The sequence below is a fragment of the Panthera pardus genome, unplaced genomic scaffold (genome assembly GCF_024362965.1).
Source record: "Panthera pardus isolate Hobbes unplaced genomic scaffold, ASM2436296v1 HiC_scaffold_24, whole genome shotgun sequence".
Lineage (NCBI taxonomy): Eukaryota > Metazoa > Chordata > Mammalia > Carnivora > Felidae > Panthera > Panthera pardus.
This window is the reverse complement of record NW_026526810.1, coordinates 104,115,360-104,259,538: the sequence shown is the minus strand read 5'-3', so window position 1 is coordinate 104,259,538 and position 144,179 is coordinate 104,115,360. Positions and strand designations below refer to the sequence as shown.

Here is a 144,179-nt window from a genome sequence, read left to right as displayed (position 1 = left end):
AGCTTATTAAGAATAAATGAACCTTGGGTTCAGAACCCTTAGGGGTCTGGCTTTCTGAAGCTAGGCACAAATAAACACTCAGCTGCCTAGGCTTTGCATTATTACATTTTCTGGGTTATATTGGTCTCTAGGGAATCTGCTTGATGCATTTCTAAGTTGTTTGTTTTGTTTTAACAGAGGAGATCAGATTTTAAACAACCCTCAATTATCAGAGAAGCCTCCTTTAAAGTAGGAGTTTGGGGCAACATAATGACTATTTTAAAATGCCCCTTTCTCAGTCAATGTGCCGGCTCCTCAAGCCTTGGTCCTGGCTGCTAACTTAAGTGTGCAGCCACAACTTTTTGCTCCAGTTAGCATTTGTTGGGTCCAACACAGCTATAGGCTGGGAAATGGTTTCTAATTTTCCTGCTGCCTCATCAGCAACATTGACAGCTAACTTCCAACTGCTGAGGCTTTATTACTTCTGAAGATGTGAGAGGCAGAAAAGAGCACAGCTGGGCCCCTCATCCCAGGTGGAGCCGCAGGACCGGCAGATAGAGGAGTCAGCTTTTGACTGTTCACTGAGGACCATTTAATCTGGAGGTGATTTCGGGGAGGTGAAAAGTGAAAGGCCCAGTCGTGGTGTCTGTGACTTACTGCCCTTTCAGGAGTGTGCAGCCAGGCTCAGCACTTCCTCAGCTAAGTATGATCTAAAGGTCTAAGGGGAAATATGTTTCAAGAGGATCAGCTGTTGGGGTGAGGCAGAAGGACAGGTCGGGCCATGGGGTTGTGGTTGGACAGGCTGTCCATCGGCGTATGCCCATGCCTCCCTTTTCTTGTCAGCACCGCTTCCAAGAAACATTAGAGCTCAGCCTGAGGAAACGGTGGCCGGGACATGGAACCATGGTGCTTTCTTGTTATGTGTGGTTGTGTGGGTGGAGGAGGCCAGCGGAAGACTTTCTAGGTTGGGGTCTTTGTTGAATTGTTGGATAATTATGTCACGGCCACCTGTTCACATGTTTCTATTTCCCAAAATGAATGTTTACTTTAGAAAAGATCCCCTTTACTGTAACAGCACTTGCCCCGGAAGTACGCGCCCAACAGTTCTGTTCCGCGCAGGCCCTTGCTCAAAATTTACCAAAAGAGTGTAATTATGCAACTGAAAAAGTCTTTAAATTGGATCATTCAGGGAAATGCTGGGAAGCTACTCAAAACAAGGCAGGTGTGAGTGGAAAGGAATAAGACTGATACTAACATTTTTATATAGTGCACAAAACAAAAGCAACGATTCTGAACTCTGACTTCCTTCTTCCCCAGCTTAACGTAGTGTAATTGAGGCAGAGCCCTGGATGCTTTTCACTGGAGCAGGGCTCTATTTTGTGTTGCAAACTCTCCTTGAAGGTCCCTGTTACTTCTTGGTTGTTTGTTTTTCATCCCTAAGGAGGAAAGTTCTCTCTGATCTGGGGCTCATTGATGGAGAGGGCAACAGTTTCCTTCTTAGATCTTCCCTGGGCATGTGACTGCTTTTAGAATCCTCTCAGCTCCTGAACTGGAGGGTTGACTGGAGTGCATAGTCAACTTGCTAGCATTTTGCAGTCTTTTGTTTTTATATTTTTCTGAGTATTTCCCATGACAAGAGTGGATCAGGTTACCAACTTCTGTTTTATCTAGAAATCATTTCCCCCATTCTTCTTTTTTTTTTTTTTAAGTTTATTTATTTACTTTGAGAGAGAGAGAGAGAGAGAGAGAGAGAGAGAATCTCAAGCAGGGTCTGCACCACCAGGGCTGAGCCTGACATAGGACTCAAACCCACGAACCACTAGATCATGACCTGAGCCAAAAATCAAGAGTCAGGTGCCTAACAGACTGAGCCATCCAGGTGCCCATCCCCATTCTTCTATCAATCCTTTCTCCTCACATCTTGTGGCAGATTTCTGAATAAGGATCTAGGATGGACTAAAAATTATCTAAGTTTCCTAGTAGAATATTAAAGGTGCTAGAAGAGTTAACATGGGCATTTGGCAACACAGGTATTTCTGACATGGGGGGGGCGTGTCACACAAATTAGAATGTACATTTCAGGCCACTGTTCTGTTCACACTCATCGCCTTAGGACTCCATGCACTGCTTTCAACAATGATGCCATTGCTCAAAATGCCCACACATCTCCTCTTCTGCAGTTCTCTCCAAGCTCGTTGGCAAATCATACAGGAGAGCCTGTCACAAAATGGCACACAGTCTTTTACCATTTTTGGGGTCAAGACCTGTATTTATTTTCCAGTATCACATGACCAGATCACCTCTACTTACCTTTACCTATAAAAATGGGCTCCAAACAACTTGGGTTTCTCAAAATAAAATGTATCCTTAAAGGATGAATATTTATCAGCTACTATTAATGGAATTCTAAAGAAAATGTCATAGGCTATGAAAGTAATTCCTACGAAGAAGCTCCATAAATTTTTCAAATGGCAATAGTATTTGACTGGTATAAAAACTCCCAAGGAGAGTTCTTAGGGGCAAATAATACTTGTTTAGATGTGTAAGTTCTGATAAGTCGGTTAAAAAGAGAGTCTCATTTGGTCTGGGAAACAAGATAAGTTGGTTTAAAAGATTGTCTCATTTGATCTGGGATGTGAGATAAATGGGTCCCGGCCCTGCCAGTGAACATGGGCAAAGTGCTTAGCATCTCTAGATTTCTGATTCGTCACATTTAAAATGAAGGGTTTAGATTAGAAAATCTCCATGGACTCTTAGCTTCAATACACTATGATTCATTCATCAAACATTTATTGGGCAACTACTGTGTTAGATACTGCTGCAGAAAAAGTGATATAAACTCTTTATCCTAAAAGATATCAAAATCTACCCAGGAATATAGATGATATACAATTTTTATATCATTGATATCATTATATGATATCCTCTGTCATATATTCTACTATACAACATAGTATAATATTTGTTGTTGTATAAACTGGCTACTTGTTCACCAAATATTTTTCTTTCCCTCCTGGGGACTCTTTTCCCAGACTCTCTTGCAATTAATTATGTGTGGCCAAATGACTAGAGTCTGACTAGTCAGATGTGGGGCAGAAGTGACATATGCCACTTCTAGAACTGGTCCATGAAACCCTCCCATGTGTGAACCTTCTCTCTCTTTCTCCAACTATTATCTCCACAGAGTCAGAGGAGCATAAGTCCTCAAGGTGGAAGGAGCCTGGGTGCCTGAATAACTGTGTAAAACATAGGGCTCCCCCACACATCCTACCAACCTGCATTGGAATGTGATATGAGGGTGATATAGCATTTATTGAATTAATCCACTCTGATTTTGTGACAGATGGTTACAACGGTTAGTTTACCTGTCCAGTGCACTTATATTATAAAGGAAGAGGCTATAAGTCCTTGGATAATGATGGTAAAGGAAGATAGCTGTTACAATGGTGTTTCAAGTGGGCAAAGGGCTAATGGGACCCCTGGGGAAGAGGATGCATGTATAGAAGGAAGAGGGTAGCATAGAAAGGGGGATAGACTAGCAAGGAAAAGATAATAGCATAATTACCAGAGTGGTTGATTGCTTGACCCCAAGATGTCTGTCCAAGAAAAAAAAATTACCTGGAAAAAAATGAGCTATCCAGCACTTTTAGAAAAAGTAGGGAGGTAATGGCCAAATGATTCTTATTTTATCATCTCTCCAACACTTGCAGGACAATAGGAATTCTTTCAAAACCATTCAGTCAAGAGCAAAGCCTGGGTAACTGATAGGAATGATATCTGAAATGATGGCTCTAAGACATGATTGCCTCTTGCAATTCAGAATCTGATGTGTAGCTACCTTGAAGTTTAAAAAGCCATTTTTAAAAGGATTTTAGACCATATTAACAATGATAAAGATGAAACTTAAGTAGATGCTCAAAGTCATCTAAAAGCCAGTGTATCTGATTACTCTTAGCTCAGTTGTAAGAAGAATGGCATTAAATTCATAGCAGTGGTACATTGTAGTATATTGTGGAATAATGTTCCCCTCCCCAAATTTCCACATGCTAGTCCCCAAAATTTGTGAGTATGTTTCCTTACATGATAATAGGAATTTTGCAGATGTCCTTAAATTAAGGATCTCGAGATGAGAAGATTATCCTTGTGGGGCGCCTGGGTGGTTCCGTCGGTTGAACATCTGACTTCAGCTCAGGCGATGATCTCACAGCTCATGAGTTCAAGCCCCGCGTCAGGCTCTGTGCTGATAGCTTGGACCTGGAGCCTGCTTCGGATTCTGTGTCTCCCTCTCTCTCTGCCCCAACCCACTCGCATTCTGTCTCTCTCTCAAAAATAAATAAACATTAAAAAAAAAAATTTAAAAAAACATTCTCTTCTAAAAAAAAAAAAAAGATTATCCTGGAGTATATGGGTGGGTCCAGTGTAATCACACAGGCCCTTAGAAGAGGGAAGAAAGTGTGTCAGAGTCAGAGAAGGAGCTGCAACAACAGAAGTGGAGGCCAACATCCAGAAGTGGGTGTGGGACCCCATGTCAGAGAATACAGGTAGCCTCCAGAATCTAAAAAAGGCAAAGCAGGGGTTTTCTCCCAGAGCTTTTAGAAGGAACACGGTTCTGTCAACCTATTTTGGACTTCTGACTTGCAGAACTGTAAGATAATAAATTTGCATTTTTTAAGCCACTGAGTTTGTGGTAATGCATTGTAACAGCAATAGGAAACTAATACATACATAATATACTGTGGCTTTTGCATTCTCTTCTTTTTCATCCATACAATTTTGTATTGTTTGCATTACTGTTCTATTTGTCTATCCTCTATCTATCTAAGTATGTATTCTTGTGTGTGTGTGTGTGTGTGTGTGTGTGTGTGTGTGTGTGTATGGATATATATAGTGTATCTATACCTCATGGATATTTATACTAAGGGTTTTATAAATAGTAATTCATTTCGTTCTCTCATAATTACTATTAAGGTACTACTATTAGTTAGGAGGAGGTAAGAACTATTATCTGCCTTTTATAGGTGAAAAACCTGAACTTAAGTAATTTGTCTAGGAGCCAGCAGAGTAGGATTTGAGTGAAGATCTGGCTACTGCAAAGCAAATGCTCTTATCCACTATGCTTCATGGAGTTCACTGACTTGAATTACACCTTTAAAACTCTGACTTTTACAACTACTTTTGCCTTATATAAATATTTTACCCAAATTGCCTTCTTGTTGCCATACGCTTACGTGAATCATGTAGGTTAATTTTAAAAACTTGGATGCTCACGTTCCATTTCCATTCCTGGCAAGCTAGCACATGGAAGACCAAACCTACTGTTGTGAGTAACCAGAAAACATGAATAATAACAAAACAAAATTCCATGTTTGAGACTTGGGGGGAGGGGGTGGGTGGCTACTAAAGCAGCCAGGACAGGATGGCCAGGAGAGAAGGGAAACTCATCAAGGTAAGCTGGACAATCTGTGCTAATTTTTAACTGGGGCATTTGCCAATTTCTCAGTGGTCTGGGAAGAGGGACTGAGGGTAAGAGAAAAGGCACCTGTGAAGAGAGAGAGGTTGAGCAGTTTTCAGCTGTGTTATGGTGCTTGAGAAATGATAGTTGAAGTTCAAGGGTACTGAGTAAGCAAGGGCTTGAAGATGTTGCTGCAAAGGGAAGTGCAGAGAAATCAGCCCAAGAGTCTGAGTTGCTTCTCTTTGATGCATTTGCTAAGTAGTAAGTGGCACTGGCCTAGAGAGACAAGAATCAATCAGGAAGCAGCAACCAAGAGCATGCCTGATTAGGCTCCTACTGGATCCCACCATCCCACAGAAAATAACTACAATCTTCTAGGAGGGGCCAAGGCAAAGTCTGAGGGGAGGTAAAACCTTCAAGAAGGGACAAATAAGGAGGAAATCCCCATTTTAATAACTTTTAGCCTGATGGCAGACTGAAGTTAGTGTGTATGAGATGACAAAACTCTGATACAAGATCTGTCCTTCTGTCTTTCTGTACCAAAGAATCAGAGGACACAGATCCACAATGACTGAAGAGTGAGAAAGGAGAGCATAGGAGCCCCAAATTCTGTGTATAAACTCTGCCCAAGTTTGTGGTTGGTCTATGAGCCATGCACGTCAGGGACACACTCCAAGCACCACAGAGAAAGCCAGTGCCTCAGATGTGAGATTTGAGTCCAAGAGACAGAGTTCACAGTTTAAGTCCACTCAATTTCACTGACCACTAAAACAAAACATCAGCATTCTTTGAAGGAATAAAAAATGAATCCAATATCCCTACAATATAGCACTAACAAGGTTAATTCAATTCAAAATTACTGGACATGTGAAGAACCAAGAAATATTCCCCAGTCTTAAAAGAGAGAAAACAGAATAAAACCCAGAGAAATTTCAGATCAATCCTTGGAGTTAGCATACAAAGATTTAAAGATAAATGGCCATTATAAATATTGTCAATGAAGGGAAATATTTTTGCAATAAGTTAAAAGAAAGAAATCTCACTGTGAAATCTATATAAGCACAGTCCCAGAAAGAAAAGGGACACCAAGGTTAAATACAAAAAGGTTATGCCGAGGTGCATCAAAGACAAATTCCTAACACCAAAAATAAAGAGAAAATATTGAAAACAGCCAGAGAAATGATGTATCATAAAAGTGACATAACAGAAGAAAAATGATGTGAATTGTCATTCTCCTTTCATCAGAAATGATAGAAACCAGAATATAGTGGAATGCCATCTTTTAAAAAAAACTTTTTATTTTGGAATAATTTTAGACATACAGAAAAGTCACAAAAGTGGTACATGGAGTTTCTGTCTACCTTTCACCCAGCTTCCCCTTATGTTAACAGCATATATGAACACTGGATTTATCTGCTTGTCGAAGAAATACACTGCTCCTTCAGAAGATAACTGTGAGTTTAGGCAAGATGTCCTGGACCTCGGGTCAGAACTACACTAAAGTATGGATATGCAGGTACTTGCTGTTGGTAAAGCACAGTGAAAGATCAAATAGATGTGGGAACGTTCTTATGAAGGTTAAAAACTGTCTAAAAACCCAGGTGGGCTTCTGACTTATCTCAGTGCCTCATATCATTGTGCTTCTTATCTTTAGTCCGTCACTCTAGACACTTCTGTTCACTGGGTTCTAGGGCTGGTCTCTCACATTCCACCATCCCATCCTAGGGATTCACTGGCAGCCAACCTCATAAATCAGGAGTTATCATAGACTTCCTCGTGAGATGTCCAAAGGACAGTTGTGAGTTTGCTTTGCTTTACTGAGAAAAGGTCAATGGAATCCTAGACATGAAATTTCTGGGTAACACACGAAATCTCTAAATAATACGTGAAATTCCTCACTCCAACTATACAGCTGTGGCCTGAGATGAGGAAGTAGAGGAAGAAGTAGGATTACTACAGGTTTATGTTGGGTCCTAGCTAAGCTGGCTGCTTCTGGCTCCAATTCTCTCCATTTCTTACATGTTGACAAGAGACAAATGTTAAAGTTCAGGGAGGAAGCATCTCAGTGAAGCCTAGCCACCAAAATGTGTGCCCAAAGCTGGGATAGATTTTTCTTACTCTTTACACCAAAGGATTCACTTAAAATAAAAAGGAGAACACCTTTCCAATGTGCTTCTGAAGGTAAACTTGAAGCAAACTTTGAAACCTGTTCGGGAAATCCTGGCTTTTTATTTTTCCTAAGTGGTGAAAAAAACAAACAAACAAAACAAAACAAAGCAAAACAAACAAAAAACAACAACCTTGTTAACTGGGCATCCAGACACAGGAGGGTATGGAAATCTCTTCTTCCGTGTCGCCTCTTTCTTAGCACATTTTGATTTCTTCAGGCTGATTTTACATAAAATTGGAAAAAGACCAAAAGCAAGGCTACATCTTGCACTTTTTTGAGAACTTACTGGGGAAGGCACAGGTTGGAAGTCAGACTCCACTTCAGTCCTTCTTCTGTCACTTACCAGTCGTAAGACTTATTTGTCACCTATGGAAGAGGGAAAGAACACAGACAGATACACCAGACAGAGGTGTTCAAGGCGCGCCCCCACCCCCAGCCCTGCTCACTCTCCTCTCTGTACCTGCTGCCTGCTCTCTCAGGGAGCTCAGCCTCATCCTTACCCTCCATTCCAAACCTGTATAGGTGCAGCTGCCTGCCTGACAGCTGTACCTAGGTGTCCCAGAGGGAACTGAACCTCAACACACCCACAACTAAACTCCTGACTTCCCCGAACCCGGTCTTCCCATCTTCCCGATCTGAGAGAAGGTCTCTGTCACCAATCCAATTGTGTAAACCAGAAACTGGGGAGTTCATTTCAGTTCCTCCCACCCTCTCTGCTCACCCTGCTCTCCTGCTTCCAACCCATCCCAACCACTGTCAGTGTCAACCACCAAGTAGCTCTTTAATCCATCCCGCTGTGTTCCAGCCCACTGCCACCACTCTGTTGCACTTTACCATGACATTCCCATCTAACTGACCTCCCTATAATGAATTATTCTGGTCCTCTACAGTCTCCTCCTCTGCCCTGAAACCAGATTGATCTTTACAAAATGCTGATGTGATCATATCATTTACCTGCCTATGCCTTTCAGTGGCTTCCCATCACTTTCAGGATAAAGACCAACATCTTAACACAATTATCAAGGACTGCATGTGGTCTCACATTCTTTGTTCATTGAGCTCCACTTGTCAGTGTCTCCTGTCACATATTTTTGCTGTTTTAACTTTTTTTTTTAAAGTAAGCTCTAGGCCTAACATGGGGCTTGAACTCACAGCCCCAAGATCAAGAGTTGCCTGCTCTACTAAGCCAGCCAGGTGCCCCTGTTGTTTTAATCTTTTACGCTGACATAATTTCAGACTTAAAGTAAGACTGCAAAAATAGTACAAAGAATTCTTGTTTACCCTTCATGCATATTCCTCTAATGTTACATTTTACTATATTTATCATTCTTTCTATCTTCTTCTGTACTTTTTAGGGCATCAAAAAAAATTAAATATCATCCTGTTTTCTAATTTACAAACCTCTTTCAAATTTCACTAGTTATCCCATTAATGTCACTTATAGCTAAAGCAAATAATGTTTTCTTCTCAAGTATTCAGGATCACACATTCTACATAAATTCCATTTCTCTTCCAACTCCTTAATCTGGAATACTTCCTCAGTCTCTCTTTGTCTTTTATGACACTGGTGTTTTTAGAGTCCTGCTTTAGAATGTCTCTCATTTTGGGTTACCTGATGGTTCCTCATAATTAGATACAGGTTATACATTTGGGGGAGGAATATCATAGAAGTCGCTTAGTGTTCTTAGTGCATTATGTCAGGAGGCATGTGATATCAGTGTATTCTGTTACTGCTGATGTGATATTAACTTTGGTCATTTAGTTAAAGTGATGTCTATCAAGTTCCTCCATTGAAATGTTACTATTTTTCCCTTTGTAATAAAAAAATCTTATGAGAGATACTTTGAGACTAGGTAGACCTGTTCCTTATCAAACATTTCATCTGATATTAGAATCCAATGATGATTACTGCATGAAATAATTATTACTAGAGTGGTTGCCAAATGGTTCTTCTTTCATACACCTAAAAATGCCATGTTCGCTCCACCCCAGCGCCTTTGCATGTTATGTATTCTACTCAGAATAGCCTCTTCCTCCTTTTCAACTGGTTAACTCTGTTTGTTTGTTTGTTTGTTTGTTTGTTTGTTTGTTTGTTTTCAGATCAAGTGTCATTTTCTTAGAGATGCCTTGCTTGGTCCTCTCTCATTAAAGGTCAGGTTTCTCATTTGTGCATTCTGATAGACATCACATAGTACTTTATAGAACTTGTAGTTATAATTTTACATTTATAACTAGGTAATTATTTAATTAAGTATGCATCCTCCACTAGACTGGAAACACAGTGAGCCAGTGGTGGTGGCCAATGATACAATGGTTTTCATACACCATTGTACTCCCCATCCAAGCACAGGACATACATACGTAGGCTTCTCATTAAATTTACTTGATTGAAGGAATGAGTGAATCTCATGGAGTTCTTGTGAGTATTGAATGAAATAAGATATGTAACATTCATAACATGTATTAGAATCTTAATAAATATTAAGATCCTAGCCTCACTTTGGGTCAAACATTATATAACAGGCAAATTACTTGTGCCAAACAAAAATTGTCCCTGGAGGTGAACTTCTATATTCTAAAAAATTGATCTTTACTTGAACTTTACTAACACTTCTGTGGAAGCAAATTTATAAAGAGCAACTCAGGCTATAATATAAGGTTACACTTCCTTTCTTATCCCCAACATATGTTGAAATGAACTTCTGCTTGCCCAGTTTTAGAAATTAACCCCTTCTTTTCTACCCTCTTAAAGTGACCCCTAATTATTTATCAGATTCTGCAGACAATTGACTCACAGACTCACAGTTGTCTGATTCAGACAATTGACTCACCATTGTCTCTCAAGGGCTTCTAGTCTGTCCTCTTTGCCCTGCTGACACATAGCCTCTGTGGCTCATGACTCTTGTGAGAGAGCCATTCTGTTTGGTACAACTGTCCTCCATGGGCAATGTCCACTGATGCCCCTGCTCTGGCTCTGGGGGAGGGGAAATACTGCTCCCCTCTCCCCTCGTCTAAACACCCAAAGGAAGGGTTGGGGGCTTCTGATTTAGGGTGTGAAAACTACTCACTCATGGACTCCCTTTATTCCCTGAGTCCCAGCTGAAATTCAGGATTTAGAGAAACACAAAAAGGAATAGATTTATGATGGTAAAGAGTGTGGAAGGAGAAATCACTGGTGAATAAATAAATGATTTCAAGAAATTCTCGGAATAGGGAAGATTGGAATGTGTTGATTGGTGAGTGAAGCAGAGAAAGCTACCACAGGGCTTGAGGAGAGGTGGAAGCTGATCCCATAAAACCTTGAAGAGGTTCTGGACTCTGAGTTAATACATATGGAGGGCAGTGGTGAGAGGGAGCTGCAGAGAGAAGGACTGATTGAAGCTGAGAGAAGTCCACCCCCTACTCCCCTTCTCTTTGGCCTCCCTTTATAGAACAACTAGTAGCTTGAATTTGCACCAAGACTAAAAAGCAAATAAACAAAAACTTAAACAAAAAGCAAAACAAACCCAAACTGAGAACTCTGCTCTTTCTCTAAATAAAGAGAACAAGCAACCTACAGAGAGTGAGGACTCTTGGGGATTATTGCTGCCCCAGAACCAAGCATTTTTTCTTCTGGAATTTAGGTAGCTTATTCCTCACTGATCACCCTAAAGAAAAGCCTTCTATTAAATATATCCTATTCAGATACACAACAGTTACCATCAGCCTTACAATTCAGGACAGAGGTCTGTTGGGAAAATAATTATATAGTCCTATAAAGTAGCAGAAAGAAATCATACCAATATCAATGCAAAATGAAGAAGACTTTTTAAAAATTTTTAAGGAAAGGGGCGCCTGGGTGCCTCAGTTCATTAAGCATCCGACTTCAGCTCAGGTCATGATCCCACGGTTCGTGAGTTTGAGCCCTGTGTCGGGCTCTGTGCTGACAGCTCAGAGCCTGGAGCCTGCTTCGGATTCTGTCTCCCTCTCTCTCTCTGCCCCTATCCCACTCATGCTCTGACTCTTTCTATCTCTCACAAATAAATAAATGTTTAAATTTTTTTTTTTTAATTTTGAAGGAAAAAGAAAAGAGTTTACTTGAGCCCAAGTTAGGACAGCTGCCTAGGATACACAATCTTCATAAGGAAGACAGTGCTTGAGGGAAAGAACATTTGGTACAGAGGTTTTTTTTTGTTTGTTTGTTTTCCTTTCACATAAAGAGTTAAAAATCACCAGGGCACCTGGGTGACTCCATTGGTTAAACATCTGACTCTTGATTTTGGCTCAGATCATGATTTCATGGTTTTTGAGTTTGAGTCCCGTGTTGGGCTCTGTGCTGACAGCGTGGATCCTCTTTGGGATTCTATCTCTGCCCCTTCCCTGCCCAAGCTCACTCTCAAAATAAATAAATAAACTTAAAAAATATTTAAAAGAGTTACCAACCACCATGATGAAGGACATTCCAGAAAGTTTCAGACTTTATCTTGTGTTTTTAATATGTTCGAGGTTGTATGACTTTAATATCATGGGAATCAAGCAGTTTTTAAAATTTTTTCTTCTCTTTATGTTTGGAATGCTTCTTTCTGGTTATTATTGTGTTTTTTTTTAAACAAAAGAAGATGTATAATGTGTTCTGGGGGCATAAATAGACCCCATGCTTTGAATTTTTGCCAAGTAACTTTGACTTTAGTAAATGCTAGAGTGTAGCTTCCTTAGGAACCTGAGAGTAGGGCCCACAAACATGAAAATCTGAAATTTTCCTTCATTTTATCACCAACTACTTAGAATAATCAGCCTTGTTTCTTATTGTAGAATATGAATGAGTAGTAAACAAGAGGAAGAAGAGCAGTATGTAAAAGAAGGACCAAAATAATTATAATGGACTCTGGAGGAGCTATTTCAGGAAACGATAACTTTAAAAAATCCGATTATGCCTTCATAGACAACTGAGAAGACATTGTATCCAAGACAATAATAGGGTGAATAATATAATAAATGGTCAAAGAATGAACTCTTGTAGTAAAAAAATCATGCTAAAAACTTTAAAAATTAGTAGCAAGTGTTCACAATAAAAACAAAGCAATATTCCAAACTATAGAGCTAAAAGGTAGGCAGAAAACATGAGGGGAAAAAAAATGAAAAGGAAAAATCAATCCAGAATTCAACATATGACCAGTAGTAGTTCCAGAATTTAAACTATAAAATACAGGGTGGTATTTTTTTTTTTAATCGTGAGGAAAATTTCTAAGAGTTGAAGACAAGTACAAGTCTTCAGTCTGACAGGGCTCATCAACTGCTGAGCAGTATAAAAGGAAAAAGATCCACACATAAATAATTTGACCAAACTCAGAAAGGTCAGAATAAAGAGAAGACCCTCAAAGTTTTCAGGGTGAAGCAAACTAGCAAATCAATTAGCCTGCTTTGAAACAAAAATCAGTGGCATCAACAACACTGGATGGTAAGTTCATGCCACGAAGTTCTAAGGGAAAATTATTTTGAACTGTGTTTAATTTGATCTAGAATTTTGCATCCTACCAAACTGTCAATCAAGTGTGTGGGGGTGGGGTGGGTAGGGCAGTGAAATACCTTTTTAGATACACAGGGACTCAGAAAATATCTACTTGGCAAAATAAGGGAGTAAGTCTAGCAAAAGCAGGGAGAAAGAAAGCCATGAGTAAGGAAGAGTGTTCTAACTGGACAGTGTGGTAAAGGAAAGTCCTAGCATGGCAACTGCATCAGGCCTGGAGAACAACTGATCTGCAGGGAGAGAAGGCCCTTGGAGGTTGTCTTTGGATAAAATAGGGATTCCATGAAACACTAACACTGAGAGGCAGAAAAAAATTGAGGATATTTTAACAGTTTATTATCTTCTTTCAACAAGAAAAACAAAAGGCAATTAGATATCTTGGAAAAAATAGTTTTATAACAAAGTCATGGGTGACATGTAAATGTTTATTATATTGTGACCTAATTGGAGCATTGGCTGAGTGTCAGGACAAATCATCTATTTGACCTTGACACTAACAACATTCTTTTCCAAATGTCCCAAGGGTCATGATATTTTACCTATAGAGAAAGAAAAATAATTATATGATACCATTTGGCTCTGTAGTGATTAATATTTAGATAGTAATTACAACAAAAAAGGTACTTATTGGCTTGTTAACTTTAGACTCACCCTGTAAACACAATTTACATAGTTTGATGTAAAAGCAAATATGGATAACAACAGAAGTATGGGTAAGAAAACAAGAGAAGTAAGTTAGGAACAGTAAGATCCTCAGAGTGGTAGGTGGTGGTCAAGAAATACTGCCAAAAGTTGATGGAACCACAAAAAAATAGATGTATATGTATATTATTTAAAACTATACTGACTGCCAGCAGATATTATGAATAGTTGAATGTTGCTACTCATTCCTGATGGAAAACAGAAGGAGGTAGAAGAAAGACTGTAATATCTTCAGCACATCACTAAGTAGTAAATAATCATGTTAATTGTTAGAATATTGACTGGGGAATTGGAAACAATTAATGAGTGCCTTTCAATTACTAAACATTTTCTCTGAAGGGGAGGGGCCCTCCAGGGCATGGACTTAATATGTTTGGTGCTTGAGGCCCAAACAGAATAAAGGGTACAAATATTCCAGGTTTCCAACTGCCCTGATTGTCTTTGGTAATCATAACACTGCTGGAGAAATGACCTGTTAAAAGCAAAGAAGGCCAATTTCCTGATGCACCACCGAGCACGAGTGCGCTCATTTTGCTGGCTTGTTTGATTGCAGCAGCCTCTTTACGCTCCACTCAAGTGGCCCTTGCTGGGGACATGGGGTTGGAGGCAGCAGTTCCCATCCACAGGCCCCTAGAGGCCACAGAGGCAACCTCTCAGCTGCCAGTGACCAAGATGACCTGCTCTGCTGAGCCAGCACCCGAGAGTGGGGTGCCAGAGGATGCCTGTTGGGGCACGTATCTTGTGTTAAGGCAGGTGACAGCTTCAGACCCAGGTCCTTGCTCTGTTTGCCGGTGGATGAGACAGTGGAATGAAATGAGTGGCAAAGACAGTCCTTCTTGGGTGGGTTTTTTTCAGAACTGTCCTAGAAACATGAGCCTTTGTTATGAGGGAGGAGCCATGTCCCCATTGAGGGACACTGAGAAGCTCCTGACATGCTGAATAGGAGGCCCTTGAACTGGGACTCTTGTCAGGCATCTAAGCCCCCTTTTCTGCCTGCCTGTATCTTCTATTTTAAAGTAGAAAGTGGGTTGGGTACCTGGGTGGCTCAGTCAGTTAAGTGTCCAACTTCAGCTCAGCTCATAATCTCGCCATTCATGAGTTCAAGCCCCACATCGGGCTTACTGCTGTCTGCACAGAGCCCACTTCAGATCCTATGTTCCCCTCTCTCTGCCTCCGCCCTGTCCCCCACCCCTGCTCATGCTCTCTCTCTCTCAAAAATAAATAAACATTAAAAAAAATAAAATGGAAAGTTGGTCAAATGTCTTGGTGAACTTGCTTAAAATGGAGAGGACGAGCTTCTGTAAATTAGGGTTTAAAAAACGGTTTATTTAATACAACCCAAGAGATAACACAAAACTACGCTCAGCTAATTGACAATGGCTCTCTGACATCCTAATTGTTCCAAATAGGCTAAGTTTCGAAAAGCCTGCCATGACCGCAGCCTCATAGTAAGAAATTCTCATGCACTGCTTTGTGATTATGCAAATAGTGGCTGAGGTCTCTGTAGTGGAACCTCACTGCTGTGGCTTAAACCAATCAGGCCAGTAGAAGGTGTCTGATGTGTGGATTAGGAAATCCATAGCCTGGCTGCTGGTGGCCTCTGACATCACATGACATGGAAGCTCTGCCAAACAGGGATATCATGAGTCTTCCTTAGAAATCCGGACTGGAATTAGGGACAGAATTGGTTAGTTTGTAGGAGAAGCAGAGATAGACCAGCGCCTTGAGAGAAGGCAGGACACAGGTATGATATAGAAGAGTCCAGGAGGACGTACTGACCATGAGCATACAAGTTAGGAGGTAGAGGGGAGTTGCTAGAGCAGAGGCTGACGTGGCTCCTGGGGACACAGAAGCAGAGTTAGAAGGGACCTTTGTGAATGTTAGCGGTGGAGTTCACAGTAGGGATTGATAAAATTCCTTGGCTGAGAATGTCTGAAGTAGGTTCCTGTATTTGCTCGAGGCCTGGTATGCAGATGTTTCTAGATTTCATGGCACCCCTCTGCTCTCGTGCATGTCCTTATGATTCCCAAAATGCAAACTAACATGAATGGGCCTCTGTTCTTCACAGCCCAAAGACCCTGACTAAATATGCACTCTGCTTACCCTGTCTTTCTAGTTGGGCACACCCTTTTTAGATTGCTTTCTTGGGCAGGTGATGAAGTAACTGACATGATGAAAAGCTGATCTGAAGCAGAGCAAGTCAGCTCTGCCCCCAAAAGCCTGAGAGCAGTATGCCCAGGCAGGTTCTCTCATGGGTGTCCAGGAAACAGCAAGGAAGGCCAGTGAGGAGAGAGTGCTGTGTGCCCGTAGATTATGGCACAAACTCAATTTCCAATGTCTTTGCTGCCAAGGACTCTCTCCTTTCTAAAAAACCACTTTGATTTTGCTCCATAGACACTGTTTTGCAAAGATTGAATCTAGCAAACCAACTGTGTTCATTTAGGTAATAAATCATTTTCCCATCAGAATTGATAATGGATCTTATCCATAAACTCAGTGCACAATTCTTACTTTTATAATCTCTGATTTACCTAATTTGACCCTAAGTCCCTGTTTCACTGAGCCAGGAGGAAATTTAATGTCAGCCGTTCTTGAAGCTCTATGTCCCAAGTGGGGCAGAGGGTAGGGGACGACCTTGGTCATCAATGCACATGTCCATCATCCACGCCTCCCACACGACATTTGGGACATCAGAATCTTCACTGTGGCTGAAAACCCAGGCCTAGGACCCCTTTCCCTGAGTGTGGATGTAGGTGTTCCCTCTGAGGTCTGGTTTTTGCTTGGGGACATAGTCTTGAAAAAGAACAGTTGTTCAAGATCTTTCTCTTTCTCTCCTGAACCAGTTGGAGAAATTTTGACTTCAGTTGGGGAGAGACTTCCCCTGTAAAATTCATCTGGATTCTAGGTTTAACAGGAAGCCCAGTACCTGGGGGAAATTTACAACTGTAACTTGAGCATTCAGACAGGCAGGCAGACAGACAGACAGACAAACACATGCACACACACACACACACACACACACACGTGAGTGTATATGTGGGCATGTGTGTGTATACGTATGTGAATTAAAATCATCTCCAAAATAATGTTTTCTCTCTTAGGATGGAATAATAATTCTGTTGATTGAATGCACGCTGCGTCTGAGGCCTCATGGTAAGTATAAATAAGCCAGTGGGATTTCTCAAGTTTCCCTTGGTTGAGTCCCAAAGCGAAGAGGAAAAGTGTGGATTAGAGAGACTCATAAAATAAATTCTGTGAAGCAAGTCAATGAACTGTGAGCTCAGTCTCATTAACTTGGGGGAGACCCCAAATGAGGCTTTATTTCCAACATATCTGGTTGCAGGAAAAGTAGAAACTGCCAATGTCTCCTTAAAGTCTCTTGTTGCCACTCATTTGCTGCCCAGTTAGCCCTGACTCTGGGTCACCGAGTGACCCTGGACTTGGGGATGAGTTTTCTGTCTGGGTTCCTGAGCTTCTCTACTAAGCGCCCCTTGTCTGTCTTCCAGAGTGCATAGAAGTGGCTTCCTCTTTCTGTGTTTTTCTTTGTTGTTTTGCTAACAGCCTTGAAACCGTAGACGTGTCCCCTCTACGCGGAAGGGTCTGGCTCATCGATTTCAAGGTTTTCTACAATGTGCTTGTGTGCCTTGTGGTAGGAGAGAGGGAAGAGCAGTGTAAGAATGCCTTCTCTTTGTCCAGTACTTCAAGTCTAGTGTAGTCAGGAATTCCACATGCACTATTTCATCTCACGGAGTCCTGTGACATGCCAGTGGTGTTCTTTATTCAGAAAGATGAAAAATGGGGGTCAAGGAGGTGGAGGGATTTGCTCAGGGTCATAGAGCAGAGCCAGAACCGGAAGCCAGCTCTTCTGTTTCCCATGCCTGCACTCTTGGCCTGATACTTGAATTGCTTCTCAATGTAGTCAGTAGGCATATGATGAGCATTTATTTTATTTATTTATTTGTTTATTTATTAAAGTTTATTTTAAGAGAGACAGAGTGTGAGTGGGGGAGGGGCAGAGAGAGAGGGAGAGAGAGAATCCCAAGCAGGCTCTGGGCTGTCAGTGTGCAGAGTCTGATGCAGGGCTCAAACCCACAAAACTGTGAGGTTGTGACTGAGCTGAAGTCAAGAATCGGACACTTAACCGACTGAGCCACCTTGGCTCATCACCCCATATGATGAGATTTTAATAGGAGACTAATACTCCTGGGGCTCTGTGGGAGTAACAAAAGTATCAGGCACATTTGTTGCCCTCAAGTTGTGTGCAGTTTACTTGAGTGTTTCTGTCTGTCTGTCTGTCTGAAGCACTCTGCCAGGTTGAACAAAACATAATCCTTGCCCTTACACCCTACAGCCTAAAAGGAAGTCAGTATCAGCAATCTGCTCCCTAGTAAGGTACAGAGAGCCCAGTGGAACCTGTTTTTCTTTGTTCACTGGTTCTGCATAAACAGACCTAGGGAAATCTTTGGCCCCCTCACAGAAGAGGCTTGAAGAGGATGGTGAGATATTCTCCACCAATCACTAGGCTCTCCCTTCTTCCCCTCCTGTTCTCTCACTCTGAAGAGGCACCTGCAGCCGGTCAGCCCTTGGTTAGCAAGGGAGAGGACAGAGGAAGCAGATTGGGGCTGATGTGGGGTTCAGAGTTGTTGGCATGCAGAGTGCCTCTACTTCTTCCCCAGATGTTGATAACCTTGATTCAAATGGTAAGAAAGGAGGGGTTTGGGTTGGGGGCTGGTGATGAGAAGGAAAGAAGAACAGGTGGTGAAAAGGTGTAGCATCCATTCCTTTTTCATTCCTTTGACCTGGGCTTGACTCAAAAATGGAAAATGAGGTCAAAAATGGAAAAACTGTCTCTGTGGAAGACAGAGTTAGGGGTGAAGCCAGGGACTCACAGAAGGTTATGAAACACCGAAGCTCTGGGCCCCACATCACCACAAGGAATGTGGCCCAGGTTGGGCAGTAAGATGTTCTCCCTGATTCTGCACAGGACCCTACACCAATCACCTACCCAAGGCCAGGAAGAGAAGCCAGTCCCTGGCCGAACTAGGGCATCCTGCGGTGGACACAAGCGGTAGAAGCCATGGGGAGGGACACAGCATTGTTGTGGCTATGCACAAGTAGGGACTGGAGCCTGAAAAGAGCAAGGCAGAAGCAGGAATTCCAAAGCTGACAGACTGTTCTGTGGGCATATGTAAGCATCCCATATAAAATGGCGATGGTAGCCAAGTTTCAGCATGGGTGGGGGCCTTGGAACCATTGCAACATGATCGAGGTAACATTTGGAGCCCAAGCACCAGAGACTTTGTTAGAGTGGGTGAGATCTCTGGAAACAAACCCTATACAAATAGATAATGTTCAGGTTTAAAATCTTGTCCTTATTAGAATTTTCTAGCTTTTTCTTCCTCGTTTTATCTGTCTTTTCTACATACCTCTAGCCTGGCTAATATATGTTGTCTTACCTCTTCAGTTCACAAGACAACAAGATATCTTTCACCTTGATTTTTCACAGCTCTACCTGCCATGCAGGCCTGACTTACTTCAGGTAATCTCCAGTTGTCCTAAGCAGGAATCACCCCCATGGACTGAGAAAATCAACTGACCAAAACTTCCATGATTGGTTCTCTCTCTGAAGCTGGTCCCAAAAACCTGCCATCTGACTCTGACCCTACCAATGGGCGACCAGACACAAGTTACTTACCTTCTTTGAGATACAATTGTCTTTGTGCGTGAAATAAAACTATCTCCGTGAGGCGATGAAGGGGCACTTCTCTGTAAAGTGTCGAATGCCATGTGTGTGTTCCTGGTGGTTACTGTTATTTCCATAGGACACATCCACATCCCCCCAGTGTATGTTCCAACCTGCTGACCTCTGAACTCATCCTTGCTGTCTCCTTTCCCAGGGCCTGGATCCCTATTCTGGCATTTTACTCCTGCAGGAATCCCTGTTCTCCACCAGGTCATTCCCATCAACATCAAACACATGCTATAATAACTCCCAGCTTAGAGAAAAGTTATCCTCTCTTGACCCTGTATTTCTCTCCTGCTAAAGCCTCATTTCTCTGTTCCTCTCTGCAGTAAAAGGTTTAAAAAAAAAAGGTGTCTGTACTCACTCTCTCCATTTCTTCCATTTCCCCTTGAGATGGCCCCAAATGGTCTTTTATCCTCACTACTCTACAAAACCAGCCTGATTAAGGTCACCAGCAACCTTACTGTGCAAATCCACTGGTTCAGTCCTGTCCTTCTCTCCTCTCCTCCTGGCAGTGCGTGACACCAGTCACCCCTCGCTTCTCACATCCTCCTGCTCCTGGGACACCCCCCTTCTGATTTTCCTCACACCTCTGTTGCTTGCCAGGCCTCTTCCAGATTTCTAAAGATGGCCTGACTCAAGAGAAGTCCCCTTTTCTAATTATGTTCGCTCTCTAAGAAATCTCCAGTCTCCTGGCTTTAAATCACCTCTATCTGCTGTCAGTTCCTTGTACGTGTCTCTGGACCTATGCATCCAACTACCTCCTCGCATCCCCACATCTCACCCTCTCTTACTCCACCTCCACCCCACCAGCTAATCATGGTGGCTGTATCTTCAAATATATTTGGTATTTAACTTCATCTCACCTCCCAGACATAATGATCTCTCATCTACTAGGACAATAGATTCCTGATGGTTCCTACATCTATACTTTCCTTCCTGTAGTGAATTACTACATGACAGCAAGAGTTATCCTTTTAAAATCCTTTTAAACTGTAAATCTTATTACATCATTCTCCTGCCCAAACCTCTCCAATAGCTTCCTGTAAAAATGTAAAAGCCATCAGGTCCCTCGTGGTCCAGCTCTCACTGTGTCTTTGACCTCATCTCGCACCACTCTGCATCACCCTGCTCCAGCCACACTGGCTGAGCTGTTCTTAGCACATGCCAAGTGTGTTCCCAGCTCAGGGCCAGTACCTTGTGGTTCCCTGAGAGTAGATGACCCATTGTAATCATTCGCTATTGCTGCAGGAGTAACAGATCACCACAAATTTAGCATCTTAAAATAACCCCCCACTCATTATCTCTCATTTCTCTGGCCAGAAGTCTGGCATGATGGGGCTGGGTGTTCTGCTTGGGATCTCCCAAAGTTGAAGTCAAGGTATCAGCTGCTGGGCTCTTTTCTGGAGGTTCAGGGAAAGAATCCACTTCCATGCTTATTTGGGTTGGTGCCAGAATTTGGCTGCTTGTGGCTGCAGGACTGAGGTCTCCATCCCTCTGCCTCTCGGCTTCCAGAGGCAGCCGACAGTCCATCCCACAGTCGTTCTCACGTGACCCCTCCATCTTCAAGCCAGTGACAGTGTGTGCTGTATCCACCCGCTTTGAAACACACTGACTTCCTTTCTACTCTTGCTTTTTGCTTTCAAGGACTCAGGTCATGACATTGGATTGACCCCCATATTCCTGGATAATCTCAGTATTCTAAGGTCAATTAATTAGTACTCTTAATTAGTCCCTTTGCCATGTAACACAAGACAGTAACATACTCAGGAGAATGATAGTAGGGATGGAGACCATGGGGATGGAAATCCTGCCTGCTATGCCTGCTCTTCACTTTAGCCATTTGGCCATGTCATCTAAATCTCTGGCTCCCCGGTTGAAACAGTAACCCCTATTCTGCCTTCCCCTCTAGTTCCTCTCCCTGCTTTCTTTGCATCATAGCACATATCAATGCTTATATTTCATTAGTTTGGTATCTGTTTCTCTTCACTAGGTTGCCAGCTATAAGATGGCTGGGACTTGGTCTGTTTTATTTTCTGCTATATACATAGCAGCTACACATGCGCCTAGAACATGCTAAATAAATACTTGTCGAATAAATGTAAAGAAACGCCTCCTCAATAATCCAGATTTGCTATCTCAAAAAATTGACTGGTTCTTTGTTTCTTGAAATACCTTCTAGCATTTTATCAGTTATCAGTTAGCAGGTATTTGGACACCTTCTACAAACTCTGCCATTCTAGGCATCCCCTTAACCACACTGAATCTTGCAGTTGAAGAACTTTTGGTTTTTGGTGGGCCCTTAAAACATTCTAAGGGCAAAATAAGACCACTGAGGGGGTGTGCCTCTTAACCCACAGCTCTGATGAAAGAACGATCACATTCCTTTATTTCCCCTGATTAATTTGAATCTGTTTGAGGCTCCTTGCTCCTGGTTGGTAGGAAATATCAAGTCTTTATTATTCATGGATGATTCAAAAATGAAATAGATACTTTTCTTAGGGAACTTACTGTTTACAAAATTTGATTAGATTTACTGATGATACATCATTTTTACATGTCTTCAGTGTACAGGTATGTTAAAAGATAAATAAAAGATTCTGAAAACATGCTTTGGGAGTATGTGGTGGGAGAGATAGTGAGCATAGAAATAATTCTGGGCACTCGGCACTGGGGTTGGGATTGCATATCAGCTAGATCTTGGTGGGTGGGTAGAGCCTAGACAGCTAGTGATAGAAAAGGCAGGTAGAGTTGGGGAAGAAGGTGAGAGCACAGTATGTAGAATGAAAGACAGGCTATACGAAATGGTGGGGAAGAGCAGAATGAGGCAAAAGAAAAGAAACAGCTCCATCACAAAACCTACCTCCAAATTATTTCCTCGTTGTAGACTGTAGATCTAAACATCAGTAGCCAAAAATGAAACTTCTATAAAATAGGACCTCTGGATGGGAAAAGGCTCTCCAAACAGGACAGTAAACATATAATCATAAAGGAGAAGTGACAAATTGGACTTTACTGGAATTAAAAATCTCTGTTCTTCAATAGATATAATTAAGAGCATTAAAAGGCAAACAACACAGTGGTGAAGATATTTGCAACACATGTAATAAGGAACTTACATCTAGAATATACAAGTAACTTCTATAAAACCATAAGAAAATAACAGACAAACCCAATGGAAAAATGGGCAAGTGATCTGAACAGGTATTTTATAAAAGAGAATATTTGAATAAGCAATGAACATATAAAAAATTTAATTAATCATGGGAAATGCAAAATTAAACCACAATGAGATAACACTTCATACTAATTAGAATAGGCTAAAACCTAAGACTGATAATATTAAGTTTTGGGAAGGATATGGAACAATCCAAATTCCTATACATTGCAGGTGGGAATGGAAATTGGCACAAATACTTTAGGAAATTGAACATTATGTACTTACATTATAAATACACATACATTAAGATCCAGCAGTTCCACTCCTATGTATATATCAACAGCAATATATACACATGATTTCCAAGAAATGTGTGCAGGTATTACATTATTTATCATTATTTATGATCATCTCAAATCGAAAAGAACCCTAATATCCATCAACAAGAGAATGGATAAATGAATGCTGTGTAGTCATGTGATGTAATGCCAGACAGTCAATAAAATGAACAAAATATAGCCATACATAGCAAAATGCATAAGCAATATAATATTGAATGAAAAGAAGCCAACAATTTTAAATATATGATACCATTTAAATTAGTTCAAAGCAAATTGTAATATGATACTCAGGGATAATGTTCATGTGATAAAACTATAAAGAAACAAAAGGAATGGTTACAATGTATGTGCTGCGGAAGCAAGCACAGGAATGGTTACAATAAAAGTCAAGACGGTAGTTTCCCTTGTGAGGTGCTAAGGATAGGGATTAGGAGGGAATTCTGAATGTTCTCTTCTTACTGGAGGCGGTGGTCACATGGAACCTCACTTCGTGGAGGATCATTGAGCTACCCCATTTTGATTTCTGTGCTTTTTGTATATATTACAGCTCACCAGTAAAAATGAAAAAGAAATAAGCCTATAAATATAGATTTAAAAAGAGACTATTCAAAATAATAAAATAAAATAAAATAAAATAAAATAAAATAAAATAAAATAAAATAAAAAAATAGAGTGTTCAATGTGTGGAATGCTAGGCTGGATCTGGATTTTATTCCATAGGATCTAGGGAGGCATTAAAGTGCTCCTTTGTTAGGCAGGAAGACGATCTTTTTACTTGCACTATAACACTAACTGAAATCCAAAGAAAGAAATTTTTTTCTATAGTACTACCATTTTTACTTCTAAGTATTTTTTTTTTTTGCCATCCTTGTTAGGTAAGTGGCTGAAACTAGATACAGTTTTAATTTTCAATATTTTTCAAAGAAGACACAGAAAATAAAAATGGTTCATGTCACTGACTAGTTTTCATAGTAATTTTTATTGACTTTATAATATTAATATTCATTTGAATGGATTTACCTTAATTTACTTAACTATCCTTGTATTGCTTTAAATTCATTCTGACATTTCATTATTATAAGCAATACCTCATATTGCTTGTAGACATCATTTTCCCATTGAATGGTTGCCTTAGAACATATTCTCACAAATATTATTTCAAGGTCAAAAATTATTAATATTTTAATGAAGGTTGATATTTGCAGATTATTTTCCAGGAGAACTTTTAGTAGTTCATATTGTCAGACACTATGTGTGAGCAGATTCATTCATTTAGGAATTCAGCAAATATTTAATGAGAACCTATTATACTCCGGCGCTATCTCTGCTGTCAGAGACTTTAATGTCAAATGAGGGAGACAAAAAAACAACTACAGTTGGGGAGCTGGGGAAGGTCCCTCTGAAGACCAGATCCATATAGCCCATTAGTTGTGAAATGTGTCACGACTGTGTTTTAAAAGATGTGAAAGTCCATTGGTGGTTTTTGAGCACCAAAGAAATGATATGAAGAGAATGAATATGATATGAGTAGAATGGAGCTTTAGAAGGATTGATGGCCATAAGTTATAGGAGAGATTGGCTGGGGGAGTGACTGATGCGAGGAAGAATTGTGTGAAGCTTTGGGGTGAAAATAAGTGAAGTTTCCTGAACTAGGAAAGACCCAGGGCAAAGAGAGAAAGGGAGAGATGTAAATTACTATAACACTATTTAACAAGTTAGGAGAAAATGCACAAGCCATGTAAAATGTCATAGTACAAACACAAAGTATAATCAGACCATTAGGGTTGACAATTCCACACTGCAGATGGCTGAATGACTTTTGGGTCTAATTATGACACATGTCTGCCCTACTCGATGCCATACCCAACCTGATGGTTAGACAATCATGTGGCTCTATTAGTATGGCTGTGGGAACCTGAATGCCTATATTCCTAATTTTTGTGTCTTTAAAAATATGCCCCAAATGATACTTAAAGGTAGATTTTGCATCCCATATATATTGTGATTTTCCCAGGATGCTGCTGGCCTTACACCATAATAGACTCTGGCTGTCTGATACATTTGCTCTTGCAACACCATTAAAATTTATTGCTGAAAATGAACACAAGTGGCATCAAAATGCTCCCTGACAGCTTTTACCAGCTCTCTTCGTAAATCAAGGGACCATAAATCAGGCAGATGTTAAACATCCAAGTTGAAGCTGCATCTCTAGGTTTGAGCCCAGGGTCCCCACTGATGTGTAGCTGGGAACCATGTTTGCTCTGCTCATCTTCTCTACGAGAGCATATGGGACAGCACTAACCAAGAATTACAGACTTGGGATCCTGAAATCCCACAAAATTAATGAATTATAAAGTTTTTATGGAGATGGGGGAAATGGAGGGAGTGTAACTGAATGGCTTGGTTTAGCAGCCCTTAAGCTACTGTCTTTCTGCTTCTTTTTATGAACAGTGGGCATTGTGGTCCATTCAGGCCAACACTGTCCCAGTGCTTGTGCGTCTCTGTGGGAATGGCATGTGTCAGTGCTAAAAGCTTCCAAACCAACACAGCATGATTTTGAATGTTCAGGAGACTTTGGCTCAATTTTAATAATTTAATGTCGTGTAAAACCAGAAGCAAGTCCTGAAAAACTGAGATCTACATAAAAAAAAAAAAAACAACTTAGCTGTCCCTATTTTCCTCTTCCTGTTGGCTGCCCAGTAATTTCTCTGATCTCTTCTTCACCTGGCTTCACATAATTTATGATTTTCTTGCTCTCCTCGGTGTGTTCTTTCTAATCTATAAAACCAACACTTATTTTCTCTCTTGTGTGCCTCTAGGAATCTTGCAGTCAAAAATCTTCCAGGACAATACATCTATCAGTTGTTAAGAACTAACTATGTTCCAGGCATCATGCTGGTTCTTTACATATATTATTTCTGTGATATTATCACTATCTTTTACCTAAGACAGTGGAAACTCGGGCTGCTTCAACAGTCTTACGGTTACAAACCAGTGGTGGCTTTTCTGGTATCAGAATCTATATCTGACTCTAAAACTTATTTTTATTTCCATGTTAGTTTTCTGCCTCTCATTAAAAGCTTAACAAAATAATCTGAACCCAATTTTGCTCCCTTGAGAATTTGGAAAGTTTGAGGCTTTATCAAATTTATTTGCACATCTACTCTTCCCATGACAGCTTGGTTAATGCCTTGCTGGGCTTTAAGCTGTAACTCTCCCAGACTCAGAGGTCTGGCTGAGGTTTTTCAGAGACTAAGGAAAATCCTTATTTGCTCCAGGCTGCAGACTTTGAGCAGCCTTGCTGCTTAGTCTGGAGCCTGTCCTGAAGCTGAGGAACATCACTAACCATGCCCCCAACTGACAGATAAATCTGGCTGTCATCATGCTTGTCACTGACCACATCTCATATTCCCTGGGCTGTCCCCTGAAGAAGGATTGCCTCTCCAGGTGACTGTTTAGGCCTGAATCACTGCTGCATACATCACCCAGGCAAATCAGATCAAGCGAATTCATTGCACATGTTGGAGTGATTTCACCAGATAAAATACATAATGTGTCACAGTTGATCTAGCACTCACTCACCAAAGCGACCTCTCTGAGAGTGGTCTGCTTGCTTATCAGGAAAAGGGAGGGCTTAGTGGAGGAAAAGGGAACCACTATGAACTTACTGTTGAATCTACTAAGGAGAGATCCTAAAACAATGCTGCATTCACAAAAGCTTCCAGGGGTGCCTGGTTGGCTCAGTCGGTTAAGTGTCTGACTTCGGCTCAGGTCATGATCTCACGGTTTGTAAGTTCAAGCCCTGGGCCGGGCTCTGTGCTGACAGCTTAGAGCCTGGAGCCTACTTCGGATTCTGTGTCCCCCTCTCTCTCTGCCCCTCTTCCACTCGTGCTCACTCTCTCTCTGTCTCTCAAAAATGAATAAAAGAAAAAAAGCTTCCATCTTTTTATAACAATAACTTTCAAACAGACTCAAAAATAGAGAAAATAGTAGAATAAAGCTTCATATGCCCATAAATCAGACTTAAAAATTATTTTAAAAAGTTTTTTTTTAATGTTTATTTATTATTGAGAGACAGAGCATGAGCAGGAGACGGGAAGAGAGAGGGGGAGACACAGAATCTGAAGAAGCCTCCAGGCTCTGAGCCATCAGCACAGAGCTTGACATGGAGCTTGAACTCACAGACTGTGAGATCATGACCTGAGCCAAAGTCAGACGTTTAACTGACTGAGCCACCCAGGTGCCCCTCAGACTTATTATTATTAAGAATTGCACCATGAAGAACTTGCAACGGTGCCCAAAACTTCAGGGATCAAATCACACACAAAAAATGAAGAAATAATTACTAGGTTGGTACATTTATATAATAGATTATACTTGATTAAAAGTTCATATTCACATTTGTATTTCCTCCCTCTCATTGAAATACTGTTAAAAGTAATTCCCTAATCATCTGTTATTGGCCTAGAAATTTTCATATAAAAACAAGCATATAAATGTATATTAAAGTTTAGTTACATTTGCTTTATTTATTTATTCCTGCAAACTTACTTTTGGGGGTTAGAAGTAGGATAGCAGCTTATAGGCCTCATATGTGCCAGAGAAGAGAAATAACAAGACCAACTCAAACTTCCTGTTGCTTTTTCTCAAAAAATAGATGCCCATTCATTTGTTTAAAAATGTTTACTGAGTGCCTCCCAATGTGCTATACTTTGCTAGGCATTGGCAATAAAAATGACAAAAAGAAAAAGGCAGCATGGTGTTACAAAGAGCACTGGCTCTGCCACATACTAGGTGCTCAAGAAATGGTCACGTCCATATTCATGACAATAACACTATAGTTATTACATACTATCAGGGTAAGGTCCTGCCCTTAAGAAGCTTTCAACCTCATTGAGTGAGGCAGATATTCAAAATAATAGGTGCATCGAGGTTATAAACACTGGGATGGAATTATCTATGGGGCACAGTGGGGAAAATAAAGAGGGAATTAATTGCGTCTAGGATGGGTGATAATTGAACTGATGCAGTACAGACACAGTAGATGCCCTCCAGACGCGGGCTTGGGATGCACGTTGTGGGGACAGAATGGCAATCCAATGGCACAAAGAGCCCGAGTAAATGCACAAAGGTGGAAAGGTATGGAGAGTTCACAGCACTCCACGTAGGCACCATGACGGAACTGGGGGGTAGACAGGAGGCTACATCACAAATAACCTTTTATGCCTTTGAACTGTAGCCTGTAAACAGTGGGGAGCCAGTGAAGAGTTTCAAACAAAGGAGTCCCAGGATTATATCTGGGAGCTGTGGGTGATGGAGGTATCCCTAGTACCTAGAATAGCAGAACCTAGTAATTGAAAAAAAAAGTTAGATAAATATTACATCTCCGTAAAGTTTGAGAGACACCTGTTGTAAAAGCTGAAGACTACTAGTAATGAGAGCCATAAGAATAATGTATCATCACTGTGTGTGATCAGGTCCTTTCCCGTCCATCTTGCCTATAGCCAGAGTTCAGTGCTTGCTCCCCTTCTGAATTCTCTATGTTCATGAAGTCTGTCATGACCTCCCACCCCAGACACCAAAGCTGGACCCTTAGGGTCAGCCTTGACTTCTCCTTCTCCAGAGTACCCCTGGCTCCCTTTCCCATCAAAGAACTACTAAAGCACTAAGTCTGACTGATTTCATCACTTAAGTGTCCCTCATATCTAGTTCTTCCTCCCCGTACCCCCTGTCCCCCACCCCCCGCCAACTACTATCTTAGCACAGGCCTTTATCATCTCTCACCTGGACTGACACCTGCTAACCAGTTGGCCTGCATCCCATCACCTGCACACCCAGACCCAATCCTGTGACTCCTTTGTTTGTAATTCTTGGCTGGCTCCCCACTGTTCACAGGATACAGTGGGAAGGCACAAAATGTTGTGTGTGATGTGGCCCCCTGTCTACACCCCCAGGTCAGTCACAGTGCCTAAGTGTTGTGCCATGACCTCTCCATATCTCTTCACTTCTATATGGATACTAATGTAATCTCATTCAAGCGGGGGCCTTCATGGTCCAATCTCAAAACATGATCATGATCAAAAATCATAGTCCACCAATTAAAAAGAAATTTCCAAATAACTAAGTCTTTTTTAATTGCTAATCTTGGGGCACCTGGGTGGCTCCGTTGGTTAAGTGTAAACTCTTGATTTCGGCTCTGGTCATCATCTCACAGTTTGTAAGTTTGAGCCCTGGGTTGGGCTCTGCGCTGGCAGCATGGAGCCTGCTTGGGATTCTCTCTCTCTCCCTCTCTCTCTGCCTCTCCCCTGTTCCTGCACTCACTTGTGTGTGCTCTCTCTGTCTCAAAATCAATAAATAAACTAAAAAAAAAAAAAAATAGCTATTTTTGGACATTTTTCAAGGACTTAATCCTGGGAAATGTTTCTTTTTTTCAACTCTTTTCTCTTTCATCCGTTTCCCTCCCATACTGCAAACACTCCCCATCTCTCTTCAGAGCTACTCCTGCTTAGCCCTCCCCAAGCCCTGGCTCTCATCCCTCTTCCTTCCATTCCTCCCTCTCCTCCCGGTTCTGTGCTACAAAAGAACAGAGGACCAGGGGGCCAGAGCAGGCAGCAATTGATCAGAGAGACAAAGTCAGATACCTCTTTACTTAGCAGAGAGAGAGAACAGGCTGGAAATATACAATTACAATTTGGGTTTCATTACACAAAGATGAATAAGCCATCTGTGATGATGGACACCTCACTCCCCACTGATGTGGATGTCATAATCATTTCATGTTTATTTTTGTTGTAGGCGACTTTCATCTGTGGATGGCAATGCCAACATTATAATGAGCCAGGAAAGCTTGCTTACTGGAAGAGGGGTTGAGGGCTGCTTGTGTTAGGGGAACTGCCTCTGCCAGGAAGCTGGGACTGTCTGTTCTCTTTGGGATTCACACTCCAGGCTGCTTCTGGCTGGCATCACCTGTGGCACTTGAGGGAGATGTTTTGGAATTGGCTTTCATGAGAGTAAAGAGCAGTAAGGCAGCTAGGGCTGAGCCAGCAGACTGCTTTGGCTGGTGGGGGAGAGAGTCCCTTTGCTTTGGTCACATGTCACTGTCTCCTGGCCTGCTGGCTGCATGCACAGCCCCTTCACCATTCCTGATTTCTGACTTAGCCTGGCTCCTTGCCTAACTACTTGCTTCAGAACTCAAAGGCCTTCCAGTGTTGATATCATGTTAATTTGGATGCTATTTTCTTATCTGGACGTTGACTTCTCTGCTACTGCTATCTGCTTTCTGAAGGGCCCTGCTTCTGGCTTGATTGTGTAGGACTTGAGAGAATTTAGCAGCAGGAGGTAATGAGCCAATTAAGGACATACTGAGGGGAGGGATTAAATTGACCATGTTGTGCCAGAGAGAAGGTAACTTAGGAGAGACTGTATAGAATGTGGTCTTTGACCTTGGTGGTATATTGGAGTTACCTAGAGAGTTAAGAGGAAAAAAAAAGATGCTTGAGTCCCAAACCACTTATGTTGAAATCTGGGATTGGGACCTGTGGTGGCCAGCCAACACGACTGCCAACCGTGATCCTTTCCCCGGGTATTCCCTCCCACGGAATGTGGGCAGGACTTTGTGGCTTTCTTCTGATGAACAGAACAAGATGGAAGTGAAAGTATGTGACTTGTAGACCAGGTCCTAGAAGACAGTGTGGCATTGCTTTCTGCCTCTCTCAGATCACTTGCGTTGGGGAGAGCCAAAATGTCATGTGATGAGTAGCCCCATGGAAGGGGGTGAAGAACTTTGGCCAACAGCCATGAGGCCAAATTTAGAGGTGTATTCTCCTTCCTAGGCCAACCCCCAGGTCACTGCAGCCCCAGCTGGCACCTTGATTACAGCACCATGAGAGACTCTAAACCAGAACCAGAACCACCTGGCTAAGCTGTGTCCAGATTCCAGACCTACAGAAACCGTGAGATACTACATTTATGATTTAAAAAATTTTTTTTAAATGTTTATTTTTGAGAGAGGGAGAATGTGCAAGTGCACATGAGCAGGGGAGGGGCAGAGAGAGAGGGAGACACAGAATCCAAAGCAGGCTCCAGGCTCTGAGCTGTCAGCACAGAGCCTGATCCAGAGCTTGAACTCACCAACCACAAGATCATGACCTGAGCCAAAGTCAAACGCTTAACCACCTGAGCTACCCAGGCGCCCCACTACATTTATGATTTTTAAGCCTCTAAGCTTGGAGTGATTTGCTACACAGCAATAGATAATTAATATAGGGCTCAAGCATTTGTAGTTTTTACAAGTTTTCTAGGTGACTCTAAAGTGTAGCCACTGGTATAATGGATTGAATGAGAGGAGGCACTGAGGCTGTGAGGCACTGGGAGCTGTGGAAGGAAATGGATAACCTGCCAGCCCTGGGGTGTCAGTTACCTGTCAGTAACCATGTTACACACTTCTATCCAGTGTCATGGTGTCACGCTGACTTTACAGATATCATCCCTACCTTGCAGAAGAGGAAACGAGATTTAGCAAAACAAACTTGGCCAAGTTAGAAAGACTTAAAACCTAAGTTTAGCCTTATTCAGAAGCCTCTACTATTTCTGCCTGGTCGCCAGAGAGACAGGTTGGACCAAGGAGAGAGATCTGCATCCTGCTGAGCCAGGAGCTGAGCCAGGAGCCTACTTGTTGGTCTTTTGTACCTGGATGTGCCTTCTGCTCTAGTGGCTGATAGGTGCTCACAGGAAGGAGTGCTGACTACATGCTCACCAGGAGTGTTGATTACATGCGCATCAACATCTAGCTCTCAGTAAACATCTGCTGGGGAAGCCTGGGCAAGAGCTGGTTTGCAGAGAAGCAACCAGTCCAAGCTGTGCAGCCCTACCTGCCAGCATAGCCTGAGTGGGGCCTTTCCTGTTGACCTTAGAGATTTGTGGGCCAGCCTAGAGCCCTAAGCTCTTCTTTCTGGCCACTCTATGCCATGACTTAGACCTGGAGCCCTTTCCCCTTGCTGCCCACAATGTACTAACGTGATCCCCAGGGTGCCAGGTGTGCCTGGGCTCCAAGTCATTAACACGCACTGCCTAACCCTGTCCATCTTTATTTAACCCTGGGGAGAACATCTGCCTTGTGTTAAAGATGGTTCTGGAATGAAGTTTAGAGAACAACTAGCCTAGAAAAAGTGAGAAAGCATGTCTCCTCCACTTGGAACTTTACAGGAGAGTTTTTAAAATCATTATCTTCCAAGCTGCATGGTATTCAGCAGGCTTCAGCTACAAAGACCATCCCTAAAAGAAACACATTATCATAATTGAATAATCTTTAATTACTGATTCCAAAATGGAAAACAGCAAAACAAAATCCAAACCCAGCTCTCAATTTATGTTTAGTGAGGATTACATAAAGTTAATATCTTGTGGAAATAGCTCAGTAAGTTTAATTACTCAGCAGTGGTGTCTTATAAATCTGGAAGCAAATAGCTAAGTCAATTAGCTGCTCCAGCCTGGTTCACAATACCTTCCCCTTCTATGGGCAAGTATCTTTAGTGACCCTAAGCTGTTATGTCATAATGCTCAAGCACACAGGCACACTCCTAGGGCTTTGAAAGGTGGTGACAGTCATAGGGACACATCATGTTCCTTTGATGAACCCCCATCACAGTAAGTCAGAGAGGACAATGAAGCCAAGTGCAGCCAGGCAACCTGGGGCAGGGACTCAATGAGAGGTGGAAATCAATGAGGCTCAGACAATACATCCGTGAGGTCAAGGCAACATTTATTCCCTTCTCCCACTTTGTCTCTGCCCTGCAAATCTGGATACCATTTAAAGATGTGTGTTTGCAGTGAGGGTTATGATGACATTTGCAAAGTAAAATAATTTTTTTTAATAATGGAAAAATGTGAAGAAGAAAATAAAGATCACCTGTAATCCCACTACCCATACGTAACTACTTTTTAATGTTTGGAAAACTTTGTAGTCTTTTTTAAAGAGACACACAAATTTTAAAAATCTGCATAGTTTCCTTTCTTGCTTTTTAATTGTGTCAAGAATATTTCCTCCTGTGATGAAAAGTCATTTAATGGATGGTCAGTATTCTCTTGTAAGGTGAAATCACAAGTTAGTTAACCAGTTTTCTATTACTGGATATACAGGCTGTTTGCAACTTTTTGCTATACAAATAAATACTACATCTACATGCTTGATTTTACATAAATTGTTGTCCTATTTACTGATAATTTTCTTAAGATAAATTCCAAGAAGTAGACATTCCTGAGCTAGAGAAGTACACATTTTTAAGTCTTTTTAGGCATACTGTTAAAATCACTATTTCTCTAGATACTGGACTGCCATGTTTCGTTGTATAGTTGGAACACTGCACAAAGGTGCCCAGATGAGAGGTTGAATTAGGGCTGAAATCCAGTCTGCATTTCCTTTGCCCAGCCCGGCATCCTGCAAGTGGGGTACCACATAGCGAAAAGAATTGGTTTTTTACCTTGCCCCAAAGCTCCATTGATTGTTATACCATTCACCTATGGGGGCTCTACCTGATCAAAGGGGACTTGTCTTTTCACCTTGTCTGCCTAGGTGGGGTCTTTTTGTAAATCATATGTAGATGCTGTACGTGCTCTCTTGAGGCTGATTTAACAGTATGATTTTTATTTTAAGTCGACAAATTGATAGGAAAAATCAGTATCTCGTTTAAATTTACATTGGATGTCTATTTCAGTGGTTTGGATCGCCAAAAGCCTCCCTTCACACCACCTTCACTATTATCTTGTGTCTCCTTATCAAAGCACCTTTAAGTAATTGTTCTCTGATTACAAAATTCTCCAAATTGGGCTTCCAATCTTATCTCAGTCACTGTGATCCTAACACTAAGGAAGTATGTGTTTCTCATATTCACTTGGGTAGAGATGGATTTGCTGTGAAGTTAATGTGGTTGAAGCTTTAGGGTCCTTTCCAGGGCTCTGGACCTAATTTGGTATTAGAATTTTTTTTTTACGATCACCCAAATTGTAGAACCATCAGACGCTGCAAATTATGGACTCGCCCCTGTGTAGAGACTACTGGTCTCATATATTCCCAGTCTCAAATTTCATTTGAATGTCTATTAGCACTAACTGGGATCTTTGGAAGCTATGGATATAGTAAACTGCTATTTTAAAATATTTTCTTAAGAATAGTATGTCCTTGGGGCGCCTGGGTGGCTCAGTCGGTTAACCGTCTGACCTCAGCTCAGGTCATGACCTCGCGGTCCGTGGGTTCGAGCCCCGCGTCGGGCTCTGTGCGACAGCTCAGAGCCTGGAGCCTGCTTCCGATTCTGTGTCTCCCTCTCTCTCTGCCCCTCCCCTGTTCATGCTCTGTCTCTCTCTCTGTCTCAAAAATAAATAAACGTTAAAAAAAATTAAAAAAAAAAAAAAAAGAATAGTATGTCCTTTTAGTACTCACTCTGTACTTTCTCCAGCTATTCCCTTAGGACTATAATCTCTTCTGTCCATAATGAGTTTAAATATCATATGTGTGATATATATATCTATATATCTATATCTATATCTATATATCTATATCTATATATATAGAGAGAGATATATCTATATATCTATATCTATATCTATATCTATGTTTTATATATATCTATAGATATAGATATAGATATATAGATATATATAAAACATACTTTTAAATAACTTTTAGCTTGTCTGTCCTTTGGCTGCCTATTCAACTCTAGTAAGCTTTAGCCCTGCATTGCCAACTACACACATTCTACATTTTTCTAGGATCGCCAAACCATCTCTGGTTAACCAAGTCGTCAGCACCCTCTGATTATATTCATGCTGACTTCAAGCCTTTTGGCCACCACAGTTAACCTTCAGGTCTACTTAAATATATGCACATTTCCAGAATAATTTTTTTGTGAGACATCTGTTCACAATTCAGTGGTGTTGCATGGTCTAATTTTGTTTTTAGATGTTGAATCAACAGTTAGTCAAACTGTATGTTGTTACATCTTGTCTTTGCCTCTCCTTGCTTGGGCAAAATACTTAGTTGAATTTTGGTTCAGTTTTCACATTGTTTTGAAAGAAACAATAGTTAGAATTGCCCTTTGGGAAAAGGATAAATTAAGATGAGACCTGTTTTGTTCATGCTATATCCCGTCCCTAGACTAGTGCCTGGCTCTTAATATATGCTCAATAAATGTTAGTGTTTAAATGAGTGAAAACACAATGTATATACATCCAGAACTTGCTGCATTTAAGCTGAAGTGCCCCAGAGAAATTGAAGTTGTGTTCAAGAGACTGAAGCAGCGGATGGCTGATGCAGCAGTTTATGATCTAATCAGGGATTCTCAAGCCTTCAAGTTGAGAAAATCAATAACAAAGACACAATTTGCTTAAAGGAATCTGGCTGTTTTCTCTAGACCCAGGAAACTACTGTTGAGAAGTTCATGGTGTCAGTTCAATGGGCAAGCAGTCTTATGCTGAAACCTGGCCAGCTGGAGAAAGTGGGAAGGTGCTGGGGGGATGAGGATCACTCAGGGTGGTGCTCTCGGAGGGCACAAGCACCAGAGTACCTGCCTTCAAACAGGGCTTCTGAGCCTCAAATCCCTAGAATCGGGTCTACTGACTCTGATTCTGGGGATCCCAGTACTTTGGCAATTCTTAAATAGTTCCAAGACCCAGAAAGGGTGAAGAATCATTTGAGTTTCTGCTTAAAATCAGAAAGCTAGAGGGAGAAAGTAGAGGGTTCAAGGTGGTACCTGCCATGAACGCGCAGGAGGAAGCAGCAGCATTCTGCATGGCACCTTCTGTTGCCTCTGCCTTCAGGCAGGGAGAAAAAGGCTGCTTTTCAGACCAAATTGTGCCATTATCTCCAGATTGGCACCTTTGGGTGCTCACCAAACATTAGCAAATCTTGCTCTTCTTCCTAAGTCCTCAACTTGGTGATTGTCTTCTGCACAGGATTTAGACGAGACAACATGCATGCCCTAAATGTACATAGCTGGCAGATAAGGAAAAATGTCTAGAGTAAGCATCTGTGACTGGAGGAAAAGAATGGATATGGATTCATGTTTATCTCATGTCATAGCAGGAGATACCTACATTCTTGTTTCCTTTATTTGTTTCACCATAGGAGATCTGGAAGGAAAAGCTTCATGCAAAGACATTGAAGGAAGGGGTTTTCAAGAGGGACAGTTGTTGACTTTGATGTGAAAGTTATGAAACTCTCCCCTGGTCATCAGGCTGGATTTTGATGACAATGAGACAGTTTCTTTAGGCCCAAGAGATATCATCCAGGTTTAAATTTAAGCTCACAGCCTCCCCAACTGCTTTTATACCCTGCAAGGGTGAAGGGATAGAGAGGAGAGAACAGATGTAAGAGGAAAGGTAAGCTCTGCCTTGACTGGGTAATTTTTGCTCTCTGTATGGAAAATAGTCAAACTCCTTCTTTCTCCTGGGCTCTGTAGACATGGTCATCACTGGGGACCTCTCACACACACGTCTTGCACTGTGGAGAGTGCCCTCCATTCCCTGGGCAAGCCACATCCCAGTAGCCCCTGGCTCACTGGTGGTCCGCCCCATGGTGTTCTGGAGCTGGCCCATACCACCTCATGAAGCTAATTGTGCATATCCATTCCTGACTGCATGTTCAGGGACTCCAGACTGGTAACTGGAAATTGGCCATAGTGAGAGTATTTACACTCAGGTGCTCCATAGCCACATGTGGCTAGTTGCTTCTTTATTGGACAAAACATTTCCATCATTGCAAAAGTTGCATCAGACAGTGTTGATTTGGATGGATGGTGCTGTGAGAAGTTTAAACTGGTAGGGATCTATAATTTGGCTATTGTTGAAAGCGCTGCTATAAACAGTGGGGTACATGTGCCCCTATGAATCAGCACTCCTGTATCCTTTGGGTAAATTCCTAGTAGTGCTATTGCCGGGTTGTAGGGTAGTTCTATTTTTAATTTTTTGAGGAACCTCCCCACTGTTTTCCAGAGCAGCTGCAAGAGCCTAAATGTCCATCGACTGATGAATGGATAAAGAAGATGTGGTTTATATATACAATGGAATACTACTTGGCAATGAGAAAGAATGAAATCATGCCATTTGCAGCAACGTGGATGGAGCTGGAAGGTACTATGCTAAGTGAAATAAGTCAGTCAGAGAAAGACAGATATCTTGTTTTCACTCACATGTGGAACTTGAGAAACTTAACAGAAGACAATGGGGGAAGGGAAGGGGGAAAAATAGTTACAAACAGAGAGGGAGGGAGGCAAACCATAAGAGACTCTTAAATAAAGAGAACAAACTGAGGGTGGATGGAGGGATGGAGGAGAGGGGAAAATGGGTGATGGGCATTGAGGAGGGCACTTGTTAGGATGAGCACTGGGTGTTGTATGTAAGCGATGAATCATGGGAATCTACCCCCAAAACCAAGAGCACACTTTACTCACTGTATGTTAGCCAATTATATAAATTATACAAAATTATATGAATTATATAATTAGATAAAAAATAAAAATAAAATTAAAAAAATGGGAATGCTATAAAAAACAAGTAAACTGGTAAGGATCTGATATGAAAATGAAGGAGATCCCTAATTCTAAACAAACTCCAGTGTACATTAAATTAAGGTCTTGAAGTTGAGTTTGTACAGCTATATAACATTTCACAATCAAGATGTTACGAAGCCTCTAGAGAGGGACAAGAGACAAGATTGCACCATCTTATAGCCTTCAGTCATAGTGCCACAGAAAACAGATTTCTGGGCAAATGTCATACACATTTGTGAAGGTTGATATGTGTGTTTTTGACTTTGTCACTTGCTTTTAAGTCATCGCTGGGTTTTTGACACTGTCACCCATCAACTTTTGCTAATCTGCCTAGAGGTCAAAGTTGGGATGTGGGACTGAGAAGGGGAAGCTGAGGAGTCTCAGAAGGCAGCTTCTAGGCCAAGGGCCATTGAAATTTGGTAGTCTCAGTAGAGCTCATATTTTATGGGCACTAAGGAAAAATCTCTTCTCTACGAGGGTGCAGAAATTTTTCCTAGCTATAGAAATTGGGGGATTATTAGACTTGATTTAGAGATCTTGGATTTTTACCACCCTGATCATTTCTTCCATTCACCTAGTGAGTGGATTCTTAAACAGTAGGTGATGGGTTTTCCCCAGTCAGGAGTAAGAGGAATTGATATTCATGTTTCAGTGTAATGTGTATGAATGAGTATATATTTTGATCTGATCACCAGCTTTGATATCTGAGTAATGGGCCATGCCTGGGTAATACCCCAGAGCTATCACTATCAGCATTTGTGCAGCATTTGGAGCCCCCCTTTGACAGAGTCCTTGAGTGAAAAATGGCTTTGGTCTTAGAAGTGGCCTTCTGAGCACAACACATCAAGTCCAGTGCTCGAGGGGCCTGTGTGTGTTGTGACATATCTTTATAACCTGCAGCAGAGACAGCAGTGAGGCAGTTTTGCTGATGTATGTAGGCTTAATGGTTTTTATATTGTCATCCTGAGTTATGAAGCTTTTCCAAGGCAGATGGTGGTGCAATGCCTGATGGCAAAGGAGGAAGTCAAGGTGGGGAAATGTGAGGAGCTCCAGTGGTGAATCAGGGAGACCACCCCAGACATGGGAGAGCTAGACTTGACCTGGAAAGGCATGTTTTCCCGTGGAACACACAGAAGTCTTTCAAGAAAGATCATTAAGCCACTGAGAGAGCAAGAAGGGAATGATGCAAGGATCACGTGGAAGTTGATGGTGAATGGAAGGTGGTTGTATTTTTTTTTCTGGGATGCAAATGTGGAATGATCAAGTTGCCTGATTTCTAGCCACCACCCACTAGTGGCAGTCCCTTTCTTTATGTTTATGTTCTAGAAGATTTTCTCTGCCTTTTTTAAGGAATATATAAAGAGAACATGATTGCTCTTGGAGAATATAAAAAATAAATCAGAGTATATTCTTTGGAAAACATTTTTTCTTGTTTAGTTTTAAAGAGAGAGGTGTGTTATTATCTGCCTGAAGGGAGCTTTGGGAACACATCTCAGTCAGGTGGCTCCTGGTTCCTGCATAGCCTGGAATCAGACCAGAATTGATGCCTGACTCTACAGATAACACGTAAAACTTGGAGCCTGAGTTAGAAGACCTGATTCTGTTATAAAGGCCTTCTTATGGGTCTCTGATTCTTTTTTTTTTTTTTATTTTTTTAATGTTTATTTATTTTTGAGAGAGAGACACACACAGAGTGTGAGCAGGGGAGGGGCAGACAGAAAGGGAGACACAGAATCCGAAGCAGGCTCCAGGCTCTGAATTGTTAGCACAGAGCCTGACGAACTCACGAGGCATGAGGTCATGACCTGAGCCGAAGTCGGACACTTAACTGACTGAGCCACCCAGGCGCCCTGGGTCTCTGATTCTTGAACCTATTATCCAGATTCCACCCACTCTCATATCACTTCCATTGGGAAATAGCAGGACTTCTATCCCATATTTCTATTTTTACTATATTTTTCTTCTTGCCACGTAAACTCTATCCCTGGATTCTCAATATCTGGATGTTTGGGTCTGGATCCTCAACTGAAATCTCCAGTTGCTCCACTGATCATCTGCTTCCAAAACTATTAGAAAAAGGACACTGCATTTGCTATGGACACAAACTTAGCTTCTATCTCTGTAGGCTAGTACTTTGCAAACACCAAAGGGAAGAAAATGGCCTTACTTCAAAAGTTACTTTAGTCCTTATAAGAAATATTTCATGACGCTTATTGTGGACATCAACCTATGAAGAATATGAAAATGTGCAAGGCTCAACTCTATCCTTAAATAGCTTAAATTTTAATTATATATATGAACCTGGAACACATGAAAAAGTAAATGATAATAATAATAATTACTTAATTAATAGAAGTAAGTGATACAAGTACTAAATGCCAACTGTATGCCAGGTGATTTACATATGTCTTTTGAAATTACCCTACAAAGTATACTATACTCTTTGAAATTACCCTACAAAGTATGATTATCTGCATTTAACTGATGAGAACCCTGAGTCAGAGAAGGCAAGGAACTTTCTATAACTCACTTAGTTAACAAAGATGAAACCAGGGCCTGTCCCCAAAGCCAGAGTTCTTTCTTTTGAAATATATTACCTTTATATTTGTTTGTTTTAGTTAGGATAGAGATTATCGCTATGCATAAAACTGATGCTTAGTAAAAAGAGTTATAAGGAATCCTGAAAGAAGGAAAGTTCTGTGGCATGAATGGTTAAAGAATACTCTGGGTAGAGGTGGACTTATTTTATCTAATATCTGAAGAACAAGTGGAAGGAATGTGGAAGAGGAAAGAGAGACCAGCCTATCTGCGAGGGGACTGGTTTGATATCCAGCATCCTGGAGTGGACTTGCAGGGTGCATTTGGAAGTGTAGCTTAGCCTCATCTCAGTTCCAATTGAGAGGTTCCTTAAGGGCTGCAAAAGTCCTGAGAACAGGAAAGAATTATGACTGTTATCCCAGTGCTTGGGTCACCACTCAATGCCAAGGTTTGCTCCTGGAAGGATCTTCCTAGTTGGTTGTCGTCTGTGACCGTATTCTAGATAAGCACAAAGGTTTTGGATGTTAAACAGTGTTGATAGCCTCCATTCTGTTGGTGCCAGTTTTGAGGCCTGAGAATTGCCCTAGGAGTTGAATAATTACTGGGTTTATGGTTTCTTTGGCTTTACCAAAAACATTAGACTTTTAGTCTGTCTGTATGCCTCTGATCCAGAGCCAAAGATCTTAACTACACAGAGCTCTTAGGCAGAAGAAATGCTGTCTTGCAGCCATGGGCCTGTGCTCTGGTGTCTCCCAGTTGTCAGCTTAATAGTTTTGGGGTACTACCTGTAATCCTATCCCATAATCCAATCTTTCCCACCTTCATTCTCACAACCACCTCAAGAGATGGTACTATCATTATCTGGATGGCACAGAGGGTGAAACTGATTCTTACAGAAGTTAAGACACCAAACAGAAAAGACAGAGGTCATCGGGATTTTCCCTTCTTCCTAGGTTGTACCATAACCTGGTATACAAGTTCTTTAGGTTTTCTCCAGGTGCATTTCACACTGCAGTTCTTTCTGTCCCTTTTTCTCTGTAAATTTTTTTGCTTGTGAAGATTCTCTTATGGCATCCCTCTGTGATGGATCTGTGAAACCACAGAAACCCAGCCAGTGGGCGTTAGACTGCCTGACTCATGGGTCCTCCTTTTTGGAAGTGGTCAGTAGTGTCTGAAGCATCTCAGAGTGCACCTGGCCCGCTGTGCCTGTCAGAACCACTGGGAATAAATCCCCTCTTTGCCCAGCAGTAATCAGCTCACCCCTTGAAGCATGAAATTTGATTAGCGCTTTTATCTCTGCTGCATCACTGGGACTGTTATTACAGGTCATAAAATTTACTTGTGTCCCACCCCATCCACCCCTCTGTCAGTGTGACCCTGATGTAGGACTCAGCGACCTCTGGGAAACAAGAACTGGGGTGGCTGCTTACTGGGGGAGGAGCTTCACTCTTTTTCATTTATGTGAACTTGTATATGGTAATGCTGCCAGAAAAGGGAGCTCCCTTCTCAGGGAAACCTAAGGGTTATCAGGATTGGGTTTTGTACCTTTAATATATCTTAAATGAGGGTAGGAGATGATACAGGTGTATGTACTAAGATCTGCCTTATTGTATTTGCAGTGCAAACTTTGTCCAAAATTATAAAAAGAACTACATGCACACTGTAGAAATGAGTTAAGGGTCTGTATGTGGAATTGGCAGCCTATAGTGATTTCTCAACTGTTTTGCAAATTAGAATATTTTAGGGAGGTCTTAACAACACATATTATCAGTCCTTATATCCTACCATTTACATGTGAATCCATATTTCTGAGAATTCAGCCCAGGAGTCTGTACTAGTCATGTTGGACCAGTGTTCTGGGATGCACTGATGGAAGGGGAGGCTGGCTGGATCTGCCTTCATTTGAATGCCCCCAAGGATCAGGCATATCAGAGCTTGGGTACCTTGGTCTGAGGATGCCTTTTCAATGAACACAGAATCACTGAAACTTGAGTAAAGAGGGTTTATTTTAAGAATTTAGCAAGGCATCCAAGGCCAGGAGAGAGTCCTGTTGGACCATGTGGGAACAGGGACTCTAAGTGGGACTAGAGTCAGGACAGAGTCTGTTCTCTTGTTCCTCAAATGCCATACTCTCTGCCTGTGCAGGACCCAATCTATTAAGTCAAGTATCTACTGCACTGACTGGTTTCTTGTTTCATGGTCCCAATTCTTGAAAGATGAAAGGTGACTGGTCAGATTTGTCCTGGTCTGCCAGTGGCATGGCTTCTCCTGTGTCCTGTGACTGTGTCCAGTCAAACTGACTGGAGCTGAGGAAGCCAAGTCAGCCAGGTTCAGCTATGGTCAGAATATGTCCCCCCAAATTCATATGTTGAAATCCTACCCCCCAAGATGATGGTATTAGGAGATGGGGCTTTGGGAGGTGATTAGGTTATCAGAATGGAGCCTCATGAGTGGAATTAGTGCCCTTCTAAGAGAGACCCCAGAGAGATCCCTTGCTCCTTCCATGATGTGAGGATGACCCAGAAGAGAGGCTTAGCTGACCATGCTGGCACCCTGATCTTGGACTTCCAGCCTCTAGAACTGTGAGAAATAAATTGTTTATAAGCCACTCAGTCAGTGCTACTTTGTGATAGCAGCCCAAACTAACTAAGACAGGCTCCTAGATCTTCCCCCTCGAGGGCTCTGAAGATCTTCCACATTAAAATAAGCAGGACAATGAGAATAACAGGTACATTGCTTAGCATTTATTATACCACCGAAGATTGACATCTGTCATTTTAACAAAAACACAACTCTTACATGGTCCAGAAGCAATTATGGTGGCATGGGTAGCCCCTTCTTTTTCTGTAATTAGGATGCATGGGAAGTCAAGACAGAATCAGCCTTCTTTTATTGCACTGTTTTTCATTCGTTGATTCATTAAACAAGCATTTATTGAGCACATATTATGTACCAGGTACTCTTTGGGGGCTTTGTTACTATTTTAAATGCTTGGGATACTTTGGTGAGTAAAACAGGCAAAGATACATGTTTTTGAGGAGCTAGTATTTTAAGATAGAGAGTATTTTAGGATAGAGAGGAAGGTAGGTATGGAATAATAAAATAAATAAGTAAATTATGCAGTGTGTTGGAAAGGTATTAGTTCTTTAAAGGGAAAGGGGGAACGTATGTCAGAGTAAAGAAGGTACAGAATACCAAGGAAGTGGGTTACAATTTTAAATATGGTGGTTAGTATGGTCTAACTGAGATGACATTTGAGCAAAGATTGAAGGAGTTTTAGATGTGTGGAGAAAGAGCATTCTAGGCAGAGAGCACAGTCTAAACAAAGGCCCTGAGAGATGCCAGTGTTAATGGGATGAGTGAATGAGGTCACAGTAGTAGCAGAGGCTATAAGGACAACAAGCATATGGGTGGGCCTTGTAGCCATTTATGAAGACATTGGCATTTTACTCTGCATAAGATGGAAATCAAGGCAAGATTATAAGGGGAGAGATGACATGATCTGACTTATTTTTTCATTGATCTTTTGTTTGTTTTAAACTTTTTATTATGGAAATTTTAAACAAAAGCAGGCAGAATAGTATAATAAACCCTCTGTAGCCATCACTCAATTATAAAATTACCAACTTGTCAATCTTTTAAATACCCCCATTCACTGGGAGAAGATATTTGCAAATGACATATCAGGTAAAGGGTTAGTATCCAAAATCTGTAAATAACTTACCAAACTCAACACCCAAAAAACAAATAATCCAGTGAAGAAATGGGAAGAAGAGGGGCACCTGGGTGGCTCAGTTGGTTAAGTGTCCAACTTCGGCTCAGGTCATGATCTCACAGTTTGTGGGTTCGAGCCCTGCGTTGGGCTCTGTGCTGACAGCTCAGAGCCTGTAGCCTGCTTCAGATTCTATATCTCCCTCTCTCTCTGCCCCTCCCCTGCTCATGCTTTGTCTCTCTCTGTCTCAAAAATAAATAAAACATTTAAAAAAAATTTTTTTAAAGAAATGAGCATGAATAGACACTTCTCTAAAGAAGACATCTGGATGACCAACAGACACATGAAAAGATGCTCAATGTCACTCCTCATCAGGGAAATACAAATCAAAACCACACTGAGATATCACCTCACACCAGTCAGAGTGGCTAAAATGAACAACTCAGGAGACTAGATTCTGGAGAGGATGTGGAGAAATGGGAACCCTCTTGCACTGTTGGTGGGAATGCAAACTGGTGCAGCTGCTCTGAAAACAGTGTGGAGGTTCCTCAAAAAGTTAAAAATAGATCTACCCTATGACCCAGAAATAGCACCGCTAGGAATTTACCCAAGGAATACTGGAGTGCTGATGCATAGGGGCACTTGTACCCCAATGTTTATAGCAGCACTTTCAACAATAACCAAATTATGGAAAGAGCCTAAATGTCCATCAACTGACGAATGGATAAAGAAGTTGTGGTTTATATGTACAATGGAATACTACCTGGCAATGAGAAAGAATGAAATATGGCCTTTTGTAGCAATGTGAATGGAACTAGAGAGTGTTATGCTAAGTGAAATAAGTCAATCAGAGAAAGATGGATATCATATATTCTCACTCATATGTGGAACTCGAGAAACTTAACGAAGACCATGGGGGAAGGGAAGGTGACAAACAGTTTTGACCAAGGAGGCAAACCATAAAGAGCTCTTAAATTTTTTTTTTTTTTAATTTTTTTTCAACGTTTTTTATTTATTTTTGGGACAGAGAGAGACAGAGCACGAACGGGGGAGGGGCAGAGAGAGAGGGAGACACAGAATCGGAAACAGGCTCCAGGCTCCGAGCCATCAGCCCAGAGCCTGACGCGGGGCTCGAACTCACGGACCGCGAGATCGTGACCTGGCTGAAGTCGGACGCTTAACTGACTGCGCCACCCAGGCGCCCCTTAAATTTTTTTTTTTTTAATGTTTATTTATTTTTGAGACAGAGAGACAGAGCATGAATGGGGGAGGGGCAGAGAGAGAGGGAGACACAGAATCGGAAGCAGGCTCCAGACTCTGAGCCATCAGCCCAGAGCCTGACGCGGGGCTCGAACTCACTAACCGTGAGATCGTGACCTGAGCTGAAGTCGGACGCTCAACCGACTGAGCCACCCAGGCACCCCAGGAGCTCTTAAATACAGAGAACAAACTGAGGGTTGATGAGGGGGGCAGGGGAGAGGGGAAAATGGGTGATGGGTATTGAGGAGGGCACTTGTTGGGAGGAGCACTGAGTGTTGTATGTAAGTGATGAATCCAAAAGCACACTGTATACACTGTATGTTAGCTAGCTTGACAATAAATTACATTAAAAAATAATAAATACCTCTATTCACTTCCCTTCCTTTCTAAATCCAGATATAATATCATTTAACCAGTAAATATTTCAGTTACATAATGTATTTTTGAGGTATAATTTATAGTAAAGTGCAGCTACATGAATATTTTCATGTATATATAGTTTTGTAACAACCATCCAGATCAAGATATAAAATATTTCTAGTACCCAGGTTCTTTTGTCAACTTCCAAATCCATAAACGCCGCCCCCCGCCACCATTTAAGGTAGCCACTCTTCTGACCTCTATTAGCACAGATTTATTTTGCCTGTTCTTGAATTTCCTATAATAGAATCTTACAGTATGTAGTCTCTGTGTCTGGCTATTTTAGTTTACCATTTTGTTTGTGAGATTCATTGATGGGTTGGGAGTAGTAGAAGTTTGTTATTTTTAATTGATGTATTTCATTATATGGATATAACACAATTTATCAATTCTCCTGTTCACATTTGCTTTGTTTTTAATTTTTGGTTACTGTCAACATTCTTCTGTATGTAGACACATACACTTATATCTCTTAGATACATATCTAAGAGTTATTGCATCCGGGAGTACAATTGCATGGGGTAGGCAAGTATTTAACTTTAGCAGATATCTCCGATACCGTTGAAATGATTTCACTCTCCCCTGTAATGTGTAAGAGTTCCAGTCGCTCCACATACTCACCAAAACTTTCACTGTCAGTTTTAAAATTTTAACCATTCTGGTGGGCATGGGAGTGTCCAATTTCCTAATGAGTACTATTATTGAGTATCTTTTTCCTATACTTACTGTCCATTTGAATTCACCTTTTATAAAGTGCCTGTTAGAGCATTTTATTTATTTATTTATTACATACTTACTTATTTACTTATTTAATTACTTATTTATTCTTTAATGTTTATTTATTTCTGAGCAAAAGAGTTTGGGTGGGAGGGGCAGAGAATCTGAAGTGGGCTCTGTACTGACAGCAGTGAACCCAACACAAGGCTCAAATCCATGAACCGTGAGATCATGACTCAAGCCGAAGTCAGACGCTTGATCAACCGAGCCACCCAGGCACCCCCTGAGCATTTTATTCATTAAAAAAAACAGTTTGTTTTCTTATTGTTTTTTAGAATTCTTTTATATAGTTTGAATACAAGACCTTAGGTATTTGTATTGTCAATATCTCCTTCCAGTCTGTAGCTTGCCTGTAAACTTCCTTTTTTAAAAAAAATTTTTTAATATTTATTTATTTTTGAGAGACAGAGAGAGACAGAGCGTGAGCAGGGGAGGGGCAGTGAGAGAGGAAGATACAGAATCAGAAGCAGTCTCCAGGCTAGAAGCTGTCAGCGCAGAGCCCGACTCAGGGCTGGAACCCACAAACCATGAGATCATGACCTGAGCGGAAGTCGGACACTGAACCTACTGAGGCACTCAGGCGCCCCTTGCCTGTAAACTTTCTTAGTGAATGAGATTTGATCAGCAAACATTCTTAATTTTACTAAAATCTAATTCATCGTGTTTTTCCTTTTACACTATGGTCTGGATTTCACTTTTAGGTATGTGATCTACTTTGAATTATTTTATGTGTATGGTGTGAGGTAGATGTTAGAGTTAATTTTTTTTCACCAGGTATCTGGGGGCTGCAGCATCCGTTTTTGGAAAGACAATTATTTTTCCATTGAATTGCACTGGCTTTTTTTTCCCTTCGGTAAATCAAGTAATCACCACATAGATGTGGGTCTTTTCTGATCTTTTTCTGTTGATCTATTTGTCTACATTTACACTCATTCCACACTGCCCTAATTGCTGTACCTTCATAAGTCTTAAAATTTAATAGTGTGCAATTTTCCAACTTGGTTATTGTTCTTCAACATTATTTTTGCTTTTTAGGTTCTTTGTATTTTCATAAATTTTAGAATGACTTTTTCAGTTTCCAGAAAACAATCTCGCTATGATTTTGATTGGGAATGAATTCAACCTATAGATCAATTTGGCAAAAACTGGCATCGTAACAATACTGAGTCTTCCATTAATATACATGTAATATTTATCTCTTGATTTAGATCTTTGATTTCTTTCAGCAATATTCAGTGGTATTTAGTGCAGAGATCTTGCATATCGTTTGTTATATTTTTATTAGGTGTTCGATCATTTTGATACTGTTATAAATGGTATTTTTTCACTTACTTGTCCAATTGTTTTTTGCAAGTATACAGAAATATAATTAATTGTTTGTATATTCACTTCGTAACTAGCAACCTTGTTCAATTCACTTATTAATTCTTTTTTTCTATGACTTTGACTATTTTTAAATTATTCTTATTTTATTTTAATTCCAGTGTAGTTAATAAGCAGTGTTATATCAGTTGTAGATGTACAATATAGTGATTCAATAATTCCATATATTACTCAGTGCTCATCATGTGTACTCTTAATCTCCTTGACCATTGTCACCCAACCCCTCACCTACATCCCCCTCTGGTAACTATCAGTTTGTTCTCTATAGTTAAGAGTATGTATATGTATATGTTATTCAGTCATAAAAAGGAATGAAATCTTGCCAATTCATTTATTAATTCTAATAGTTTATAGATTCTTCTGTAATTTTAACATACTATTATGTCATCCTTGAATTAAAGAGTTTTACTTATTCCTTTCTAATCAATAAACCTTATATATCTTATTCTTGCCTCAGTGCACTGGCTAGGGCCTCCAGTACTGTGCTGGAAAGAAATGGTGATAGTGGGCATCCTTATCTTGTTTCTGACTTCAGGGGAGAAAAAATTTCAGTATAACACCATTGAGTATGGTGTTAGTTGCAGGGTTTTTTGTTTGTTTTTGAAGATATTCTTGGTTTTATAGATATTTTAAGGAAGTTCCTTTCTATTCCTAGGTTACTGAGACATTTTTTTAAATCAAAAACTGGTTTTGAATTTTATCAAATGCTTTTTTTGCCATCTATTGAAAATATCCTGTGGTTTTTCTCATTCTGTTAAACTGATAAATTACATTGATGGATTTTCAAATGTTAAACAACTTTCTCACTTTTAAAAAGGATTACTCTATTAGGTTGAAAACAGACTGAGAGAGGCCACAAATAGAAACAGGGAGAGCTGCTAAGGGATTGTTATGGTCATCCAGAAGAAAGAGAATGGTGGTCCAGACCAGTGTGGTAGAAAAGGAAGTAGTAAGGAGTGGTCAAATTCTACATATATGTTGAAATATAGGAATTTCAGACATATTTTATATGAAGAGTGTGAGGAAAACACTGGATCCAATAATGAACTCAAAGTTTTTGTGTTGGGTAACTGGAAAAATAGAGTTGCCATCAACTGAGATAGGAAAGGATGCACATGAAATAGGTTCGGGGGTAAAGTTTGGGGGTTAAGCTTTGGATATGTCAAGCAAAAATTTAGTGGTTTCCAGCGGACAGTTGGATATATGAGCCTAGACTAAAGAAGAAAGGTCTGTTTGAAGACATAAGCTTGGGGTCTAAAACTATGATTGGATCAGATCATCAAGGGAATGAGAGTCATAGAGAAAAGACTGATACCAACATTAAAAGGTTGGGGGAAAAGAAAAAAGAGCAAAGGAAGTTGTAAGTGAAGCCACTGAGGTAGGAGGAGTAAGAAAGAGACAGTGTTTTTTCCAGGAAGCCAGTGAACAGTGAGTCCAGAAGGAAGGCATGACAAATCATGCCAAGTGCTGCTGGTAGATAAGTGAGATAAGAGCTAAAAGTCATTAGACTTAGGAATGTGTAAGTAACCAGTAACCTTGATAAGAGCAATTTGGGGAGCAAGAACCTGATTATTCAAGAGAGAATGGGAGGAGAGTGCTTAACTAGTATACATAACACTTTTGAGGAGTTTGATGTAAAGGAGAGCAAAGAAATGGGGCTGGAGCTAGTGGGGAAAGTAAGATTAAAAGAATGTTTGTTTGTTTGTTTGTTTGTTTGTTTGTTTGTTTTAAAGGTAACAGAAATAATAGCATGCTTGTACGCTCATGGTGATGACACAATGGGAGAAGAAAAACTGATGATGTAAGAGAAGGAAGAGAATTGCTGTAGCAAAATCTTTGGGTAAATGAAGAGTTTGGGATCTAGTCTCTAGTAGTCACATGTAGAAGGATTGACTTTAGATAGGAAAAAGAAATCAACAAAGACATGAGAAATCAATACCTTACAGAGAGAAAATATTTGTTGTGGTGGGCAAGAGTGGCAAGCCTGCATATCCCAGGTATCTCTGGCTTTGTCAGCTTGAGAATACAGATGTAGTCACAGTAAGATCCAAATCTTCATGGCTCTGAGTCCCTCTTCTTGCTGCTGGAATCTCAATATTTTCCAAATTTATTTTCCTCAAATAGGTTTAGAAACCCAGGGTTGCTCCTTACATTTGTACATATCTGGCTCCCATTTATTAATAGCTACCAGGACTGGATGAATATAAATACTACACATTCAAACTCCGATAGTTCTACAGGATTCAAGGCCAAGGATCTTTTATCCTTTCTCTGGAGAAATATTTTTTCTTAGTTATGCAGATTCCTCAGAGTAGGTTCACTTATACAGCCTCTCTATCACAAGGCAGGCACGTGATTCAGGACAGATTCTCATGGTAATTGTTGTACATCACCAAGAACCACTACCCCTTCTGACATCAGGCCCCAGCATTGAGTTTAGCTCATTAGTGCATAATTCTCCCTCAGTTATGGTGAGTTTGTTCTCAACACTCCCATTATTGCCTCCATTAAGCTAGATTTTACTAGTTCCCTGCTCCCCACCAAATGACAAAGAAGTGGCAAGGGGCAAAGAAAGACCAATGTTTCCAGACACCCACCTATGTGGGCACCAGAAACTCACTAACTGCTAACTTCAGTGTTGTGTCAGCAGAGTATAGAGAGGAAGCACACACACACACACACACACACACACACACACACACACACACACACACATAGTACATTGTACCTGGGCATTGTTTTTTTGAAAAAGGCTTGCTTGCTTTCATTCTTTCTTTCATTCTTTCCTTCATTCTCTTTCTTTCTTCTTTCTTTCTTTCTTTTGTAATTTGACATATACCATTGTATAAATTTAAGGTGTACAACGTTTACTTTATTTCTATATTTTAATATGATTCTTTTTTTTTTAATATGAAATTTATTGTCAAGTTGGTTTCCATACAACACCCAGTGCTCATCCCAACAGGTGCCCTCCTCAATGCCCATCACCCACCCTCCTTTCCCTCCCACCCCCCATCAACCCTCAGTTTATTCTCAGTTTTTAAGAGTCTCTTATGGTTTGCCTCCTCCCCTCTCTGTAACTTTTTTCTTTTTCCCCTTCCCCTCCCCCATGGTCTTCTGTTAAGTTTCTCCAGATCCACATAAGAGTGAAAACATACGGTATCTGTCTTTCTCTGCCTGACTTATTTCACTTAGCATCACACTCTCCAGTTCCATCCACGTTGCTACAAAAGGCCATATTTTATTCTTTCTCATTGCCATGTAGTATTCCATTGTATATATAAACCACAACCTCTTTATGCATTCATCAGTTGATAGACATTTAGGCTCTTTCCATAATTTGGCTATTGTTGAAAGTGCTGCTATAAACATTGGAGTACAAGTGCCCCTATGCATCAGCAGTCCTCTATCCCTTGGGTAAATTCCTAGCAGTGCTATTGCTGGGTCATAGGGTAGATCTATTTTTAACTTTTTGAGGAATCTCCACACTGTTTTCAGAATGGCTGCACCAGTTTGCATTCCCACCAACAGTGCAAGAGGGTTCCCATTTCTCCACATTTTCTCCAGCATCTGTTGTTTCCTGAGATGTTCATTTTAGCCACTCTGACTGGTGTGAGTTGATATCTCAGTGTGGTTTTGATTTGTATTTCCCTGACAAGGAAATGACATTGAGCATCTTTTCATGTGTCTGTTGGCCATCTGGATGTCTTCTTTAGAGAAATGTCTACTCAAGTCTTCTGCCCATTTCTTCACTGGATTATTTGTTTTTCGTGTGTGGAGTTTGGTGAGTTCTTTATAGATTTTGGATACTAACCCTTTGTCCAATATGTCATTTGCAAATACCTTTTCCCATTCCATCAGTTGCCTTTTCGTTTTGTTGATTGTTTCCTTTGCAGTGCAGAAGCTTTTTATCTTGATGAGGTCCCAGTAGTTCATTTTTGCTTTTAATTCCCTTACCTTTGGAGATGTGTCAAGTAAGAAATTGCTGCGGCTGAGGTCAGAGGGGTTTTTTCCTGCAGGGCTTTTTTCAGACTGGGGCTAGCTCCCTGTTCACGCACCTGGGGAGAAGCGGAGCCAGCCCTGGGTGCGGTAATATGATTCTTGTTATAGCAATATTTATCACATTACATAATTATAATACCATATCGTTATCTGTATTCATTATACTGTCCATTAGATCTCTATGGCTAATTTACTATTCATTGCAAGTTTGTACCCTTCAACAATATCAATTTTATTCCCCCACCCCCCTCCCCTGGTAACTATCATTTTACTCTCTGTTTTTTCCTGAATTTGACTTTCTTAGATTCCACACAAAACTGGTATCATATAGTACTTGTCTTTCTCTTTCTGACTTATCTGACATTATTTCACAATGTGCTCAAGGTCTATCCATGTTGCCGCAAGCGGCAAGATACCTTCCTTTTTCATGGTTGAACGATATTCCATTGTATCTATTTACCAGGTCTTTGTAATCCCTTCATGCACTGATGGGCATTTAGGTTGTTTTAATATCTTGACTATTGTGAATAATGCTGCAGTAAATATGAGGGTGCGCATATCTCTTCAAAATCCTGTTTTCATTTCCTATGGGTATATACCAAGAAATGGAATCTAGATCATATGATAGATCTTTGGTGGAATGTAAATTGACCCAACCAATATGGAAAACAATATGAAGGTTACCTTGGACACTTTGTATCCCTTTACCACTGTACCAAGCCTCATTATTGTCTATGTTCACCAGCTGTGTTGTTTATAACTGAACCCCAGAATTTGAGACTTCACCACAGCAACTTTTCACCCTTTATGTAAATCATGGAATACACATGGATATATTGGAGAAGGTGGCATAACCGAACTCAGCCAGTTCCAACTCAAGCAATCCACATAAGAATAAGAAATGTTTGCTTAAGTGTATAAAGGTATAAGGCTAAGATCTTTTGATAAGGGCATCTGGACCACTTAAGTCTTACTTTTTCTAGGACACTGGTTTTATGGACACTGACAATGTTTGCCTTTATGGCTTTTGTTTTCTAAGTGTCATGGATAACCAGCCCACATTTGTATAGTCATAGTTTTCCTTTACTCATGTCAATTAAATCAAAGGTGTGACAGCAATGTTTTGCTGGCAAAGGTGTCAGAATTTTAGGTAAGATTTAACTTCATGAATTCTAGAACTTTTATATTAATAACCCAAAGGGAGTGTTTTTTTGACAGAAATTGATGAGGCTTGTAAAAATCACCAGGAGAGAAGACTCAGTGTTCCTTGATACCCCTCCTATATCTCCTGGATGATTCATGAATCTGTCAGTGGAATCCAGTTTATTTGCTCTAAATGAAGTTATCAATCTGTCTTTCTTTGGTCCCCAAGCATATCATGTATTGTAATAGAAATTACAGTGTTGCACAATCATAACACTATTGTTACTTGTCAAGGGTGACATGAGCATGATTCCTATGGGTCTGGCCTTGTGGCCAACATGTCTTCCACTCCATGCCTTTGCATTGGCTGTACTGGTTTGTTCTCACCTGATTGATTTCTGGAGAGCTGGCTTTAGAGAGATGCTGTATTCCTCATGCCCTGTATGCAGACTGGGCTGAACTGGGCTCTAAGAAGCCACAGATTGGAACATCCATTGTTATTGCTTCTTTTGGATACTCTGTATCCAGATTCTACTGGCTCAGCCTAGAAGGTATTTCTTCAACAGAGGAATTGCAGGCCACTGTGAAAGCCATTTAACTAGCACGGGAGAGCAGAATGTCTTCCTCTGACATCCACATCCCTAGGATAGATGGTCTGAGAAATGCATGCACCTTGTCCTACTATCTATAGTGTCATTTCCAAATATACCTCTGTTTGTATGGTGTGGTAACAAAAGCTTTGAATTAAGATCAATGTGGTTGGTTCAAGTTCCAGTTTTACCACTTATCTTGCGACTCTGGGAAAATGACTTTCTTCTTTATGATATACAATGTCCTCATCAGTAAAAAACAGGGCAATAATACTTTCCTCACAGTCCTGAGTGAACCTGAGAAGAATCTGGAACATGATACAGACTCAATAAATATTCATTTCCTGTTCTCTGAGAGATTTTTAAGGTCTAAGTTAGAGTCCCCATGAAATCCCAATGCCAGATAATCACACAGGGCAGTAGAACTAGATACGACCTTGCAACTCAAATTTTATCTTTTTTGGTGTTGTGAACATTGAAGGGCTGATTTGTCCAATCCTGGGCACGGGTGATGATAGAACAGAGAACATACTTGCTGATCAAAGCACCCTGAGGGAAAGTCTGTGCCTAATCCATCTATAGTTCTCTAGAAGGCACAGCATGGTGCCTACCATTGAGGAGGCCCTAGGTAACTATTTATGAATTAACTTCAGAATAATCTGTGTTTGAAATCTTAGACTGTAATGTGACAATGTTTTGATTTGAATTTACTTGTCCACACAGAGACACAATCACAGCTGAACAATAGTCCTCTGGGTGATTAAAATGATATTTTTTTTACATGGAATGATGGTTTATGGTTAAAGTGGCCTCACGAACAAAATCTGGTTAATCCCTATCCTTACCCAACCCTGAGAGGCTGTCCATAACTTGATTCTATCAACAAAGAAAGGTAGCCTGGGCAAGATGAAATGGTAAGACCAATGTCTCCTGTCGAGGGTAGTGAAATGGGACCCTATTGCTATAGCAAACTCACACTGGGTATTGTTCCTAAAATCCTAATAGGCCAGTGGTTCTCAACTGGGGTGCGAACCCCAGCTGCAGTGTCACCTGGGTGTCATTTGCAATTACCCAGAGATATTTATAGTTGTCACACTGCAGGGTGAAGTGCTCTTGGCATCTAGTGGAGAGAAGTCAGGGATGCCTCTAAACATTCTGCAATTCGGGGCACCTGGGTGGCTCAGTCAGTTAAGCGTCTGACTTCAGCTCAGGTCACGATCTCACGGTCCGTGAGTTCGAGCCCCGCGTCGGGCTCTGGGCTGAGGCTCAGAGCCTGGAGCCTGCTTCTGATTCTGTGTCTCCCTCTCTCTCTGCCCCTCCCCCGTTCATGCGCTGTCTCTCTCTGTCTTAAAAATAAATAAACGTTAAAAAAAAAATTTAAAAAACCCCAACATTCTGCAATCCACAGAACAGCCCCCACAACAAAGAATTATCTTGCCAAAAACGTCAACAGTGCCAAACTTGAGGAACTGCAATAGACCCAAAAGTAACTTTGCCAAAGATGAGTGAAAAATGTCTCCCAAGTTTTCTGAGTTCCCTTGAAGAGAGTTGTATTCTAAGTATGTGCTAAGCTACTGAAAAAAATATAATGTTCCTGTTGGCAGAAATGTCGTTTGCTTCTATAGCCTTGGGAAAGTTCTTGCTTTTATGTTTTGTCTTCTTTTTTGTTCACGAACTCTTGTTCTTGTTCCCCCTTTTGTGGGGACAAAAATGAACTCCTGTGGTCCCTTCATTTTTTTTTTGTATCTCCCCACAACACTGGATACACGACTCCCTAAGGACTCAGTACTTATTATTAATGATAATCATAAAAATGAGAATTTATTGAGCACTTATTATGTGTCAGGCAATTATCTAAGCATTTTATATCTATCATATTGTTCTAATCCCTCAACCACCTATGAAACGTGTACTATGACATCTATATTTTACAGATTTGGGAACTGGGGCATCAGGAGTCTAAAAAGCTTGCACACAGAATTAGTAAGCAGTGGCACTGAGATTCATAGCTGGGCTCTGGAGTTTCGGTGTGTAACTGTTTAGACATACAATTTCATGTGCCTGGACAACTTTTAAGACTGTAGTCATCTTTAAAACCCTGGGTGGTTTTGGTAACCATTAACCATAACCATTAGCCAAAACCCTGGAGAAAGGATCAAGCCCCGGTGACCTCATTTCTAGTGTGCTCTAGGGCTTTCTGCAGGGCAGGAATGAGGCAGGTAGGGGAAAAGGGTATGGAGCTCCTATGGAAAGAACCTGAAGTAGAATCAGCAAAGCTGAGAACTGTACAAATGAACTCTTCCCTGGATGTCCTCTTTTCTCCATTCTTCTCTAGGGTAAACAACAACAACAACAACAACAACAACAACAATAATACGCAAAGTAGAAAACAACAAAACCCCAGGCCAAATGCCCACACTGTGAGTCTTTCAGCTCGGTCCACTCTTGTCCCTGGAAGATGTGTCTGCTGCTGCCTCTGATCTGTGTGGTCACTGTTTTGTACACTTGAGCTGCAGTGGCTGTGACATATCTCAGCAGAACTCTCCACAGCTGATTCTTGTGCAGGTAGGGCTTGATTAATGATTTTTGCCTCTTGCTATTCATTAAACGCTGTTTGCACTGAATGTACTATCAGGTTTTGCAGGATACACTCATGCTGAAGAAAGAACAGATCAGACACTTGGGAGGCACTAATTAGAAATGCCCAGAAGAGGTACTGTGGACACTTGTCTCACTTCTTCTTTCATTCAGTCAGTCCCATATTCATTCATGCATTCCTTTACCAAACACGCATCAAGTCCTGTGTGCCTGGACTTGTGTAGTTCCTGAGAAAACAAAGATAATAAAGGCATTGACAGGAAACACGTACATGCCAAGGAATGGTTGCCATCTAAGAATGTGATTGGTCTAATGAAGGCCGGAGAATGCAAATATTCTTGAGCACAGGCTACCGGCTTCATATCTTGACATGGTCACTACTCAGGTGAGCTTGGGTGAGTTATTTAATCACTGTGTACCTCAGTTTCCTCATTATAAATAGGAATAAATATTATTCCTATAAAATAGGATTCTTTTAAATTTTAAAATATTTTATTATGTGATCATTTAAATTGTAAAAGTGCTTTAATGATGCCTCATACATTATATGTGCTCAGTAAAGTTTATTGATTGATTGATTGATTGATTATTCAATGTATATTGAATGAAAATTAGTGTCATCATGTATTGAATACAGTGAAAACAGAGGTGAAAGAGAACCTAATACTGTCCAGGGAGTCAGAAATGTTTCAGAGAAGGTAGCATGTGGGTCAAGACTTGAAGAGGAAGCAGTGGATTGCCAGGAAGACTAGCCAAGTGAGGGCATTCCAGACAAAGAAGACAACATAGGTGAGAGCAAAGAGGCATGGGGGAGGTGGTGTATTTGCGACACCAGTTGTGGTTTGGAATGTCATGTCAGAGAGTATGGCGGGGGAGAGGCTGGGGAGGAGAAAGGGCAGGGAAACAGGGACCCATTTATATACCATGATGGGGTTTGAGATCTGTCCTGTGGGGAATTTAAAGTCATTGAGTGATTCTGATCAGGGATGACACAAAAATGCTCTCAGATCACCGGGCAGCATTGGGAGGATAAGAGGAGAAGGAAAGAAATAGAAGCAGAGAGACCAACCAGAAGGCTCCCAGGCACTGGCAAGAGATGATGATGAGTGTGCTGAGGCACCAGCAAAGGCCAGGAGAGAGGCAACCAACTGAGGGATTTGCGGAGGCAGAACTAGTAAGAGCTGATCCGATGTGAGGGCTGAGAGAAGAAGAAACTTGAACGACTCCCAACAACAGGGCAGATGAGGTGGTGCCATTCCTAAGACGAGAAAGTTGGGGGAGGATCAGTGAGGTGGGTGTTAAGGTGAAGATGTTCATTGGGGAGTTGAATTCATTGGCAGTCAAGGCTCCTCTGGAGAATGTAGAGGAAAGAGAGGCAAAGACCGAGCTCTAGGGGATACATTTTGAAAGCAAGAAAATGTCCCCCAATGTCAACACCACAGCAGAGTGAAGTAACAGAGGACCCCAACATTTCTCATTAGGTTTTTCAGCAGGTAGTGTTTATAAACTTGGTGAGAGGTTTTTAGGTGTGAGACCAGCAGCCAGACTGCAGTGGGTGACAAGGTGAAAACTAGGCAAGAACAACTTTTAGAAATCTGATTGCAAGGGGAAATTACTGGATTTTTTTGAAATATGTTTTTAAAAGATATCTATAAATCTAAAGTGCCCAACAGGGAAATCTCTGGAATGGCTTGCTGTGATAAAGAACAGAATACTAACAAGTAGGAAGCTCTGGTGTAGAGACAATTTCGAAAATGAATCTATGTTAAGTTAGGGCAATTTTATAAAGGAGAAGCATATTTTAGAAGCTGTTTACGTGTTTCATAAGCTCTGGCTGCTAGTGTGCTCGCTCTATCACAAGACTTATAATTTCTAGGAACTTATTTGTATATTGGATTCCCTTGGAACATAGTTTATGTCTTTTTCTGGCTAAACTTCTAATGAAGGTAGTTATCAATAGGTACTGTAGTTTATGAAGTCTGACAGCAAAATCTCCAAATTTCAAATGAGGAACCCTTGTAGTATCAGATCCTCACGGATTTTATACGTTCTGAGATTCATAGATTCACATAAATTTGCTACCCTAAGCTCATGAGACGAAGGCTCATATTTTGCATGGCACATTCACAGTCCCCTCTAAATCCTAAATTCTCACAAAAAAAAAATCCAAAAAGTAATACTTTCTTTAGACCCAGACCATGTTTTGATTTTTCTGGCCAGAGTTTAATGAAATCACTTTCAAAAAGTGGTGACAGAGTATCAGACAAGTAGAAGAATCTCATACTTGAAAGCTATTTAAAATAGCTTGATTCCAACACCAGATTCTAATACCAGTGATGGCAATCATTTCCCACTGAGGGAGCAGTAGGAGTCTCCATGAGGAAAGTTGTTTTTGAGGTAAATTTGAAGAATGACTGGAATTTTGATGGAGAAATAACCACCAAGAAACAAGAATAACACAGGCAAAAGCCCAAAGACTAAGATGTAAAAAACTAGTTGAAGAACCATAATTTAAAGTGTAGTGCTTTGAAAGAAGTATTTATGAAGAAAATAGTAGGGATAAGACTGGAAATGGTGATTAAGTTCTGTTTTTCCAGAACAAGAATTTGGGGAGTTTAAGAAGGAGCTAGAAGCACATAATTACTTTAGTAGGGTGGGAAGTTTCCTTAAAACTATTTTTGCAAGTGTCAGCCAAATTATGAAATCCAAGCCTGGTGGAACAGAAGCAAGAAAGCAGAATCCAAAAGGATAGTTAAATCCTGGTTAGCAGAGAATGGGAAGAAGATGGGCCAAGGGAGCTACAGTCTGTGCTGGGCTCAAAGTGCTCAGTGGAGGTGGGTAGATGTGGTCATGCTGGGCTGCGTGAGGTAGTTGTTTGCATTGGATTGGTCACGGTGGGGTGGTAATGACAGCTTTCCCCCTGAACTCTGCCTGACTCTGCTGTGGTTTCACAGTGTTGACAAACACTTCTTCCACTTGCCCCTGAATGGTCCTGCAGGACATGAGTTTTCCTGCTTGAATCCATCACCTCTGACCTGGCTCATTCTCCAGAAGCAGAGATTTCTCTGTGTAATGCCAACTGGTAGATTTTTGAGCATTCTCTGGGTCTCTTTTCATTCTTCTGTCTGTATATATAGATGAATATAGATAAATTCTCTTTTCCACTTTTATGAGACCAGGAGAAACTGTTAAGAGGTTAAGTCTAAGTTGAGAAAAACCAACTCATTAAATTTTGAAGTAGGTATCTATTGTCCAACACTCCTTTTCCTTAGGGAAATGCCCATTTTTCTATATTGTGTGATGCTCGTGGGACAATTATTCATGATGCTCTGCTCCATTGAGCCATGGGTGTGGGCATGTGACCCAAGTCTGGTCAATCAGTGCCCCACCCTCAGGTCAAAGTTATTGGACATGTGTGGGCATGTGTCTGAAGCAGGACCACGCAGAGTCATTCTCTGGGCTTTTTGGAATGTATTGGGATGATGGTTAGAATTTCCTACAACTAAGATTTTTCTTTAGTCAGAGAGAATGAAGCTATCACACTGAAAGAAGTAGAGCTGAGGGAGAGAACTTCCCGGTGAGTTCCTAAACTTGGGTGTGTTGGAACCTGATCCCCCACTGTCCACTCTCCCCAGGTTTTCTCTGCTTGAGTTATTTTGAGTTGTATTTTGGTCACTTCAACTGAAAGGCAAGTCCTGATCGATGTAAAAATTATTTGTTGGTTGTTTGCTTTGTTAATGGTTTTGCCTTTGTAACTTTTTTGGTCTCAGATAACCAGCAAAGCAAAGATTTCTGAGGGTAGGAACCCCTGCCCATTTAAAGCCCGGAAGGCATCCTTACTGATGTGACACCTTTTCAACATCTTGTTGTAGGTCTGTATGCTCAGTTCTGTGGAGTTACGCATTTCTAAAGAAATCTCAAAATACTTGTTAACAATGTAGACAGGAATCCCTGCTCTTTGGGTTTAGTTTCACAACAAGAAAAATGGAGTTTGCAGAGTATTTCTGAAAAACAGATGAAAATTGTGGTGATAACGTACATTACATACTAAAAAGAAAAGTGGTTCAGAGAAAACGCATTATTTCTAAGAGTATCATTAAAGTGTTTCATTATATAGTAAATGAGATGCAGTTTCACACCCTCTGAACTTATATTTAGGATATGGTGTGTGTGTGTGTGTGTGTGTGAGTGTGTGTGTGTGTGTGTGTGTGTGTGTGTGTGTGTGTGTAACTTTGCTATGGAAAATAGGGTAATTTAAAACCATTGCAAAGCCTTCGATCTTTATATTAGGAAAAGGTTTCACTTGTTTATATCTATATCTATATCTCATATTATATATATGTGTGTATATAATATACAAATAAATATATTCGTTTCCTGGCCAGAAGTGTCATTGCTATCTAAATCCATGCTGCTCAGCATGAGTCAGGCTGGGAATGAGCTGAGCAGAAGGAAGAGCCAGGAAAAGGTCACTGAAACGACATCATCTGAACTAGCCTAGCCACTCAGACTGCTCACTCAGAGTGACTTTGAGGGATGAGGTGTGGCATCAGGAGTAGCCAGGTACCTTGAACGGTACCTGGCGTCTGCAGTGGCAGCATTGTGGTTACGAGTGATTCCTCTCTTTGGAAAAGGACTCCAGGGGGTAATGAAAAACAGGGGACAGGTAAGGTTTCCTCATGCAGCTAAGGGAGCTGGTTGCTGGAACCAGAGCAACTAGAAACAAGACCAGATTAGGGAGCAGGTAAACATGGAGGAGGCTGAGGGAAAGGCTATAGTTCAGGGGTCACCTGGCACTCATCCCTGGGACACCGGCTCAGGGCAGCAAGCGAATACAGCCACTCTGTGACCAGGGTAGGCACAGAGCCCTCTATAGAGCCTGTGCACTGTGTGACTTAGGAAAAATGAGACCAAATATGCAGGATGGGTGTCAATGCTAGAGCCAAGAAGACACAGGGAAGGCAGGGACTGACCTGTCCCAAAGGAGGGATTGGGCTTGGAGCCTCAGCAGAATTCTGGGGGCGCATTCTGAGGCTGTACCTACTTCTCCTCATTTCCTCCCACCTACGCCTGCCATAGGTGAAGACTCATGGTGTAGGGAAAGGAGCTTAACCTGAACCAAAGGGAATAAGACTCACCAGAGTCTCCTTATCTGTGAATCCTGACTCATCCATGTCAAAGGAACTCCCCTTCAACCACAGGGAGGGCCAGGTGCAGACTTCATGAGTAGACCTTTGGACTCTGACTAACACCTACTCTCTGTTAGCTCATGGGTGGGCCTACTTTTGTCATCCTGTCTCAGGACCCACCCCTCCCCTTGTGCTATTTCTGAGACACTTCACTTTTCATCATGATGATTCAGTGATGCTGTAGGTTTAGTTTCTATTTACAGAGCTTAAAGTTGGGCCAGTTTTACCAGTAGCTAAACAGTGATTGTTGGGGTATGGTTTGAGGGACACCAGGACAGCACCCCCCCCTCCCCCCGCCATGTTCCTGCCTCTGCTTGGAATTCTTTCAGCATCATTTATTTACACTAAGTCATCATGTCTCCCCTACGAGACTGTGCTCCATTAGTTCTGTTCGCTGTTGTGCCTACAACAGCACCCAGCACATGATAGGTACTCAATAAATATTGGTTGGATAAAAGGTCTTCAAGGGATACTGCATTAAGGTGCAAATACCTTTGGAACAGTGCACTGAGCTGTTATCAGTCCTTACCACCCTGGCAAGACTGACTGCTTTTCCTTTGTGTCACTGACCCTGAGCCATCCTTCTCTGTACCCTTGAGGGAGTCACATGCAGCCAAGGAGAGTCATAGATAGGAGTTGTCCCTGCTGGTGCACAGATATTTCCCTCCTGTTCCCATTCTACTCCTGTTTCTGCTTGGCCTAGAATCCCTGACTTGGTCTCTTATTTATGACTCTGCTCCTGCCCCTGGAAGCTGGCCTTGTCTCCCAAGCTTGGATTTCAGTTCTCCCTGAAGTGGGTGGCTCAGCCCATCCACATCTATGCCCTGGCCCTTCAGACTGCCTCCTCTAGGAGGATGCCTTACCCTGGAGGGGTCCTCGGCTCTGCCATGTGTGGTCCTTTCTGCAGCAGAGATGCTTGGAGATATGGCTGTGCATTCTGGGTAGAGGGAAGGTAGGGGTGGTGAGTGGTGTGGATTGTAACGGTTTTCTGGACAGTTTTCCCTCCCCACCCACATTCCTCACTGGCCTCTCCTTCCCACTTCAAACTCAATGCTGCCTCTCTGAGCCAGAAAGTGTCCTAGGATTTGATTGGTCTTGGAATATGAAGCTTCTCTTCTCTGACCTTTCTCCTTTGTGATTTTTTGCAGTCTCTATTTACCTGCATATTCCTCTCTGTGGTTGTCTGCAGCTCCTCCTCCACCTCCCCCAGGTGTATGTTTTAGCCTGCGTTTTCTCAGAGAAAGGCTGAGTCAAGACCTTTAGTGTGGGCAGCCAATTTGGGGAAATGATTTCTGGGGCACAGGGGTGGAGACTGGAAAGCTTGCAACAGAGAAGGTGGGAAGGGCACTAGAGGTGGTGTTCTTGACTGAGTCACTCCTGCAGGCTACTGGGACTCAGCCCCACTGGGCTGCTCTGAGGAGTCATGCAGAATGTGCCCAGAATTGTCTGTTTAAGTGACAGAAGGGAGGAACATCCATCGAGTACTTCGGTATTGCGCTGTGAGTTAACTTCCTTGCAGATCCTGGCTGGACTGCATGCTGTTGTGTCCAAGAAACCCGGAGACACAGCACAACTGAGGCACAATGCTCTCAGCTTATCCCTGTGCAAAGCTGGTTACCATGGCAACGACAGTAGGGGATGTGGGCCAGGAAGAAGTGAGGCAAGACGCAAGGACTAGTACTGCCTTGCCCTGTGCAGATTTAGTGATTTCTGCATTAAGTCCCATTTGTCACAAGGACTTCAAGGTGTTGCCAACCACTCTCCACAAAAGACTTAGGACAGGAGGATTAGTGGAACATGCTATGGTTTGTGATCTCACAAATGGTCTCAAGGCCTTGACCCAGATTCAGCATCTATGTATGTCAGGGCTCCTAGACGGTCAACTACCTTTCATTTCTTCTTTCAGCCCAGTGAAACAGGGGTTAATGACTTTGTCCAAAGAAACAAAAGACTCAAATCCAATTAAAAAGGTCTCAAAAACAAGTCAAGCATAAAGAGTGTTCCAGAAACTCTCCAATTGAATTTTTTTCATTGACAAATGATCCTGCCATCATTGTAGATAGGGTAACATATCTAATTCCTATAATTCTATATCCTTAACTGAAGCCTGCAGGAGATGCTTTGATGGAAAGAAAGATCAATGGGACTGAAAGGAACATATTCCACTTCATTCCCTCTCTCTGAATTCAATTTCTCACCAGGTACTCTGATAGCTTCCCTCTTCCACCCCTGCCTGAAGCCAATTCTCATTTATCCAACCCTAATGAAGAACACAGAGCCAATGGATTCACCAAATGTCTAACCTAGCGAAGACCTCAGCCCTCTCCCAAAAGCAAACATCTTCCTCTTGGTAATTTTGTCTTATGTTCTTCAAACAGAAGAGGAAAATAAATAAACTGGAAAATGACCAGAAAGAGAAGAGACAGAGAGAGTATAGAAAGGCTTAGAGAGCTCACAAACAAGGGAACCTGTTTCAGTATTATAAAGTGTCAACTACACTTATTTTGTGTTTAAATTAAACTTTATTTGACTCTTTTGAGCAAGTACCAGCATCCGAATTATTCACCTGGTAGCACATCTGTGGTCTCCTATGTGACACACAAAGCTACACATCGTCAGTATGCAGAGTAATGGACTTCCTGCCTCCAGTACTGTGAGCAATAAATGTTTCTTGTTTATAAGCTACCAAGTCTGTGGTATTTTGTTATAGCAGACTGAATGGACTGAAAACCATTCTTTCCTTTACATGCTTATGGCTGATGTTACCTGGCCCAGTCCTCTTTGTCTCCCTCCTGGACCATTTCCCCATCTTTGGATCTATGTTCTCTAGTCCACCTTGCACAGAAATGGAAGATTAGCCTTCCTAGAGCGCCATTTTCTTGATCCCTCTCATCCTGGTTTAGCAGGACAGTGAAGCTAGCCCTGTCTCAAACCAGTGCTAAAACTGGATCTGAAGTTAATCCTTTCTTTGAGAATAAAGCCTAATTCTGCTTCTCGCCACATGTTCCCAAACCCCTGGAAACCAAGGCCACAAAGAACCTCACATTCAGTCAGAAGCTCCTTTGTAACCAACTGTCTCTTTAAGAGCTGCAAACATCCAGCAGCACCAAGGGGAGCTTAGATGGGATTGGATTTAGTCTTCTAGGGACGGATATACCAGCATCCAGGACTAAAACCCCATGTGATTCTTCCTGCACATCAGGGCTGTTTCCTGCCATCAGCTCTGACCAGGTCAGACTAAGCTTGTTTCCCTGGAGGCTAAACTCAGATGGAGATGTCAGAGAGGGTATGGAATTGGAGAAACAGGTCTAGAGAAGTGAAAAAATGTCTTTGTTTCTGAATGTTACAGTTAACTCAGAAGCTTCACTGGGCTTAAAGGCCCATAAGCACTGTGGCAGTGGTTTATCAAAATAACTTGCTTACAAAGTATCCATATTGGAAAGTAAGCTATTGTTCTGGTTTTGGGGGGTAATGTGATTTCTTTTTATTGTCTTTTAGGGATGATGTAAGTACTCATATAGCACTTTGAGATGAACACTTTTTCCCAAATTGGGCCAAAGCTATGTAATAATAGTAATAGCAGCTATTATTTATAGAATGCTTAATGATGCCACATAGTGTGCTATCTGTTCTGCATATAGTAACTCATTTACTCCTCACAATAACATCACAGGTAATAAACTATTATTACTTACATCTCTCAGATGTGGAAACTGAGGCATTTGCTCAGAGGTTTGCTCAAAGGGAGAGCTAAGAAGTAGCAGAGTCAAGATTTGAATGGGCAGTCTGGCTCCATAGCTCACAGGCACAGGGAAGGAAGGAGACCTGACTGAGTCCTACACTTGGTAGGTGAGAATTCACTCTAATTAGTGCCTAATTAGACACTGGCCAATTGGAAGAGTTTTATTGTAACTAGGGAAGCAGTAATGTCTCTGCAATGGGAGCCTAAACTTGAGACTCCTGACAAGTGACTCAGAACTTTCTAAGATACCAAAGGCTCTCAAATTTGGACTGAAATTAGCTCAAGACAAAACTTAATGCACTCCTGATGGCTGATGGGTTATATGGGGGTGTGGGCCCTCAAGGCTGCTCCCAGTCAGGTCACAGGGCAAGAAGGAGAATGGTTAACAATAACTGAAGATGGATAGAAAATTTCAAAATCTACTTGCTGGAATCAGGAATGATTTCTTTTCAATGATGCGGATTGCTTGAGGGCAGATAGAAAGAGCAGAGGCTTCATGAATGCTGAGTCTAAATTCTCTTGGTGTACAGATAAATTTAATGGATGTTCTGTGTCACAATGATGAGGAGAAGACCCTGGAGCTGTCCAAAGGGACTGACACGCTGTTGACAAGTCTTATGCACTTCTCATGGCAATGGGAAGCTACGGGGGCTGTGTCTCAAAAGATTGTCATCCAGATGGGACTGATGTGTCTGGAGCCTTCTGCATTGTAACCTCTGCTTCCCCGGGCCACACTAACTTTAAGAAGGACATTCAAAAAGTGTAACAATTAGAATGATAACAGAAACCATGTTTGACAATGAGTTCTCAGACAATGGGACTGCTGGGACCCCAAGTGTCTCTCTTCCCTGACACAGTTGCTGGTGGCCTCTGTGTTCTACTTGGCACCATTCAGTTCCTCCGATGGCCACCAATGCATAGCTTGGCTCTTGATGGCTGTGGCATCACATTCCAGCCTCTAGGGAAGGCAAAGTCTCCACAGTCAGTCCTACACCCTGGTTTTGACTGGCTTGAGGACCACTGATTTGGCTTAAAGAGTGGGTAGGATTTGGGGGAGAAGGAAAGAATTTAAAAATTCTGTTTTCTAGGGAATTGTCCTTCTTTTGTAATATTTTCCTTAGTTATACTTTTGGGCTCCCTTATTCCTGCTGTCATCTTCTTCCTCCCCGCTGGATTAATTTAAGAGAAAGTTCCTATGACCTTCTTTCCAGAAGTTGTGGTCCTGGGACAACCTCTTGGTTGGAAGGCCAGCCCCCTGCTCATGTACTGCAAGCAGGAACAAAAGTGGGGCAGGAGGCAAGAGGAAAGCATGAACAGGCTTGGACCAGCTGTCCAAAGCCTGAGAGAGAAATGCCCTCTTTTCTTGTGTGTCTTGTGCTTCTTCTCACCAGCAGAGCAGCCAGAATTTGAGGCTTCAGTCAGGATGTAAGTCTCAGGGAAGAAGCCAGAAGGGCCACCTGACCTGCTTCTGGTTCAGCATACCAGCTGAAGACCAGGTTAGGCCAAATGCCCAGAGCTGCCGTGTATGTTGGACATGTTGTGCAAAGAACAAGTTGTGATTGGATGGCATCCCTGTTAGACATCTTTGGGTGGAAATGAACGAGGCTGTTCACCTCTAGGAGAGCAGCAGTGAGCAACTGGTGTCCACGCACCTTATCCTTGGATCTTTATTTGCTGTATCCTCTTATGTTCTATGTAGGATGGCCTTACCCTCTTTCATTCAGCCTTCCCAGGACAAGCAGCAGGTGGGTCTCAAATCTCTGCTCTAACATTTGGCACCATTCAAGAGGCAATCTCATTAAAGGAAAGGGCTGAGAAACTAGTTTGAGTATTTTCTGATTATAATTTAACATTATCTTGAGTAGAAAATGGAAGGATTTTGTTGAAAAGCCCCTTTTGACTGATGTGTGTCTCTTCTAGCTCTGAACATTTCATTCACTGTCTTATAAAAAGAATTTTATTGATTTGCGGCTTGGCAAAGGGGAATGCTCTACTTTTCAAAAATGGCTTCGTAAAGAGTATGTGACTTCTCCCCCCCACTCCCAGAAATTCTTTGCATCTTCTTTTATGTCTAAAATCTCATGATGATATGCCTTGGTTTTCTCCATTTATTGTACTAAGTGCTTGGTGGGGCCTTTAATCTGAGAAATGGTATCCTGTAGGAAAAACACCTCAGACATTTTCTCCTATTACACTTCTTTGATAATTTTGTCCCCCTCTGTTTACTCTGTTTAGTCTTTCTGGAGCTTGTAGTATTTAGATGTTGGATTTCCTGGGCTAAACGTATAACTTTTCAAAAATCTTTTCTCTCATGATTTTTCTCTTGGTTACTTACTTAATTTTAAAAATTAAAGCAAATCTCAACCATAAAAAAATTGCAGATATACTAGAAAGAACTGTTCTTTTCCTAAAGCATTTGAAAGCAAACTGTGGACATAATTCCATGAACTCCAAATGCTTTAGTGGGTATTTCCCACAAAAAAGGATATTCTCCCACATAACCACAATATACAATAAAACTCAGAAAAATTAACATTGGTACATTTTTACCATCTAATTCTCAAACCTCAGTCAAGATTTTCCAGTTTCATTAAGAAGAACCTTGATAGCAAAAAGATCCAACTTGGATTCACATATTGCATTTATGTGTTTCTCTTTAGAGTCTCTCAATCTAGAACAATTTCTCAGTCTTTCCTTTGTGACCTTGATACTTTTGAATAGTACAGTTCAGTTACTTTGTAGACTTTCCCCCAACTTGGGTTTGTCTGATGTTTCCTCTTGAGTAGTCTGGTCTTGCATCGTTGGTAGGAATATCACAGAGGGGTACTGGTGCTTCTTACTATATCCACTGCATGATTTTGACTTGTCCTATTACTGGTGATGTTATCTTTGATTATTTGATGAAGGATGTATCTTCCAGGCTTCTCTGTAAAGCTTGCCTTTCGCCTTGTAATTAATAAGTATTTTATGGGAAGGAATTTTGAATCCATGTAAATATTCTGTAAACTATGTAAATAGTGTAAATAGAAACTATAAAGAAAAATAGCTTTCAGGAAGAAACCCTTGGCAGCTTGCTCATGTTACTAATCTATTTTTGCATAATTGTTTCATGTGAAGGTATATGAAAGAACATTTACAACTTCATGGAATTGAGAAGGCTGAGGAGTTGAGCCATTGTTGTATTCTGCTTCTCCATTCTTCCTCCTGGAAGCAGACTTTAGTGTATGTCAATCTTAATCTAAGATTTGAGTCTCTATTTTTAATACAACTACAGAATATAGATGTGTGTATGTGTTTATGAGCCCATGCACTTATTTTCTAGCTCTGTCTTCTGAGAGGGTCTAAAACAGATGCAACCCAATAGCAATAATCACACATAGGGCCCACCCTTGTTTTTATATATCATTCTCTAGTAAAAGCAACTGCCATTCCTTGGAGAAATGGCTCATTCTAGGTTAAATTAGAAAAAGGATGGGATAAGCATGGAAATCTTATGGTGTCAGAAAGTGAGAAAGTGCTCAAAAAATGGTGGGGACATGTTGAAAGGACAGAGGAGCCAACTAAAAACAGCTTTCACTGGCCAAATCTGGGACAATTTGAGCAATGAAATAAGTAATAAGAGTAGAATAAGGTAAGGTAGAAGATGGTAGCTACCCTTGTGGTAAGCATAGCATAACCTATAAACTTGATGAATCACTATGTTGTATACCTGAAATTAATATAACATTGCGTAGCAACTATACTTCCATCTAAAAAAAAGATAAGATAGAATAGAATAAGATAAATATCTGTGAGTCTATGCTGATATAAATAAATGATTTAGTAGATAAATAAATTGTTAGGGGAGAAGATAAAGCTCTAACTACAGAATTTCAATTAAAAATGTAGAAGGATACAGGAGTGCTGATTCATAGGGGCACATGCACCCCAATGTTTATAGCAGTGCTATCAAATTATGGATAGAGCCCAAATGCCCATCAACTGATGAATGGGTAAATAAGATGTGGTGTGTGTGTGTGTGTGTGTGTGTGTGTGTGTGTGTGTGTATACACACACACATATATACAAAAGAATGAACTCTTGCCATTTGCAACAATGTGGATGGAACTGGAGGGTATTATGCTAAGTGAAAGAAGTCAGTTAGAAAAAGACAGATGTCAAATGTTTTCACTCATATATGGAATTTGGGAAACTTAACAGAAGACCATAGGGGAAGGGAAGGAAAAATAAGTTACAAACAGAGAGGGAGGCAAACCATGACAGACTCTTAAATACAGAGGACAAACTGAGGGTTGGTGGGGGTGGCAGGTTGGAAGGGGCAGGGAAAATGGGAGATGGGCATTGAGGAGGGCACTTGTTGGGATGAGCACTGGGTGCTGTGCATAAGTGATGAATCACAGGAATCTACTCTCAAAGCCAAGACTACACTGTATACACTGTATATTCGCTAACATGAAAATAAGTTATTAAAACAGCAACAACAACAAAAATAAAGTTGTAGAAGGAATGGTGGAAATCTTAAAAAATCACTATTTGGCAAACAACTCAGTAATAATTGTTATAATCAAGAACATTAGTGGATGATAAAATTAGCAAATTAAAGTATGTGGGAAACAGGATACTTTGTTCCCCACAATATAGTTATTAATTAGAAAAGAAACAATGGAGTGGAGAATCCTGGCAGATATCACCTAACCAAGTGATTGAAGTTAACATAGCCAGTAATGAGATATATTGATATCATATGCTTCCTAATATGATGCACTTAGAATAAACATTCTGGAATGTAGCTGACCAATCCTTTTAAAAAATGTCAAAGTCATCTAAGACAGAGAAATAATGAGCATTTGTTCTAAATTATAGGAGGAGTCTAAGGATACATGACAACTAAGTGCAATGCATGGTCCCGGGTTAGATCCCGGACCAGAGAAGAAAAGTTGGTGAAGTTTGAATAAGGTCTCTATATTAATTAATAGTATGGTATCAGTGTTAATTTCCCGATTTTGATCACTTTACTGTAGTTACGTAAAACATTAACGTTTGGGAAAGGTGAATGAAGGTTCTGTGGTAACTCTATGTACTGTATTTGCAACTTTTTGGTAAGTCAGATTATTTCAAAATGAAAAGCTTAAAAATTTTTAGTGAAATAATTGTCAGATGCTGTGTCTTTCTACTAGCAGCCCTGAAATGTCATCATAGGTAAGTCTTTCTCTAGTGTTGTTTATTTTCTCCAAAGCACCTGTATGCCAGCCTTCGGGGAGGGGTTGAGACAGGGCTTGGAGCCTGACTGTCCAGTATGTAAACATTCATGCATTTAGTACTTTACCCTTTATTGAACCTGGTGTCTCCAGGCCTGAAAACGTGTCAGTTCAGTTTCTCCAGGGAATATGTCTCTTGTTGACCATGAGAGGTAGAGGAACACTGGCCATTTGATTGCATGTGGTATGGGAAAGGACAGGGCTGAGGTGTAAATGCTCCTCATGAAGGCTTTTGCCTCTCAGGTTGTTTCCAGACCCACTCCCCATCCTTGCCTTTAGAGGTACTTGGTGCCTTCAAAGCCAAAGCCTTGTAGGGGCTCCATGGAACACACCTGCTTTCTTGTCATTGGCCATCTCTCTGAAGGCAGTTGGGTTTGAACTTTCTCTGACCTGCAGGTATCACTCATCCATTCACTTTCCATTGTCTTGATTCCCATCATCTTGCCATCCATTCTCTTTGACCATGTACTTTCTTTCATTATATTTCTTTTTTAAAAAGTTATTTTTAAGTAGAGATTATTTTTAAGTAATCTCTACACCTAATGTGGGGCTTGAACTTACAACCCCAAGATCAAGAGTCATATGTTCTTCCAAATGAGCTGGTCAAGCACCCCTCCTTTACATTTCTGTACTGTCATTTTTGAGATCGTTCCATGGGAAGCAAAGCTAATTACATGTTTTCAATATCCAGGCTTTACTAGAAGTCCTCCCCATATTTTGTACCATTTCTCTGAGCAGGTCTATCTGACCCTCCTGCAGAAAAGGCCAACACTGTAACCTGCAGAACTCCTGAGATGTATATGAAAATTAGATGCCTCTGTTGGGGACTTGCATCCCTGAGATGTTGGCATTTAAAAAGGACTTCCAGGGGCACCTGGGTGGCTCAGTTATTTTAGCATGCAACTCTTGATTTCGACTCAGGTCATGATCTCATGGTCATGAGATCAAGCCCTGCATGGGGCTCTGCACTGGGCATGTAGCCTGCTTGGGATTCTCTCTTCTCTCTCTCTCTCTCTCTCTCTCCCCCTCCCTCTTCCCCTCCCCTGGTCACTTTCTCTCTCTCTCTCAAAAACAAAATAAATAAATAAATAAACAAATAAATAAATGGTAATGTATAAAATTAATAAAAAATAAAAAGGACTTTCATTCATAGGAGATAGACCAATGTAGGTTTTAATTTCAGCAAATAGTGCATAAAATATTCAGATGACAGACCTCAAGGAGTGTTATAGAGATCATTTTCTTCTGATGGTTTGGCATACACAAGGTCACAGGCCCAAGACTTGAGGTGCAGTCACTCTGGGCAGGGAGGGCATGGAAGGTAGAGAGGGAAGATAGCCTGACAAAGAACATGTGCTTTGGGGCCTGGTTCAAATCCCTCCTCAGCCATTGACTTGCTGCATATTCTCAAATAAGCTATTTATCCCCTAATATTTTCAAGATATTCACATACAAAATAAAAATAATAATACTCATCTCATTGGCTCATTGTGAGGATTTAATAATATAATGTATATAAAACATAAATGATACCTAATATCGCTATGTATTAAAATGGCTTATCTACTGGGCTCCCAAGGATGACAGAAGCAGTGGGAAAAAAATAATCTTGCACTCATTCGAGAGGTGAACTACGCTCATCTCTACATCTAGAACCGAGTCAAAAAGCAGGGGTCCGATGCTGCACTACCCCCAATTTTTAATTTCTGAGCCTCTCAAGCTGCAGGAGTCCCATTCCTTCTCTGTGTTCTTACCTGCAAGTGGTGCTGCTGTCTCCTTAGCAAACCAGAGACCTGTCAGGTCAGGCTTCTTCCCCAAAAGCTCCATTTTTGTTCTCCTTTGGAGTCTCTTCAGCAAAGAGGATCCTTGCCTTGTTCCTTTGGAGGTTAAAACTCATGAGTATCTCTGGTGCAAAGTGCTGACGCCTGACCTAAGGCCTTCCCAGTATCCAGATGGGAAGTCATGCCTGAAGGAAGCAGCTGCCTCAGAGGAGGGCCATTAGATACAGAGGAATGCTGTCCAGGCTCTTGGAGAGCTCTCTTTCTCTCTCTTTTTCATTTCCTTCTTGTGTAGTTCATTGGAGGAGGGGCTCATGGGCCCCACCTTGCATAGCTAGCTGGTGGCTGGCAGGGCGTCTTCTGGATCACACAGAGGTCAGGAATTGGTGGGGATCACTTTTGAACTTCAGTGGGTTCCCTCCAGGGAAGTTATAAAAGCCCATCTCAGTGCTGCCAAGAGAGTTGCTGTTACAACAATAAGAAAGAGCAGCTGTTGCCTCTGGGACTGTTGTTCCAGAAACTCATAACAGCACGAGCCTTGATTTTAATATTCTTTTATAGAGGGGCTTGGAGAAGACATTTTGAGCTGGCAAATGTTTTTAATCATAACAGGGTATGTGTTCACCAAGGAGCCCTACAGAAACCAAGGGGAAAGCTGAGTATGACCCGAAGCCTTGCAATTTCTTTGTGATAAAAGACATTTGACAGAGAGAAGAGGGCAAAGTAGGGAAGGAAAAGTGATAGTTCTTGTCTTAGAAGGCAGAATAGAGTCCAAATAAGGTTATTTTTGTTTTTTTTTAAGAGCATACACTGAGGAGTAAGATTGTTTCTACTCAGATACAGGCAAATATTTTAAAACCTACATTCTCTGTAACCCATGGGTAAAACTTCAAAAATATTATGGCTTATTCTCTGCATATGAGAGACTAACAGAATTTCCCCTCTTGTGAGTGTTGATTTTTAAATTATAACTGAAAAATTGTGGCGTCCGTGAAGTAATGCTGTTTTCAGGTCATGGATGATACTGATACAAATGGATGGTAAAGCCTGTGTGTGCAGCATGAATGAAGGATTCTTGCTCGTGTCCAAACATGTCTTGTCATGGTTTCTTCATTGATACCCAACTACTAGATAGGGGCCACCAAGTGGTTCAATGCATTTAAGAAAGTACCCAACTCTCTTGTTCTTTGATGAATTTGAAAAATCAACAGTTAGAGGAAGATCTGGGTAGGTCAGACCCATCCATCTACTGTAACATTAGCCAGTCCCCAAAGGAGAAGACTCTAAGAAACATCTTAAGTAAATAGGCTATCTTATAGAATGGAAGATGTAGGATATGATTTTTTTAATGAGGCCGGCTGGTGGCCCATGCGGGCCTCATGAAGTGACCACTAGGAGGACAACTTAGTCCAGCATGTGAGTCCTTAGCCTTGCAATTTGGGAACTCCCTTGCCTCCAAGGAGCACTCCAGTATGTGCTAGCTCTGAAGTATGGAGGGCCACTTTCCAAATTCATGAGACACTGATTTAGAGACACAATATTGTAGGACTCCTACTAACTGGATACTCATGTCCACTTATCTGGATCGCCTCCTTCACAGTGTCTTCCCTGGAGATCCTAAGGTTCCTTGGAGAACTGAAATCAAAGAGAGGGTTTACCTAGTCTCACAGGACTAGCTCTTCCAGAACCTGAAGAATTGTCCCAATTTTTTCAGGGGAGGACACTTTTCCACCAACCAAAGCCATAAATAGGTCACTCTCGGTTAGACTTATTTTCCATTTTTAACAATTATTTTCTTTGAGTACAGTTGACATGCTATGTTACATTAGTTTCAAGTGTACAACATATTGATTCAACAGCTCTATACATTATGCTATGCACACCACAAATGTAGCTACCATCTATCACCATGTGACATTATTATAGTATTACTATATTACTATATTCCCTATATTGTGACTTTTATTCCTTTAGATTTATTTTTAAAACCCTGACCAGGACTTTTCTATTTGTCTCCTATCTCTAGATTCCAAGGAGAGTTTTCCATTGTATTTGTCATTAGCATGTTACAATTTTCAAAATTATAGTTTATCTCAATAAGATAAGGTCCATTTGAGATTAGTAGTTTCCGGTGGCAATGCAGAAGTCTCCTGGGGCCCTTGACTGGTTTTGGGAGGCACTCCAGTCTTCTCTAAGATGTGTTTGCTGAGCATCTCTGAGGTGGATGATTTACAGGGGATGAATAACTACAGGGGACTAATCCCATTCGTTGTATGTTGATTTTTATCATTTCCAGTTTTCAAAGATGTCATTTTCTGACCTTGTTTCTAAATCCTAGGGCTAACTTCTGGAACTTTTCTGACTATTCAGAAGAATTACTTTTTTAGCATATTTCCTGGGTCATCAGGAACACAATTTGCTATAATTCTACTTAGCTGAGTTGCATATGTACAAAATCAATAAGAAATAAAACAATTCCATGACTTGCCCCTTTCAGCTTGAGGATTCTTCTTTCTCATTTAAAGTGGGGGCTGGGAGAATCTTGGGGATATCTCATAAATCAGTCTGTCCTCCAGATGTGCTCATGGCAAAGTCTCAGACCATCCCCACGGATTCAGGGGCCTGAGGCTATGGGACTGCCAGTATTTGGCCATCACCTGTGCACTTCTATTTGGAGACTCCACGGCCTCTCTGAAGAGCTCCTCTGCGTCTGTTCTAGGGACAGATAGTGGTCAACACCATCTGATAAAAGTGTTGTAAATGTCCCCGGAAACAGTAGGCTTTGTCATGTCACAATGGCTGTGCTGAGATGTACATGTGCAACCTACAGGTATGTGTGATGAGAAAAACACTGAGAGCCCAGGAAAGGAAACCTCAACCTTCTTCAGGCCCTCCCCTTAGTGAGGGCGGTGGCTGCCTCTGATATATTTGGGAAAATCTTTTAATTTCCTGGAGAAAGCCCAAGAACTTTGACCTTAAGGCCCCGTGTAAGAATTTGATCCAGGATGTTGGAAAACCTTTAAAGAAAAGCTTTATTTTCAAAGCCCTTACTGACTTTCTGCATTGTTAAAGGTTGAGATCAAAATTCACTTTGATCCTTTTGTTTAGGGAAAAATCATTCTGTGGGAACTTTAAAAAGGAAAAACGTTATTTTTTTTAAACAGTTTTAGATTTACCCATCTCCTTCGACTTCTCTTGGCTGTGACAGTTTGTCAGCTTCTCCTCGTTTTTAAGGACCTTAGTCAGGCATTTTGGAGAATGCCCCTCTACTAGAATCTATCTAATGATTTTTTTCATGACGAGGCTGGGGTTGTGAATTTTGAGGAGGAAGATCCCAGGGGCAAAGTGTCATCTTTATCACATGATACCAAGGTTACATACTATTAGCATGATTTATGACTGTTGATGTTGACCTTGACCACCAGCCTGAGATGAGCTTGTCAGTCTTCTCCACTGTGAAGCTATTCTTTTTCCCTCTTTCCCTGCTGTCCTCTTTGCGAGGAGGCCACTCTGCACAGCCACATTACAGGAGTGGGAAATTATGCCCTCCCTCTCTTAGGGCCGAGCATCTACAGAAATTATTTGGAATTCTTTTGCACGAGATTTATTTTGTCTCCTCTCCCTACCATTTATAATTTATTTATATTAGTGTGGGCTCATAGGTATCTATTTTATATTTGGATTATAGTCCAATACTACTTTATTTACATTGTTGCCCACATTGTTCCAATGTTGGCCATAGGGAATTCTGTGCTGTTTTGACATACACATCCATATGGGTTACTTCATGTTAATTTTTTTTAGTCGTTTTTTACTTTATGGCATTAGAAGATGCTCTAGGCTCATCTTGTATGTTTTACACCCTAGTCCTAGAATCAGCCATTTCTTTAAGGAGCCCTGGTTCCTTTTATTGGAAAATGGTATTAGAAATAAAGATGTGGGCATGAGGTATGCTCCTTGGTACTGGTATGTCATTTCTTCTAGGCCCTCTCAGCTGACAAAACAAAGAAATATGTGTGCATATATTAACCTGCGTGTGTACACATATCTATAAATATTCTATATGCCACCATCTGTGTCTATACTAAGCTAAACATGAGTTCATACTGCTGCCTCAAACTCTAATCCATTAACATATGGATTATTCCAGCTTCCTCCCCTTGCCTATTTGTAAATTTCAACTCCAACAGCGAGAAACCTGGTTCTGCAGGAAATTTTTTATGCAGATAAACAATGCTAACATTTGGGTGAAATTTTTCCAAACATCTCAGTATTCATCTCAGTTCATGTTCTTGCCTTTCTGCTAATATTTTTTTAAATATATATATTTATTCAATTTTTTGATTTTCACGTGTATGGTCCTTACCTTACATGCTGCTTCATATTGTGTTTTTTCCTACTTAACTACATACCAGCTATAACTTTTCAGGTTAATAAAGTCTGATGCCCATCTGTGTTTTTAAAAATATGTATTTGATAAATTAACTAGCCCCCTATTCATGAATGCTTTGGTTGTTCCCAGTTTTGTCACTATTAAAAATAATGCCATAGTGAAAAATCATTTTGCACATGTTCTCTATAGAAAATATTCCTAGGAGTAGAATTTATTCTAAGATGGGAGTCTTTGAATTTTTCAGAGCACTTCCAGGAACATGTGATTTTATTTAGACTGAACTTCTAGGAGTCAGCCCCAATCTGATGGTTGATTTGGGGGCGTGGCAAGCACAAAGGGGCTGCTTGGTGGGAGTCATGTCTATTTTCACCTCCATAGCAGAACCGATGCCTTCTCTCCTGCTGGCTGCCTTAGACATCACTGCTCTTCAGTCAGCACCTGGCGTCTCCCTAAAGTAAGAGTGTGGGGCTGGAACTTGATTGTTCTCCAGCTTAGTCTGACCCTACCCAGGGGCCAACTGCTGAAATCTGTGACCCTCAGTCTCCTCTCTCCCCTATGCTCCTATACTCGAACATTTCTATAGATTCCACCCTGTCCTAATTGACCGTGAAAGCTCTGAGTACGTCAGCCCCTGCTTGATTCCCAGAGCACCATTATCGCATATCTTTAAGTATCTGGGATGGGTGAGTCAATTTGCAGATCAAGCAAAAAAGAACAGAAATTAGATTAAATCTTCCCTCAAAACTTGGAGCTAAACCCAGGGCAAGACCTACTCGAAAGTGCCAGGGAAAGGCTTTGTCTGACATCCTAGTGTGCTGATGCTACAAATCTCTGCCTTGGTGTCAGATGTTAAGATGCTTGCTGAAAAGTGCATAGAGACCTTTCACAGAGGTGTTTTTATTAAAGAATTTCTTAAGGATTAGAAGTCTTCAATGAAAAGGCAAAATGACAGGTACCGGGGCCTGGGACCCCTCCTGAACTCATACCATGTGGGTGGACATTTATTTCCCTTGTGCATTTGTTGTGAGGATTAGAAAAGATAATTTGGTGCATTTGGCATATAATAGATATTCAGTAAATAGTTACAGCTTAAAAATAGCTAATATTTATTGAGGGCTTATTATGCACCAGACACTATTCTAAGTATTTTACATGTGCTAACTGATTTTATCCCCATGAAATACTGTGAGTTGGGTGGGATTCCCCCCCCCCCACCGCCAAATTTTATAGATGAGGAAAGTGAGGAAGGAAAATATAAAGCAATTGGCCCAAGGTCGCACAGACAGTAAAGGAAACGGCCAAGATTCAAGGTTAGCCACCATCTCCAGAGTTTGTATCTCCTTTCCAGCCCACTGGCTCTCAGCAAACAGTGTTCCCTGGTGGAATGGACACTGTCTTTGGAATCTGGGGCAGACACTGCTAGACACCCCCTCAATATTCATTCTTCCCTACTTCCTTACTCACTGAACCCAAATATTTTTTGCAGTGTGGTATAACGTGCCCAATTAAAACTACCTACGGGGGTAGCTGGGTGACTCAGTTGGTTAAGCCTTGGACTTTTAATTTCAGGCCAGGTCATGATCTTGCACAAGTTCTTTCCTGAGGTCAGGCCCCGTTTCAGGCTCTGCACTGCCAGTGTGGAGCCTGCTTGGGATTCTCTCTCTCTCTCTCTCTCTCTCTCTCTCTCTCTCTCTGCCTCTCCCCTGATAGTGCATTCTCTCTCTCCCTCTCTCTCTCTCTCAAAAATAAATAAATAAACCTAAAAAATAAAAATAAAGATAAGCACCTCCACAGACTTTCTTGTAGGTAGAGTGGTCGTGTGACCCAGTCTGACCAATGAGACGTAAGCCAAAGGGACAGACTCAGCTGGCCCTCACCTTTCCATCTTGTCCCCTCTCTGCTTTTACTGCCCAATTACAGTTGTGACTCCTAGAAGTTCAATAGCCTTCTTGTGAGCAAAGGGATGAAAGCCATATGGCAGTATAGAAAAGCAGAAAGACAGAGGGAGCCTGGGATGTCAATAGCATTGCAAAACCACCCAGAAGTCCTGGAGGGCTTACATCTGACCCTTCTGGGAAAGAGAATAATTGTCCCCCTTTTAGTGAAGCTATTCTAAGTCTGGTTTCTTTCTCTTACCTGGAGCCCACAGCAATCATAACTGATATAAAACCCCAGCTGTACTAGTAGGTCTGTCAGGTGAGGGAGGTGTGTATGCATGTCTGTGTTTGACTTCATTAAGCTCTGAGCCTCAGTTTATTTATTTACTCTCATGTCTCCTGTTGTATCTCATAATATCTGGAAAGGCAGGTGCACAGCCATTAACAGCATCAAAGAAAGGAAGAGAAAGTGAGGAAAGGAGGAGAGAGGGAGAGAGGGAAGAAAAGAGAAAGAGAAGGAGCAGGGGGAGAACAGTAGGAAGGAGGGATGAAGGGAGGAGAGCAACAGGAAAGAAATTTCTCCCAGCTGGTCATGAATACCCATAGCGCAGAGTGTGGTGCAAAATAGGACTTGCTTCATTCCCATCAGGCCACACAGAGTCAGCCTCAATGGATGCCTAGTGATTTTGTGTTTCTGGGGCCTTGTCTTTACTCCCTCTTTTCTAGCCCTCTCCCAGTCTCTGTTTTATCTTAATGGTGCTTCCTGTGGTCAAGCCAAGGAGGCCTTCGATTCTATCTTACAAGGGCAAAAGGGGTATCCCCTACAGTTTTCTAGGTGGGGTCAGCTTGGTAGGTTCTGAGACTTAATAAAATCGACAGTAGCAAAAGCATGGATACAGGAACTAGACAATATGGATTGTTGTCCCATTCTATCACTTACCAGCTGTGTGACCCTGAAGAAGTTACTTAGCCTTTCTGTGCCTTAGATTACTTATCTCTAAAATGAAGATAATAACAAGACCTATTTCATTTAGTTTTTGTGAGTTTATATGTAAAACATGCAGGATAGTTGTTCTCAACTGGGGACAACTTTGTCTCCACCTTCACCCCCAAAGGGCATTTGGCAATGTCTGGAGACATTTTTGGTGGTCATAACTGGAGGAAGAGTTGCATTTACCTAGTGGATAGAGGTCAGGGATGCTGCAGAACATCCTACAATGCACAGGACAACCCCCCACACAAAGAATTATCCAGCCCAAATGTCAGTAGTGACATGGTTGAGAACTCCTCAAAACAATGCCTTGCTCATGACAAGTGCTATATAAGTTATTGTGACTTGATGTTTTATGCTAAAGATTCCTTTTCCACTCAGAGTGAAGATAGAAGAGAATAAAAGGGGAAAAGGGGACCATTATCTCTGTTCTTCCACATATATGGGAAGGGGAGGGGTAGGAGAGGGGAATAAAGATGAGAACTTCTAAAGAGGTTCCCGAAACTCAAAATGGTGTCTTTAAAATATCTCATGCAGTGCCTGGCATGTAGTAGGTGGTCAATAAACAAAGAGACTTCAGGACTATCCCACCTTCATCACTGATTGTAGGGAGGGTTGTTAATCTTTCTGTGAGCTGTAATTGCTTTGTATTTTCCTGAAGCCTTTTGATACCAAATAAGAGGTGTGTGTGGTTGGGAGCATGGAGTTAAGCACTGACAGGGAGTGAGTCCTTCTCCACAGACAATGCTGCCATTCAAGGAAGGGGAGTCACAGGCTTGGTCTTGGGTGGATTGTGGGGGTGGGGGTGGATGTTAGGACTGAATCATGCCAAGCCATTCAGAGCAGAGGTCAGCAAACTGTTTCTGTAAAAGGCCACATAGTAAATAATTTAATCTTCATGGGCCAAGAAGCAAAATCAAGAATATTATGTAGGTAATCATAGAACAAGAGGAAAAACAAATTGCCATAAACTTTTAAGAAAATTAAAAATCTTATTTACATAATCAAATTTGAATTTGATATAATTTTCACATCGTGAAATACTATTCTTTTGATTTTTTTTTACACTTAAGAATATGAAATCCAATCTGTACTCCCAGGCCATACAAAAACAGGAGGTGAGCTAGATTTGGACTGCGGGCCATAGTTTGCCAAACCACTCAGCCTGTGGCTATTCTCATGCTGAACCCCTAGTCTGGTTCTCTGTCACCAGTTCTGGTCATTCTCTGTCCAGTTCCCCAGGAGCAGACTTACCACAAAAGTACCTTTGATTGCCTAGGGCTCTGGATTGGGCATACGTGGGAGAAGTGTCTGTCCCTGCCCTGGCATTGCTCACCACTGTGGGGAGACAGCCACAAATCAGGACAGTAAGAGAAAGGCCCTTGTTGCACAGTGCCACAAGGCAGAGGGTGCGGGGGTTGGAGCCCCCCAAGCCACCGGAGAGCATAGACATGTGTATGTGGGGGAGTGTCATAGAAGCCATGTGCTTGAGCTGAGACCTGAGTTTTCTAGGGGGGGTGGTGTAAGTTTTCAGGGAGCAAATGGTGTAAATGATGGCGGGGGCATCCTGTGTTCAGGGATCTAGAGAGAAGTGTTGTTTTCAACCACTGGGATGCAATTTGAGGAGGGACAGTATCTCACTAGAGGTGAAACCAGCAGACAGGGGCAGCGTGAAGTCCTGTGGCTCAGCCTCTCAGACCTGCCAGGACCCTGCCTCATTCTCATCTGTCGCCCAAGGGCCTGGCCCCGCTCCTCATGCCCGTGCCTTGAGGCTGTGCCAAGATGCCTGCCTAGACATCAGTGAATCACCTCCCACTGGACGGGGCAGATGCTGCTCTTTGCCTGCCCGGCAGCCTGCCACTCTGTGCCCTGCTGCTGGTCCACCTGCCCTGCCCCAGGGGGTTCCCGGTCTTCTGGCTTCTGCAGAAAGCAGCACTAATTTCTGGCTAATAAAATGGTTCCCCGGAATCTGGCCTGTTTCCGCTCCTTCTACTTCCCAATGAGATCTAGACTCCCCTTTTCTTTCCTCATCTGATTTGCAAGTGGGGGCCCTGGGGGCACCATGCTTGCACGTTCATACCTAACAGATCTAGGGGATGGGGCATAAGGTGTCCTTGCAATTCTGAGCTGTTCAGAAGCCCTGCTTCAGGGGCAGCTGCAGGGAGAGTGTCTCTCAGGATGTGTGATGAGGTGTTGGCTATCAGCTCAGGTTCGGCTGGAGGCCATTTTCCCATTTCAGATGTTAGATTTGGACTCTGTCGCTATCCAATTGGTTGTATTTCTGGAAGGTCTATAAGGAAGATACCAATATGAGGAGTTAAGACCCCTGGACTTCTGGCTTAGATAGCTAAGATTTCAGAAAGTGAGTGAATTGGAACCCTTAGACATTGCTGGTGCGATTGTAAAATTTAGTGCAGTTGCTGAGGAAAGCATATTGGCAGTTCCTCAAAAAATGTTAAACATTTGATGAAGCAATTTCACTCCCAGCTATATACCCAAGAGAAGCGAAACCATATGTTCACACAAAGACTTGTACACAAATTTCATAGCAGCCAAATATTCGTAATTGCTAAAAAGTGGTAGCGACCTAACGTCCATTGACTGATGAATGGATAAACAAATCGGATCGTCGTACAAAAGGATATCATTCAGCCATAAAACTAGAAGGAGGTGCTAACGCACGCTTTAAGATGGACGGCCAGCAAAGCACCACGCAAAGTGAATGAAGCCAGACACCAAAGACCACATATTATGTTACTGCATTTCTATGAAATGGTCAGAACAGGTAAATCTACAGACGGTAAGTAGGTTAGCGGCCGCCAAGGGTTGGGACGGGATGAATGGGGAGTGACGACGTAATGGGTAGGGGTTTCCTTGGGGGTAATGGACATATCTTGGAAGTGGACAGTGGTGATGGTTACACAACATTGTGAATGTCATAAAAGTCACTAAATTATATACTTGAAAAATGGTTAAAATGGTAATTTTTATGTTGTGAATTTTATCTCAAAAGAAAAGTGAGCGAAGTCATCTTTCAGCCTCCTGTGTATATAGAGTGGTGAAGCAGTGGTGTTTCAGATGTCCTTCTGTCCTGGTTCTTACAGATTCTGAAGTTGGATGGGCCTGAATCCACCTTAGAATGCTCCTGCAGAATAGGACAAAATGCAAGATCGGCGTCTCTCTAATCCCAGGAGCAGGCAACGATTTCTCTCCTGTGACACCATGGGGACAAGGTATTGGTATTTTTATGTTTCATCTGTTATTCTGATGGACTTTGGTGTCTGCACTCAATTTTCCCACTTGCCCTAGAGGCCCAGGACTTGTCCAGGCAAGATTCTAGGCCCACTGTGTGCCCTGAGTTGTCCCTGGTCTCTCTCCACAGTGTGTCTCTGCCCAAGAAGGAGCAATTCACAGGCTCACACCTTCCGTGGACCCCTGTTCAGACTTTTGTGTCAAGTTCTGTCCTGGGCCTGAGGATCTAAAGATGAACATGATGGAGTTCCTGCTCTCAGGGAACTGGTCGGGGAGGCAGAAAGGTGCCTGAGAACCACTGGTGTGATAGAGGACATGCGTGAGGTGATGGGGGGAAGGGTCCACGGGGAGACACCTGCACGGAATCTGGAGAGACAGGCAAGAATTCGTCAGGAAGACAAGGCAAAGAGCCATAATGTGTGAAAGGGCCTGGAACACTGAGGGAAGGAGTTGAGAATGGAGTTGGGGGTGGGTAAGTAGACAAGCAGATAAAGTTGGACCACTAGATAGGGGCAAAGCTTGCAATGCCTGGTACACTAGCCTGAGTTTAGAATTTATCCTGATAGCAAAGGAAAACCACTCAAGGAATTTAGGAAGGGAAGTTCCATCGTTTGATTTGCATTTCAGGGGGTAGGTCATCTTGGGAGAAAAATAGAGGCTAGATCAGAGAAAGCGTGGCATGGGGGTTGGCAGGAGGCTGCCTCAGAGTCCATGCGAGATGATGGAGCCAGACAGAGGCCATGTGCATGAAGGAGACAGAGACAGAACTAGCTGGGCTGAGATGCTGATTAGCTGGTGGTGGTTCAGGAAGGCAGGAGGAATAGGGAGAGAACAGTTCTGGGAGACCCCTGGACTTCTGGCTTGGGAAGGAGTCATCATGTGACAAGAGACCCAAAGGAGGAGCAGATTTGGAAGACAGATGACAGGATGAGTGTGGGGCAGGGTGAGCCTAAGTGCCTGAGGCACATCCAAGTAGAAAGGTCCAGCAGGCCAGTGGGTAGAGAGTTGGCACCTAGGTTCGAAGGCTGGGTGACTTCCGCCTGTGTTTCCCTGCGTGCATGTTCCATTCCTCCCCAGGAGTTCAGTTTTGGCAACTGTGACTTGGAAGCTGCTGGTGTCTGCTCCTGTCAAGGTTATTCTGGTTTAAACTCTCTCTTCCTGTTGGCATGTGATTTCATGCTTTTCACTTCTCCCTTTAAATGGAAATGCAGAAAGAAAATGATCTTCGCCCTCCAGTGGGGATTGAGATTTTTTTTCCTCTCTCAGCTCTGACACCTGCTACTGTTTCACTCGCTATTAAAGGTCTGTGTGACCGGGTGGCTTGCCTCAGGCAGTGCTAAATGGGTGTGTGGGAGGGCCGGGAGAAGAGTCAGGAAAGAGGTATTAGAAAGTGACTCACAAAGATGGGCAAGCTGGGGCTTGGGAACCAGAGTGAGGGTTTCCCAGGAAGGACCCATGGTATGTGCCCCAGAATAAAGCTGCCACCCCATCTCTGGTACCTAAGGCTCTGCAGCCCTTTCTAGGGCTCCTTCCTACCACTCACCTCCTCTCATCTGCCTTCTGGCCACACTGTATTCTGCCTTGTCTAAGGTCACACAGCTCATACACAGTGGAACCAGAATACAAAGTTGGGTTGCAGATGTCAGTGTGCCCTTTATCCCTCCACTCCAATACCTCTGTCACCATGACAAATGATTCCATCAGGGGGAGAATAAAGGGCAAGCTACCTGCCAACCCAACCCAACCCAACCCTCCTTGGCTCTAACCATGAATGACCCGGCGGGGTGGCGGCGGGGGGGGGGGGGTTCCACCTGTAAGGCCAGCCATCAGGAGAGAGAGAACAGGCTGGGGTGTTCTGTGCAGCCCCTTGTTCTGCTTCCTGTGGGAGCCTGCCACCACCTTGGTTTCCTCTTCCTCTTCAGCCCTGCTCAGGCTGTAGAGCAAGGTGGGAGCCACCTTCTAGTCCCAGCTTGTTTGCCAATCTATTCTCTTGCAAACAAATCCTGCCTTGTGGTATTGTTGCTGTAATGGGAAAGAGGTTTATCTATTACCAATTCTGCACTGTGGGCAGACTTTTAAGGGATCTGTTTTCAGTTCCATATTAATCTGCTTTGTGCTATAGCTCCAAATATCTTCTGCTCATAAATGTGGGGTCATTTTACGTATGGGCTCAGGGTGGACAGGGGATAATATTTCTCTTCTTACATTTTCAAATGAGGCAAGGTTAAAGGAACTTGTCCTACCTCAAGACAATACCTGAAAGGATTTGGGCAAGATAAAAACCCAAATCCTTTACCTACGAAAAGTCTTTGCACAACAGAGCTGATAAGAAGCATATGTACTGTGTGTGTGTGTGTGTGTGTGTGTGTGTGTGTGTGCGCGCGTGCACGTGCACTCATGCAAGCATGCACATTAAAGCTGTTGAGATCTCAAACTACCCTTCTTGGCCAGCAGTACTTCCTTACTGGAAAGAAGAGGAGTCTCAGTGATGTTCAAGGCTTCCTTTTTATCTGGAAACACTGTGTGTCTTCAAAGGACTAAATCAAAGAGTCGGAGATCCTTCCTCATGTTCTTCAGGCCGGCCGAGGGCACATTTTTCAAGATCTTCTTCCTGTTTCTCCCAGAGAGCTCTAGGCTGAGACCCTGCTGGTTAGAAATCCCGTATCACAAGGCTTTGCCGGAGTTTAATCTCCCTAATCCATATGATGTCAAGGCATTATGTCATGTTTAACAAATGAAAACCACACATCTTGGCCTCGGTGGGCAGACCAGTCAGAGGTAAGCTGTCGGAGGCCAGGAGTGTAATCTTGGAATGGACCCAGGAATTCTGCAGCCACCCACCCCACCCTGCATCTGCTGCCCCAACCATTTTTCCTCTTATGCCAGTCCCTGCTGAGCTTAAGGAGCAGGAAGGAGTTCTAACCCAGAAAGGAAGATTTAAATGTCCTTAATTCTCTGCCCTGAAACATCGTTCATTAAAACCCTAATGCTTCAATCTTTTTTTAGATTGCATTTCTTGATTTATCTCCCCTCTCCTCAAATGGGAACCTAGCGACTTGCAATTACCATTATCTGAGAGGAGATGTGCTTGCGTACATAGCCAGGGGCTTAGATGTGCTTATTATTTGCAGAGTGTGTTTTGTGCTTTCCCAGGTTTTTCCTTGCTTACGTGATGCTACTTAAAATCTACTGTGTAATCTTCACACTCTGGGTCTCATTTACTTTCAGGCTTCTGGGCCTTCAGATCTGTGTGTGGCCTGCCCATCTATGTATTATTCATAGACACACCTGTTCTCAAGTAAGAATCCAAATAGAGATTAATTAATTTATTTTTTTTTAAATCGGAAGAGAAGGAATCACAGCTCTGGTTGTAAACCCACTGTCCCCTCCTCTCAGAAGTTATTCCCAAAACATCTCTCAAAAGCCCTTCTCTCCACAGCAAAAGCCTGCCTCCTCTCCAAAGGAGATCTCCAGCAGGGTGCCTGCTGTGGGGACCTCTGGCCAGAGGCACACCTCTGTAACCTTGGATGTTGTTCAGTTGTGTTCTTTGCCTAACAGGAATGGTTCAGCTGTGAGAGCAGGCCTGGAAGCACTGGAAAACCTTTAATTTTGATATAAAAAAACTTCCAGAATTTAGAGGAGGGAGCACATTGTATCCTAGGAGAATCTTGCAAGGCTTACATTATTGTCAGACTTTAACCTCTGCTAATATTGATTAGTTTTGTTCCTAAAATTAACTTAAAACATATTTGATGTAGTCTTGCAATTGAGGATTACTCGTAATCTCTTAGTAATTCCTTTAGTATGTAGTTGTCTTTGAGCTTCTTCGTTGCGTTGGCTTGAATAACACCTCATGCTATGGTAGATTTTTCTCCCAGAATGAACCAGCTGTCATTTTGTCACAAAGCAGTGCAGCAGGTGGCCATGACTTAAGTGGCAGAGAAACCCAGGAAAACTGACAGGAAGTTGATATTCTGAATTTAACAAAACTACAAAGATGTTTGTGACTTTGTAACACAGTTTACATGACTGAAAGTGTAGCCCCTGGTGTCAGGACAGACTCTACCACATATTGGTCAGCAGACCTGGGACAGGCTATTTAACATCTCTAAAGGTACATAACCTCAGCTGGAGTAAGACAGAGAGACAGAGAGAGGGAGAAGATAAAGGATTAAATAAGATGTTACATTTTAATGTCAAACACCTTCAGTAAGTGATAGGGATTGCATTTTTACAGTTGAGTTTTTAAACCGAGATTTAAAAGCATGACACTGAATGGGAGACGCTGACATGTGGCTAGAGCATAGGATGGTTTGTGGTGAGGATAGCCATCTCCATGACAACCACAGTGCCTTCCACTTAGCAGGTTTCCTGACAAATCACCCAAGGCACCATTTTGCTTATAGCTCAGATTCCCTGGCTCTTCCAGGAGTTTTATGAATAAAGATTAAGAAAGGTTTTCTTCTTTTTAGTTTAAGAATAGATTTTATTAATTTTAATTATACAAGTATTACAGAAATATATTCTCTTTTTAAAAACCTTAAACTTTACAGGTAAGGCTGATGTCTTCTTTGAACACCATGTCCAGCCCTCACCACCACCCCAGGAAAGACTCACGCCATCAGTTTGATGTGTCATCTTCTATACACTTACCATGCATGGAACCACCTGTGGTATCTATACCCATAGAAAAAAATATAATATCATTTAATGTGCACGAGTGTGTTTATATATGTTATCATATTAAGTGTCATATTACAGCTTGATTTTTATTCACACCACAATAGATCTTGAAGATCCTTCCATGTCAGTACATGTAATACATTTTTTAAAAACTGCTATACAGGTGTGTGTGTGTGTGTGTGTGTGTGTGTGTGTGTGGTATGGATGAACTACACTTTATTTAGCCAATCCCATTTTGATGGTCATTTAAGTTATTCCTGACTTGTTGCTATTGCAAAACAAAGTTGCCACAAAATTCTTGGACCTGCATTCTGAGTACGTGGATAATTGTTTTTCTGGGGGAGATATGGAGAAGCTGAATCACTGACTCATAGCGTACGAACATTTTTAACTTTAAAAAAATGTTTATTTATTTTTGAGAGAGACAGAGAGAGAGTGCGAGTGCGGGAGGGACAGAGAGAGAGGGACACAGAGGGTCTGAAGTGATCTCTGCGCTGACAGCAGAGAGCCAGATGCTGGGCTGGAACTCACGAACCCGTGAGATCATGACATGAGCTGAAGTTGGACACTTAACCCACTGAGCCACCCAGGCACCTTGAACGTTTTTCACTTTAATAGATACTGCCAAATTACTCTGCAAAATGATCATACCAGCTTACAATCCCACTGATACAGCATGGAAAATTTTTTTTTCCTTTTTAACTTTTTCCAATTTAGTAGGTAAGAAAAAAAAAATTCCCTCATGTTTGAATTTCCATTTTTCTAATTACCAATATGGAGCATTTTGGTCACACATTTTGGAGCCATTCATATTTCCTTTTTATTTATATTTTACTTTTTTATTTCATAAATTTTACACTTATATTTTGCATTTATATTTCTGTGAATTAGAATTTTATATCTTTAGAATATTTTTATTGGATTATTTTGTTTTTATTTGATCTGTAGATGTTCTTTATATATTCTGGATACTGATCCTTTGCTGTAAGTATTTTCTCCTTTTTTTCTTTAATTTTGTTTATGCGGTCTTCTGTCATACAGAAGTTCTTATTTTTGAGGTAGTCAAATTTTTCAGTCTTTCATGTGTTTTTGTACCTTGTTTTCTTTTCTATACCACGTCATGAAAAACATCTTCCTGCATCATATTAAAATATTTCTTTGCATCTAGGTTCTTCATGAGAAGAATATTCTAGGTATGTAAGGTATTACCTACATAGCAGGTGTAGCTGCCCAACCCAGGTGGGAGGTTTAGACCCTGACATCGCAAACTGTCACACAATCCTCACTGAAGACTTGAGCAATCCCAACAGTTTCCAGCAGAGGACAGTGTCTGAGCGAGTGTGCCTCCCTATATTGGGACCCTCAAGGGTTCCCTGACTCACCAAAGGGAACAGTTTAACTGCTCTAAAATTAGCAAGTGCCAGTGAAGAGAAAATATGTCTAGTCAGGGAAAAGATGAGGAGCAAAGTCTGTTGCAAGTGTGCTACATGGTGGGAAATAAAACAGGGCCCAGGGGAAAGTGTCCTGGTATAGTCTGTGTGTTATGACTGCATTTGGGGAAGAACTGATCAAAGTTAGCCAGGATCACAAAGGGTTTTCTCCGAGGGCAGCTTTGATGTCTGCTTATGTCTGGCCCACACACTTGAGATGAAATCTCAAGCTCTACAGAGGAAATGTGATTTACTGGACAAACAGCAAGCAGGATGGAAACATGCAATCCCCAAACTTATCCTTTTGATTCCATCAATAATGCAAGCCCTGTCTTCTTCAGAGGGGAAACTGAGGAAACAACAGGCAGTGCTATTCAGTACAGTTCCCACCCCACCTCACCCCAGGCACATCCTGGGCTAGCAGGTGTTTTCTGTTGTTTCTTGGTTTAATACCATCCAAGGTGGGATTAACTATATCATCATGAACCCGGAAGAGCTTTGGTGGTGAAATTCATAGATGTTGATAAATATATTGAACCATACAAATTTGCAAATCTGACTCAGCCTCTCAGCTCACGTGCTGGGCTGTCTCTGTTGTCCCTGCTCATCCATTCTCCACCTTTCTGGCCCTGCCTTGTGCCCGGGCAGACTGCCTGTGCGAACTGAGTCTCAGTTCCTTGTTCATTGGTTTCTGATTTGGATGAACTGATGAGAAGCACCTGTAAGAAGAGAGGTTTATGGATTTATTCCCCAGGCTCCCTGCCTGCTGGGCTGTGGCTGGCAGCAGCTTCATTTCTCTGCAGACTCAGGGTAGTCCTACAGCTATAGGAAAAACTAACCACTCTCTCTTCTTCCCCTCTCATGCCTTAGGGTGTTAGAGCTTTCCAGATAGCCTGGGTGCTTCCCTAATCCTGGGTTGGCCTCCTTTAGTCCTTTATTAACTTCTCTTTAGTCATCTCTTCTGAGTGTACTGTTTGATCCCTGTCCCAACCCAATCCAGACTAATGCAGAAACCTAAATCTATCTGGAGTCTTCATCCTGAAACAGATCAAATGTACAATTAAAATTTTATCATACGCACACACAATCTCCAAGCCCAGTGGTGCCTGCTGCCCACACGCTTTTCCAAGAGCCAGTACAAGTCATTTCAAACCTGCCTAAAAAACCCCTCAATAGCTGGGTTCATTTTCTGTAATTCTCTAGTGTTTAGTTATCAAAGACCCCTTCCCCTAGGGTCACAGAAATGTCTCATTACTATAAATGCTCTTCAATTCCATTTTAAACTTTAAAGGCAAACAACCTGGAAGATGAAAGGATCACAAGAACCAATTTTGATGCCTTGATGGTTTGACTAATTCATTGAGAGATGGCTGTAGAAAGTTGCCACAGATGTAAATTATTGCATTTCTAGGCAACTCTCCCCTTCAGGGAGAGGAGTGCTGTTCTGTAAGCTAAATAGTCACAATAAACAGGCACTGCAAGTAGATAGGTGCCCATCTCTCCACCAGATACACATGACAAAGTGACCTGGTGCCCCACCCCATCCCTTCTCTTCTCCTTCCACCTGCAGCAGAGGCGTGAGTGAACAAAGCCCAGAGATCCCATTAGGAGGAAGGGACCCTGATCAATACATGAGATCACCAAGAATACCTGAGAGAAGTTTGGACACCTGCTTTAATTAAACACTAGGTGAGTTTTATTCACTGAAGACTGTTCCAGTTATATATCACTTGTCCTTTCTGGGCACATCACTTCTACAGTTGTAGCTGATCCACTCTACCTCATTCCCAATCCAGTTCCCACACCACATTCAGCCCTTATCTAGTGACGTAAGAGACACCCTTGATGCTTTTTCAGGCTCTGACCACATGCGCTATCCATGCCCAAGGACTGTGTATTTCATCTACGTCTCTGTACTCTGTGTTCTCCTCACTCCCACCACCAGCACTCAGCAGAACCCCCTGGACCACTCTACTGGCTTCATAACTGGTGTACCCTCCTGCCATCTGCTCTCCCCTCTCCATGGCACAGCCAGAGTGAGGGTTATGACTTGTGATTCTGTCCCTGATACCTTTCTGCTTGAAATCCTTCAAAGACTCCCCATTGCTTTGAGGATAAAGACGAAAAGCTTTATAAACCTGCCAAGCTACAGAGCCTGCAGGGTCCCTCCTGTGTCATCTGATACCATGCCTCCCTCTGCCATGGTCTGGGTCCCTTCCTTGGGTCTTCTTTCTGAGCCTCAAACTTGCCATGTTCCATTTCGGCTTATGTCCTGTGCCTTTGCCTGTACTGATCTCACCACCACAACACTGACCTTTGCCTAGTAAACACCTTTAGACCCTGCCTCAAACAGCCCCATCCCCAGGGAAGCCTTCCCTTACCTGAGACTTGGCAGGTCCCTGTTACACACTCCCCTGCCATGCTCACAGGCTGTAATTATAAACTTAACTGAGAGATAGGTGCCCGTTTCCTCCACTAGAATGTACATCTTGTGAAACTGGGAATGGTGTCTGTCTTTGTTTACTTGGCATTGTGCCTGGCACATGGGGCAATCTGAAACAAGACTTGCTGAAAAAAATTAATGGATGTCATCATGCTCTTTCCTTTAATATCAGCTAGTGGTGTCAGCACCTCCCCAGACCAAAGAAATGTAGGTTCAGGGTCTGGAGAGATGTAGACAAGGTACCAATCAGAGTTAGGGGGTAAACTAGATTGTTCTCTGACAGCCAGCAATTCTCTGACTTGGGGGATATTCATATCCTCTTGCCTCTTCAGTCTGTAGACACTCCCCCAATCTGGCTCTGTCTTGTGCCAGTGTTGTTGTGTCCATGCCCATACACACCCCCAGCCTGTGACCATAAGAGCCCCTCTTCCTTGTGACCTCAAGGCCTCACTTATTCTTGGCCTGGGAAACCTGAGCCTTCCACTTCCAAGCCTGCTTCTGAGCAGATACAATAAAGCACTTAAAAGCCAGTTGGTATCCAGGAACTTCTTTCCTCCCACATTATTGGCAATGCAAATGATGGATTAAAGTACAAGCAAAAAAGGTTTTGTTCAGAAGTTTGAGTTTTCAGAACCATCCCCAGGGTAATAAAATGGCAAAGGGAAAACCAAGCACACAAGCCTTTCCTTCCATTCCCCAAGTGTCAGCCAAGATTGCAGCCTAAGTGATGTATAAGAAGGAAAGGAGCCAGGGCTGGATGAGGGAATTGTCTAAACCAGTGGTTCTCAAACTTGAGCATGCATCAGGATTACTTGGAAGGCATAGTAAACACAGATAGCTGGACCCCACTGTCAAAATTTCTGATTCAGTTAGTCTAGGGTGGTGCCCAAGAATCTGCATTTCTAACAAGTTTCCAGGTGAGGCCAATGCTGTTGGTCTGTGGGGACCACACCTTGGGAACCACTGTGCCACACTACACTGTCTCCCCTCATATGCAAATTTTCATGTGTATTCCAATGATGTGGTTGTTGAAGCCTAGACTCAGATTGAGTAGGTTAGACTGGAGCTTGGTGCCCAGGCTGCCACAGTGAGGACCACATACTCAGAAGCAAGGCTCAGGTAAGCCATCACTTTCTTGAGCCTTGGTCCTCTTTGATAGAGATCTCTTCCTCCCTTTATGCCTTCTTGGAATATTAGGGGATGTTTTGGATGACCTTAGAAAGAGGGGCTACCTCATTCTAACTGAAGTTTCCAAGGTCTCATTGGTCTAGCCAACAGGAATCCAATGTCTGCATGCCAAGGGAGGCTTTTATCCCAGAAGGAAACCTGGCCTTCCTTTATCCTCCTTTTCTGAAAAGCCCCTTACTCAGAGTGCTGATGGGTGTGAAGAGGAAATATGGTGTAAAAGATATACAGACACACCTGGGATATATCACGGGTTTGGTTCCAGGCCACCACTATAAAGCAAATATTTCAATAAAGTGAATTAAATGGACTTTTTGGTTTCCCAACACATATAAAAGTTATATTTACACTATACTGTAGTCCATTAAAGCTGTGCAACAACATTGTCTAGAAAAATAATGTATATACCTCAATTAAAAATATTTTGCTAAAAAATGCTAACCATCATCTGAGCTTTCAATAAGTGATTCTTACTGAACAAATATATATATAGATATAGACAGATATAGATATAGATATATATAACAAATATAATAATAATGAAAAGTTTGAAATGTGAGAATTACCAAAATGTGACACAGAGACACAGAGTGACAAATGCTGTTAGAAAATGGTGCCGATAACCTTTTGGGATGAGCACTGGGTGTTGTATGGAAACCAATTTGACAGTAAATTTCATATATTAAAAAAATAAATTAATTAAAAAATAAATAAATAAATAAATAAACATTTAAAACAACAACAACAACAAAAAAGACATGTGGCCATCATAAGCCAGAAATAGTAATATTGGTAATATGCTGGTAAAAACATCATGAGTGTAAAGTTTCTCTAATAGAGATGAGAAATAAATACATAATTAGTAAAAAAAAAAAAAAATGGTGCCGATAAACTTGCTTGATGCAGGATTGCTGCAAGCCTTCAATTGATAAAAAACAAAACAAAACAAAACAAAACAAAAACCCCCACAATATCTATGAAGCACAATAAAGCAAAGCACAATGAAATGGGGTATGTCTGCAGTGGAAGAATCATGCTTCCAGGTCAGACAGATGGATAGTGTCTCTCTACTGGGAGGTGGGTCTCACTGAGACTATACAAGATTAGGGAGTTAATATGGAAAAGTAAAATTTTCTCCTTTGGAAGAGAAGATTATGTGTTATAGCATTTCATTTAAAAGCAGGAGCTCTGGGCTTACATGTTTAAATGAAATAGAATTTGTAAACTGTTTACCACAGTGCTTGGCTCTTAGTACATAATGAATGATGGCTATTGTTATTTTTTTTAACAGGACGTACTAATCATAGTAGAATCAGAATCCATATGAAGAGGAAGATGGGTAGCCTAAGAGCCTATAGAATAAAACAGCAGGACTGTTCAGCCATTGGGACCTCCTTTTCCCTGCCTGCTCAACGCCTGGCCCACAGAGATGCTCGGTACACATTTGTTGGAAAGAAGGAAGGGATTACACAAGTCTAGGTAAGTTAGGAGATGGGAGGATTTGAGCTCATGGAAATCTTCCCGAGGGAAAGGATGATGAAAACACCTGAATCCTTTAAAGTGGGGGTTTTGGGGCCCTGAGGAACCTTGCTCAGTTTCTTTATTTATACAAGTGGTCGTACCACTACTTTACAGGGTTATTACAGAAACACTTGACAATGCATGCCAAAGTGCTGGGTTAATTGTAAAGCACAAATCAAGTATTAGCTGCTTTAATCAAGTGGAGCAATTACTGAACAGATCCTTTGGGCTGTGACAACTTCAATGCTATGCTGAGACCGAGAGTAAAGGTTTCCCGCCCTCAAGGCAATGACATATTGGCTTTGCCTTTTAGGTTGGCTCTTGTGTGCTAGAAAAATCTCTGAACTTCTTCATATTATTTGCTAAATGGGACATAACTCTCTTCAGAAGGCCTGCGTACAGGTGGGTGAACAGGTAAAGCCACCTGAGAAGGAAGAAGGGCCCATATTGGTGGGTAATACAGGGTGTCCCTGAGCCTGGCTGGTGAGGAGCTGCACTCAAACCTCCCTCCCTCCTCTCCACAGCCTCCTGCACCTCATTTATTGTTAATGCTGTTTCCACTGGCTCGTTTGCAAATAGCTTGAATAAAACATCAGAGCAGGGAGGGGGGCAGCACTCATAGTCTTCCATGACTGCCTCTGCTGTGTTCCTTCCCTCCTTCCTTTTTCTCAGTTTCCTTCTCCCTTTATTACTCTGATTAACAGTCATGATATAATTGGCTTATCCTGAAACAGCCAAATAGGACTCATGGGCTCTTGCAGGGATGGTGAGGAGAATGGTTCAGACAGGCCCAGCATTTGTGTTTGCTTTCTGTTTTCCTGGATGGAGGGAGGAAAAAAGCAAAGGCTGAATTTGCAACCTTAGAGAGGAGATCTGAGGATCAAGTGGTGGCTCTGCTCCTCCCAGGAAACTGTCTCAGACCACAGGAGGATGGCAAAGGCTCATCCTGGAGAGGACCACTCAGGCCCTGTTGGGTGGGAAGCCCCATGGCTGCTACCACAGGGGACACCAATCCAGCTAGAGAGGCAAACCTATGCACCATCTGAGACAAGGCTGATTAGGGAAAACACAGCCATAGAGACATATACTGAACATGAGGCTCAATCCATACCCCCAGCTGCACAGGGAACAGTTTCTGTTATTTTCTCTAGCTTAGCTTAATTACTGACTCTCCTGATTCTTCCAGCAACCACTTCCTTGTGTTTCCTGATAGCTTTCTCACTAAAAATGCATCCCTTAAAACACTATAATTTAGCCCTGCCAATTTCTAAAACTGTGGTAGGTCTTTAAAATCATTTTTAACCTACAAATTCCACAAACTCCCTCTTATTTTTTATAAATTTTCTGTTTGAGATCCTGAGCCTTTTAACCTGTCAAGTTTCCCACAGTCTGGATTTAGCTGATTGCATATTCAAGGAACAGTTTAATATGTTCCAATGAGACTGTATTTCCTGCAAATTAGTAACAGGATCCAAAGGCTTGATTAGGCTTAAGTTTGATCCCTTTGGCAAGATTATAGATGGTGGTGTGGTTTTCATCAGGAGGCACATCGTGTCTGCATGTCCCCTTTTTGTGATATTAGCAGCTGTTGATGGCTAATGCCTGGATCCACTCATTCACTGGGGTGGCAAAATGGTGATGTTCTATCATTTCTTTTTTCATTTATTGTTGGATACTTCCACAAAGAGATGTTTCCTCTCATCTACAATTTTGTTACCCAGTGGTATCATTCACAAAGGCAAGCCAAATGCTTGATTCTTTGTCTTTATGTATCAGTTTTCCAGATAATGAGTAAATTCTTCTCATCCTTCAATAGCGATCAATTAAATTTTTTTCACTAGAAAAAATCACTAGAAACTATGGCTTTAAACATATTTGATGGATTCAAATATATTTCTACAATTATTATCCTATTGAAATACAAACTTGCCATCTTTGGCAAGTGGGAGTTTCTTCAGTTGGCTCCTGAAACCTTTGGGCATGGTGCCAGTAGTCTTTGATAGCTTTCCTGCTATTCAGGATGATGAGGTTCAGGTTATAGACCTGCCCCAGACCCAAAACCAGCCCTTCCTCTAAGAAGCCCTGATTTCTTAGACTGGGATATGGTGCCAGTGATGCTCATTGCTAATTTGCTACAATATTAATCACTGTTTTTAGTCCTTTCAGTGGACAGACCTAAGGAATTAATGGGTGTGGGGGGGGGGTATATCTACATACAGTCAGTTCTGCTGTAATGCTTGTTTTGAAAATGTAAACTTGTTCAAACATGATTGGTATATTAAGGAATAATTTGAGCCTAACACAAATTTTGTGTTTGGCTATGGGTGGTTTCATACAGGAGAAATATTGGGTGAAGGCAGAAAACTGCACCCAGCTGATCCAAGCTGCTTAAGAATACATGAAACAGTGAAAAAACAATCAGGACTAATCTTTCCAACAGACAGACAGAAAGCACAGCTATACACAAAGGCCTTAAACCCAAATTGCCAAATCCTGCAGAAGTGGCATCTTTTGCTGCGATGAGTGGCTGGTTTGGTGGTTTGGAATATCTCCAGTCTCCAGAATTTGCAGCTGTCAGGTGAAGCCACAAGTACAGACTAGAAAGCAGCAAAAGAATTTCCAGCAGCGACACAGAAGCTACCTGAAGAAGCTGTGCATCGGGTCACATTCTCGATGGTGATGAAACAGGTATCTATTATAAATGCAATGCTCAAACAGCCTCCATCTCAAAGGCAGAAAAACATGACCCAGGATTTAAGGCTACAAAAGATCTCGGAACTCTCAGCACCAATGCCCAACAGAGGATAAAGAGCCAGCCGCCCACACACAGCAGGTATTCCAACTTTCTACCCAGTTTCAACTAAGCCTCCTTCCCACTGCTTCACAATAACCAACAAGCCACACCCTTCCGATGCCCCCTTCCACAAGCAACCCTCAGGTCTCGTTCAAGGCAAAGTGCCATATTTATTGTCCTCTTTATGTATTTCTTACCCATTTAACATGTATAGAATTGCACCACCATCTTTGCTAAATGTCTACCCTTAAAAAAATGTCACCGATGAAGTGTTTTGAGTGTTGTGCCTTTATTCTCATTTCTGCCATAAGCCTTGTGGCTTTTATGGAATGGTTTTGCACACGGCGATCATTCTTAGGACCACGTATATCATATTCCGCATGCACACACCTCATGAGTTCGTATTCATCCTTCCAATTCAATTTCAGGGCTGTAAGATTTTCACTTACTTAACCTCCTCTGTAGTACATGTGTATCTCCTTTCCTCCATGCCAAAATCCTGGTTCTCAAGGATGTAGGAGATGGTAGAACATTCCATAAGTACTCATTAGCTTTAGCCCATCTCACACACACAACATTATCAGAATAACAATACAAAAATTGCCACAACATATATAATTATTGACAATTCTCCCAGGGGAGAGCTCCGAGTGGTCACTCTCGAGAGTAGGCAGTGTAAAGACTGCTCCGGGGCCCCTCAAGGCCTCATCCCAGACCCCCTTTCACTCACCGCTATTGGATTGGGCAAACTCCTTTCTAGATTCAGCTGCTGTTCTCAAATTGTCTGTACTTCTGTCAGCTTCCCCTCCCTCCTTCAGCTTCCTCTGATACACCTGCTAGTACCTTGCAAATCTTGAAGCTACTGGTGACGTGCCCTGCCTACTTGTGTTTTGGGGTTTCTGGGGATACCTTGTCGCTTGGACTTGTTGGAAGCGTTGTCCATGGCCTTTTAATTTTTTGCTCTCTAGCCGCTTCATCTTTGTGTGGGAATTCTGGGAGACTTAAAAACTGATCCACTGTCATTTGCTTTCCTCGTTTGATAAGAATTTTTTCATAGTTTGTCTTTGAATATTGACAATGATTTTTTTAAATATATACAGTGTTTTAAATTTTTATTTAGTCAAATCTATTTGAACTTCTATTATTTTTATGTTTAAAAAATCCTTTGCCATATAGATGCCACATAAAAATCTTTTTACAATTTCTTATGATATTTTAAGTTTCATTGTGTGTGTGTATGTATGTGTGTGTGTACATATGTGTATATGTGTGTGTGTGTGTGTGTATACACTTCTCTCATATATCTCACTCATTTGAAATTATTTTATAAAATGCTGTGGGAGTAATATTTAAGTTAATTCTTTTCCTCCTGAAACATCTAATTACCCCAAATCCATTTGTTGAATTTGTAATTCTTCCTTTATTATAGATCAATTATAAATCTCAAGGTCTATATCTAGGTTATGTCTTCTTAATATGTGTATTTTTCTAGTTATACCAAAATGTTTATTTATTTTATTTTTCAGCTTAATAGTATATTTTGAAGTCTAGGGCATGTCCCTCCTCATTATTTTTATTTTATTAAAAAAGAAAAGCTTAGTTGCTTTCTTTTTTTTTAAAGAATTTTTTTAATATTTATTTATTCTTGAGAGAGAGAGTGCAGGTGGGGGAGGAGCAGAGAGAGATGGAGACACAGAATCTGAAGCAGGCTCCAGGCTCTGAGCTGTCAGCACAGAGCCCGATGCAGGGCTCAAACCCACAAACAGCGAGATCATAACCTAAGTCAAAGTCAGACGCTCAACCAACTGATCCACCCAGCAGCCCCAAAGCTTAGTTGCTTTCATCCACATTATTTCTTGATGAATTCCAGCAAAAGGAAAGTCCAAAGTCAATTTTTTTGGGTAGCCCTTTGGTTCTCTGGCAATTTCCTTATTTAAAATGTGACCATGTCTGCTTGTTTGATCTCTTCCAAATGTTGTACAATATCCTAAGAGGTTCTGTCCCTGGCTGCATCTCATGATGGGTTGGCAAGGCTCACAACAGCTTACTCAAGGTTCGGCAGAGAAGTGTGGGGTAAGGTTTAGACCTGACATTAGACTTGCTTAGGAAAATGATAGGAGAGCCATTGAGCTGGGGGATGCCATATGAAAGTCAGGATTCAACCAGGCAGACAAGCCTTCCTATACCAAGAGACTTGACCTTTCCAGTTGTGATTCAGGAAAGTGCTCAACGTTGGTAGGTCCAAGATGAGAAGAAATTCCATCCACAGGTAACAAGAACGCAGTACCAAACTTCAGTTTAGAATAAATGTTTCTTACAACCAGTAACACACATTTGTAAGAGCTGAGTGAAGTTAGGACTATGGTATGAAACCATAAAACAAAACAAAGCTAATGGAATTATAAGAACATTAATCCATGATTGTGATCTCTCAAGGTGACTGAAACCAGCTGATTTTCACAGCCACAAGCCAGCAGTAACAGTACAACGTATTTGCATTCTAGAGTTGACTTTTTCTAAATGGGGATTTCAGCTCTGACCTTGTGAGGTGAAGCCTGACAGTTTATAAATGCCTTCCTTTGTCTTCCTGAGACAAAAACAAAAACAAAATTAATATGTCCAATAAATGGAATGTAAAGACTCCCATCGTGTAAATAAACTTGGAAAAATATTCTGGAATATCTTCTATAAAATAGCAGCCTAGAGCCTCAGTTGAGATTCAGTAGATTTTATTTTATGCGCAGCCTGTTGTTTAAAGGGATAGGAGTCAAATAGTAAAACTCAGCCTTCAGGAAGATGCAGAGATACTAAACTGGAACAGGCAGCTCATGTCTGTTGGCAGTGAATCCTCTAGTGACACTGGCCCATGAATCTTCCTCTGTTTTTTCCCTTGCCATCAGTGAGAACCTTCAATGTACCTGCAAGAAAGCATATTCACTTATTCTCTTAACTTATTCAAATTTATAGCTTCGAAAACTTGCAAGGCTGACCACTTCATCTCCCTCATTTTGCAGCCCAGAGAGCAGACCTGTGGGCCTGGGGAGGTGGAAGGATTTCTGTGAAACTTGTCTGCAGAAAAGCCAGACCTGCCAGGACATTGCTGCAAAATGACAGCTGCATTCACAGAATCCACTCTTCTCAGTTTGCAGATGGGCCATAGAAAATCAACAACAACAGGAGACTTTTCAACAAATAACCGAGGGATGTTCTGGGAATTCTACTGGTAAGAAAAGCATCAGACTAACTCTTTAGAAGGACCAGAGCTTATGAGTGGTCATTTTTATGTAAACTGCCCATAAGGCTCTCTCAGAAGGTGCAAGCCCTATAAACACCCACAACTAGAACAAATAAACAGTGCATTTTAATTATCTAAAGGAACCAGTAAGGAATGGTTTTAAGCTAGGAGGGCTGCCATAACACTGTAAGTAAAGTCAATACATTCCTGAGTCCATGAATTAATTAGTGTTTAAATAATAGAAATGACTATCAATTGCAAAACATTACCACAAATTACTTGCTGTGCAAACAGCTTCTTTTGTTATTATTAATAATTCTAGCTACTGATTTTCTGTAATTAAAAGCCACAGTCTCCCTTTGGGTGAACAGCAGAGCAGAGTTAGACGGCAGAGTCAAGTTCCCACTCACACCAATAAAAGTCACCTGGTGCCCCTGTCCCCTTCTGCTGACCCTTTAAGGCTAGTTTGCTTCTAGCCTCCATTCTCAGCTGTCTGAGAAATCTAAGAGAGTCAGTCACTTGGTATTTGCTCCTTATGGTCAGAACCAGCTTTGATATTAAAATCAAACATCCAAGAAAATGCCTGAGGCAACATTTTCTGTTTCTGAGCCGTGACTTGCGGGATGAAATCATTCCACCTTGTGTGAGCAGTTCAGCAACGGTGGAGGGCAGGTCTAGCTGGGTAGTAAATGACAGACAGGAAGCCTGGTGATTTATTAGGAGGCCTGAGCCTGTGGTTTAGAGGATCAGAGTTCAGGTCCCCACTCTTCAATAATCTCAGTGTGGGATTGGGGATGAGTTAGTTAACCAATGGGAGGTTTCATTCTCCCCATTAGGAGAAGTAGACCATGCTCCTTGCCATTTATTTCACAAGGAAATGAATGAGAATTACGACTGGTATTTAAACCCCAAATAAGGCATACAAGAGATGAAGAAAAACTTTGCTCTCCTTTTTCCATTTAAAGTAATTGTACATTAACTCTCGGGCCGATTCTGACGGGGTCGGCCACCCATTCTGTGTGAATAGGGCCCAAGGAACAAAGGTGCAGACCCTGGTGTTCCTTGTTCTCCCTGTCCTTTCTGAAACTCATACAGCATCGGGTCCTGCCCTGGTAAGAGCTGGTACTTACCGAGAGCACCTGGTGGGAAAGCACTCCTCGGACTTTACGTGGATTTTCTCACTCAGTCCCCTCAGCAACCCGATGAGGCAAGTTATCTTCGCACACTTTATACGCTAAAGAAATAGAGATACAAAAAGGTTATGGCCACAGAGCCAGCAAATGAGAGAGCCACGATATCAACACAGGAGAATTCTTCTCCACCCTGCTAGCCTACCAAATACACAACTGTCGTTCTTGGAATGGGCTTTGGTCCTGCCCCTCTACCTTCTTTCCTATTCAGCACCTGGGGCCTAACAACTTAGAGGGCACTTATCGCACATCAAAGGGGCCTTCCGAGCAGCAGCCTCTACTTCCTCCGGGAAGCTCTTCCTAGTGCTCTTGTGGCACCCTGGGCCCACCCTGTCCTGACTCTCAGCTCAGTGACCCCGTGTGACTGGGAGCATCTGGAGGACAGAGACAATTCAATGTTGAGTCCTCATGCTCTCACCCAAAGTCTGCCACTAGTAGGTAAATGTTTGTATAACAAATAAGTCTTTCTGTCTCACACCATCCCCCCCAACATATGCACATGAGGACTCACAAACTTCAGCTGCCCAAAGTCCCAGAATTCCTCTCCAGAACACTCTAACCAATGATTCTTTCCTTTAGACTCAAAGATGGCTGAAGGGGGTGGAGGTGGGAGAGAATGGCTGCTCTACTCTAATTCTTCTGGGGTGGCCTCCACCGTGGTGTGCAGTTTCCCCTCTGCACCTGCTTCCCCCAGGACGCTTGATATCTTTTTCCAGACCCGTCCTCCAGGAGACTGGCTGGAGTAGGCAACAGATGGAGTCCCAGAGAGCAACAGGATGCCTCTCTCTACTCAGTCACACCCTTACCACTGCCCGTGAGTCACCCCCATCCTGCCAACCACACCACCGTATCTTAAAAGTGACTGCAGTAAAGCAGGAAATAAAAAGCAGAAAGGCCATATTCTTTGGCTGATCGGTCTTTGTAATAAATGCTACAAGGTGGAACAGAATAAATTTATGAACTATCTGGGCTGCAATTCCTTGATTTCAAAGGAATCCAATCGTGGGGAAATGTCAGTTCCAATTGAAAAAGAAAACAAACTTCTGGTGTTCCCCAACCTGAGCAATCACTGAGGTCATAAATGTGGTAATTGTTTGAGAGCCCCAGCAGATCCTGTGTTGGGCACTGTGGCCATGTGTGTTTGCATGTGAGCCATGCAAGGCTTTCACTCCTCAACATGCTCACGTTCTCACCTCCTCTCCAGCGTGTCCTCCTGTCCTCCCTCAGAGGGGTATTGATATTTTAGCCCCCAGCTGGTCTATAGAACTTGGACTCCAGAACACAAGGGGAAAGAGCCAACTATGCCGTTGAGAGCAGGCGTTACCATGGGTCCCGACAGCAGAAGCCAGGCTGGATCGATTAGAGGCTTCCAAGGCATTCAGAAAATTCACCCGAATCAATGGGAAATGAGTCAGAGGGACTGTGGACAGCCCTGGCACCTATCAGACACTGCTTCTACTGGACTTGTCAGGCTTGCCAAGACCTCTTGGTAGAGTAGCATGGATGACATGGTAACCTGCTGCAGGGAAAGCAAAGTTCTTCTCCAATGCACCGCTCATCCAGAGGGACCAGGAGAGGATAATGTCTCAAAATGCCCTGAATCTCGCTTTTGCTCACTTTCTGAACATCTCAACGAGTCTCAGCGTCTGACCTTGGGGTGAAGACTATGTTGACTTTCTGGGGCAAAAATATCTTTCCTTTCTTTGTAAATTAAATAGATTCTTTGTGGTTCCTCATAAATTCTTTACCTCTTTCCTCACCAGTTTTCTGCACAATTGACCACACCCTCCTTTTTCTTAGAGTCCTCTTATTCTTTGCTCCCAGACACTACACTCCCTGGGTATTTCTTTTTCTTTTTTGGCTACTTTTCCTTGGTCTTCTTTGAAGACTCTTGTAGTTTTGTCCTTGAGTGCAGCTTCCTTAGAATTCTATCCTCCACATTTTTGCTCTGTACTTTTTCTCAAGGGTCTTTATCTAGGCCCATGGCTGTGGTGAACACCTGCATGTTCATTTATGGCTCAGCTTAGACCTTTCCCAAGCTCTAGATCCATGTCTACTGGACCTCTCCTCTTGGATATCTCACAGATGCCTCAAATTCAACATAACAAAACACATCATCCTCCCTTTGTGCTCCCCATCTTAGTGGATAATTATCCAAGAAACAACCTCAGGGGACTTTCATAAGCAACTCCTTTCTATACCTACTATGTCATAGCAATTCTGTTTTCTCATATCTTTTGAATCTGTCTGTTTTTGTCCATCCCCATCCTCATTATCTTGGTTCAGGTGACTATAAGCTTTCTCCTTCAGCTACAATAGTCTCCTAATACACCACTCTGTTTTTTGTGTGGCCTTCTCTTAGTTAGTAGTTGTCACAATGATGCTGCATAGTGAAGAATCTCAACATCCCATAAAGACAAAAACATTTATGAGTTTGTGGGGCAACTGAGTCGGCTATGCTTTAGACTGTAGCAGCTGGAATGGTTCTGCTCCACTTGTCTCCTCTCTTCCTCCTGGACCCAGTGAACCAGCCACAGCACGTTCTCCTCACGGCAAAGACAGAGGTACAAAAGGGCAAGAGGAAATACCCAAGGTTTCTTAAGGACTCAGCTTAGAAATGGCACATGATTGCTTCTACCCACATGCCATTGGCCAAAACAAGTCACATGTCCTGGCCTAAAGTCAAAAGGTGGAGAAATATATTTGGCTCGCTATGAGGCCATGGCAACAGTGTGGATGCAGGGAGCAGTAAGCAATAGGGCCAATAATACAGTCTACCACTGGACCTCTCTAATCCATTTTCCACCAACAGCTAGATTTAATTTTTATGGTTTTTTTTTTTTTTTTTTTTTTTTTTTTGAGAGAGAGACAGAGTGAGAGCAGGTGGGAGGGGGCAGTGGACAGAGAGAGAGGGAGACAGAATCCAAAGCAGGCTTTGAGCTGTCAGCATAGAGCCCAACATGGGGCTCAAACTCACGGACTGTGAGACCATGACCTGAGCCAAGGTTGGATACCCAACTGGGTGAGCCACCCAGGTGCCCCACCAACAGCTAGATTTCTAACATGCAAATCTGATTATGTAACTCACCACTGTCCTTGAGAGAGAGTCTGAATTCATGATGTGACTCCAGTCTATCTCCTCACACCACCAATCACTCTGGTCCTGCCATATTGAATTATATTTATTTTCAAAAATAAAGTCTTTCAAAAAAGAAGTCTTACCTCTAGGTCTTTTCACAGCTAGTTCCTTCATCTGGAATACTTCCTCATCCTCTCCTCACCCCATAACTTAGTCCCCATCTCATGCCTCATTTGGCTAACCCCATTTGTCCTTCAGTTATCTCTAAAGTGTCACATCCTCCAAACATTTTCCATAACCCCAACATAGGGCTCTCCTTGTTCCATGTACTTGCACCTGTAATAATACTTAACCATCTCTATTGTAATTATTCAAGGAGAGGAACTATATCTTAAACCTAGTGCTTAGCTCCTGTGCCAGGGATATTACAGGTATTTAATAAATAGCTTACAATGGATGATTACCACATAGGAATCTGTCCCTGGATACAAATTTTAATGTCTTTGCTTATTTTTGACACAAAATTAGGTAAAGTTAGACTAACTGTGTATATTACCATAATCATTCTGGTCCAAATTGATGAGAAGATTAGCTTGATATGTATCTCAGATCTAAACAAAAAAGTTGTTTTGTTCTGAATGGAGAGCCACCTACTTATGTGTTAGCACGCTGAAAAATAAATAGCAGCTAATGTTTTTGAGACACACACCATTGGTTGTCAACCCAATAGCTATTCTCCTTCTTCTGTTTTAGGACACCCCCAGTTCTACTTGGAGTGGCAATGTGCTCACCCCCAGAGGCACAACTCTGGTTAGTCTAGGCCAATTATGGAATGCCATTCCTCTTTGCCAAGAAATAGCCAATGAGTGGGAATGTGACCTAACTGGCCCACTGAGAGTGAGATCTGAGGTGAAGTCTACTGGCTACTTGTGGGAAAGTTTTCATGTCTGATGAAAGATAGCAGGAGGAGAAGAAAGGGTCCTCTTCCCCATGCTCACCCCTTGTGCTTGGGATGATGTTCTGTAAGGACATGATTCTTGGAACTGTGGCAACCATCTTACTACCACAAGGGGAGACATAACTGACCTGAGAAAGAGCAGAAAGGTGAGAGACTCTGGGTCTTGGCTGATGCTCAGCTGCTGCCCTCATGTTGGAACTACCTACCTCTGAGTTTTCTGTTACGTGAAATAATAAAATGTCTTTATTGCTTAAGCCATTTCCATGTGGTTATTCTGTTATTTGCAGCTGAAATAATTCCTGGCACAAATAGCTTTAAGATTTACCCCAGAATACCCCAAATTTGTTATTGGCAAATATCAGAGACTTCCCATTTCTTGAGTCTATTATTTAACATCGTTTTCTTCAGGCTTAAAATGTTTTCACAGCTGGCTTTTATTGATTGCAGTGGATGATGTGCTAGAGAATGGGTCTCACTGGCATGAGGATTCTACCACTCCTTTTGTTTATTAATCAGTGTTCCAATCCTCACCTCTTTCTTATTGTATTCCTTGAATCCTCAGAGGAACTGTCAGTTGTGGAGCTACAACCTCTTCACCTGTTTTTTGAGACTTGTCCTGGGAATAATTTACCAGTGCAGTAGAGAGAATAATGCCCCCACCCTAGTCCCCACAAACTAGTCCATGTGTTCTAATCCTTGGAACCTTTACAAGGCAAAAGTGACTTTACAGATGTGATTAAGGTAAGGTCCTGAGATGAGGAGATTATCCTGGATCATCTGAATGGACCTCCATATAGTCACAAGAATCCTTAAATGTGGAAGGGGGAAATTCAGGAAGAGCAGGAAAGGAATATGTGACTATGGAAGAATGAGCAGAGAGATGCAACCTGTTGGTTTTGAAGATGAAGGAAAGGGGTGAAAGCCCGGGAATGTGGGCAGCCTGTAGAATGGGCAAGAGGCAAGGAATGGGATTCTCCCCCTATAGCTTCCAGAAGAGAACACAGTTCTCCCAACACAGTAATTTTAGCCCAGTGAGACTTGCTTCAGGTGTCTACCTGCAGAAATGTAAGGTAATAAATATGTGTTTAATTTGTGGTAATTTGTTATAGTAGCCACAGGAAACTGATACAAATAATTGGCTTTATTGGCTGCAAAACTGAACACCTCTGCCTCATGCAAGTGGCTGGGTGCTGCCTGACTGAGGGAGAAAATGATAAAACATAAACTTAAGCCCAAGCCAGAGGGTGGCTGGGCTCAGTTGTGGAGTTGATGTAGTTTGGGAAGTATCAAAGAGTTGGTAGTTCTCAAGGGAAAAGACCCCCCCTCCATGCGATGAAAGATGAACAGGCCCACATAGCCTTGGAGTTCTAAAGTGTCCTTTAATACTTTGGAGACAAGGACCTTGGGTGAGTGCCCAAAGTGCATCACTTATGTCCAATGAGCAGTCCTCATAGGACATAAGGGTCTACTGAGCAGTCAGTAAGACCCTCTGCCAAAGTAATAAGGTGGAGAGTATGCTCAGACTCTGATCCCCTGGAAGGATGCTGGCCTTTTCTCTTATCGACAGCAACAATTAATGGTCATTCACTCAATAAATATGAGTTAAGTGCCAATTCACTGCACAGTATGAGATGCTAGGGATACAGTGTTGTTGTATAAAACAGATATGTTCTCCATATTCTGCCCCGTCTTAGTAGGCTTGGGCTACTTTAAAAAATTCTTTTAAATGGTTATTTATTTATTTTGGAGAGAGAGAGAGAGAGAGAGAGAATGAGAGAGAGAGAATGAGAGAGAGAGAATGAGAGAGAGAGAATGAGAGAATGAGCCAGGGAAGGGCAGAGAGAGAGGGAGACAGAGAATTCCAAGCAGACTGCACTGTCAGCATGGAATCTGACATGGGACTCAAACTCATGAACCGTGAGGTCATGACCTGAGCCAAAATCAATAGATGCTTAAACCGACTGAGCCACCCAGGTACCCCAGGCTTAGGCTGCTTTAACAAAAATACCATAGGCTGGATGGCTTAAACAATAAATATTTACTTCTCACCATTTTGGAGGCTACAAGTCCAAGATAAGATGCCAGTATGGTCAGGTTATGGTGGGGGACTTCTTCTTGACTTGTAGACAGCTACTTTTTTCCTGTGTCCTCACATGGCAGAGAGAGAGCACTGCTCTCTTCATCTCTTTATACAGATACCAATTTCATCATGGAGGCTCCATCCCCAAGACCTCTTCCAAAACTAACTGCCTCCCTCAAATTCCACTTCCAAATGCCATCATATTGGGGATTAGGGCTTTAACATAAGAATTTGGGGTAGGGAGATACAAACATTCAGTCCACAGCATGCTTCTACTTTCCTCTGGGGAAGACAGATTTCAAAGCAAGAGACAATGAATAAATCTAAAACACTTAACAATAAATGTGATGAGGGAGGAGACTAGGATACTAGAAAAGAATAAAAGGGGGAACTAAATTTAGACTAGAGGACCAAGGGAGGTATTTTTATAGGAAACCATATGTGAACTGAGACCTGAAAGAGGAGTAGGAATTTATCAGGGACAAGCTGAAGGAAGAGAGATCTAGGCTCAAGGAATATCATGTGCAAAGGCCCTGAGACAAGAAGGAAGGGGGGAGTTGCTGCGGCAGGTGTACGGTATAGAAAGGAGAAAAGGGCACAAGAGGAGCTGGTGCCTTTTTAAAGCCTTTGGTGGTTTCAGGCTAAGGTTCTGTGTTCCCTTTGTCAATCTCCCTGTGACATTAACTAAGAGTACCCACTTACTGAAGAAAAACCAGGATAGCTCTGAAGCTCCACAGTCCCAAGCAGTCTGCAGCTGTCTCCTCTCTCTGGAGGGTGCAGAGTGAAGCAGAGGTGAGGGGAGTCAGCACCTTCCTGTCATTTCTGTCCATCTTTTTTTCTGGCCCAGCTTCTTTGCTGTGACCTCTGGAGATTTTCTAAATTAGAATCATTACCTATATGGGGAGCCTGCAATGCAAATCAAATGAGAGGCCACGGGCAAGCTAATGAAGGCCAGTGACCCGGGGATCTAATGAAGATGAACAGCTCTGTTACAGGGAGAGTACGCCACCATATCACATGCCGCTTGGAGCAGGAAAAGAGGTAAATTCAGGATTTTTATTGTGCTCTACAAGGCAGGTAAAATTGAAATATACCTCTATTTCCATTTATGTCTTACTTATCTCTATTTGCATAAATATGTATCTATGTTCATCTATATATCATCTATCTATATCCATGTGTGTGTGTGTGTGTGTGTGTGTGTGTGACAAGAGGAAGAAAATAATATGTTTTGGATAGGCAAAGGACTCTTCTTATGTGGCCCAGTTAATCTCATTTTCCCCATTCTCATTCAAGTTTCAGATGATGAGGTCAACAAAGGTCAGAAGATGAGCCTCCAAAGGAAATACAGAAGAATATACTTTGGAATGGCTGAGCAAAGTGTGGACATGGAAACTAAGGTAAAGAATTTAAACAGATAGAAAATGCAAAAGAAAACAAAACAAAAAAACAAAAACAAAACAAACAACAAACCAAACCATTTTGTTCTTTTATGTGTAAGGAAACATAAACACCTTATGTATACACACTTAAAAACGTTGATAGTCACATAAATATGTAAAGCTATTTTATTCATTCAAAAATCATGTATTGAATGCCTTTGGATTTTCTCAATATCGCATGTTTAAAAATCATAGGTAGTTTCTGAATATCACTTCTAAGTTTGGTGACAATTTGGAAAAGTGCTTTCAATCCAACTGGTAGACCATCATACTCAGAATCTATTTTAATGAGTTTTCAGATTAGGAACTCAGATCCAAAGCTAGCAGTTTGTTTTTGTGTTTCCCCACTAATGTAGTGAGATTACAGATTCTTGGTTTTCTGGTATTTCGTTCATTCAAGGAATGCTATGGCAAGTGTGCCTAGGAGGTGCCTGGCTAGAACAGTGAAGACGTCAACCAACGCTGCAACTCTCAGTGAGCCAACAACAGACTAAGAGTTGGGGGATCAATTTTCCCCATTGAACAATCAAGAAAAACTTGGAGGCCCACAACTGGAAAACATTTACTTGAAAATCACTGATGCAGGGTAAGTCAATTAAGCTAGTATTTTCTTAGCTCATCCAGTTTTGCTAGTCACATTTGTTGGTTAATTTTCATGAAAATTCAGCCTTGACTTTTATTCTCAATAAGTTAATAGATTTTAGTTTTATATCCTTTTATCCTGGCACGTAATTCTTGATGTTCATAGATCAATATTAGGGGGAAATTTCTTTGCCAAGTAATGATCCATGTAGTCATAATAAAAGGGAAAATTTTCAAAGGTCTTCAGAGCCAGAAAGAATTATTGCAGATACAAGTGGGTCTATAATTGTGTTGTCCAAATGTCCCACCAAATTTATTGGCCATTTTCAGCTCTTTCGTGATGGAGAGTAAACCTTTTGGTGATTGAAGCTGGAAAATAATCTGTTGGCTGTTAGAGCTGGAAGTATCTTAGATACTGTATAATCCAATTCACACATTTAGGAACGAGAAGACAGACTGAGGCCAAGCTTATTGATAGCTCCCACCTGTTCAAAATCTTCTAGGTTAGGGTCATTGATTTCATAAGTTACACACAAGATTCATGCTTAACCGCTTGCTAGACCCTTCCCACAAGCCTCAAATTGTTTCTTGAGGAAGACTGAGGCTGCTCAGCCTGAAGTTAATTTGCTTCAGATGATATGGTTATGATAGAAATTAGACTAAAACTCAAGCCCAGGACTAATTTTTGTGTAACCAAAAAGCATCTGTAAAATGTAAATTTCTTCCCCTGCTGCACTGCTATGAGGATTAAAGAGGATGCACTGTGTGAAATCATTCTATTTACCTAAAATTCATTTTTCAGCAGGTAATCTGTCTAATCAAAAAGGTGAGTTTCTCAAATCACCTGAGGGCAGATTGGCAGGGCTTCAGGGAAGGAATGGAATCAGGGACTAGAATCCAACAGTGCTCTCTCTCCTCCTCCCTTCACATCTGTTTGATTCTTTTTTTTACCTGCAGACAAATCCCTTCTGCTTTCCTGATCTACATAAATCACGGTCACCCAACTGACATGTGGGAGAGACTGAATCTCTCCCTCTCAGTTTCCACTGGGATTCTCAAGAAAGGGGCTTTACATGATCATGGTTAAGTGTGGACCAAATAACTGGGTGTGTTGGGGATGGAGTATGGGAGTGGGGACAGTAGTAGGGTTACCATATGTTTGGGAAATGTCAAGGAGTAGGTAGTTCTCCTCAAGGGAGAAGAAAACCCACGAGAGGAAGAAGACACAACATGTGCCCATCTGGTTTAGAGTTCCAAAGTTTCCTTTAGCACTCTGGAAACAAGGACATTGTACTCTGCTGACTGTTCCTCCTACTCTTTTCCCCTGTTAATGCCAGTGCAAGTTTCCAGAGTGCATCACTTACCTCTTCCCATGAGCAGTCCTACATGTGATGAGTAAGAACCTGTCTTAGTCAACTGCTATAACAAAACACCATAAACTATCTGGATTATAAACCACAGAAATTTATTTCCTACAGTTACAGAGGCTGGAGGTCCAAGGTCAGAGCGCCAGCTCAGTTAGGTTATGGTGAGGACCCTCTTCCTTGTTCAGACTGCTGACTGTGTCCTCCTAGAGTGGAGGGCCTCCTGTATAAGGGCACTAGTCCCATACATGAGGCTCCACCCTCATGACCTAATCACCTCCCAAAGGCCCACCTACTAATACCATCACATTGGTGGTTAGGATTTTGACAAAAGAATTTTATAGGAACATAAACATGCAGTCCATAACAGAACCTCAATCCAAATTGCAGAATGGAGAGAGTGCTTAGACTCCAGCCCACTGGAACGATGTCTCTCTTTTCTTTTGCAAAAATGGAAAATGATGGGTCATTCATTCAGCAAGTGTTAAGTAAGTGCCAACTCACTGCATGGTGTGAGACGTTGAGGATGCAGTGTTGTACAAAAGAGATATGGTCCTCATATTCTCCCCCTAAGTTCTTTTGGAGAAGACAGATTTAAATCAAAAGACAAAAATTAAATATGTAATAACACCTATGATAAATGTGGGAGGAGATTAGGATACTAAGAGAGAATAATAAAGGGAAATGGTTTACATTGGAGGGCCAGGGAAGGTAATTCTTAGAAATTATATGTAAATTGAGGCCTGAAACTTAAATAGGAATTAATCAGAGTAAGAACTGGGAGAAGAGACATCTAGGCCCAGGTACAGCACGTACAAAGGTCCTGAGGCAGGAAATTGGGGCTTTGGGCCTTCTTTAGGCACATATCCTATAGGATGTGATTCCTGGAGGTGGGGAGAAATGGTACTCAGAAAAAATGGATGGACCATTAGCCTAGGAGGTGTTCCCTATTACTATAAAACAGTGGAGACCTGAGAGTCTTATTAGAATCTCCATCCTCCCGTGGGCAGATTAATTATATAATTAACAACCTGACACTGGGTTTTTTGGGAAGCTACTGATATAACCAGTACTATGAAAACAGAGTGGGACATTCTATGGGCTGTGGTAGAAGAAGATGGCAGGACCCCATAAATTCCAGTATCTAGTCTGGACTTGACATTGGCCCTGTGGGGCAGAGGGGAATGATTGTCAATTTGCTCATCAGGTAAGTCAACAACAGTTTAGGTTTTTGTCTCTCACCTCTTTTCCCTTTATGAATACAGAGCAATTTACTTCTAAATACAAAATATTCCTTATAGAGCCTATATATATTCTATTACTAGGCTGGGGTGTAAGAGAAATGCTATTGGTTTAGGGTCAGGAACATGAGGTTATCTGGTTCTTTTGTCTCCACTCCTCCCTCACTGAGGTTAACTCTGGAGTTCTTTGATAGGGTTCAAGAGTGAAGGAGATTGCTGGGATAACTATCCCAGGGGTGGGCAAAAGATAGCCCATAAGCCAAATCCAGCCTGTTACCTATTTTTTGAAATAAAGTTTTATTGGAAGACAGTCACTCCCATTGGTTTACCTTTGTCAGTTGCTGCTTTTTCACTTGACTGAATGGCCCACAAAGCCTAAAATATTTATTATCTGGCTCCTTAAAGGAGAAGTTTACTTACCCTTAGATATACCAGATTGTCCATAAATTATTCTGTGAATGATGATTTAACCCTAAAAAGCTAGGAACAAGAACCAAACAGAAGTAATGCCAGTGCAATTATTTTCATCATTGAGAAAATTGTTCCATACTTTAAAAGAAAATGAGAGAGAGAGAGAGAGAGAGAGAGAGAGAGAGAGAGAGAGAGAAGACAGGAAGGAAGCAAGGCAAAAGAAGAAAAAAGAAAGAATTGTTTCTATTCTAATCTGATTCTCTCCATTTACTAATGAGAACATGGAAGCTCAGAGACATGATATGTCCCACCCAATATAATATGAGTAGTGACCCAACTCCCCATCTCATGAATAGAGTGCTTTCCCTACTCCGTAGGGCCTAATATATCAATGTGGTACAGTTCTTTGCTCTAACCTCCATTTTGGGTGCTTATAAAAATGATATATTCTCCTTGCTTGGGAAGTACAGGAGTTAATAGCATACAAACCTGCCCTTTGGATAGTCAGAGAGTTGCCTGGATCCCTAAGACACAAGTCTCTTTCACAATGACAAAAAGGAAGAGGAAGTCCATTCAAGGACCATGTGTCTGGGGTCAGGGGTGACAGTGTGTGGGCTGGGCCAGTGTGAGCCATGATAATATTTGATTTTCCTCTTCCCTAACTCCTGCAAACATTAATCAGCCTTCCCAAACAGAGCTGATGGGTCTGCATAAATAATTTCAAGTACACTGCACACCAGCCATCTGAATGCAGTCAAGTCAAGGACTATTGGAGCTTGCATTCACATATGCCACTCAACTCCTCTTATCTGCCACTGTCAGCAGCACATCAGCAGCTGGAGGCGCTTAACGCACATTCTTTAGTCTCTCCCATTTCCTCTCAGTGCTGGGAAGGGTCAGACAACCTCCAAAATAGGTCTGGCCAAATTGCATGAGGCTAGGCTACTTGGCAGAATATCCGTTTTCTGAAGAACAAGTTGCAAGATGGAATCTGGGGCTGGGCTCATTCCCTCCTGGTCAGAAGGCTAGTGACAACAGCTGGGGACAGTCTCACCCCAGGTGAGTCACATAACTCACTGCCATGATCTCTGTTCTATGTCTCTGCTCTGGCTGCCCTCTACCCTCCACCAGGGAGACTATGACTCTGAATATTTGTCCTGGCCCCTAAATGGTCACAGCCTTTTTGAACTTTCGGATGTTTGCTTAGCCCTTTCAGTTTATGGTCCTTTCTGTCAGGTAATTTTCTTTTTCAGATATTTTAGAAGGAAGCCCCCAGTGCTGGGTCAGAGGGCATCTGGGGCTGAGCAGCCATCCCTGTCTCTGGCCCCCAAAGGCCCTAGCATATGCTGTCATGTCTTCTTAGGCTTGCTCCTTTACTGCCACTCTCCCCTCCCCCCAGAACTTCTGAGACTGGAGCAGCCCACATGTATGCTTATAAAAGGGAGGCAGAGGGAGACTTGACCAATAAACAGGAGGATTCAATGTGATCATGGAGGCACCGAAGCTGGAAGAGGCAAAAACAGAGTCTTCCCTAAAGCCGTTGTGGCGCACAGCCATGCTGATATTCTGACTTCAACCCAGGGACACTGATTTTGGACTTCTGACTCCTGGAACTGTGAGAAAATGTTTTTCTATTGTTTTAACTCACCAAATTTGTGGTAATTTGTTATAGGGGCCACAGGAAATGAATACATCCTCAATTTTTCAGAGTAAAGGCCTGTAAAATTCAGGGTCCCCGGGTGGTTCAGTTGGTTAAGCCTCCAACTTCAGTTCGGGTCATGATCTTGCAGTTGGTGAGTTCAAGCCTCGAGTTGGGCTCTGTGCTGACAGCTCGGAGCCTGGAGCCTGCTTGGGATTCTATGTCTCGCTGTCTCTTTGCCCCACCCTCACTTGCACTCTGTTTCTCTTTCTCTCTCTCAAAAATAAGCAAAGTGTTTTTAAAAATTAAAAAAAAAAAAAAAGCCTGTAAAATTCTATGGAATCTAGCCCCTGTCAACTCCCTGAGTGCCCTCCTACATCTCTTCCTAGCCTCCCCAGCTCCAGGCACACCTGTCCTTGTCCTTAAACAGACCATGACCCATCTCCCCAAGGTCTTTTCTCTAGCGGCTCCCTCAAGCTGATGCTCTGGGACCTTCCTCACATCCTTCAAATTTGCTCAGGTGAGGTCTCTCTAGACCACGCTGTTTAATACCACACTGCCCTTCACCACCGACTCCTGATCCTCTTTGTCCTAATCTTTTTTTTTCTTTTTCTAAGTGCTCATCTCCTTTGAACCTGCCACGGAATTTACTTATTTATTATTTATTTATCCCTTATTATTCTTGTCCCCTATTAGAATACAAGATTCTCAAGGGCAGAACTGATTACCTATTTTATTCTCCACTGTATCCCAAGCTCCTAGAATAGGTCCCGACACATGCAGGCATCCAATTAACATGTGTGGAAAGCGTGAATAGATGTCCTCAGAGTTCCTGTGACAGTAATATTAGAGATGCCCTCTTTTCTCCCCTTCTTCCACCTCCTTCCCGTCTTGGCCCTCACTATACTGGCAGAGCCAGTTAACACGGAAAGACACAGAATAGTCAGTTCAAGATGGTAGAGAACAGCTCAGTAGGTTAATGAAGGCAAAAGGTTCAACCTTCTCAACCTCTGATCCGGGGGGTGGGGGGGAGGAGTGGGGGGGGGGGGGGTTATACACATTAATATGCAACACTTGTGACCTAACATATTTTTGATGGTTAGCCTAGAGACTTGTCTCTGTAGCAGGGAAAATAATTTCAGGCCCCAAATCTCAGGTGTCCAAAACATAAGTTTTAAATTTCTGTCTTGAGTCCCATTCCACCTAGTAGCAGAAAACACAATCTCACCAACTCAGGATAAACTCGGTCACTTCAGGGTTACTTCCTTAACCCACTTTCCCTGGCATGGCCTCTATGCCTAGGGGACTAGTAGAGTTTTGAGGCATCAGGAGTTGGCCACGGAGGTACCTGCACAAGCTGTCATTTCCTGAAATGCCCATCCTTTTTTGGGCCTCAGCAATTACAATTCATAGTAGCTCCATCAAGGGCATCTTCCTGTCCCAGTTAAGAGGCCAGATCCAAGAATCACACCTGTGCCACTCTCAGCCACAGGAGAGAACAGCAGCTTGCCTCAGTTTGGCTGCCCAAGCAACCAGGTGATCTGCAAATATTTCTGAAGCACCCTCAACCCAGGTACTGGGGAGGGCAGTGCACAGGTCTGACCGTCTCTGCCCTCCAAGATTATAGTCTATAGGGAGGACCCAGCTCATAGGCACAAGAACAAAATAAATAAGAAGGGGTGATGTGGGATACTGTAAAGGGAGCCACAGGTGGGAAAGGTCTGCCAGAGACATGATATTTGACTTGAAACAGAATGATGCGAGGGAAGCAACCACACAAAAATCTGGAGGAATGGATTTTCAGGGGGAAGAAACAGAAGCACAAAGTCTCCAAAATAGAGATGATTTGGCCTTTTTGATGGAGTGAAAAAGGATACTATAGCTGGAGTGTAGAGAAGGAAGAGAGATTGGAGAGAATTGCAGGAGAGAGGTGGCCATAGTGACATCAGCTATGAAAAACTTTGGAAACAGGCAAAAATGATTGCTTGGGTGTCCTAGCTTTGGCATCCCTCTGGTTCATCTTTCATTGTCTATAAACTACTTGGCAATGCTGTCAGGATGTGGAATACCGATAACAGTGCAAGTGATTCCTGCCTGTAGAAAAGGAAACTGTGTCCAGCAGGGAGGCAGGTGATTGTTCCCCTGTAGATATTGACCAGTTTGGCAACTATATTTATTTTCAGCATTCTTGGTGGTCTATGTATGTGTGTTTTTTTGAATCCTCCTCTGAACTAGTCGTAATATCTTATTAGTTCCCTCATTATAGTGACATGTTCATTTTATATTTGTGTAAGAGTCAAGATTTCACCTTTTATAAGTAAGTATCTCTTGGAAACCTTAACCTCCTTTCTTGTCTTCCTTCCCTGATGGCTTTCTCTTATTCTCTTGTTCTGAACAAATCGTATGTCTTGGAGTAAGTCAGAAGCAGATGGCACCCTCCTCTGTGCAGAGAGAACACAGTGAAGACTTACCCTTGGTTCGCTCACTTCTGTCCTGGTTTGCTCACACAGGAGGGAGAGGAAAACCCCAATGGGTTCTTTAGGAAATGCATTGAAGTAGTTTTGGGAATGGGAAGTGGTCTATTCCCAGAGATATAAATGTCCTACAGTGCCCAAAATAGTCCCCCAAAAGGAATATATCCTATCCCAAATACCACAAGCACCCCCAGGGAGTAACATTGCCCTTGGGTGACATTGATCTACAGAATGTTGCTCTTGTATGTGGGGGCCTTAATGACTGCCCCCAAGAATCCTGCTGGGACTCAGACAACCATTGATTTCATTTACCAAATCACTAAATAGAAGCCAGTTTTATGGTCATATTTCCCCTCTGGCACGCAAAAATGTTTATGGCCTTCAATAAAGACTGCTCTCTATTGAGAACTGAGTTGAGTATATATTGTTTTAAACTTCAGCATCCTCCAATAAGATTTATATTCTTGTTTTGCTTAAGATTCACATTTTAATGTGGCAATAAAAACTAGTGAGATTGTTTCATTGTAAAGGATCCTATTTAGTTAATTATCAGGCCCCATGCCACAAATCACTGTATTGGGCTTCTTGTACCAGGGAAGGCTGTTATTTCTCCCTCTCCTCACATGAGTCACATGAGCCTAAGTTGTGCTGATAAGAAGAGCTGAGGTTAGAGATGATGGAAAGAGAAGAGAGGAAAGAGATAACATTCCTGTACTGTGAACCCCTCCAAAAGGCCACCATGCATGCATTAATTCAGGAGGCAGTGTCCAGATTCTGGGGTCAGATCTTGAATCCCAGCTCTGTGACCTCAGGCACATTATTTACTGTCTCTAAATTTCTAGTCCCAAATAGGTTATAATGATGCTATATTAACCTCCTGCCTGTGTTTTGAAAAATTAAATTAGGTAATGGATTTAAGGAAGCTGGCACCAAGAAAAGCAGGGAGAAAGTGTTGGATCTTTCTTTAGTAGAGGCTGACATCCTTGAAAAGCATCAAGCGTAATGTGCCTGATGCTTGCCAGGAGTCACCAGAACTGCAGACAAGTATCCAAATAACTGGGAGTAGACAAGAAGGCATCAGGAGGTTAGGGATTCAGGTGAGAATTTGAGCAGCGAGGAGCGATGTCTTGGGCAAGGGTCACGGCCAAATAAGGTCAGAAGCAACACATACCAAGAAGGGTGATGGACACACAAGTGAAGTGCAACAGTGGGGCTTGTTATTAAACTGGTTAACTTCTGGGGGATTTCTGGACCAAGAGCATAAAGCCCAGAGACTGCAGGTAGTTGACAGTGGGCTGCTTTACTTGAGAAGGAAAGTGGGCTAGGTGGGGTCCAGGACCACCAGGTGAAGGCAAATCAGATAAGTCCTTCTGCAGGGCCCTTCGGCTGAAAGCAAGCTCCTCTTCCCTTGGACAGACTTAAGTTTCCTACCTTCCCCACCCACAGGGCAACGAGGTAGTATTGAGAGCAGTCCTGACAATCCAGGATGGAAGCTGTGATCAATCAATGGCCCAAACATCAGTTCAGGGTGAGCTTTTCCGCCCTGACAATGATCTGGATAGCCTCAGAGATTTCAGATGGATTTTTCTCTCTGATGTCAGCTCTGAACAATCAGTAATGGCTGCCTGGAACGCTGTCTTGAGAAATGGCTTGAAGGCCACATTTGGGAAGAATGCTGTGATTGATTATTTATGTCTGCCAAGGGCTTAGAAATGATGAGTGAGGTATACTTGCTACCTTTTAGCCGGAAGTAGCACAGCCAATTCCTCCTGGCTTACAGCGGGAGCATGCCTGTAAGATGTTGGTGGAGGAGCTTACTCATTCATGTATTCATGTATTCAGCATTTCCAGAACAGCCTCCATGGAGACAGCACTACTGCACTGGAGAGAGAAAGGGTGCCATAGGAAAAAGTTCCAAGGAATCTCAGAGCTATTTTACAGACCCAATAATGCTTTGGCACTTCATTTAGATTCAAATCAGCAAACAACCCCCAGGAAGTAAAAATTATTATCATCCCAAATTTGCAGACTAGAAAACTGAGTCTTATCTCCATTTTGGTAATAGTTGCTTTAATAATCCCTGCTGTAATAATTGTCACGTCCTCAAATGCACAGTCTTGCACATCCTTCACTGAAGGCCTAGAAAAGGATGAGATAATGCAAGTACAAAATCATTTGCCCTCTTTGTCATTTAACAGCAGCCCTCCTGACACATTGGCCAGCCCTCAGCCGAGCTCTGAGTGTTTCCTAAACTGAAGGAATGCGTGTTCGGTGAATTGGCCCATATTTTATCTCCCTACAAAATAGCTATTTAAATATCCCTCGAGTATGCACTTTCTGAATCATTAAGGTCTCAGGGTGCATCAATTACACTAATTTGGGAAAGTGATCACATTCATGCAGGGCTGTTATTTTTAAAGAAAAGACATTTCAGTGTATTGATGGGGAATCGGTGTCCGGAGTATATAGATTTCCAGTTATCCCCTGTCATGGCAAGAGTCCATCGGTTTCCTTTAAGAAATGAAGAACACATTATGCCTGGTATTAACAAAGATCAATTTCAGTAAAGGAAGACATCCAACACAAGGGAGTTAAACAGAGCTGGGAATAAATGACGTAATGTTTGAAGCGATAAGGGATAAGTCATGCTGGGACTCCAAGTTCTTGTATAAGTGATGATTAAATGGACTTTTTGTCCCTGCCTTTTGCTAAAGGTGATATTTCTTTACTGTAAAGTATAATGTATCTATTTTGGCATCGTCAGTGAAGTATGCAGTTAATAATTGGGCTTCTTAAAGATTTCAGAATCCTTTGGTCTTAACGTGAAGGGAGGGCCTTATCTTTACTGCTAACTCATTTCTGTTCTTCAAACCGAAGCGACAGTCTTTTATAAGAATTTGGCTTTGGGTGTTATCTTTCAAGAAAACAGTATTCCAAACTTCAATACAGTGAATAGAGTCAAACAGACACCATGAGAATAATATGGGAGATTTTGGAAATAGAGTAAAGATAAACTCTCTGCCGAGATGTGAGGTGCAATGAAGGAAAAGGAAATGATGAGGTGAATAGGAACAACACTGGTGCAGGATTTCTCTCAGCGTCTCTTAAAAAAAAAATGACAACGACAACTAAACCAGACTTTTTCTTTTTCTTTTGGGGTCCCTGAAAGCTATTTAACAATTTAAGTCTATTCACATGTTTAAAGCTGGAGGAGACCTCAGATATTTCAAGATGAGAAAGCCCAGGGAGGTAGTGTGACTTACAGAGGATCACAGTGTCCCTTTCTCCTGGCTGGTAGCCATTTCTTGGTAGCTAGATTTTCATTTTTAAGAGGAGAATTCCGTTAAAACAAAACAAAACATTGTCCCAATTTTTTAAATTCTGTTTTTGATGGTGGTATTGACTTTTGAACATGCACCAGAAAATGAGCACTTTGATTGGATGCCAGGAATGTCAACTTGGAACTAAGCAGAATGCTGAGATTCTGATTCTGTGTTGCTTGAGGACTGGCACTTGTGACATCTCTAGCTCAGACACAGGGTCATGGAGGAGACAAGATCTAACCAGGAGAAAAGAACAAAGAACCTCATCTAAAAAAAAAAAAAAAAAGAAAATGTCCATTTCATCATTTTTTCCAGGCTAACCTCTAGGTAGGTACTTTTAAGGACTTAATCTGGAATGAGAAGGTGGATCAGGAGTCAGGATTCTCAACCTCATGGAGAGAGATGCACCCCAGGGTCTTCCTGAACAGGGAAGGGGCTGCCATCCTGACACCTGGAATTTGAGACCTAAGTGGGGCTTCCTACAGCTTTCTCCACTGTGAGCTGGTGCCAATGTTAGCAGGAAGGGTGGGCAGTGCTTATTAATGCAGGGCACACAAAAGAAGGGAGCCCAGAGGCCTGGGCTCTAGTCACTGCTTTTTACCAGCTCCATGTTCTCTGGAAAGATCTGTCCCTGCCATTAGGCTAATTGACCTCAAGGTCCACAAGGACTGGCCACCGATCACCCCAGTCCAGGCCCCTCCCTCCCCTCGTCCACCAATTGCCATGGCCACACCCTAAACCAAGCCACCTCCTCCCTCTCCCTTCGTGCTGCCTGAAATTTGGAATTTTCACTCCTGGCTGTCTTCCTATTTCTCTCACATGTTACCAGTCTCACAAGACACATTTTTCCATCCCTCAAGACTTCTAGTTCTCTGACTCTGCTGGGCCTTCTAGTCCATTGGTGCTTTCTGACAATCCCTCCTTTTGGACCATTATGTTTTTCATTGGTAGTTACTTCACAAACACTCTTCCCAATCCTCTCCTCTGCCCAGTGAGCGTCATCTTTCCACTGATAATCAGCACCTTGACAATCCCAACTTAAAAAATCCAATCCAACCACCCCTTCCTCAAGGTCTGCTGTTTAGTGGTACCTATGAACGCCCATTGTAGGGCCATCCTTATGCATGAGCGATGCCAACCCCTTAACACCTGAAACTTTCTTATGACTAATTTAATCCTTTATCAGTTGCCTCAATTTCTCTACCCTGTCCCTGTTTGTAGTTTCCATTCCCTCATTTGCAGCAGATGGCTTGGCTTTATGTTCACTGAGAAGGACAGCAGTAAGGCAGTTCCTAAACTATCTCCAAGTTTCATGGAGTCTGAATGACCTGAACTGGGAAGGCCAGAGGGAAGTTCAGACAAGTGTAGCCTGAGCCAGAGGGAAGACAAGCCAAACCATAGCAGAGAATGGGAAACCAAAAGGATAGTCAAGGTAGGTTCCAGTGTAGGAGGTCCTGAAGCTGAGACAGCAGGATTCATGTAGACCCCTTCATGAAGACTGTATCTGTGTTTCATTGGACTTCCAGTTCATTCCAAATCTCAGCTAAAGACATTAGTGTCTCCTTGGCCTGAAACTCTCAAATTGTCCAAACCACAAATAAATTTGCTCTGAAAGAATTTTTAGATACAGAGTCATAGATGCTGTGTAATAAAGTTGTATTCTTCATATCAAGTTAGGCTAAGGGAACTCATCTCTGAAATTTTGCAGCTCAAATACAGCCCCAGTTCAATTATTTTCCCATTTGTTTTCATCATCTGACTTCCTAGCAGGTATAGAATTTTAGCCTGGGGAAAGATTTTCACTCAGGCATCCTGCACAAGGCATGGAGTTGTAAAGATACTGACAGATCAGGAATATGGTGGGTTGAGTGGCCCTTCTATGGTTAGCCTCACCCTCGCCTTGTGTTTACTCTCCTTGTTTTTGGTGATTTACAGAATCCCTAAGCAGGGTGAAAGAAACTAATGGCCCAGAGCAAAGGGCATCTGCTCATTGGATTTCTCTTGGTCATAAGATTTTGATGTCTTTTGGCCTTCCCTGATGCAGGAAGATAATCAATAGCAAGTTATATTTTTAGATGCAGTTTTTGAGAATTTATTTCTCATTGTGGAAAAAGCTCAGTGCACAGACAGGCCTCAGGGACCCTATGGCCAACGTGAAGGGCTTTGTCCTCCATGAAAGTTCCTGGACAAAGTTATTGAGCCTTTCTCTATGGGCATGTATAGTGAGAGAGGGATTATGAAGCAGACAAGAGAAAGTTTCTATATAGAAGAACCACAAGCTTCTATCCAACCTTTGAGCTGAATCAACAACCCTGGAACTCCAGTTGGGTCACTGGGCCTCCCTTCTTAAGAGATAAAGTGGAGAATAGATATTGGGTTAGTGGTCAGGGGGCAGATGAACCCACCACCAAAGAGAAGAACTGGTCAGTAAGGAAGCTGTGGGCCAAGGCTACTTTTCAGGTATGTTTATCTAGCCATCGACATGTTTAAGTTTCAAAAAAAAAAAAAAAAAAGGCAAGTCAGAAACCCCTTTAAATGAGTATATATTCTTCAATAAGCCAAATGTTTGTTATTTAAGGAAGCCTTGACAATTTATTCTGGAATAAAAGTTAACAAACTCTGTGATGTCAGTAACAATGTTTACCTGTTAAGTTAGTTGATTTATAATAGATACGTTCACTTACTTCCAAAATAGACTTAAGAGAAAACAACCAAGAGATTTATGGTGGCATTTTTCACCTCTTACCCTCTTTTTTTGAAGTAGGGCTGAGTTTCTTATTGAAAGTGACCCTGAGTGACCCTACCTCCATGGCTTTAGCTCTCACTGGTTCTGGTCAGAAGCCTAGAGGTAGTAATGGCTTCCCACTCTTTGTAGTCTCTGGGTGTTTCAACATGCCTTGCTGTTTCCCTGACCACACCTTTGTAAGAAGGCTTTTTGTTCAATGAGTGTCCTCATTGTATTTTGTTTCTTGCTAGGACTCTCATTGCTATAATCTCCAACATGGAAAACCTGTATGGTTGTAACACTTAAAATAATCTCTGTTTTTGGACCAAGTATCATCAGTTTACTAAAAGAACTAGTCCTCTTTGCACTTGTACAGTGTGATATTTATGCGAGCTTCCATTCATGAAGCATCACTGGGGAAGTAATAGGCATCATCAATCCCATCTCACAGGAAAGGAAATGGAATCACTGGAGTTTAGGAATTTGTTCAAGCTCCATGACTAATTGAGGTTACAGTGGCTAAGATCTCAGCTCTCCAGCAGGCTCTTCTAGCCCAAACGGTTCTGACCCACCAGCAGCCAAAGGAAGATGGAATCTTTATTATTTACCCTTCATCACTTTCTAAAGACTTGAGAGAAATGTTTCTGCCAAAAGGCCACCCTTAGCGCAACTTCCAACTTCAAAACAACAGATCTCCTTTCAAGACCAAGTGTGATCTTCTTCCCCTTTATTTCCACATAAGAATCCCCGCAGCTTTTACAAATCATCAACATTTTACATTAGGTTCTATTTCAAAGATCCTTCAGAAATGCTGACTGGGAATGGCCAAGCTGACTTTAGCAAATAAAAAGAGTTCTCATTTAATCATTTCAGGTATGTTTCTCTCTTTATTTATCTTACTCTCTCCCTGTTACCCTGTTTCTGTGCGTCCCTCTTTCTTTCCTCCTCCTTCTCATTCTATGAAAGAAAGTCATAAGAGGCCTCAGTTGGACAAGCTGACAGTCCTTTGTATGTTGAGGCACCTAGACACTAACAGTGGGAAGTCGTTGTTGCCTCTAGGCCTGTGACCAGAGCCCATGAGAACTGTAATCATGGAGGCATAATGGCTCAGCCCCTGCCAGAACTATGACACTGAAGCAGGGAGAAACAGGAAAGAAATACCCCAGTCTCTCTTTCCTCTCACCTCTGGTCTCCTGCTGGTGCTTCCCAATGGCCAAGACCAACTGTAGGCCAGAGGGCCAGGGAGCCTGGGCGATGCAACCCATACTGGTAGCTTTTTGGGCTAACAGCAAAGTAGAGATGAGCAGACAGTGAATGAAAGCAATATAAGGGGGCAGCAGATGGGGAACAAATAGCAAATAGCCAACATAGAGATGACTCTACCTACTGACAACAGTAAGACTCGTTAGTGGGATGAGTGAACAATATTTTAGTTCTTTACTTCAGCCTCTCTTCCTCCTTCCAAAATAGTGTTGATTCATTTCTTGATGAGTTTTAGGGGCCCAGAGAGAGATTGTTTCACTCTCTGGACACTTCTGTTTTCTCTACTCTCTCTGTGGCTTATGCTCTGTTAGGTGGAGCAACTGACTTTCTTCTTTCGTGAAGTTGTGTTGGGAACTGAATCTTTTTCTTTCTCCTGCGTTCTCCTTTGCTAAGTGCTAAACAGGAAGACTGATTTCCATAGATAGACCCTCAAGCAAGCCACGGCAGAGGTCTACCCCAATGGCAACCACAGATGTGGCAGGCTTGCTTCCATCCATCTGTGGATCACCTGACACAAGAGATACTCTTACCGTGAAGCTAATGAAGTTTAATTATCAGCACACCCATCCCACTCACATAGGTCCCTCCAAGGGCCTTGCAAGGGCCCCAAAATTTCATATTCATAATGTGTTCTTTTTCTTAAAGAGGGTCCTCACAATTATATAAACTTCAGGGCCAAAAAACTTGGGCCTATCCATTCCTCTATATCTTTGCCCCTGAAGACACCTTTTCTACCCATGACTAGCCTGGCAACATTTGCAGATTCCAAAGCAGAGCCAATTAATATACGATAGATCTATTGGCAGAGACTCCTCAGACATATGGTCCGGTCAATGGGCCCAAACAAAGGAGCAATGGCAAGGTGTCACCGCATCCTAATAAAGCTGTGACAGTGAAACACAGTCAGTGACAACGGATGACAAAGGCAGGCTGCTGAGGATTGGCCAGTCACAAATGAAGCTCTGATGCTCTGCAGTTTAATAAACGTTACATGCGACACCAGGGGGGCAGTCACCTCCTCTGATGGCCAGCCAACTTGTACACCTGCTTTTTGGGGAGGTGCAGTGAGGAGAGCACAAGCAGACTTGCTCTGCTAGCCTTGCCAGGACAGAACCTGGTCCAGGCTGCGGGCAGCCAGCGGGGGCTCTGCACCTGGGTGTATTGTGGATGCCAGCCCCGGGTTAGGTCACAGAGATGGAGTTGTGGATCATTAGTTCCAGCCCCGGCTAACACTGCCAAGACCTGGGTTAAGTCCTGGCCAGTCAGGCTTCTTTTCATTCACAGTCACAAAGTACCTGTTAGGTCTCATGCTCGTGGTGCCTTCAAGAGTGACTGAGTTTAAGTCACTTAATGCTGATCCTTCCCTCCTCAGAAAAAAATGGCCAAAGATGCCATCTAGGTTGAGAACTTAGTAGGTGACAGCACTGGTGATGAAAGAAAAAACAATGAACAAACCTTTCCTTTTTTGAGAGAGAAAGAGAAACAGAGCATGTGCGCACAAGCAGGAGAGGGGCAAAGAGAGAAAGAGAGAGAGAGAATCCCAAGCAGACTCGATACAGGGCTCAATCTCATGAACCATGTGATCATGACTGAGCTGAAATCAAGAGTTGGACGCTTAACCTACTGAGCCACCCGGGCTCCCTGAAAATTTTCTTTATATTGGTTTATCATTTCAGTACCTACCAGTACCTTATTTAGGGACAGAAGAGGAAGAAGAGAGCTGGAGGAAAGAGGAAGGAGGGATGAAAGAATGTGATACTCACAAGAGGGATTAAGAACAAAGGCTCTGGAGGGGTAACTAGCTCTATGACCTTGGGCAAGAAACTTAACATCTCAGGGCCTTAGTTTTCCAATTTTGTAAAATAGGAATAAAAATAGTGCTTACTTCCTAGGAGGCTGTGAGGATTAAAAGAATTAACACATGTAAAACTCTGTGTGTGTTCCTAGCACAAAGGAAGAGCTCCATAAATACTAATAGGATTTTTTTAATGTACTTGCATAACCTCTCAGGCTAGGAGCTACCATCTTTGTGGGACTAAGCTCTGTCTTTGCATAGAAAGGACTAGGGCTCTGAGTTTACCAGCCACAGGGCATTGACCCCTTCACTATCCCCTTCAGCACCTTCCATCTGTAAAGTAAGAATGCCAATAATCTCCGTTTTAGCAAGTTTGTTCCAAGAAGCAAATGAGGCAGGAATCATGCCCGAGTTTTTCTTCCCTGTGAAGGACGGCAGAATGGCTGTGTTATTTGGAAATCATAAAATTAGTCAGACACTTGTAGTTTGCCTGAACCTTTTATGCATGAACCTCTGTCCTGTGATGTGTGTTGCCGTACTGGATGCTCAGGCTCCCTGAGAAAAGCCGAACTTACCTCTGCAGGCTACTGCTGCCCTGCAGGGCTCCATCCTGGAGCGAATTCACTTCAGAAGAGTCACCCCATGGTGGGGTGCTAAGGACTGGTCCCAAGCTCCGACATCATGAGTCGCTTTGAGCTGCACGTTGTGTCCACGAGCTCTCTAGGCAGCTGGGCTGCAAGGAGGTGCTCTCAGCCTCGAGGACAAGGACAGGCTCACCCTGGCCCATGTTTGCCTGCTCCTTTCCAGCTGGCAGCGCTGCTTAATGAACTGCGCCCAGAGTCACAAGGAAAGGGGCTTTTTGATGGGCAGAGTTATTAGCGCTTCGTTCTAATTATGCCTCCTGGTGTTTTCTTCACTGTGCCCCTCTCACTTCACCTGACGGGTTAGCGTCACCCAGACAGGTTGGTGATGAGCACACTGAACCGCTGCTGATGGGGATGAATATCAGGCCGACTGGAAAACAAAGCTTGTTAGCCTTCTCTTTCTTGTGTGAACCCCGTAAGCCTTTCTGGCCTTGCCTTGTGGGGAGCCCAGAAAGGGCCTCTTTTCGGAGATTTCTGGATGGAATGTGATTTCTAACATCTGGTGCAGACAGCCCATTCAGGAAAGGAAAAGAACAATCCTTCAGGGGGCTCCTTAATGTCATGTCAACAATGTGGTAAGAGAAGGGAGAGAAGAAATACACTCAGCCCTTTCAGGTAGCTCTGGGCACAGGGGACCGAGACAGGAAGTGCGAGAGGGACAGAAGGGAGGCGACCATCTTCTCCTGTAGAAACGACTCCTGCCAGTCTGGGTCAGCATTGTGAGAACTGTTCTCAGAATGAGAGGGATCGCTCAAAGGTTAGAGGTTATTGAAGGAAGGTTCTCATGGTGGCGAATTCTCTTGACATCTGTCTGAAAAATGTTTTTTCTTTCTCTGTATTGTCGTGAAAGACATGTTCACAGGGTATACCATTTTTGATTCTCAGCCTTTTGGAGCTGGGTTTCCTCTACTTTTGGCTTCTGTGTTGCTGTTGGAGAGGCTTGTGGCTGTCAGTTGCCGTTCCTATGATCCAAGTTCCCTCTCTGGCTGTTTTTAAGATCTGTTCTTTGCCTTTGGGGTGAAGGTAATTTTACAAAAGTGTGTCAAAGTGTGGATTTTTTTTCTTTGTTATCCTACTTGGGATTTATTGTGATTCCAACCTGGAAAGTCCTCAGCCTCTATTCTTCTAATACTGCTTCTTCCTATTTTCTATACCATCACTTTTGGGAAACTCTGCTTGACTCTCTGGTTGACCTTCTCTCTCCTCTGCATGCCCGTTTCTCAGGCCTGTATCAATGGGAACCTCAGGAGACTGGGGCTGACAAAGTTCTGTTCTTCCAGAAAGAATTTGCATTTGTGCTGCTGCCATCTGCCAGGGTGCTTTCAACATTGGGCTGGACTAATTTCCTGGTAATTAATCTCCATGCTTTTTCGTATACAGAGATAGTGCAAATTCAAGCCCCAGACCTGCCTGGAAACAGTTCTGTGGTTGGGATAGTTATTTGGGAGAGATTTTTCTTTTTCCAAGGGCCAAGGCAGGCTCAGACAAGTTTCCTCATTTGTGTCCTTGTGAAGCAGAATTTTCTTTCCTTCCACTGAGGGAGTAGTGTGTGGGGAACCCCTGCCATTCCAACTGCCCGTCTCCCACAGCATGGCCACGAAACCCAAGGCACTGAAATAGATGAAGGGGTCCGAGAAACCCTTAAGGACAGTTGCTGTCTTCCATGGCCACTTTATTTTTATATCCTGAGTCTTTCTCCACTGCCCCAAGGGTTCTGAATTTTTAAAACATATTATTCATAAATAATTATTTAAATTATTCAATTTAAAAAATTGTTGTTTGCTTGTTTAGTTTGGAGTGGAAAGGTTATCAGGATTTCTGGTCCAGTACATCTCCAGAAATGGAAGTCCTCATCTCCACGTATAATCCCCTCTCTGAAGAATTCTCCAACTTCTCACTCATTTGATCTTCCTTTTGTTCTCTGTGGGCTGGCATGTGAGTAGCTAAAGCTCTTCACCATTAGCAGAGACGGCCCTCATCACAACAGGAGGCATGAACGGCAATCTCGTATCACGTGGGAAGAAAGTGTTAGAAGCCCTGTACGTTTATCTCAGACATTGCTTAGTTTCCTTTTTTTTTTTTTGTATATGCTTTATCACGTGCACATTATGTTAGTATGGTAGTACATGCTTGCAATCTATTAATAAATAAATATACATTTTTTTAACTGATAGGAGTATATAGTCATGAGAGTTTGGACACTCCACTACCTTCTGAAGTCGTTGGAGGTCATTCTCTCCATTCCTACGACTTTTATGGCTGGAGAGAAAACATTCATTCAGAACTTTGCAGACACTGAACTCTACTTCCTCAGTCCAAAAACAAAAGGTCTGGCATAGATCATGATAACATTATATTATATGTTTGTAATATACTGGGTTCTCCCAGTACCTTGCCTGGGGCTGTGTTCGCTCCGAACCTCCACTGCCTTTCCAGGTCTATTTGGTGTATTTCCTTGGCCCGTCCATCTGTGTTCCCTGTCTGGGGTATGTTTTCAGGCCTCTGAGGATACATTTCACCCTGGAAGTGGACACAAGCAATCAGAATTCAAGGTAACTACGCAGCCAAATGACCACTGCCAAGGCTTTCTACCAACAGGAGCTAGAGAGTCAAAACTCTCTTCTCCGTATTGAAGCTGAGTTCCAGTCTTGAAGTGCTTTCCTGATGGTGATTCTAGAACCCTCAATTCACAATATGACTCCAAATGGGTCATATTGCAAGAAAATAGTCAGTCTGGAGCTATTTACTGTTCTTAGTCTTAGAAGATAGTAAACAGAAGGCTTACATGACAAATATTATAAAATATATGTGTGTGTTTGTGTATAAATTGGCATAATCCATAGGTTTCATGCCATCCTAAGAAAAGCTTTTAGATACAGAATTGTGGTACTCTGGTTTATCAGTATGGAGAACTTATGGTACAAATGAACAAGAAATTTTGTACTATAGTCCTTGTGTGCACTGTCCCCATCATCACACAGACACATGAATTGTGGGCATGTCATAGCTGGGTCACTCCCCAAGTCATTCAAAGCTGAATCTGGCATCATTTTGTTCTCAGAATCTTTGAGAACTCTGGGTCCATTAGTGTGGATGAAAACAGGTTTAGACCGCTTTATGACAGTGATGTTATCACCTCCTGTGTGGTCAAGTGAAACAAACGTGGTCTCCAAATAGGCTTGTGTTTTCTGAGCTAACAGCCCTCCACTGTTTATATTTTGTCCTTAAGGAGGATATTTTTTAAAAGCCTATTTCACAGAATCAATTTTAGTGGGCCCTTTAGAATGGGAGGTGAGCTGAAGGCGGTTCAGTTTGTTTTAACAATAACTTCAGCTTATTGAAGCAAACATTAGTGTATCACGTCCCCATATGGCAACCATTAGAGACAAGGGAAGCTTAAGAAGTGTATTGCTCTGAGATATCTCATAAAAGAATTGTAGACATTTTTATAGGACCTAAAGATACCACCAATAGAATAAGGACAGAACCCATTTGTAGATGATAGGTGAGAAGAGGAAATCTTTGAGGAATCGAAAGGTCTTCCCTCTACAGTATACAAGGTAGAAGAGCGTTCAGTTGAGAGGTCTGTGGTTCATGTGCATATTAATTAAGTAATTTATTTTCTCAGTCAAATCAGTCAACCGATGTCGATTGACCACCTACTATGTTCCCAGATGTGGTGGATTCTGAGGATGCAGGGATGAACAAGATACAATCCCTGCTTCCAGGACTTGCACACGGTTGATGGACAAGGAAGGAGGCCACTGAGTGAGAGGGGAGACTGTAAGTAGTAGACTGGGTGGGGGTGATGTGCCAATACATGTGGGGGATACAGGGATGCTTCATACCTGACCTGCCAGTGCAAGTCTGTGCTGTGGGTTATTCCAAGCAGGCAGAGCTGGAGGTACAAAAGCTGCAAGAGGGAGAAAACAGGGTGTCCTTGAGCAACTTCAAGTAGTTCTTTTCTTTTAATGTTTATTTATTTATTTTGAGAGAGAGCTCAAGCGAGAGAGGGGCAGAGAGAGGAGAGAGAGAATCCCAAGCAGGTTCTGTGCTGTCAGTGCAGAGACTGATGTGGGGCTCAGTCCCATGAACGTGAGATCATGACCTGAGCCAAAATCAAGAGTTGGACACTTAACCAACTGAGTTTACCCAGGTGCCCCTGCAAGTAGCTCTTTATGGCTTCCACTAGTTTTAGGAAGGGAATGTCAAGAGGTTACACTGGAGAGGTAAGCAAGGATCCAGACCACAAAGAGACTTTGGTGATTCCCAGCAGTGGAAAATCATTGAAAGCTTCTAAGCAGAGGAATGAAGTGATCAAATTTTCATTTTAGAAGGATGGTGTTAGTAGCAGTATGGGAAATGGCTTAGAGCCGGGAAAGGTGAGGATGGGAGGCCAGTTAGGAGCCTGGAAAGGCAATCAGGTCAAAGGATAAAAGTGGCTTGAGCTAAGGTAGCTGACGTTGAGATAGAGAGTAGTGAACGACTGACGATGTGTTAGGAGGGTAGAATTAGCAGGACTTGAGAATGAGTTGAATGTGGGAAAAGGAAGCAGGAGAGAAGCTAAGGCTAAATAAAGCTTGTGTTACTGGCTGGGAGAGATGTAGTGTTCACTTACATGGCAGACACTGGGGAAAGAGGGAGTCTAAAGGGGACACCACTGCGTTAAATTGTAGAGATCTCACATTTGTCTCTGGGCTCTCCAACAGACTCTTACACATACATTTCTCAAGCGTGGTACAGGGAACTGGCAGGACTTAGAAATGTGGGAGCCCCCAGCCTATGGTTGGTAACAGAGACAATGGGAATGGGATGAGATTATCCCAGGTAGAGAGTAAAGAAGGGGATCTGAGGACAGACCCTGAGGGAACCAGCCTAAGGATCATGAGGCAACCGGAGGATCAGCAGAGAAGTAGGAGACCAGGAAAATATGATGCCAGAGTGAATATGTGAAGGGGTAAGAGGAGAAGAGGGAGAGAGAAGGGAGAAAAAGGGTGAAGGAGGGCAAGTGTCCATGGTTCCGTAACAAGCAGATCTCCAGTGGCCTGGGCGGGAGCAGTTTTGGTAATGTGACAGGAGAGCAATTGCAGAGTGAATGGATGGTGGGAAGTGGAACCTGGGGGCAGGGCTAACTTTCTCCTTCAATATTCTACCTGTAAAGGGAAGGGCAGATGAGGTGGTAAGTGGAGGAGGGTGATAAGACACAAGGAGCAAATGATAGGAGAGATGAGATGATTCCAGTGCTGATGAGAAAAGAGCCAATAAGGAAGAAGGGGCTCAGGAAGTAGGAGTCAGGGTGATGATTAGAGAGGGGTCCCTGACAAGAGGGCTTGCCTGGGTCCAGAGTGCAGGGGTGGGGCAGGCTTTAGACAGAAGGGCAGACCCAAGAACCACGGAATCCCAGGCGCATTCACCAGTGTTTATGCTCTCACTTCTGGAATCAACTTGGGGTCAGCGAGGTGGCTTCACTCACTGATCTTGGCTGGACCTCCCTGTCTGAGACTCAGCAGTTGTCAGCTAATCTGGATGAGTTTGTGGTAACTGGAGTGACTGAAGTACTCTGTTCCATAAGAACCTCAGCCTCATCCTGGGACCTGTGGGCTAGCACAGCTTGTCATTCTCCTGGTGATTGTGGAGGCAGAGGGGAGCAAGCTCCAGTGCCCACACCCATTTGCAGCCTGTTGGTCGTGTCTGCTAATATCTCTCTGGCCAAAGCATGTCACAAGGCTGAGTCACCCACCACACATGTTGCAAAGTTAAATGGCAGAGAGCACAGGTTCAGGGCTGGATGAAGAATCTCTTAACACAAAGAGAAATACGGTTTTGACATTTTGTCAAACACAAGAAGAAAAAGAAGTTTGCGAGTATCCAAGGGAAAAAGACAAATTAAAGGCTTAGCCATTCCCTCTTCCATTCAGGCCAAGGTGCTGCTGTATTATTTATGTCTGGAAAGGTTAACACTCAGCTGTGGTTAATGAGTAAAGCAGTCTGGAGGAGAACAGTCCGTGATAGGGTCAGCACTACCTTATAAAACTTAACGACAGCAAAGTCAGCTTTATTGCTTTTGTAGAGAGGGGGAAAGCCCTCTACCACCTCGATGGAGTAGGTTGAATCTGCTTTTGGGCAAGAGAAAAAAAAATATTCTCTCCAAGTCTTGTTTACAAGAAAAGAGTATTGAACTGTGGAAGAGTTTAAGAACGTGTGTGGGGAGATAGGAGTGTTTGCCAAAGAGAGGACAAGACAGATGTGGGTTACATCCATATTATACCTGGACAGGCAAGAAATGAGCTCCTATCTACAAAGCCAGATCTCCCAGGGCCAAACTGAAGGGTTATACCGGGGGTCAGGAAGGCGAGTCTGTGATGAGGATGTTTTCCCCATCAGCTTCAACCATCCCAAGTGACCATCACTTGCCCTTCTCCTCCTATTTCCAGGCAGATCCATTCTACATATACCCACCTCTGCTTTGGAAGCAGAACTGAAGCATGCTGCTGTGAATTTTATAAACAATTCGCCAAGGTGTACACGGTTGTCACCTATGGACCTTGTACTGACATAAATTGGGGCTCTACACGTGGCATCTTTCACTTCAGTGTAGTGTGAAATATGCCCTGTTGGGACATTGATGGAATATAGTACCCGATTTTAACTAAACTAACTCTCAGAAAATGAACACTTGGCTTTAAAAGTTTCCTGCCAAGAAATAGCAGTTGGAAGATTTATGCGGACAGACAATGTGGAAATGGCCCAGCTGACCATGAGCCCAGCACGTAAATGGGCTCTGGGTCAGCCATGCTGCGAGGTGCAGTAGTGGTGATCTGATCACTTCTGACGAGACGTCAGCCAAATGAAAAACATGGAAACGATGATTCTTTGAAATACATGTTTATATCCACTGTCATTAATCTGCCTCAAATGTTAGGCTGCATGTGAGTAGGAAGTCACCATGAGTAGCAGAATGTCCAAAAAGTAAGCATTCAGAATGAAGACACAAACTTCTAAAATAGCGTTGGCATTATTTTAGGTTGGGTGACGCCCAATCCACTATTTTTTTTAAATGTCAGTGTACAACAATTAAGAAACGTCTTTAAGGGTTTCTTAGAAGAAGCAAAAGATCATGCATATTTTTTCTGTGTTCTTCCTTCTATGGTAAAAATGGCTGAAACAGATGTGGAAAAGAATACGGTCACAAACTAGAATGGATTCCTTGATCAGCAAATAGTATTTAAAAATGCACGGAAAACATGGTTGAAGGTTAGAAGAAATGTGTACAGACGAATTATACTGAGTGGGAGGTTTGTTATGCTTTGGGGTGAAAGCACAGATGTCTGAGTTAATGGTATTACTAGGTTATTTTTCAATAATGAACTTTGTAAGAACAAAGTGTGTGTGTGTGTGTGTGTGTGTGAGAGAGAGAGAGAGAGAGAGAGAGAGAGAGAGTCACTAATGGAATGAGGCACTAAGAAGATGTATTCTCCACAGAAAAATGGCTTCTTGAAAACTTAGTGAATGTTAGCACCAAAGGAACAAGTGGTTTGATTGGAGGAAAAAAGGATTTGCAAGTCAGGCTACAGATTTGCCCCATGTGTGAAATTCTTTAATTCATTTGTCCTAAGCAAGATATTGCAGCAAAGAAATGAAAGCCAAATGAGTGCCTGTGTGGCTCAGTCAGTTAGTAGACAGACTCTTGATTTTGACTCAAGTCATGATCTCACTGCAGTGGACTCCAGCCCCGAGTTGGGCCACATGCTGAGGGGCCTGCTTGGGATTCTCTCTCTTCCTCTGTCTTTGCCCCTCCACTGCTCATGCTTGCTCACACTCTCTCTCAAGATAGATAGATAAATAAATAAATAAATAAATAAACGGCAATCGCTATCAAAATAACACCAGCATTTTTCACAGAGCTAGAAAAAACAACCCTAAAATTTGTGTGGAATCAGAAAAGATCCCAAATAGCCAAAGCAATCTTGAAAAAGAAAACCAAAGCTGGAGGCATCACAATCCCGGACTTCAAGCTGTATTACAAAGCTGTAATCATCAAGACAGTATGGTACTGACACAGAAACAGATGCTCAGATCTATGAAACAGAATAGAGAACCCAGAAATGGGCCCACAAATGTATGGCCAACTAATCTTTGACAAAACAGGAAGAAATATCTAATGGAATAAAGACAGTCTTTTCAGCAAGTGGTGCTGGGAAAACAGGACAGCGACGTGCAGAAAAATGAACCTGGAACACTTTATTACACTATACACAAAAATAAACTCAAAATGGATGAAAGTAAGCATAAGACAGAAAGCCATCAAAATCCTCGAGGAGAAAGCAAGCAAAAACCTCTTTGACCTCGGCCACAGAAACTTCTTACTCAACACGTCTCCGGAGGCAAGGGGCACAAAAGCAAAAATGATCTACTGGGACCTTATCAAAAGAAAAATCTTCTGCACAGTGAAGGAAACAATTGGCAAAACAAAAAGGCAACCAGTGGAATGGGAGAGGATACTTGAAAACAACATATCGGATAAAGGAATAAAGGACTAGTATCCAAAATCTATAAAGAACTGACAAACTCAACACCCAAAAAACAAATAATCCAGTGAAGAAATGGGCAAAAGACATGAATATATATACTTCTCCAAAGACATCCAGATGGCCAACCGACACATGAAAAAATGCTCAATATCACTCGTCATCAGGGAAATACAAATCAAAACCACAATGAGATACTACCTCACACCTGTCACAATGGCTAACATCAACAACTCAGGCAACAACAGATGTTGGTGAGGATGCGGAGAAAGAGGATCTCTTTTGCACTACTGGTGGGAATGCAAACTGGTGCAGCCACTCTGGAAAACAGTATGGAGGTTCCTCAAAAAATTAAAAAAAGAACTATCCTACAACCCAGCAATTCCACTACCAGGTATTTATCCAAGGGATACAGGTGTGCTGTTTTGAAAGAGCATATGCACCCCAATGTTTATAACAATATTGACAATACCCAAAGTACGGAAAGATCCCACATGTCCATTGATGGATGAGTGGATAAAGATGTGGTATATATATGCAATGGAGAATTACTCAGCAATCAAAAAGAATGAAATCTTGCCATCTGCAACTATGTGGATGGAACTAGAGGGTATTATGCAGAGCAAAATTAGAGAAAGACAAATATCATATGACTTCACTCATCAGGGATTTAAAATACAAAATAGATGAACACAAGGGAAGAGAAGCAAAAATAATATACAAAAAGGAGGAAGACAAAACATAAGAGACTCTTAAATATAGAGAACAAGCAGAGGGTTGCTGGAGGGGTTGAGGGAGGAGGGGATGGGCTAAATGGGTAAGGGACTTAAGGAATCTACTCCAGAAATCATTGTTGCACCATGTGCTAACTTGGATGATAAATAAATAAACAAACAAAAACACAAACTTACAAAGAAGTAGAAGTCAGAATTTCATAGGGCAATACTCTCAAACCTGAACGTGTGTGTGAGCCACCTGAGGTCTTGTAAAATGTAGATTTTACAAGTCCTAACCTGTCCTAGATTCTGCATTTCTAACCAGCTTCAGGTGATGCTGCTGCTGCTGGTCAATGTACCACACTTTGAGTTGCGAGACCATACAGAAACAGAGAATGTAAGGGTTAGTATTAATTTTACAAAAATGAGATCATCTGCAATGTAGTAAAATGTTTCTTTTGTACTGACATGTGGAGTGATCATGCAAATCATTTGTACTGCGGAGAGGTTTGCTGGTTATCTTGTGGCAAAGTCCCTAAGAGTGGTCATACAGGAGGTTGTGTTTTTGCAAAAATGCAATTTTGTGTTTTGCTGCTGGTGGTGTTTTTGCAAAAATTCAATTTTGTCAAATTTCTGATCTTTTAAATAATGTCAAATAACGATTAGATTTCTACCTAACAAGTAGAATACATACATAGGTAATACACACACACACACACACACACACACACGCACGCACACACACACACCCCTAATCTGTTCCTCAATGTAAAAGTGGCAATTTAATAATGAGTGAGAAAGTAACCGACCTTCAGAAGAAGCTGGTGCTATAGAGAAACCATTGTTTTCATCATTATGTGACATTGTTGAACACGACATAGGCACCACCTATGACATCTTTCATGTCTTCACACTAAGACACTGGATTTTCTAGCATTTAAAAATCAATCACACAATCTTGAACACATTTTACAAAAATATAAAAACATAGCTATATTCCATCAGTGTCCCTTCTGATTCATTCATAAGAAAATTAGGTTGAGCTCAGAAAACACAGAAAGGTATTAGCTGAATTTCCACAAAACATTTGCATAATTGGTGAACATGACTGAGCAAAGAATACCATGATTTAGTAAGAGAGGCTGATGGTGCAAGCCTTCCATTTGGATCTATCAAGTGTGTTTTTTACTTCAGACAGCAATTAAAACCAAGTAAGAAAACAAACCATACTTAGGACGAAACCATTGAATGATTGTATCACAAAGTCCTAAACCAAGATTTTAAAACAAAGCAGCATACTGAACTGCATTGTTCCCACAAAGAATGTTAATAATATGTAAAAGATTTTAGTGAGAGTAAATATTACCAATAATAAAATAATTACTTAAGAGCATTACTTGTTTCTTTATCTTACCGTTTTCAAAATTTATATTTTTGTGTATATTTTCATGTACAGAAAACATTACTACTGTAGTATATCTGAATAACTTTTAAATAAATAATATACATTTTGAGGTTGTTTACTTTTTTAATGTTTATTCATTTATTTTGAGAGAGAGTGTGAGCAAGGGAGGGGCAGAGAGAAGGAGAGAGAAAGAATCCCAAGCAGGCACCCCAGTGTCAGTGTGGAGCCCGACACGGGGCTCAAACTCACAAACCACGAGATCATGACCTGAGCCGAAATCAATAGTTGGACACTTAACCAGCTGAGCCATCCAGGCACCCAAAGGGAATTGTTTACTTTTTAACTAATGGGGTGTGCAATACAAAAATATCAGAGGACGCTGATATAAATTAACACTATGAACTCTGGTCATTTTCCTTCATTCATTCAATCAACGTTCGCTACACACCAATATTGTCCTAATGAGTGGTGATTGCATATACATATTCTAAAAGACATTGAAACTCAGGGTGATCAGATTTTGTTAGCAATATGCAAAAACTGAGTGGGCCATCACCCACTCATGGTGAGTAGGCCATCACCATAGAAAGAAGAAAAAAATCACCCTTTAGGTTGGATTGGGCAGCTGTGCTGTGGAATGCCCTGGGTCTGGATCATTCCTGTTGAGCACTCAGTGAGTATTTATTGAACTCCAGCATGCCTGGTGAAGGAACGTGGTCCCAGAGATATTAAAGTGACTTACGGTGGATCTCTGCTGCTGACTCATGAGGTTAGCCACCGATTGGGACCAGCACTCTTCAGAGGAGCTTAAATGCCCAATCAGGAGCTTTGTCTAAATGTTGCTTCATTTTTCCCTTTAAGAGTGCTATCTCTTTTGTTAGAAAAAGAGTTTCTGGGGAACTCTTATCAAAAAAAATGCTTTGTATAAACTGCCTCTTGTGGAACCATTGCTATGGCTTCGCTAAGTCCTGTTGTACATGATCACTAGTTTAAAGAACTCCCAGTGGGAAAACAACATAAAGGGAGATATTTGACTCTTATTTAAGGACAAGTAGAAATTACTTTCTTTGTATTAGGAAGAACCTGAGGCAGAATCATGTGTTCAGGATAAAGGAATAGGTGTTTTTCTCTCTCTTCCTAATTTTGTTACAGGGAAGAGAAATAAAAGAGTTAGGGTTGAGAAAAAAAGGAGTTGAAACACAAGGGGAACTAAGTCATCAGCAGGCTTTAAATGAGGATGGAGCTAGCATCTGAGAGAAGCCACAAAGCTTTGCAGTATAAATCTAGCCTGAAGGTCCAGCTCCACATGTCAGCCTTGAGGCATACTGGCTAGAAGATGGAAATTACAATAAAGTAAAAAGAGCATACTATTCAGAGCATGGCTATGGGAGAAGAGTTATATTTAATGATAACTGATAACTAATGTATACACAGAAAAAAATAATGTTTCTCTAAGAAAAATGGTTTTTTTTGTTTTTTTATTAAAAAAAATTGTTTTACGTTTATTCATTTCTGAGAGACAGAGAGAGATAGAACATGAGCGGGGAAGGAGCAGAGAGAGAAGGAGACACAGAATCCGAAGCAGGCTCCAGGCTCCGAGCTGTCAGCACAGAGCTCAACGCAGGGCTGAAACTCACGAACCATGAGATCATGACCTGAGCCAAAGTCAGACACTCAACCGACTGAGCCACCCAGGTGCCCCTAAGAAAAATGTTTATTCTCTGAGAATAAACAGCTTTATTGTCTATTGTTTCAAGTCAGCAATTTTAAGAAGTATACTAAGGGCTCCTGGGTGGCTCAGTTGGTTAAGTGTCTGACTTTGGCTCAGGTCATGATCTCACAGTTCTTGAGTTCAAGCCCCACATCTGTGTTGACAGCTCAGAGTCTGGAGCCTGCTTTGGATTCTGTGTTTCCTTCTCTCTCTGCCCCTCCCCCATTCATGCACCACCCCTTCCCCCCCAAGAAAAAAGTACACTAAATAGTTAATAACTAAAAAGTAGAAAATAAGTTACTATGTTTGGACTTGGGCAAACAACATCATTTGAATCTAAAGAAAAACATTGCCCAATAGTTTCCCCAAAATGATTAAGACACTGCCACTTGGTGGCAATGTGTACTAATTGCAGGAAAAGAACCCACTGTGGTTTTTTGTTTTTTTTTTTTTTTATCTCAACTTTGAGAATGGAGATTGATTTTTTCTTCTTTTTGGTCCTGTCTTCTAAGGTGATATGGATTTTCAAAGCTATAAAGGTAAACACTGCACAGCTATTTGTTTCAACAAATCATTATTGAGCACCTACATGTCACCAGGTACTATTCCAGGTACTGGGGATACAGGGGTGAATTGGAGAATTAATAGCTATACTTTCATGGTGTTTAAATTCTGGTGAGAAAACAGGTAATGAATGAATGGATGATTCCTTATATTACTAAGGTCCACATGAGGATAAGACAGGTGGGAAGTAACTGGGAGAATTACTTAGGGAAGGCTTCCTTGAGAAGCTGACATTTAGACTTAGAGACAAAATAGAACTCAGCCTCCCAAAGCTCTGAGAGAGAAGCATTCTAGGCAGAGGAAACAGCAAATACAAAGGCCCTAAAAAGAGAACAACTGTTTGTAATGAGCCAAGGAGAGAGCGGTAGTAGGTTAATTTAGAGAGAGGGGGCAGGGCCATAAACAGCAGGAAATTTGAACCTCGTGCTAAGTGCAATAGGAAGAGGTGGGAAATTGAAAAAGGGAGGCACAATATTTTGCAGCTCTTCTCTGCAAGAGTTAGAGTGTATTTTCCCATCTCGGAAATCCGGGCTGTCTTTGTAACTTGCTTCGACCTAAGAATGTGGCAGAAATGATGTGTTAATTTCAAAGGCTCAGCCTCAAGAGGTCTTGGAGCTTCCACCTTCACCTTGTTGGAATGCTTCTGCCACCACATAAGATATCGCTGGCTGGGCTACTAGACAGGAAGTGACCTTGTAGAGAACAAGGCCTGGCCAATAACCAGCACCAAAGTCCCAGATGTGTGAATAAGGGGAATTTACCCTCACAAGTCCTCATATAGTTGCCAAATGACTACAGCCACATGTGTGAGTCCAGACAATTCCCACAATAAAACTGCCCCCCAACCTATGTTACTGAGCCCAACCTACGTTACTGATCCACAGAACTATGACAAATAATTAATAGTTGTTTTAAGCCACTATGTTCTGGGATGATTTGCTCTACCATAACTGAAACAGAAGCTCTGGAGAAAATTCTGTAAGGAAGCCTAGGGCAGCCATGGAAATACAGCAGCACCATACTCCTGAGCCAGGTATCAGTAAGAACAACTTCCAACAAGAGAAATGGGAAAAGCCCGTGAAGGTCTCTGTCTGGCTGTTTTGTGAGCTAATACTGCCCACGGTGCTGAATTGGACCGAACCCTGACTGTTCCCTGGAGGCTTTGGGGACGATGTTGAGTTGGGATTCAGGGTCCAGAATGGAGTGGAGTTTTAGATCCATCCACTTGTAAAATGTATATAAGTTATACTTAAGGTAGCCTCATTCAGAACTGAGTGGAGAGGGGAGGATTCTGGACTCCTCACTTACGTTTGGGGTATGGGAATTAAGCAAGTTCATTGCCCTTTGACACCTTGAATTCCCTTATCTCTTAATTATAGTTACAAGCTGCATACCGCTTGTGGTAGAATATTCTTTTCCCTAGTTGATATTCCAAGTCTATGGAATTCTAGGTACTAATGAGCAACCCAGCAACACTGGATGTTTAAGAAGAACCCACTAGCCAAGATGCATGTAAAGCCCAGATTCTTCTATGCTCCTTTGAAGATGGCCATGAGCTCACCAGGGGACCTTCCTAGCAAACATCTCTGAGAACAGAAGGAGGGTCTCAGCAGCAGGCTGACACGTACCCATCTTTCCTGATAAGATTCCCCATTCCCTGTCACGCAACATGGAGGATGTATCTGGAGGCAGCTGAACTGCAGGGAAATTTACTCTTCTGTGAGCCTTGTTCATGGAATGTCCTTTCTGAAGCTAGATGTGAAACTCCCATATCCTAGTTTCCTTGGTATGGCAGGAACCATTCCCTTCACATCCCTCCTAAGATTCCACAAGATTATGGGATTTACATCTTGTTTTAATTTGTCTTAAGCAACCTGGGAGTCACATCTGCTAAAAGCCAAGTCCTGACACCGTTAATAGTTACAGCCACCCCCCAGCCACAACCCAACCCAGAAATACCTCCTTCTTGTCCTTGGACTACCTGTTGTGTACTTGGGCTGGAACAGTTTCACTATGTGTTCCCTCTGCCTCAACCATCTCCCCCACCCTTTTCCAGCTGTGTCCTTTATTGACCTCATGGCAGCCTTCTCTTCTCCTCCTATATTCACAGTGTCAGAAGCAACCTTCATGTTCAGGCCAGGTCTTGGGGCCTCTGGGTTTGACCCCCATGTCTCTTTCTCCTCTCTCTAGAGTGTTGTCTCTGGATCTGATTCCACCTGAGTGGTTTCCAGTCTCCTCTTCGATTGCATGGTTTATATTTAGGTTTGGCTGCAAATGAGCAGACGGATGATGCAGAACCACCTCTCTCCCAGGGGGTGGGTGCTTCTTTCTCTTACTGACATTCTAGGGAAGGAAGTGTTGTCTGGCGGCCAGGAAGCAAGAGAAGCATGGTGAAAGGTGAGAGAAGTGATTAGTAGCTAAAAGGAAAGGGTAGGGAGGTATGAAAAGGGAAAGTAGAAAGTGAAGCATTAGGAACTGTCTAAGCACAAACTGTAGATCTCAAAACAAAACAAAACAACACAAAAAAAAGGAAAAAAAAATCCTTGTGTCTTTGGAACTTGGGTTGTGATATAGGTTCAACCAATCATTCAAACTTAATCAAATACCCACTCTGTACTGAGTATAGTCCATGCCCTTAAGAGCTTATGTCCAGTAGAAGAAACACATTTAAATAAAAAATTATGATGCAGGAAGAACAAAGGCTAAATGACTGATCTGGGAGCTCAGAACCAGCCTTAAGCAGTGAAAGAGGATGTGTCCTAAAAAACTGACACAAGAACAGGTTCTAGGACTCAGTATATAAACAGCATTGTGCATTATATTAAGGGATTTAGACTTTATCTTGTAGGGAATGGGGATGGAGTCAAAGTTTGTAAGCAAAGGGGTGACACAGATAGATGTGTTTTAGAAAGATAAGTCTCTGACAGCATGGCTTAGAGGATAAGAGTTGAGGTCAGGGAACTATTTGAGGTACACTAGCACCCCATAGAGGAACATGTTTATTTTAAACTAAGACCAGGATGGTGATTTTGGACTGAAGGGAATAGATTTTGAGATTCAGTTTCAGAGCTGGAATCAACAGGATTTGTTCTCCAGGTGGGTGTGTGAGTTCTGAGGGAGGGACAACAAAGGATGATTTCCAGGTTTCAGTCTTGACCACTTGCTTAGACCTTTATACCACTGACTAACATCTGAGATATAGGAAGAGGAGAGGTGGTTGGGGATACCACAAATTCCCTGTCCCATGAGCAGTATTTTAGGAGTCCCAGAGTTACAAAGCATCCCATTTTTGATGAATGAATATGCCATACTCCACCCCTATTTCTGACCCACTTTTCTTTTTTCTTTCTTTCTTTCTTTCTTTCTTTCTTTCTTTCTTTCTTTCTTTCAGAATGAGTGCATGCAAGTTGGGGAGAAGGCAGAGAGAGAGGGAGAGAGAGAGAATCCCAAGCAGGCTCTGTGCTCATTGAAGAACCAGACGTGGGGCTCTATCCCATGACCGTGAGATAATGACCTGAGCTGAAATCAAGAGTCATATGCCCCCTGGCCCATTTCTCTATTAGCTCCCACCCCAAAAGCAAACTGAAGCATAGGCAGATGTGAATGTTCTCTTCACCTCAAGCATTCATTTACTCGGCAGCCGAGAGGAAATGGGTACTCCGGTCTTACAAGCTTTCCAAGTCATCAGTGCTTGCTGCATGCAAGCAGTCCTTTGGTCGTTCCTCTTCTCCAGTAAACCACAACCCACCCCCCTTGAAGTCAGGAGCGATTACAAAGGAAAGGAAAGGAAAGGAAAGGAAAGGAAAGGAAAGGAAAGGAAAGGAAAGGAAAAGAGAGGAGAGGGGAGGGGAGGGGAGGGGAGGGAAGGGAAGGGAAGGGAAGGGAAGGGAAGGGAAGGGAAGGGAAGGGAAGGGAAGGGAAGGGAAGGGAAGGAAGGGAAGGGAAGGGAAAAGAAAGGAAGGAGGGGTCAGGAAATGTGTCTACCAACTAGGGAGCAGGGTCTGTTAAGGTCTGTTTCTCTTGGAGCTGTCAACAGGGATGAGGCAAAGATTCTCTACATCTCAAGATGGGATTCTCCTTTCTAGGGCTGCAGGACATGACCAAAAGGATTGTCTCCCCATCTATACCCTGATGCTCTCCCTTTTGGAGTTGTTCTCTCACTTTCATGTGTCTTTGAGTTGGGCTCAGGAAGTGAGAGTCCAGACAAGGAGAATTATACGTTGGTCGTCCTTTGCTCTAGAAAGGCCTCAATATGGTTCATACTGATTTGCACTAACAGGAGCATCTCCTCACTTAGACTCATCTCTTTGCTCATAATGACACCTAACAGGTGGCCTACTGAGAATACCTGTCATCGAGGAAAGAGAAAATTTAGTTCTATAAATTATATAAATATAATACTTTTGAAATATTAACTGATGATCTTTTCCCTCATTTCCTATCATCCAAGAGACTCTAATCCACCCTACATTTAGGTAACCAGGCCATTCAGCTTTCATTTTCTTGGGAAATAAATGCAACAGCAGAAGGCAGGAAGAGTAAATACAAGGGCTTTTTCAGACTTTGGCATTTTAAAAGCCTAGGCCTTAGGAAACAAGATAGGATTCATGTCACAGATGAAAAATCGGGGAAAATATATTAGAAGTTAAATATTTCCTGGTCTGGGGGTGGGGGTAAGAAAGGAGAAGGAAGTGAGCAACTTGTGAGTACGTATTTATTGGTAAGTTCCTATGAAAGGAGGAGGAGGGGGGGAAAGCCCTGAAGAAATCTGGTTGTTCAAAGAAATGAGGGCTTTGCTCCAGGCCCTGAAATTTAGAGGGGGTAAAAATATGAGATAGTGACGTTTGAAGATTTTACCAGTTTCAAATCCCCCGTCCACATCCACTCCCAGCAACTGTGACACCCCCACTCAACTTCTCCGGGTGAGATCAGCTTATTTTTTGCCTGACTTGCCCTTTGCCACCTCTACCAGCCAGACAGATGCTTGAAGTGGGAGCCCCAAAATGAAAAGGGGACAGAACACTCTCTAGTCCTCAGAGCTATGTCCTCCTCTTTCCCCTGCTTTCCTCACTACTGGTTACCTTCCCTGATGGCAGGACAGACCCAGTGCCACCTGCACGCATCACTCTTTATGCCCCAGATTTCAGGTATTCTCACAGGCGTCCTCTGCAAAACTGGTGCCGGGAGCTTCTTCTGGGTCACCCAGAAAATGCGCTACCTGTGCTGGGGTGGGTGTTACTTCCACAGGGTATGGGCCT

The 144,179-nt window shown here is 42.1% G+C and overlaps 3 long non-coding RNA genes across 6 annotated transcripts; 2 read left to right on the top strand and 1 right to left on the bottom strand.

Annotated features, from left to right (window-relative positions):
* The first annotated feature begins 55,769 nt into the window (after positions 1 to 55,769).
* LOC109268306 (uncharacterized) lies at positions 55,770 to 114,724 on the top strand. Of its 2 annotated transcripts, none has more exons than XR_008417231.1 (8): positions 55,770 to 56,401; positions 56,654 to 56,805; positions 82,349 to 82,477; positions 99,695 to 99,775; positions 107,942 to 108,135; positions 108,391 to 108,494; positions 108,937 to 109,122; positions 113,534 to 114,724. It is a non-coding gene; the product is annotated as an uncharacterized LOC109268306 (long non-coding RNA). The 2 variants fall into 2 exon arrangements; XR_002080577.2 differs by having other exon boundaries at positions 99,567 to 99,775.
* On the bottom strand, positions 99,265 to 101,754 carry LOC109268305 (uncharacterized). 2 transcript variants are annotated; one of them, XR_002080575.2, is made up of 3 exons: positions 101,489 to 101,754; positions 100,918 to 101,021; positions 99,265 to 99,470 (listed from the first exon to the last, which is right to left on the bottom strand). It is a non-coding gene; the product is annotated as an uncharacterized LOC109268305 (long non-coding RNA). The 2 variants fall into 2 exon arrangements; XR_002080576.2 differs by having other exon boundaries at positions 101,538 to 101,754.
* Positions 114,725 to 120,816: 6,092 nt separating the features above from the next.
* LOC109268308 (uncharacterized) lies at positions 120,817 to 133,824 on the top strand. 2 transcript variants are annotated; one of them, XR_008417230.1, is made up of 4 exons: positions 120,817 to 121,002; positions 128,434 to 128,549; positions 129,672 to 129,780; positions 132,432 to 133,824. It is a non-coding gene; the product is annotated as an uncharacterized LOC109268308 (long non-coding RNA). The 2 variants fall into 2 exon arrangements; XR_002080580.2 differs by having other exon boundaries at positions 128,434 to 129,780.
* Positions 133,825 to 144,179: the final 10,355 nt, after the last annotated feature.